The sequence below is a fragment of the Adiantum capillus-veneris genome, chromosome 21 (genome assembly GCF_014529385.1).
Source record: "Adiantum capillus-veneris isolate H3 chromosome 21, ASM1452938v2, whole genome shotgun sequence".
NCBI classification, from domain to species: domain Eukaryota; kingdom Viridiplantae; phylum Streptophyta; class Polypodiopsida; order Polypodiales; family Pteridaceae; genus Adiantum; species Adiantum capillus-veneris.
The window spans coordinates 139,171,406-139,315,584 of NC_140951.1; the positions used below are offsets into that span (position 1 = coordinate 139,171,406).

Sequence of the window (144,179 nt, forward strand, 5' to 3'; positions counted from 1 at the left end):
CACCTTTTGGAACTCATCCTATATTTGGAACCAGATTTATAACCAAGCTGGGATAACACCCAAAAACACAACTCAAGATTTACCTCTTTACATTCTAGAGATACCCCTATCTTTAGATAAATTCATAACTTTATTCAACAAATACCCTTGCTATTATGTTATGTCAAACATACTGCTGCCACATGTCAGCTAATCAATTGTATACCATAGTACACTGGACGACTCAGTCACAAAAAGCCAGCTCAGACACTGTCCGAGAAATGTCTTCAAAAAGTCTCCGGCCAAGCTCAGATAAAGGGAATTTTATGACAACCTCATAGTATCAAGCATCCCCTTTTTTTATATAAAAAACCAACATACAAGAAGCTTATTGTGTTATATACAATTCTAGAAAAGTACAATGGATTTGTACAATAATCTATTTGCAGTTGAAAATAAATTTTGTACAAGGTAATGAAGATAACAGAATATAGCTTAGGAATCTGCAAACCCAAAGTCTGGAAAATTTTGTTTCACAATAAGAGATCCACCGTTTGTTAAGAACAGAACGTTTTAATCAAGGAAGGTAGCCCTCACCTGCACCCATAGCCACAAGAAAACAATTCGTTAGCACGTGACTATACGCAGGTGATGCTGGGCATCCCAGTTGTTATCCATGTAACCATAAAAAAAACATAGTTCTTAACTTGTAATTTGTGTTTTTTTAGATTAAAAAGTTTCTTTTTAGAAAAAACGAAGTTTCTTGGCTTTTCTGCCAATCTGATACGGAAAGTGATCATCCTCTTAGAGCAGCCATAAATCTGATTCTACTGTTTTTTATACAAAGCTTTCTTTAACCAATCCTTAAGATATAAAGAGTTAAGAAAAATATCAAAATTTTAACCAGAACTTCATTCCTAACCAGCTAGGAGCGATCTTATAATCTATTGATTTAAGTACAAGCAATCTTAAGCCAGACCTAATCTTACCACTTCCTTGTAAATACACACCTTTTGGAACTCATCCTATATTTGGAACCAGATTTATAACCAAGCTGGGATAACACCCAAAAACACAACTCAGGATTTACCTCTTTACATTCTAGAGATACCCCTATCTTTAGATAAATTCATAACTTTATTCAACAAATACCCTTGCTATTATGTTATGTCAAACATACTGCTGCCACATGTCAGCTAATCAATTGTATACCATAGTACACTGGACGACTCAGTCACAAAAAGCCAGCTCAGACACTGTCCGAGAAATGTCTTCAAAAAGTCTCCGGCCAAGCTCAGATAAAGGGAATTTTATGACAACCTCATAGTATCAAGCATCCCCTTTTTTTATATAAAAAACCAACATACAAGAAGCTTATTGTGTTATATACAATTCTAGAAAAGTACAATGGATTTGTACAATAATCTATTTGCAGTTGAAAATAAATTTTGTACAAGGTAATGAAGATAACAGAATATAGCTTAGGAATCTGCAAACCCAAAGTCTGGAAAATTTTGTTTCACAATAAGAGATCCACCGTTTGTTAAGAACAGAACGTTTTAATCAAGGAAGGTAGCCCTCACCTGCACCCATAGCCACAAGAAAACAATTCGTTAGCACGTGACTATACGCAGGTGATGCTGGGCATCCCAGTTGTTATCCATGTAACCATAAAAAAAACATAGTTCTTAACTTGTAATTTGTGTTTTTTTAGATTAAAAAGTTTCTTTTTAGAAAAAACGAAGTTTCTTGGCTTTTCTGCCAATCTGATACGGAAAGTGATCATCCTCTTAGAGCAGCCATAAATCTGATTCTACTGTTTTTTATACAAAGCTTTCTTTAACCAATCCTTAAGATATAAAGAGTTAAGAAAAATATCAAAATTTTAACCAGAACTTCATTCCTAACCAGCTAGGAGCGATCTTATAATCTATTGATTTAAGTACAAGCAATCTTAAGCCAGACCTAATCTTACCACTTCCTTGTAAATACACACCTTTTGGAACTCATCCTATATTTGGAACCAGATTTATAACCAAGCTGGGTTAACACCCAAAAACACAACTCAGGATTTACCTCTTTACATTCTAGAGATACCTCTATCTTTAGATAAATTCATAACTTTATTCAACAAATACCCTTGCTATTATGTTATGTCAAACATACTGCTGCCACATGTCAGCTAATATATTGTATACCATAGTACACTGGACGACTCAGTCACAAAAAGCCAGCTCAGACACTGTCCGAGAAATGTCTTCAAAAAGTCTCCGGCCAAGCTCAGATAAAGGGAATTTTATGACAACCTCATAGTATCAAGCATCCCCTTTTTTTATATAAAAAACCAACATACAAGAAGCTTATTGTGTTCTATACAACAAGCTGTTAGAAAAAGACCAGTTAATATCCACTTGAGAGAAAAATAAAAACCAGTAGTCAATGGCCAGCAATTATTATTGAATATTCAAGGTTCCAACTAACAATGGCTAGTAAAAAACAATGTGTATGTTGACTAGGTGAACAATAATAGGAAACGTTCATTAATAAACCCCATTAGTGAAGTAAAAAAAGTCTAGATACATTTGAAACCAGCTATCTTCCACTTTCCTGCATATGTTGCCATTCATTTACTTCCAAAATATCCGAAACTAGGGCAATACACAAGCAGTATTCAGTAATTCCAGAAAATCTTTTAGTTTAAATCAGTAGATTCAAAAAAAATTCAGTCCAAAGTACCATTATCTAGAGTACTATATTTCACTTTGTTTTTTAACTTACCAAGGTCCCCGAACTATCTGGCTTACTGTTTTTAGTTTATTTTTTAGTTTAACCTATTTTATGAAATTCCAGCATTCAATCCGAGCCCAGAAGTACACACTACAACAGTGCTAACCTTCTTTTGGGAAGTAAACATAATTCATAGAAATCCCAATTTCCATTTAGACATCATGCCCTAGTAATTAGTACAGTCATCATTAGCATACCATCAAAACCTGGTGGTAATCCCAGCTAAAAAACCATTTTCAGAGCCAATATTCGCCACTCCCCTTATTTCACGAAAATTTATTAGCGAATCACTACTTCCCATTAAGTAAACCCATTGTGAAATTCCCAATGTTTCATAGCAACATGAGATACATATCATAAACAAGAACGAAACTGATTTACAATGCTTCGTTCTTTTTTTCAAAAAAGGACAGTTTTGAGCAAGTTTCCAAAAATTTCCATTTACCAAAGAAAATACGCTACAGCCAGATCATCCGGTTATACCATCTTTCAACAGTCCAAAGAGCAGAACAGATTTAAGTTAACCTGTAGATTAGGAGCCGAGGAAACCTCCACAATCGTCTTCTCAGATGTTTTCGGCATGTTGAGCCCACAGCTTCAGCAGATATTCACTCACATAGTAATTAACTTACACACACACAGAGAGGTGAAAGCGGAAAAAACGCTGCTAAGTGAGTATGAGTACTCACCTTGTGAGTTATTTATACAAGTTGATGCCATCTACAGAAGACGCGACCCACAGTAGTACCAGCCCCTACAATCGAGGTCGCTTTATGCGGGCAAATCCTTAGGGATTACACCAAGCAAGGGATACGACAGAATCAGGCCCCTTACGCACTAATTCTACTTACCCTAATCGACTGCAGATACACCCCATAGTACAGGCGGTAGCGTGCAGCAGGAGGCACGATTACTTAATGCAGGGAATAAAAGCCCCCCATCATGCATTTCTAAATTTATCCTAAAAAAAGTTAAAGATAACATTAAGTTACATGCAAGGACAGGCAATATAGTCTGCCACCTTATGGCCCCCAAACAACTAAGCATTCCCATAGTCTACACCCAGTCAAAGTTATTGCAACCGGCCTAGAATTTGTTTTCATATAATTCCCCGAACCATATAATAAGCTCTTGTCATACTAAAAGGTGAGAGTTTTACCACCATTGGGTAGTTTTATTTAATTTTCCATTTTGGTCTCGGAGTCGTACAGTGGGTTTATAAAAGAGAAAGTGGTATTTTTACAAAAAAACCGAGTCGAGAGTCAATTTTCCGGAGCAACTCCAGCTACATTGCACACTTGGTGAAACAAACCATGCTACATAGTATTTTCTGAACCATGAACAGATAGTATAAAGTTAAATGCACGAACAGCTCATATTGTACACCACATACCTAATTGTAATGGATAACAAACTATTCCATAGTCGATACCTGGTTCGTAAATTAGTTAAGAGTTTTTATTGTATTAAGCCTCGGATAATCATAAATAGCAGTTTTACACCTACATCCCAACCCTATAGTAATCTTTATGTCATTCAGCTATCACTAGGGTAAAAAATGCACCAATCATAAAGGTGAGAGTATAACCAGTTTTGGGTAATCAATTTTCTTTCCAATCTAGTCTAGGAGTCAAAAACCAGTGGGTCTATAAAAGATGGGCGATATATTTACAAAAACAATGTCTAGAGTAACCTTTCCGGAGTTTAGCATTTTCAGCTAATCTGCTTACCAGGCGTATCTACTAAATTATGGCATACAGTCAAGAACAGGTTTTTTTCATAGCAACTACACATCTTTTTCTATCCAGTACATCTACTCGGAGAGCAACCTTACTTTGTTATGAGCTTCAGTTTCCCAAACTAAGTGGTGGACCTATTAGAACCGAGTGACGAGAGTGACTCTTTGGGGTCGTAAGCATTTCAAAAACAATATCCGATTGGCGATGGTTGTTGAGGTACTGTGCCTAGGGCCACAGTATTATTACATAGAATATTCAATAAAGCCAGGTTTTTCAGATCGGTTATACCTGCTAGCCCAATTTTTACCTTCTCATAAGATTTTCTTGTACCGTAGTTATGGTCATCAACTAAGAGGATATTTTAACATTACTCCCCGCACTCGGGAGTATGGGTTAGTCTTGGCGACTCGTATCCTACCTTTGGCTGAGCATCCAAACACCTGCTTCTATTGTGACAAATGTTTGTGTGATCATGTAATGGGCGGCATAATAGAGATGTAGATGAAGGGCTCCTGAAATAATCATCAGCTAAGCTTTTTTGCCCAGTGAAAGATTTTGTGTGTGTGTGTGTGTGTGTGTGTGTGTGTGTGTGTGTGTGTGTGAGAGAGAGAGAGAGAGAGAGAGAGAGAGAGAGAGAGAGAGAGAGAGAGCACATTAGGGGATACAAAATCCATGTGAATATTGCAAAGTGGTTTTAATTCAAAAATAATAGATCCTTCAGTTATGCAAGGGAAGGAAATAATGCGAGGAGGATCCTTCACAAGAGAGGGATAAAGGATCACTATAAGTTGATTGCCAATAGTAGGTGCTACGATCTTTGAAAAGGAAAAGAAGAGGCGAATCAAGGTGGATGCTCCTCGGGCAATCTGTGAGGAGACGATTTGAGTCGCACGAAGAGAGAGAGAGAGAGAGAGAGAGAGAGAGAGCGCACACAGAAAGTGCTTGAGGAGCTTCGCGTCATCTCTTGGAGTCCATGGCAAGGCGGAAAACTGTGTTGCGAGCATAATGTTTTTTTTTAAGAAAATATGGTTTCATGAAGCACGTGTTGATTGGTAGCCCTAGTGGCTAGGCCAAAGCACACGGAGCCGAGGGTGCAGCCGCGTGAGTTTGAGGTCTCCTCCAATACTTTTTATGAGGCAAGGGCAATACATCTATGATAACCTTGAGATTGTGATGGAAGGAATCATAAGGAATGTCTCATAGAAACAAATATAATAAAAGTGGAGCCAGTAGTAGCGATATTACATCTCATAGAGTCAAGTTGATTGCCATTAAGTTGGCTCCCTACCCTCCCTCGAAACCACTCGAAGCCCCTCCCAACCTTTGAAAGATATTGAGGTGCAGAAGTAGGTCGTGAAACCTCATTGTGACAGCAAGACGGCCACCCAAGCATAATAGGTCCATGCCTTGTCTCCATTTGTACAAATAATTAAAAGCTTGGTGCCAATCCAAAGGGCTTTATGCAAAGGTCCTCCAATGTCCCTCTTCATTATTCTAAAAAGCCATAGATCATGGACACTCACCAAGTTAACCAACATGTGCAGAGTGAGAGTATTTTGATTGATGGAGAGAGAGAGAGAGAGAGAGGTCCATGTTCTCCCGCTATTTTCTCTCTGTCATATAGTCTCAACATCAAAGTTTGAAGGCCTTGAGAAAAAGAAAAAAACCAATGGACGAGTTCCAAGTGGCTCAAGTTTGCGTAATTTTAAAAGGGAATAAATAGTAGGCTAACAAAGAAAATTGGGCATGGGGAAGATAACACAGATGGATGGGCACCCAGCCTCCTCTATGCGCAAAATGAGAATCACCAACGAGCTGTTGAGGACACATGTCATCTCTAAACTTCCTCCTATCTATCCATGTCTGATTTTTTAGTCTTCTAGACTCCAAACCGCCCTTTTGCCTCCTCATGATGCCCACGTCCAGTAGAGTAGGGGGCACGGACAGGCGCCATCCACGACTAGTCATGTGTAGAGAGCAGATGCGTACCAACGCTACATCAACCAGGGGCAGTGCTCGTGGGCAAGGGAGATAGATTGTTGTCAACAGGACATGCAATGGTTCTGCCTCGTGACTAAATGGCATGGGGTCTTAAATGACCCCCCAGCCATGGGATCGACGGCGGACAGTTGAGGGCAGAGATCTCGAGGAGATCGGACGGCGACCAAAAATTTGGCAGCAGGTACCCGGCCTGGGATTCGAATTTAGACGGGTGTTGTGCCCTAACCGAACACGTGTAGGCAAGTCACTAAAGAATAGGTGTGTTCACACTTACTTATGCTTGTTTGAGTTTACTCTCTGGATGTCCGAGTTTATTAAATATGTTCGAGTTTACTTTTTCAAAATCCGATTGCGTCGCGCGTCTCTGCTTTTGTGCATGCATTTCTCCTCCGTGGATCCCATGGTTGGGGGGTCATTTAAGACCCCAACGTGTTCTTTAATCCTGAGGATGACCCTGTTGCTTCTCCATGGTTCTCGGCTTTCAAGGTTACCTCAGTCATGGTGCTTCATCAGTTTCTTGAGCAGGTTTCTCTCACAATGAGTACTTATCTGCCAATCAAAAAAGTACCCAATTTTTTATTTTTTTTAAGCTCTCCTTTTTTATTAGCAAAAAGGGGGTGGCATCACTGTAAGGCCTCGCCCCTTTTGGGGCAGGCCAAAAATTATCAATGCATTGCACAAAGCTCTCGTTGCAGTGAGAAGGCCAAAACGCTTAAGGGAGTTATTTATCAAAAATGGGCAAATATGACCATTATGGTTATGAATTCCACAAGCAAGAAAACAAATATGATAGTTGAATCAAGGCCTGTGCAGCTCAAACACGCACTACTTCCGTCCCTTTTTTGTGACCAACCATACGTAAAGGATTGCACTGACAAATGAACTCAAAGACAATCTGATTCCCTTCTAACCTAATGATACATGCATAATGCTCAACTACTGTCCCCAAAGAGTTGGTCTAATGGTAAGGCTTTGCCCTCTCACCCTATGGGTTGTGGATTCAAATCCCCCATTGGGTCACCTGGTGTTCACATTGCTAGGGCTCTTGCCCTCGTACACTTAAGTACATCCTCCTCCTCGGGTAAAGGTTTCCCTGTAATGCGGGCGACTACATGGCGATCGATGGAGGTCGGGAGCCGTGCGAGAGCACACATTGCAATGGGAAGTCCTCATGTGTCAAGGGGAGGAGGCAATGAATGCCACCTGTCAATTGACATATCGAACTTATTTATTTTGGATCAAGGGAAACTGCCAGATGGCAATTACTTTGTCTATACAGCACTGACAGTGGTGTGACGGCGCTAACAGTGGCCAGACAGTCTGCAGGCAGGTGCTGTAGTGCTTTTATTACTGATGATGACGTGTCACAATCTACGAGCATTCCCCATGCCGGCGTGGCAAACAGCATATGGATTGTAGAGACTGAGATTCCATGTGCTGATGTGTCGCCCGATGCAGTCATTGCAGCAGTTGACATGAAGTCTGATAGGGCAATAGCCATAATTTTTCCCAAGGGCTGACATGTCGAAGTTCGAGCAGCTGTAGCACTCGATTCCGCAAAGGAAAGCTCAACAGAGGGCTGGGATGCGCTGCCCCCCCGACCATGACGATAATAGTATGTCCACTAGGTAATTACAACGTGATTGCCACCATGCAACAAGTAGCTACCAAATAAAGAGTTGGGTAGCCAAGGGACTGGTAGGATGGTTGGAAACCAATACTACAATATTGGCAACCCCCACTCCTATAGGTAATTACAATGAGACCACCACTATCCAAAGCCAGTAGCTAGCAAGGCAAATAGTTTGGTAGCCAAGACTGGTAGCATGGTTTGGATCCACTAACACTGCATCGGCAACCCGCATTCTGTGACAAGTAGACTTGTTGAAGATAGCTACCCGTTCTATAGTGGTTGCTACCAATCTTAGTCTTGATAGAATGATAGTTACCACTATCAGCCTGGCCCCAACCTCCTTTGGAAGTCCCCATAGATAGGCAGTTTGCCATTGATAACCTGGTATCCACTGCTAAGTTGTCTAAAAACTAGCTATTGGCCATAGCCATAGTAGCCCAGCACCACTATCAACCTAAATGCTACAGCTAAGTAGTTCTTAAACTACCATACATGTGGGGAGCCACTACCAAATAACATAGTCTAAACTGGGGTTAAACCCGCAACTAGTTGACCCTTACACTATCCATGGAAAGTCACTTCCTTGCTCATATCTACCAAGAGAAGCTTGCTACAACCACCACTTTCTTGGTTACTCAAGTCATTGCCCTCTTTCGCGTACATCTTATCTTTGTTTACAATGATCCCATAACTCCTTACAAAACCTGTGACTTATGTGGCTACCTACAAGGGAGCAAATATCCTTTGAAAAGTGAGATGATTTAATATCTTTCTCAAACATGTCTTGCAACTGCTGCCCTCAGTGAGATTTGCACAACATATAGCGACACAATGCATAAATTACTAGTTTATGAGCACCCATTTGGGCCTCAACCTGGGTGACCCCAAAAATTTCAGCTTAGTGTGATAGATCACCTTCATAGGCACGGAGCTATCCACATAGATCCTGTGCTGTGAGGCCACGCATGTTTGTCTCACAACCATGTGCACCAAAATGAGCTACTCTTAGCTCATGTCATTCTATATTCAACAATTAGCCTTCATGGAAAGTCTACTAATCCTACAGGCAGGAGGGGACAGCTCAAAATCTTGCAGAATTTTTTAATATATAGATGTAGCTGACATCTCAAAATCTTGCAGAATTTTTTAATATATAGATGTAGCTGACATCTCAAAAGGCTGAATGGAAACTTTTTATTTTTTTGTGTTCTTCTGCAATATGGTTTAGTCACATTATCTTGTCTTGGTCTATGCAGAACTTAAGAGAAGAGGCCCTTACATGGGTATGCTCTTACAAATCACTATCACCACACACTGCATTCTGAAGGATAAGCCCCGCCACCTCTCAACTTCCCTCACCCTCCAATACTGTATTCTTCCTGTTGCTTATTTGCTTCGTAATTTGGATTTGGTAAAAATAAACCATTCTTTGCTACTAGCAGCATCTCAATCTGTCCGCTAGGACTGCTGTGACCTCTACATGTTAAGACACACCTATTGAAGTTTCTGCACAAAAACAGAGCGTAACAAGAAAAAAAAAAGGGGGACCTTGCATGGCAATGATGATACACAGCTCCTCATTCCATGAGCTAGAACTGGCCTTCCTATAGCAGAAGGCTGATGTCCTCAAAGTCGAGTTTGAGGATCAAAACTGGCATCAAGTTCAGTGTCAAAAAGGCAGCAGATTCCAAAGAATGCAAAAATTACAACTGATTAAACAAATTAATCTCATTAAAGAAGCACCAAAGGAGTTGCCCAGAAAAACTAGCATATACAAAATGAAGAGCATCCATCTCATGATATCCAAGCACCTTGAGACTTGAGTATCTACCATTTATCCACATGGTATTCACTCTCCCATTTCTCTCGCCTGTGAGGACCCTAGACCCTAGTCGGAGTGATATCATCCATCAACACTTGCCTCGCGTCGGTATGCAATAAGAGCTGTATTGCCAACTTCTCTAAACATGTCAAGATCTGCCAACAACCTGTGCTGTCTTATTTTGCACCGTTTAAAGTTCTGCTAGTAGAATACCATCAAGATTTCTGCAACCCGTGAGTACACTCTCAAATGTCTGGTGCGAGTCATTGTATCGCACGGACGTATAATAACTTTTTTGAGTAGTGTGTGTGAACTTCGACATGATCAAAAATGTGCTTTCCTTTTCCGCCCTGTATATTTAGTGTCTCTTGGCACATTACTGAAGCCATGATTTCTTCTTTGCTCTTTCTTCTTCAACACCCAAGCCCTTCCTTTGATTTTGCTCTCCAGTTTGCGTTTCTTTACTGGTCTATGCCTTTCTGCAACTGTGACCTGGGATACAAGAGCACCTTTCAACTACACAATCTCCTTACAACATAACAAAAAAAATATGGAGCCTACAGGAGGAATTTGTGAAAGGTGTATATCAAACGTACAAAAAATTCCTATTAGAGAGCCTAAAAGGTACAGTCTGGGACAGGATAAGAAGTTGATAACTAGCCTCAAGTTGGCTCCCAGATAGCCTCCTCTTGTGTTGTCATGTTGTTCCTTGAGTAGGAAACACCAGAGTCCCAGCCATTGTGATACTACCTCTCATAAACAAGATCTAGGGCTAGAAGTCAACGCCCAAGAATTTCCCTAAAGACGACCCCCCTCTGGACAGTTGAGAAGAAAGGAAGCCATATTTCTATAACAGCGTTCGTGCACATGCCCATGTGCTGTGTGTAGGCACAAGTCGAAAAAGACACACACATTCCTGCATGCTTACACAGAAAGTTGAGCACACACATACAAACAAAAGAATCACTAAACACTAGAAACTCAAGTCTGGGTGTGAAATGAACTCTCTGAAAGTAAATCCAAGGGCATCGAATGTTAATGGATGCTTACTGTTTGCTGCTCTTCATCACCACTATCCAGATCACTTCCACTATCATCACCCTCCATTCCCACTTTTGCTCTGGGGAGGGCTGAGTTTACACTTGCTGGCCCGCACACCAAGCAGAGGAAGTACTTTTTGGCCCGTGTACTGAATAGAAACAAGATGGATAAATCAATGTGACAATTGTACATTGCTACAAGGCATTTCCTTACTCAAACTACCTGTGGGGATAATCCACAACAAGGCCACCGGAAAATCCACAGCGCATAGCAGCAGTAGTAATCATCTCTAGTTGGGCAGTATTTTGAGGATAAATCTGCAAAGCAGCTCTTGCCCCTCTTGCAAGTGATCTATATAGAGAATTGAAAAATGCCCTGCAAGGAGGAAATTTCCATTTAAATGCGACACCAAAAAAACATTAAAAACATAAAGAAGAACGGAACGTACTTTAGCCTTAGCCTGGGATCATTGCAGCTCTTATCCGCATTACATAGCCACTGTTTATCAAAAGGCCAATAGTAAATAATTATAATGTTCTAATTGATAAGAGCAAAATGTCAAGGCTACATATACCCATTCATCATGTAAATCTCACACATTGCAAGATGAACTTCAAATATAATTTCAGATTGTGAAATGTGATCTTAAATGTAGAAAATTCCCTGATTAACTAGAGACAAAGGTTTCAACCAAAGACTAGGCTTGCTCTTCACATTTCAAGACACGTTTCATCCTACCCATGCAATTTCTACAAAAAACACAATATGGTCCCAATTTGCTTTAAGACATTTCACCATACACTTGCACTTTCCACAAAAATCAGAATATGGTCACAATAAGGTTTATTATGTTTTGCTTAGACACCTTGTGGCTGATTTAAGTATTGGCAACAGCTTTCCACATTATCTCAAATGTCAATCACAAGAATTGGCAGTTGCGAGTAACCTATCAATTAATGCTTGCACTTGGCACAATAAGGTGCATTATCATTATTATAACAAAGAAAGGCTTTCTACAAGGGAGATCAGCTTGATAAAGGTGGCAACACAAGACAACTTTGCTGATCTTTCCCCAAAGGCTTTGCCTCATAAGAAGTTTATGTCACAAAGTGATGACGTGGCGTACCCAACTGGAAGAGAAATGGCCGAGTGGACAAGAGGAATTGAACCAGAAGATGGGCCAAGTGGCCTAAAGAGGGTTAGGGATTAAAAATCCCAACCCCTACCAACTTAAAGAACTTATGAGCACCAGTCGAGGGGCCTGATCTCTGAGGCTGATTTCCCTAAATCACGTTGGCATGCCACGTGGCACAGCTATACGGAAATTCCGTGATTTATGTTGGTTTGATAACGTGGCAAGCTATACGGATTTCCAAGTTTCATGCTCGCAGCTTTTGGAGATTTGCATGGAGCTTTTTGGTAGCAGATGCTTTTGTGTGTGGCGCTTTTGATCTAATGCTTTAGAAGCTCTGCTTTTGGGCACCCCTTGTAAGTTTAAAAGAGCCCATTTGGACACGGAGTCTTGGAGAGAGTTGGACCCTCGGGAGTTACATGTACTTTGCAAGCATAATAATAAAGAAATACCATAAGGGGCGCCAATCTTTGAGGCCAGTGCGTCTTGGATCGGAACTCCGTCCCGTCGTTTCGTGTCAACAACTCCTCTCTCTCTCTCTCTCTAGTCAAGTTCAGTATTTTTGCAGTTTTTCTTTGTGTGTTGCTATTGATTTCTTGCTTGAATCTGAAAGAGACCACCTCTTTGCGAGGAGATGAAGAAAAGTTGAAACCCAGCGCGGGAACTCAAGAAACCAACGAAGATCTAGGCAAATCTTCGATGGGGAATTTTGCCAGAGCGGAGTACAAACGTCAACTTCAGGTTTCACGTGTGTGAAAAGATTGATCAAGTACACCAAAGACCGGAAATTTGCGAAACACCTGAAGAATTACCCGTTTGTTGAGATTCATTCAAGATGGCGTAAGGCCATTTATTCTCCTCTCAAGTCAAGAAGAAACTTGAAAGAAAAGCCGAGTGTAGAGAAGTGGAAATTGTACTCACAAAAAGAGCTTGACAGCTCTTGAAAAGAAGATGAACCAATTAATGAAAGGCTTGAAGCACTCTCAAAAGAAGAAGAAATCGACGGATTTCCCCGGTTATTTGAGCCGGAAGTCAACTTTCGAGGTGGCAAGCAGAACCAAGAAGCGTGTTCCTTTCTAGGTTCTCAGAACGCTCCAAGGTGCGAAGGGCGGCATCTTATATATACCTAGATGAATCCAGGATAAGCCTAAATTCACCCTTGAAGGAAAGTGCAAGGTATAGACCCATGGTAGTCACCCACAAGACAATATAACCATCGGCTCCATCATGCATAGTATTGACTAAATACCACGACATCCCCACTAACGTCGTCAGTGCCCAATAGTGGGTGTAGAACTACGTACTAACATATGCTTCCCAACACGACACACACCACACGCACACACACATGAGCATACATCAACACAAAGTTCAGCGTACTGAGTTTCTGTCATGACTCCGGAGATCAAGGGCAGACTCAGCCATAATGAAGCCTAGCACTAAAAGAAGCATTAAATCGAAAAAATTAGCACAAAAATGAGGTAGTTGACAGGGCATACGCACCACAAAAGATAGAAAGAATTAGCACAATATCAACTGGTCGTAACTCGGACGAAAACTTCACAATGTGAAGTCTGCATGTCCGCTATACGACTAAAAAATATACCTAGATGAATCCAGGATAAGCCCAAATTCACCCTTGAAGGAAAGTGCAAGGTATAGACCCATGGTAGTCACCCACAAGAAAATATAACCATCAGCTCCATCATGCATAGTATTGACTAAATACCACGACATCCCCACTAACGTCGTCAGTGCCCAATAGTGGGTGTAGAACTACGTACTAACATATGCTTCCCAACACGACACACACCACACGCACACACACATGAGCATACATCAACACAAAGTTCAGCGTACTGAGTTTCTGTCATGACTCCGGAGATCAAGGGCAAACTCAGCCATAATGAAGCCTAGCACTAAAAGAAGCATTAAATCGAAAAAATTAGCACAAAAATGAGGTAGTTGATAGGGCATACGCACCACAAAAGATAGAAAGAATTAGCACAATATCAACTGGTCGTAACTCGGAATCTTACTTGAAAGGAAATGCACAAACATGGTGGTCTACTCTGTTGTCACGCGGGAAGCACCTATGACGTGGGTAAAATTCAAGACAGTTATCACGTCAACTTGGTTATCATAAGAATATGAAGAAGATGTCATCACGGCTTGGCATCATCTGAGAATCACTACGAAAGACACATTGGATGACTATTGCCAGAGGTTTTGGGATACCTTTTTGCCAATGTCCTCGTTTTGGAGGATCACTTTAAGGGACCAGATTGAGCACGTTTACTATGGTTTGTCAAAAGAGATTCGATAGTATTCTCCGCAACAAAAGTATGACTCTATTCAAAGACTTATGAGACATGCCAAGCAAGGTTTTAAAATGCATGCCGGCTCATTGACTTACCCTACGGACATGCTAGTGTCCACCTCAACATGGCAAGAGTCTTCTAATGAAGAGAATGAATCAGGGTAACCGGATGAAAGTTCATCAGAGGATTCAGGAGAACTAAGGGAATCAAATGATAGTGCATCCGAGGGTCGCGACAAACCAAGGGAACCAAATGCAAGTTCATTAGAGGATTCTGGAGAAGAGATTGAATCAGATGATAACGCATTTGAGGGTTCCGATGAAGCAGGGGATTTAGTTGAAGGTTCCTCAGAGAATTTAGACCATTGAGATTGAATTGCCAACGGACAGGGGAGGCCAGCGAGGCTACCAACACGTCCCAGGGCACAAGAAAAAACATAAAGAGAATCAGCTGGTAGATCAGAGAATTCCAAAGATCTAGATTGAGGTGCCAAGGACATGGGAGGCGCCACTTTTCCACAAAGCATCTAAACACACAATCTCGGAGAGAGTTGGACCCTTGGGAGTTGTACTTTGCGAGCATAATAATAAAGAAATAACAAAAGGGGCGCCAGTCTTTGGGGCCAGTGCGTCTTGGCTCGAAACTCCGCCGTGCCGTGTCAACTCTCTCTCTCTCTCTCTCTCTCTCTCTCTCTCTCTCTCTCTCTCTCTCTCTCTCTCTCTCTCTCTCTCTCTCTCTCTCTCTCTCTCTCGTCAAGTTCAAGTTCAAACTTTCAGTGATTTTGCAGTTTTCGTTTGTGTGTTGCTATTGACTTCTCGCTTGGAGTTTCCAAAATTGTAACAGTTTGATTGAACAAAGTCCATCATGCTTCTGACATCCCTTCGTGTTGAGTGCTAGATCATGTTCACGTCATTACTATGAGGGGGAGATTTGTTACGATAATTTGGTTGTGATGCATGGACATACTGCGGGAAGTACTTTGTCCCCTCAATAGGAGGTTTTATTTGTCAATTGCGGCGGAATTAAGAGATTAGACAGAATTGAGCGCGCACAATCAAAATCCTTTTTTGTGACCTTGCATAGGTGAATGTGATTTTAAGTTATTAATGGCTCCGTTCTCAAAATGAGTAAAGAAATAGATGGAGATATAGATCTCTCAATGTAAATGTACAGAACTATGCAGAGACATGGTATATCTGCTATGGAGAATGATAAATCTAATACAAAGAGTACAAGAGATGGCAATGGAGAGAGAGAGAGAGAGAGAGAGAGAGAGAGAGAGAGAGAGAAGTAGAAGACACAACAAGAGTCTCTACTCCCTGCTCTAAAGGAAAAATGTTGGTATTAGGAGTCCCATAGTTACCCGGAACGCGGAACGGGAATGGCAACGGGATCCCCGCGGAACAAGGGAACGGCTAGGGGTCCGGAACAGGAACGTCGTGGAACGGGAGGTATAAAAAACACCCAAATAGTGCAATTTTTAGCTCCTTGTGTTAAAATACAAGGAGTATTAGAGTGCTTTGACTCTAATACTCACAAAAAACTCGTTTTGAAGACCATTCAACCTTGCTATGACTAGATGATGTGAGAGAGAGAGATGGCAGTCATATTTGTTTGCAGGTTATTTGTTTGCAAGTGGGAGACCTTTGTTCCTTGACTTGAATCCTCAGCTTTCAAGTCTAAAAAAACTAAATCTAGTCTCAAAGCATGGCAACCCTATACTTCTTACCTAACTCTTTGCTCAGAGTCCTTCCCAACATAGACCATGGCTTCTACCTTCGTCTCAGACATGAAGTCCCTTCTCGAGAATCTCAATTCCTTGATCGGTACCTTGAGAGCCTACAACTCTCGGATCTGTGAATCTAATTTCAATCTAGGGTATGTTAACCCTTTGGGCTGATCTCACTTTATTCCCTAAGGGCGTTTTTCTTGAGTAGAGGCTCTTGCCTTCTTCTGCTCCTACTCCCACTTGCAAACAAATAACCTTACAATCAAGTATGAAAAGCATTACCTATCAAGACTCGATACTCGCAAAGCAACTCCTTGGAATAGAGAGAACCGTCTCCTCCAATCTTGCACATAAGAAAGGCGTATTCTCGGGATCCTTCTTCTAGACTAGCCCGGTCTACGATGTCTATGGGCTAAGACCAATAAAAATCGGCAACTTGTCGAGATGAAGGTGCACTTCTTTGCGATGGAACTCTTCTAGTCGGTCGCGGCATCCTTTGGTATTTCTCACAGAGATGGCAGTCATGTTCCTTGACAGGAGTGGGTTCCTATCGGAAACCACTTCGGACCTTCGCAACAAAAGACCGCCTCAGACCCCTCCCCCTCCCTCTTTTGTGCAAGAGGATCCGCCCCACCCCCCCCCCCCCCCCCTTTGCTCCCCCACGCCCGACATTCCCCACTTCCCCCCACACCTCCAGTCTCACCTTCTCCGCCATTGCCCCCACCCCCCAAACCCATACCCCTCCCTTTCTCCTCCTCTAGTTGCTGCTTCGAAGCACACTCTTGCTACACGTCGCTCCTTGGGTAGCTCTTTTGTTGTGAGAAGGCTGGCTCAAGAAAGGCAGCCAATCCTTCGACATCCCCTCTTCGTTAAGACCTCGGCCTTTGGGGCTATCCCGCCGGGCCTTTTCGGTTTCGACATCAGCACACAATACCTCTTCAACTATGCCTTCACTCGATTTCTTGGTGACCTCCATGCTGACTCCAAGGCAACTTGTGTCACAAATTGCCAACATACCAAGCCATTGAAGAATGGAGCCAACATGCAGATCCCAGCCGAGGAGCCGAAACCCTAAGAAGACGCAACAAAAGAAGTGGAAGCGGCACAAGAAGTTTGACCAACTTGCAAAGTCTTGCCAAGTGGCCTTTTTATTTAAAGAAGAGTTCCCACCAACTTATGGGACCCTGTCTCATGGGGCCCAAGTGACATAAAGAGATCAACCAAAGCAGGACCACTTGCGTAGAGCTGATGACGTAGCACGCTTGTACAGACGCCCGCGTTTTGCACTGCAATGCCATGTGGCAAACTGTACGGTCTTTCGCGATTCGCACTGCTTACGTGGTAGGAATACGGATTTCCGTGAAATCCGTTGGCTTTTGGTGCTAGTGCTTTTTGAACCTGATGCTTTTGAGTTGATAGCTTTTTATGTAATTGCTTTTTAGAGGCAGGGCCTTTAAATATGAGCCAAGGGCTCATTCTCTGGCATGCTTCCGGGTGAAGGTGCAGAGGAAGGAGTGATACCATTGTACTAAGTTCAAGCAATATAAAGAAATACCGAAAGCGGCGCGAGCCTTTGGGACCAGTGCTCTCTTGGGGTGGAACTCCACCACTTCCTATATGTCACAAGACGGGGACCACGTGCCAATAGCAAAGAACAGACTGAACAAACTTTTAGCTCTTCAATAACAACTGAATTGAAAGAGAGAGAGACGACACGCGACACGGAGTGGTGAATTCCACCCCAGAGAGTATTGGCCCCAAACCTTGGCGCCCCTTCTGTAAGCTGGCTTCATTCTTTAGGCTTTGACACGTCAGCAGTTTGTTACACTCTCGTGTGTCATGCATCTCTTTTAGTTCAGTTGTTATTTGAAGTCTGTTGTTCAGTATGTTCTTTTCCATTGGCACGTGGTGCCGGTCCCCATGACTAAGGGATACTCTTTTCCACTTTGTGGTCGAGACCAGTAAGACTGGACCAGGATTCGTCACTTGGTTGGCTTCAGACTCAAGCCCTTGAGTTCTATGTCACGAGGACGTGGCAACTGTTGACTATGTCTGTAAGGTGCAATGGAATGAATGATGAACTTTGCTCAAGATGAGTGCTCCGAACTGTGCTCACGGTTCCTTTTTCTTATGGAAGGGAGAGCCTTCCGTTCTTAATGAGAGTGTGCAATGGACACCAACAAAGCGAATGGACACTGTGAGTGAAAGTGCATGAGACTGAGAGATAGAGAGAAGAGAATACAACACCAGAGACGACATAAAACCCTCCTCCGAAGGCCCCACTCTCGATGGCGAGAGTGGTCTACTATTGATTGCATAATCTAGTACAAGAGTAGATCGATGCTAACTGATGCAAGTCTAATGGGCTATGTCGATGTCGACAGCGATGACGACGGGACCAAGTCTATGGCTGAAAACTGAGTGTTCCGATGACCTGTTATACTGCTGTCCAAAAACGCCAGGTATGCTGAAATCTGCTGATGCAAAAACGCAACCTGTAGGTCCTTTAAACGCTGCTGAAAACTGATGTGGTGCTGCTGTCCAAGGACGCTATGGTTGACTGAAAACTACTGCTTCAAAACGCTGTAGAGGGCAGCCCCAAAACGCTGGTTGATGTTGCCAAAAACGCTGGTTAGATGCTGTTGAAAAATGCTGGCTGTGGCTGGGAATTCGCTGATGCAATGATGCGATTGGACACTCCAATGCAAGGCTGGAAAACGCTGTATGCAAAGGCTGAAAATGCCGGTCAAGGATGGGGAAAAACGCCCGCCAAGGGTGGGGGTCTTGCTGAGAAGTGTCTCTAGAGGCGTGTTGCACCTGAGTACCTGATGCTCTCCTTCTTCTTCTGCCAGAAAGTGCTAGCTTTAGGTTTGCTTATATATTATCTTAGCAAAATTACCCTACCTAGTTCCCAACAAAAGTTACTTAATAAATAAGTGAAAAATGTCAAAAATAGGGAAAATAGGTTTAATGCACTGGAAAATGCCCCTAATGGATTCTGATGGATTTTGCTGGAAATGCTTATGATCATGTTGTGTGCAACCGTAGGATATGCATCTATATTAAGTGACTCGTCATGCACGGCCTGCAAACAGACTCACAAAAGTGTCAGATCACTTTCTATTCTAGACTAACTTGACTGAACTAAACCCTTGTCATGTTGTAGCTTGTCCACGGACACATAGGGTTGGATGTGTTACGTGACATCCCCTCCTTTTCAAAGTGAGGTACTGATACCGAACTCTATGGCGTCGAGGGAGATCGCCAACAACATCCGGAATCCTCGAAAGGAATCTTCGCCGGCCCACTCTGATGCGTGGGTCATGTGATACTTGAACCTCATAAAGGTCTGCAAAGCTTGCTTCTTTGGGCCGCGCCGAAAGCGACACAAAATCTTATGTGGCTCCTTCGATGCTTCAACTTCATCTAGAGTCATGCTTCTTCCTTGTTTAAGAATCTCCATGGCTGAAAATTCATGAAACCACTTCCAACACAAAAACATGAACATACCTATTCCATGTAAAGTGATTGGAAAAAATCTCGTCTTCCTTAAAGACTGTGCATGCAATGTAGATGAACAAATAGATGGAGTGCCAAACCGTTCACCACCAACACGCAAACAATGAGATCAAATCTGGTCTAAATCAATCAACTGTGGCAAATCACAATGGAAATGCCCATGCTTGGTGCTCATACCTTCTTGTGCTCTTTCTATGAATGTGGCATGCCAAGGAAGAGACATGGAAGGTGACTTCCTTGAATGCATACCTTTCAGCTTTTCATGAGAAATCCGCATACATCCGTGCTCATTCATGAGTGAAACGTGCTCAACGTACAATATGTCATGCCTAGGAAAAAAAATCACATAAAGACGCTGACTAAAATACAGGAAACGATCACGAATGAAACACTCGAACAAAGCTTGCTGACTAATCATTCGAACACATAATACTTCTTGCGAGGGTTCCTTGGACCTAGGCTCGAGAGCCAAGATCAGTTCTTCATGTTGGATCGAATCTTCCTGTGGGGGTTCTGTGGACCTCGACTCGAGAGCCAAGATCGGTTCTTCGTGATTGATCGAATCTGCAATGAGGTTAGCTTCACTAGAAAAAGCATCAACTAAACCATCATCCTGGTGAACAATCACGTCTTGATCATACAAATCATCATGCTTGTGAGAAATCACATCTTGATTATCATGCAAATCATCATGTTTGTCATTGTCATCCAAATCATCATACTTATCATTATCATTCAATTCATCATGCTTATCATCATGCAAATCCGATGTCATGCTTTGGAGAAGAAGAGACTGAGAGAGTCTCCTTTTCTCGAATCTCTTGCATCTCTGCCTGCACTTGAGAAAAGAGTCGTAAGAACTCTTTCATGTGTTGGTCGCTCTTTTCTTTTCTTGCTTTGGTCTCGCGATCAAATTCTGCTTGTCTTTCCACTATGGCTTCCATTCTTGCTTCGTATGCACGATCTATGGCCGCCCTTCTTTCTGCGAATTCACGATCTATGGCTGCCCTTCTTTCTGCGGATTCACGATCTATGGATGCCATTCTTTCTGCATTTCTTGCTTTGCGTTCTAACTCCCTGTCCATCATCCTCTTGTCGAAAGCCTCCATAGGAGTTAGCGCAATCCTTGTCGTAGATGGGGAAGGGGGAGGGCCAGAAAAACCTCCTGGTGGGGAAAATTCTTCTTCACTACTCCCATGCTCACCACCTCCAAGCGAAGTATCCATTCCGCTTCGAGTGATGACCATCCACTAAAGTCTTGGGTTCTTGTGGGTTCTTGTGGTCTTGGGTTCTTAAGTTCACGAGGAACTTGGGTTCTTGGGGTTTTGGTTCTTGGGTTCTTGAGGATCTTGAGGTTCTTGTGGGTCTTGAGGTTCTCGAGGTTCTTGGGGTCTTCTTTCGCTTGCAATCTGTGTTAGAGAAGAATCTTCTCTTCACCCGAGTTCTGCTCTTTTCCGTGGGCGCACCCCTTGGCGGCCTTGTGCTCACACCAAGGTTGCTTTTTCCCACCTCACGTCGATTGGCCGGCCGCTAAGTGCACGGTCCGCTCTCAATGAGTAAAAAGAGGCACAAGGGGAGGCTGGACAAGCCCTTCTTTCTTGGGATTCCTATCACTCTTCAAAAAACAAGATTAGGAATCGACACACCCAAGTCGACTTGGGTTATGTGCGACCGCAACAAGCAAAAAAATTCTTGTGATTCTTGTGGTTCTTTACTTAAAAGTGATACAAAACACTACCAAAGCTCTGATACCAATGTAAGGTGCAGCGGAATGAATGATGAACTTTGCTCAAGATGAGTGCTCCGAATTGTGCTCAAGGTTCCTTTTCTTATGGAAGGGAGAGCCTTTCGTTCTTAATGAGAGAGTGCAATGGACACCAACAAAGTAAATGGACATTGTGAGTGAAAGTGCATGAGACTGAGAGATAAAGAGAGAAGAGAATACGACACCAGAGACGACGTAAAACCCTCCTCCGAAGGCCCCACTCTCGATGGCGAGAGTGGTCTACTATTGATTGCACAATCTAGTACAAGAGTAGATCGATGCGAACTGATGCAAGTCTAATGGGCTATGTCAATGTCGACAGTGGTGACGACGGGACCGAGTCTATGGCTGAAAACTGAGTGTTCCGATGACCTGTTGTTCTGCTGGCCAAAAACGCCAGGTATGCTGAAATCTGCTGATGCAAAAACGCAACCTGTAGGTCCTTTAAACGCTGCTGAAAACTGATGTGGTGTTGCTGTCCAAGGACGCTACGGTCGGCTGAAAACTGCTGCTTCAAAACGCTGTAGAGGGCAGCCCCAAAACGCTGGTTGATGTTGCCAAAAACACTAGTTAGATGCTGTTGAAAAACGCTGGCTGTGGCTGGGAATTCGTTGATGCAATGATGAGATTGGACACTCCAATGCAAGGCTGGAAAACGCTGTATGCAGAGGCTGAAAACGCCAACCAAGGATGGGGGAAACGCCAGCCAAGGGTGGGGGTCTTGCTGAGAAGTGTCTCCAGAGGCCTGTTGCACCTGAGCGCCTGATGCTCTCCTTCTTCTTCTGCCAGAAAGTGCTAGCCTTAGGTTTGCTTATATATTATCTTAGCAAAATTTCCCTACCTAGTTCCCAACAAAAGTCACTTGATAAATAAGTGAAAAATGTCAAAAATGGGGAAAATAGGTTTAATGCACTGGAAAATTCCCCTGATGGATTTTGATGGATTCTTATGGGAATGCTTATGATCATGCTGTGTGCAACCGGAGGATATGCATCTAATCTAAGTGACCGGTCATGCACAGTCTGCGAACAGACTCACAAAAGTGCCAGATCACTTCCTATTCTAGACTGACTTGACTGAATTGAACCCTTGTCATGCTGTAGCTTGTCCACGGACACATAGGGTTGGATGTGTCACGTGACAATGTCACGAGGATGTGGCAACCGCTAACCTTAGTTGTTGGTTTCTTTCCAATAATTTTTGTTTTATTTTTGAGACCTTTTTGAAGTTGCAAATGGTCGGACATTGTATGGCCAATGTGAACGGTAGTATCACCCGCAGACGGGAAGTTGGTCGGCACTAGAATTCGTATAGTAAGAGGATGTCTAGGCTCAGTTCAAGATCATGTAGGTCCCCCCGTCGCACTTAGCAAGTTGGTGGATACTAGGAAGTGAACTCAATAAAGGCACAAAGTCAAGGTGGGATCACCAAAAGAAAATACCCGACAGTTGGGCCACATTGCATTTTTGGATGAGGTCCCAATGGGGATAGATGGTCAGAAGACCAGTGGGAGCCCAACAAAAGCATCTCCTAAAAATTAGGAAACTGCTATTTTGGGTCATGAAATGTGTTCGCGTCATTACCTTCGGAATGAGAAAGGGAACATTTTAGAACTCTGCCACAAAGTCAACTGGGCAAACAATCAGGAGATTTTTAGGCGGCAACCCCAAAATGGGAAATGGCATGTAAACGCGCCAAGTGGCATTTCTGTGCACTTTCCTCATCCAAGAAGAAGTGGTGCTGAATTTGTAGCTGGGAGGCTCATTTTGCAACTTCCTGTCACAAGTTAAGAGCTATGGAGTGCATGCTTTCCACTCTATGTACAGCGTGGTGCTAGGAGTGATGACCTGCACACTACACACTGCTCTCTCTCTCCCCTACGTGCAGTTATGTGATGCCCCACAAGAGGGCTCTTCATTTGACTGAGGTAGAGCTGTGTGGTTTCATGCTTTTGTGCCGAGGCAAGAGCCTCTTTGAGCAGGAACAGGGGTAGCTAGCTGCTACTTCAAAAGCAGGCACCAATGAGGGTGATAACCTCATCGTACAGGTGCGATTTCCACGCTGATTATGCGCTGTATTTTGACTGTTTTTCAGCCATACGGACGCCAGAACCCTTGGGAATAGTGCCCCACTGCTAGAGGGTAGTTCGGGGACTGTTTAGGGCTGAAAACAGGGCAAAAATCAGTAAATACAGCGAGCTGAATTTACTGTTTTCGGGCAGGAATTAGAGGGTTTATGTCAGTGGAAGCTAGTTCTAGCAGGGGAATTGGTTTCAGGCAAGTTTTGCGGCTGTTATGCTGCCGAAATTTTGCCGAAACAGGTGGTATCTAGCTAGAGCCTAGATACAGGTAAAGAATTCCCAAGACTCTTCTCTGTAATCTACCCTCTTTAAGTATAAAGAAATACAGAAAGAGGCGCCAATTTTGGGGCCTACAGGTTGTCGTTGTCTGCTCGCAGCATTCTAGCTTCCGAGCCGTGTGTGTGCTTAAGTGTTAGTTCCCGTCGTCGCAAGTTCCCTTTGCAAAGTACTCTCTCTCTCTCTCTCTCTCTCTCTCTCTCTCTCTCTCTCTCTCTCTCTCTCTCTCTCTCTCTCTCTCTCTCTCTCTCTCTCTCTCTCTCTCTCTCTCTCTCTCTCTCTCTCTCTCTCTGTGTGTGTGTGTGTCTAAAGTAAAGTAAAGAATTTCGGGTGAAAGCCAAAGCCTACCGCCCCACGGGCCGCGCCCCATGGGCCGGTTTCAGTTCTCTCACCACACAGGGGACCTCGCGATCACAGATTTGGTGCAAACTTTATGGCCATTGGCCAGGTTCACATTGACTTTTCCCGACACCACAAGCTGCAGACACAATATTATCCACTTTTTTGCAGATGCGCAACTCCCCTTGCTATGTTTATACTCATGAGGACTCTTGGGCAGAGGATGTGGCGCAGAGAACTACACAAGCATCTTGGGCATGGGTGAGACATGTGATGCAAACTAGTTTATCTCGAGGTCGATCGGATGCGGATCACTCCCTATCCAAACCCGCCTCGAAGATTACTCGTCTGGCTGCTGCAGCAGCATCGGTTTTCTCTCACTGACCGAATGAGGATTGTCTCATGGAATATCCAGGGCCTTACAAGACCACAGTTTGTGTGTCATCGGGTCATTTGAAACGGGAGCTTCAGAGATGCCTTTTGTGGGTGAACCTATTGATATTCTTATGCTACAGGAGCATCATCTGTGTGAGAGCCGCATTCGGCGATGTGGAAACGTTTTGCGAGGTAGATATGAGAATTTTTGGTCACCTCTTTTGGGCCTGGCGGCATTCAAGGAGGTGCATGTATGACTATTGCGGACTCATGGCAAGAGGCCATTGTGAGCAGAGGTATCTGTCACAAATTGATGACGTGGCAGAGCAAACCGAACACACACACACATCCAAATGATGATGTGGCTACCTGTACGGATCTCGCAACTAACGTTGATTGCTGGCGTGGCAGTTGTACGGAATCCCGCCATTTGCGCTGGCCTGCTCACGTGGCAGTGCGTACGAAATCTTCGCGTTTTACGCAAACCGTACAAAATTCCGCGATTTCCACTGGCTGCTTTTGGCAACGCTAGCTTTTGGGAGACATTGCTTTTGAAGTTTAATGCTTTTGGGATGCTGCTTTTAGCAACCCTTGTAATCTTTATAATGAACCCAAGGGGCTCACTCTGCAGAGCATCTGGACGCAGAGTCTAAGATTGGGCACCCGCGGGCGGTTGTACTTTGCTCAAACACTAATATAAAAAGAAATACCGAAAGGGGCGCTAGTCTTTGGGGCCAATATCTCTTAGCACGGAACTACGTCGGGCCGTGTCAACTTTCTCTTAAATTTGTGAAGTGTTTTGAAGTGAATCTCTGCTGTGTCGCGGTAGAATCTTGACTTGGGGTGTCCAAGTTTGTTACAGTGGGATCAGAACACGGCCGATTTCTCTTCTACCGGGAAATCCGATCCCTTTTCTCACGACACTTATGGATTCCGAAAAGAATCATTCGACCTCTTCTACAACCGCTGAGGTGGGAGGAGGAAACGCAAAAGATTTACACGACTTAACACAAGATGAGTACGGGCCACCTCGGCCTACACAGTATGAACTTTTGGAGATGCAACGTCGACAACAGGTTGACAAGTGTACAAAGCAAATGCTTCAGTTTGCTAAAGATCCTCAGTTTACAAAATTTGTGACTTAGTAGTCCATGGCTGAAGTGCATACTCAGTGGCAAAAAGCCACCGAACCACCAATTAAACCGGCACTCAAGAAACCTTCTACTCCGAGGATGTTTACAGAAGAAGAACTCCAAGAGGTGGTTCAGACCCAAGTCAATCAACTTTTGGACACAAAGAATCTATCGAAAAAGCAATTGAAGAAGCGCAAGAAGGGGACTAACTACCCTGGTTACTTGGGCCGTCAATCTTCTTCTGTATCTGCAAGAAAGCAGAAGAAGCATGTGTGTTTTGAAGGACTACCCAGTTCTTCTTCCTCTTCTTCCGACTAGCTCTTCCGACTCGAGTGAGGAGGACAGAAAGGACAAGAAGAGAAGCAAAAAGCAAAGGTTTGGAAAGAATAAGAAAAAGCCAAAGAAACTCAAATTCCGACCAGTTCCTGATAGCTCTATGGAGGAGTCATCCTCTGACAGTTCGGACTCCGACGACCACATGTTTTACGCGAAGAAGAAGCATTTCTACATAGCCAACCAATGCGACTTCCTCGAAGAGAATTTAAAGAAGGTGGACAATCGATAAAATTTGAATCCTTTTCTGGATTCCAAGATGCTCCGAGTGCTTTGGCCTTCATCCAGAAGTTTGCCATAGCCTTCTTTGGAGGGCATTACTCAAAGCACTCCAAGATCAGGAGGGCTGCATCTTTTCTCAAAGGAAATGCTCGAACATGGTGGTCCAATCTTCTTCTTAGGAAAGAAGCCCAAGTCAAGTGGTTGAAATTCAAACAGCTCTTGATTTCTTCTTGGCTGACGCGAGAGTATGAACGGGATGTAAGAACCGCTTGGAACCATCTTCGGATGACCAAGGGAGATTCTTTGGACGCATATTGCGAGAGGTTTTGGGACTCTTTTCTACCGAGCTCTTCATTTAAGAAGGTCACCTTTAAGGAACAAATTGAGCGGTTTTGCTGCGGACTCCCTACAAAGATCCGAGATTACTGCCTTAAACAAAAATCGGACTCTATTCAAGAATCAATGGGTCATGCGAAACAGGGTTTCTCGATACATTTAGGGAATTTGACCTACTCCACTGATGAAATCTTGACTCAAAGGACCAGACAGACCTCCAACAATGAAAGTAGAAAGATAAAGAGTTTTCAGGAAAAGAAAGATACACGACCGCGACTGACTCTTAGAGAAAGGGCTAACTATCTCAAAAAGGGGAAGTGTTTTGATTGCGGGGAACAAGGGCACATCACCGCAAAGTGCCCCAAAAAGACACAACAAGGGCAGACTGAAGACATGCCAGAGAGTCCTAGAGCAGCAGAGGAACATGGCAAAAAAGGCAAGATGAAAGCACGACTCGTACCGGATTGCATGGGAACCGACCCAAGCTAGATAAATGAAAGTACAGAACTTTGCCGAGCTTGGGTAAAGTGAAAAATCAAGAAGCCCTTATCTTTTTCAATGGAGGAGCCAAGGCCAACTTCATTTCACCTGAATTGGCGGCGCGGCTTGAGATTACGCCCGACAGGATGGGCCCATCAGCAAAGACAGTTCTAGCGGCGCACGGACGGGATATAGCCATTACGCCTATCATTGGCAAACTTCGTTTGCATTGTCAGAGGTATTTAGGGCACGAGGACTTTTACATCATGCCTTTGGAAGGGTGTGACGTCCTCCTAGGAGTCCCTTGGTACCATAAGAACAACGTCGTGGTCGACTATCGGACCAAGAAAGTGACTTTGACAAATGAAAAGGGCAGAAAAATTATACTAGATGTAAAACTGAAGGGCGACTCCATCCCTATTGGATCGGCTTCGATCATTTCAAAATTAATGAAATCCATCTTTTTGTTTACTCGATCTATTTGAAAGAGTTGAATAATGAACACAGAACGAACATGTCTAAACTAGACAAAGAACGCCAAGATTTTCTCCACACAAATGCTGATTGTTTCTCTGAAGGCCTGCCAGGCGAGTTACCCCCATCTCATCCTGAGGATCATACTATTGATCTGATTCTTGAAGCACACCACTGAACCGGCCACCTTACCGTGTTAGCCAAGCCCAAAATGAAGAAATCATGAACCAAGTGAAAGACCTTCTTGAAAAGGGTCTTATCTAGCCAAGCACTTCACCCTATCGCTCTCCAGTTTTGTTGGTATTAAAGAAAGACGGATCTTGGAGAATGTGCATTGACTATAGAGCTCTCAATAAAATCACTATCAAGAACAGATTTCCGATTCCAAGGATCGATGATATTCTTGACCGACTTCAGGGAGTCCCTTTTTTTTTGCAGGATTGATTTGAAAAGTAATATCATCATATCAGAATCGCCACGGGAGATGTCCACAAGACAACCTTTCGGACAAGCTTTAGTTTATACGAATTCTTGGTGATGCCTTTTGGACTTACCAATGCTCCAACGACTTTCAACCAAATGATGGATAGGATTTTCCGAGAGCATCGATCTTAAGTCGGCACTTTCTTTGATGATATTATAGTTTTCTCCAAGGATGAAGCAGAACATCAATACCATCTGCTACAGTTCTTTTAGGTATTGTGTGATCACAAATTAGTTATCAATGCCAAAAAGAGTGAATTTTTCTCGCCAGAAATAACACTTTCTGGGACACATCGTCTCAGCAACAGAAGTACAGATGAACACGGCCAAGATTGAGACTATCCTTGATTAGCCAAACTTGAAGAATGTTCATGAAGTTAGAAGCTTCTTGGGCTTGTGTTCTTACTACTGGCGGTTCATTCGGAAGTTTGCAGGGGTAGCTTTCCCTTTGCACATATTGATTCAGAAAGGAGTCTCTTTCTCGTGGGGACCGACAAAGGTGACTGCCTTTAAGACACTTAAAGAAAAACTGACTACTGGACCAATGTTGGCTTTGTCAAACTTGCAAAATCCATTCGAAGTATATTGTGATGCTTGTGGTCGTAGTCTGGGAGCGGCCTTAATGCAAGAAGGCCATGTAATTGCTTATGAAAGCAGATTATTTTCAAGACCTGAATTGATAGCACAGATTTATGAGAAAGAGCTATTGGCAGTGATCCATGCTCTTACTCAGTGGCGACATTACCTACTCAGAGCCAATTTTACAGTCTTTACTGATCATCAGAGTTTTCGCTACTTCTTGTCACAGACGCAGCTTTCGGAAAAGCAGATGCGGTGGGTTAACAACTTGTCTTCCAGATTGTCCATGTGCAGGGACAGAAAAACTTGGTGGCAGATGCATTATCTCGAAAGCCCCTAGTCTTGGCTATTTCCACGATTCATCATAGAAGCTTCGAGGATATGGTTGATCAATACGCCACTAATCCGGACTTAGCCAATTAATTCACTCTGTTGCTAAATGGACTATTTTCTTATTTTCTAGAGTAATTTCTTTTTATTGAAATTAGGATATTTAAATATGTGCACTTGAACTGAAAGGTTAGGAACTGTAGATCTACTGGAATTATTAAAAGCCATCATGAACGGAAAACTCTGATGCTTGATATGATGGGTGACATTAAGCATCGCGAAGGGGTTTTACCGTTAATCCGATAGGAGAGACCGAGAAACAAATCTTCCTGATGCATCACGTGATGGGGTGACGAGAGCATCGAAAACAGAATATTTCGTTGGTCTGGCAAGAAACCCTAACTGGAGAAAGGAATACGCGTAAAGACACAAGCACATCTTAAAAAGCGGAATATTTTAACGTGTTTTCCGGGAAGAGCAAACGCTTTCATGCGAGGAATCTATGTCTGCATTACATTTGTGCATGTGGTTGCATCCAGGGACGCTTGGGAAGTGATGTGAAAGCATTGTTTTTAACTTATAAGGTTTTATTGAGTTTTTGGGCAAATACCAGCCAATGATTTCTCTCGCTCCATTTCTGACAAAAGAGAGCATTAAAAAAAACGCGGCAATCTCTACGCGGCAGCCAGCGCTCAGCTATTCCTGTCGTGGCCAGGGAGCTATAAAAGCTTGTAAGCCATATCTCCATTAAGAAGGAAATAAAGAAGTGCGTTTTTGCTTACTTGATTTTCGCACGGGAAAGAGATAAAACTAATGAGGGTTCGCTCTCTAGTTTGGAAATTATACGTTTTCAATTTCTTGAAAAGTATAAAGATTGTTTTATAGATACTCTACCAGACAACGTCCAGAAGATCATCACATTGATCTCGTACCAAGTACCTCTTCCCCCAAACCTACCCTCTTATCAGGTTAGTCTCGCTCAGCAAGAGGAAATTTTGAAGCAAGTCAACGAACTTCTAGAAAAAGGTCTAGTAGGACCAAGTACTTTGTCTTACTGCTCTCCAGTTCTACTGGTGCAGAAGAAAGACAACACGTTTCGAATGTGCATAGATTATCGATCTCTAAACAAGATCACTATCAAGAATCGCTTTCCGATACCCCGGATTGATGATATTCTCGATAAGTTGCAGGGAGCAAGCATGCTCCTCATATTTCTTATCTCCACTCTACCCATGTCATTCACAATAGCCTCCTTTTAAGCTACAGAATGCTGCTTTGGACCTATAGAAACATTGGGTGTCTTCATAGCCAACCTGTTACCTAATTTGAACATCCATGGAGATTACAAAGGGGTTGAATCACTCATGAAGAGAAAGTGCACACAATTATTAAAAACAACCCATTGTGGAAAAAGAAATGGCTTGACAAAAGGCCTATGAATCCTACCTTCTTATAGACTTCCGAAACTCCTAGCTAAGTGCCATTTTCCTATAGAGAGAAGCTACTATCAAGCCATATTGTGTTTCAATGCTTATTAATGAAAATAGTATATATACTTACATATTAACTTGAAATCTTATTATGCTTGCTTATACTTGTATATTCTGTCTGATTTTTCACATAATATGTTACCTTTTTATTTGTTAAGGTAAATGCATATTACATTTTCTTTTATATTTCAGTTTGTATTATATCAATGCATACTAACGCTTTCCTTCACCAATATTGGATTTTCATTTGGCAAGCTCATAAAATATGCATTCAATCTATATATCAAATAAGCACTATTGTGCTTTTCTTCACCATTATGGGGATTTCATTTTTTAAAAGCCCATAGACTATGCATGGAAATCAAATATGAACTCAACTTAATAACTAAATAAGCAAACTCATAACGCATTATACACTATTATGCATTGAAATATATAACTTAAAATCAATATACAATATCAACTATAATTATAGAAAGTGTACATTTCGTTATATAAGATGGTATATATTATAGCAAATTGTTTTTTATATGTGTGTGTGTGTGTTTTTATCTATATCTATCAACACACATGTTTTTATATATGTATATTTGAATAAATATATATATATATGCTCCTCATATTTCTCATCTCCACTCTACCCATGTCATTCACAATAGCCTCCTTTTAAGCTACAAAATCCTGCTTTGGACCTATAGAAACATTGGGTGTCTTCAGAGCCAACCTGCTACCTAATTTGAACATCCATGGAGATTACAAAGGGGTTGCCATCACTCATGAAGAGAAAGTGGACACGATTATTGAAAACAAGCCATTGTGGACAAAGAAATGGCTTGACAAAAGGCCTATGAATCCTACGTTCTTAAAGACTTCCAAAACTCCTAGCTAAGTGCCATTTTCCTATAGAGAGAAGCTACTCTCAAGCCATATTGTGTTACAATGCTTATTAATGAAAATAGTATATATACTTACATATTAACTTGAAATCTTTTTATGCTTGCTTATACTTGCATATTAATGCATATTCTGTTTGATTTTTCACATAATATGTTACCTTTTTATTTGTTAAGGTGAATACATATTACATTTTGTTTTATATTTCAGTTTGTATGACATCAATGCATACTAACGCTTTCCTTCACCATATTGGATTTTCTTTTGGCAAGCTCATAAAATATGCATTCAATCTAGCTATCAAATAAGCACTTTTGTGCTTTTCTTCACCCCATTATCGGGATTTCATTTTTGAAAAGCCCACTTTTTGTGTGGGCCACTTGCTCTAAGGTCTATTCATGCACCTTCGTATAAATGTTCTTTGACATCTCATCGGCGGCAGACAAATATGTTCTTGAAGCCTGAAGCATTGTGTTAACCATGTTCTCTAAAGCTCTACTTTTTGAAATCCCTTTTGTTGTTTGTAAGTTAACACTGCTCTTCTTCAACTCAAGTGTGTTTTCACCATATTCTTTTATGTTTGTGTATGGTTGCTCAACACAGTCTTCTAGCTTTGTCTTTGAATGTTTTATCTTTAGCTTACCTTTGATTCATTGATTGAGCCTGAAATGTACACCTGAGAATTTCAAAGAGCCAATAGCTCACCTTATCTGAAATCTGCAATCTGAAAAGCATCAAGATTGTAGGGTACGTTTATTAAAAACCTCAAAGCGTCCAAGCAATGATAACATACGATGGCTTGGAATTGAATGCCAAATATCTCAATCTTTTGCTTTTTTCAAAAGGAATATGGTAACACTTTTGTGCAATTGAAAGAAGTCTTGATCACCAAATGGATTCATTGCCATGAAGATGAATTTCTCCAAACATATGGTATGGATAGCTTTGAGACGATTGTCTCAAAGCATCTTTAGCTGCATTGACTTAAAAAGCGGGTATCATCACATACGCATAGCCCCTGAGGATGTCCATAAGACTGCCTTTCGCACGAATTTTGGACTTTATTAATTTTTGGTAATCCTGTAGGGAGCAAGCATCTTTAGTCGCATTGACTTCAAAAGCGGGTATCATCAAATACGCATAGCCCCTGAGGATGTCCATAAGAGACTGCCTTTCGCACAAATTTTGAACTTTATTAATTTTTGGTAATGCCGTTTGGCTTGACCAATGCTCCTGCCACATTCAATCAAATGATGGATCGAATTTTCAGCCCACACCGAGCTTTCACAGGAGTGTTCTTTGATGGCATACTCCTCTTTTCAAAGACTGAGGAGGAACATCGAAAGCACTTGGACATAGTGTTTCAGGAATTGCGAAAGCATGAGTTGCATGTGAATGCAAAAAAGAGTGAGTTCTTCCTCACTGAGATACACTATCTCGGCCATATAGTCTCACACATCCAAGTGAAAATGAATCCCGCAAAGATCCAAGTCATGCAAGATCGGCCAACTCCCACTACAGTACATGATGTACCGAGTTTTTTGGGATTGTGTTCCTACTCTCGGAGGTTTATCCAAGGCTTTGCTCAAGTAGCAGGGCCACTTCATGACCTAACAAGGAAAAAGATCCCTTTCAGGTGGGGATCGATACAACAAGGTGTCTTTGATAGGCTAAAGTACCTATTAAACCATGGACCTATTTTGATAGTACCACCCTTAAGGAAACCATTCGAGGTTCACTACGATGCTTTAGGTGATTGCATCTATGCAATGCTTAACCAAGAAACCCATGCAGTGGCTTATGAAAGTAGACGACTTAAGGATGCAGAATTGTATGCCTCGATCTATGAGAAGGAACTTACGGATGTGATCCACGCCTTGTCTACCTGGAAGCATTATCTCCCAGGAGCGGATTTTGTGATCAAAACCGATCACTAGAGTTTGTGGTATTTTCTTACACAACGGAAATTATCTGAGAAGCAAATGAGATGGGTCAACTTTTTGTCCATGTTTCACTTCCAGATCCTCCATTCGGCTCGGAGTAAGAATGTGGCTGCAAACACATTGTCTAGACAACCTAGGGTGAACGTTACTTCTATGTATCACCAAGAATTGGAATCACTTCCAAAGTTGTATCCGAATAAATCAGACTTCTCCTCCATTTGGAATAAGTTACAGATCGGAGAGGATGAATATCCCTATTCTATTCGGGATGGTTATCTCTATCACCACCAAGCCATTTGCGTGGCAGAGCCATTGAGAAAGAAAATCATGGAAGAAGCACATGCTTCACCTTATGCGGGTCATTGGGGAATTCTTCCTACGACCTTAGCATTGGAAAGATATTTCTTTTGGCCAAGCCTTAAAGCAGACATTGATCAATATGTCAGGGAATGCTTGGTTTGCCAAAAAGTGAAGTATGATCAGCATAAGATGCATGGGTTACTCCAAGCTTTACCTATGCCTGATCAACCCTTAGAGAGTATTGCCATGGATTTTATTATGGATCTCCCAAAGACTCAATGTCACGTGCACATCTAACCCTATGTGCACGTGGACAAGCTACTTCATGGCAAGGGTTCAGTTCAATTCAGTCAGCCTAGATTAGGAAGTGTTCTTGCACTTTCGTGAGTTTGTTCGCAGACCGTGCATGTCTAGACACTTAGAATAGATGCATATCCTTTGGTTGCACACAGCATGATCATTAGATTTCAGTCAGAACCCATCAGGAGCATTTTTACGTTGCGAAAAACCTATTTTCCCTATTTTAGCCATTTTTCATTTATTATTTTAAAGTGACTTGTTGGGAACTCGGTAGGGCAAATGGCCTAAGCAGATATATAAGAAACCCTAGCGCTAGCACTTTCTGGTAGAAGAGGCAGCAGGAACCTGCGTCCTACGGTGCACCTTCTCAGAAGAAACCCCCCCCCCCCCCCCGGACAGTCAACCTAGCGTTTTCAGCCATCAACAAGAACCAGCCAGCGTTTTCATACATTGCAAATCACCCCCAGCGTTTTGCATTTGCAGACCAACCTGGCGACAACAGACTCAGCAGATCCCCTAGCGTTTTTGCGGTAGGTCAGAAATCAGCCCTAACGTTTTTGCATTTGCAAAGCATCCTAGTGTTTTGCATATTTCTGGCGACAGATTCAGCGATAGCCTCAGCGTTCTCAGTTTTCAGCACATAGACACCACAGTAGAAACCCCAAACCTCGCAGATCTCACCTTCCTGCAGCAACAGATCCTCGCCGCACAGTCAGATCCACCGAAGTTTGCAGATTCAGCCCGGAAAACACAGTTTTCAGCATCTGCGTTTTCAGCGCGTCGTCGTTGCATCGTCGTCATCGCCGTCGTCACCAACATAGAGTCAAAATTCAGCAGATAAAGATTTGCAGATTTCAGCCATTAGCAGTTTCAGTTTTCAGCCCGTCTTGTCATCGTCGGCAAGTCCAAGCATTGTAGAGATTTGTGCAATCAATAGTAGACCGCTCTCGCCATAGAGAGTGGGGCCTTCGGAGGAGGGTTTGACAACATTCTGGTGTCGTATTCTTCTCTCTCTATCTTTCAGTCTCAGCACCTTCATTCAAAGTGTTTATCCACTTTGTTTGTAATCACTTGCACTCTCTCTAAAGGAACGGAAGGCTCTCCCTTCCGTAAGTAAAAGGAACCCTTAAGCACAGTTCGGAACACTCATTCTGAGCAAAGTTCATCATTCACAACCGTTGCACCTTACATTGGTATCAGAGCTTTGGCAGTGTTCTGTATCACTCAAGGAAAGAACCACGAGAAATTTTTTTTGCTTGTTGCGGTCGCACGTAACCCAAGCCCTCTTCTGCGTGTCGATTCCTAATCGTGTTTTTGAAGAGTGACAAGAAACTCAAGAAAGAAGGGCTTGTCCAACCTCCCCTTGTTTCTCTTTTCACTCATTGAGAGCAGACCGTGCACTTAGCGGCCGGCCAATCGACGTAAGGTGGGAAAAAGCAACCTTGGTGTGAGAGCAAGGCCACCAAGGGATGCCAGAACCTCAAGAACCTCAAGACCCCAGAACCTGAAGAACCTCAAGACTCAAGAACCCAGGACCCACAAGAATCCAAGTTCCTCGTGAACTTAAGAACCCAAGACTTCAGTGTATGGTCATTACTCGAAGCGGAATGAATACTTCGCATGGGATGATGAGCATGGCAGTGGCGAAGAAGAATTTTCCCCATCAGGAGGTTTTTCTGACCCTCCCCCTTCCCCATCTACGCCAAGGATTGTACTTCCTATGGAGACTTTGGTCAAGACGATGATGAACAGAAAGTTAGAACACGGAGTAAGAAAAACAGAAAGAAAGGCAGAATTAGATCGTGCACACAACGAAAGAATGGCAGCCATAAAGCGTGAGCACCAAGAAAGAAAAGCAGAAATGGATTGCGAGCACCAAGAAAGAAAAGTAGAATTGGCTCACAAACGCGAAGAAAGCCAGTTAGCCTTTGAGCGTGAGCGTGAGCATGAGCAAGCGTGCTTGGCGGCCGATCAGAGAACCCAACACATGCAAGAGTTGTTCCGACTCTTTTCTAATGTGCAGGAGCAGATTGACAAGAATCAGGAGAAGGAGACTCTCAATTTCTTCTTTTCCAAAGCACGATACACATGATTTACATAATAATGATAAGCATGATGATTTACATGATCAAGATGTCATTACTCACGAGCATGATGATTTGCATGATCAAGATGTGATTATTCACGAGCATGATGATTTGCATAATAAAGATGTGATTGTTCACAAGGATGATGGTTTAGTTGATGTTTTTTCTAGTGAAGCTAACCTCATTGCAGATTCCATCAATCACGACGAACCGATCTTGGCTCTTGAGTCGAGGTCCAAAGAACCCTCACAGGAAGTATATTGTGTTGGACTCATTGGTGAGCATGCATTGTTCGAGTGTTTCATTCATGATGCTTTCCTGTATTTTAGTCACCATCCTTATGTGATCCCTTTTCACAGGCATGCCATATTGCACGATGAACATGATTCACTCATGAATGAGCATGGATGTACGCGGATTACTCATGAAAAGATGAAATGTTTGCATTCAAGGAATTCACATTACATGTCTCTTCATTGGCACGACACAGTCTCCGAAAGAGCGCAAGAAGGATTGAGTATCAAGCATCAGCATTTCCATTGTGATTTGCCACAGTTGATTGATTCAGATAAGAAAGTCAAGATTCGACCCCATTGTTTGCATGTGTTTGATGAACGGTTTGGCACTCCGTCTCTATGTTCATCTCCATTGCATGCACAGTCTTTTCAAAAGACTAGAATTTTTCCAGTCACTTTACATGGAATGGGTATGTTCATGTTTTTGTATTGGAGGTGGTTTCAGGAATTTTCATCCTCGAAGATTCTTGAAGAAGGTAGATGCATGACTATAGACGAAGTTGAAGCATCGAAGGAGCCACAGATGACTTTGTGTCGCTTTCGACGCAGCCCAGAGAAGCAAGCCTTGCAGACCTTTATGAAGTTCAAGTATCACATGACCCACGCATCAGAGTGGGCCGACGAAGAGTCCTTTCCAGGATTCCAGAAAGTGTTGGCGATCTCCCTCGACGCCATACAGTTCGGTACCAATACCTCACTTTGAAAAGGAGGGATGTCACATGCACATCTAACCCTATGTGTACGTGGACAAGCTACTTCATGGCAAGGATTCAGTTTAGTTTAGTCAGCCTAAATTAGGAAGTGTTCTGGCACTTTTGAGAGTCTGTTCGCAGACCGTGCATGTCCAGACACTTAGAATAGATGCATATCCTCTGGTTGCACACGGCATGATCATCAGATTTCAGTCAGAACCCATCAGGAGCATTTTTACATTGCAGAAAACCTATTTTCCCTATTTTAGCCATTTTTCGCTTATTATTTTAAAGTGATTTTTGTTGGGAACTAGGTAGGGCAAATGGCCTAAGTAGATATATAAGAAACCCTAGCAGAAAAGGCAGCAGGGACATGCGTCCAACAGTGCACCTTCTCAGCAAGAACCCCCCCCCCCCCCCCCCCCCCGGGTAGTCAACCTAGCTTTTCAGCCATCAACAAGAATCAGCCAGCGTTTTTCATCCATTGTAGATCAGCCCCAGCGTTTTGCATTTGCAGACCAACCTGGCAACAACAGACTCAGCAGAAGGTCAGAAATCAGGTCAGAAATCGTTTTTGCAGCAGGTCAGAAATCAGCCCTAGCGTTTTTGCATTTGCAGAGCATCCAAGCGCTTTGCAGATTTCTATCGACAGATTCAGCCATAGCCTCAGCGTTTTCAGTTTTCAGTACATAGACACCGCAGTAGAAACCCCAAACCTCGCAGATCTTACCTTCCCGCAACAAATCCTCGCCGCACGGTCAGATCCACCGAAGTTTGCAAATTCAGTGTAACAAACTACTGGCGTGTCAAAGCCTAAAGAATGGAGTCAGCTTACAGATGTGGCCGAGGGGCCTAAACCCTAATTTCTGCCAGAAACCCTAACTGCTGAAACCCTAATTCTGAAAACCCTAATTCTAAAACCTGCAAACCCTAATACTGAAAACCCTAACCCTAAAACCTGCAAACCCTAATTCTGGAAACCCTAACCCTAAAACCTGCAAACCCTAATTCCGGAAACCCTAACCCTAAAACTGCAACAACGTGACTGATTTCTGAAAATTGCGCTGACATGATGACGAGGCAGGCTGTACGGATTTCCGTGATTTACGCTGGCAGCTTTTGGCATTGCTTTTTGGCCAGAGGCTTTTGAGTTTGAAAGCTTTTCATGTAAACTGCTTTTTGGACCAGAAGCTTTTGATTTAGAAAGCTTTTCATGTAAACTGCTTTTTAGGCCAAGGGCCTTTAAATATGAGGCTAGGGCTCATTCTCTAGCATGCTTCCTGGAGAAGGTGCAGAATCTGGAGTACCGGCTTGTACTTTGATGATGCAATATAAAGAAATACCGAAAGGGGCACCAAGTGGTGCCAGCCTTGTGACAATGGTATCAGAGCATCAGGCGTGTGCTTTTTTAAAAGCATACCGGTCCTACAAAGAGCAGACAGAGCTATTGGAATTTGATAGAAATACCGAAAGGGACGCCAAGTGGTGCCGGCCTTGTGACAGTGGTATCAGAGCATCAAGCGTGTGCTTTTCTAAAAGCATACCGGTCCTACAAAAGAGCAAACAGAGCTATTGGAATTTGATTCGAGGTATCTTCGGCCTCCAACCCGGACTTATTAGCCACTCCCAGCCTTACTTCATCGCGCATCGGGCGCGCTCCCATCTTCACCGCAGTGTCTTACAGGGCATAAGCCAATTAAGATCACTTGCAAGAGAAGGATCCAGATTTGTTTCAAGTCACTGTTTTTCTCAAAAGCAGTGCCATGCAGATGTCGATGTCTACAGCTACCAAGCAGCATACTCCAAGTACTTGGCAAGCTTTCAAGAAAATTTTTGCCCGAAGTTATATGGTTTCTGACATCTTACTTCGGAGTGCAACTTCTGGCAGAGTGGGGTATCCTGCAATGCTTGCCATGGAAACCCTAGTAGATTATAACTTGAAGTTTCTCGACATCTCCCAGTAGATGTCTCTTCACGAGCAGATGAACTTGGAGACCGAGTGCGATTGCTATCTTGGGACTACCATCGCCGCCAAAGAAACACTGTTTGTCCAAGAGCTGATGGACCATGCTGTGCTCGGCTACGACCTTATGGAAGAAACCTAACCCTAATTTTTGGTGCAAGTTTCAGGATGGAAAGTCAATCGACTTTTTGAGCTCGACTGATGTCGAGATTGCTATTTAAGTTTGAGTTCTGTTTGAGCTTGTTTGGTGATCCTCTTTGGAATTTGTTTGAAATGGATGGTATCTGTTTTGAACCTGTTTTGGTGTTGATTTGAATTGTTTGACTATGGTTTGATACTGGTTTCAATGATTGGTGATTTTACTCCCGGGTGGAGAAGTGAGAAATACTGTTTTGGTATTGTTTGAACCTCGGAACGACGCGGGCTAATGCCTGGGGAGCGTTTCGTTATATGTTTGAAAACCTCCGAATGACGCAGGCCGATGCCTGGGGAGCGTTTGGTTGTATGCTTGTAAAATAATTGTTGTTGTGACTCCCCGCCCGGACCTGGATGGTTATGCGGGAGGAGTATTAAGAAGTCTGAGCAGTGGTTACTCTTAGCACCTCCAAACGACGCAGGCTGCAGTCTGGGGGGCGTTTGGTTGTAAAAGGCCTCTATATCTCCCGGCCCGGACCTTTTTAGGTTATGCGGGAGGAGTGATGAGGGAGTCGTTGAATATCTCCCGGCCCGGACCTTGTTAGGTTATGCGGGAGGAGTGTTCATCGGCGGCTTTATGTTTCTATGTCTTGTAACATGCATATGTAAGCATTTGTGTTGCATTGTAATGTGCCAATTACTGAATATTCCTCATTGGATGAGATTGCCTGGGTATGTAATTTTAGTGCATCAAGACACCCATGGAAGATCAGTACGGTCTGGGTGTGATGGCTAATTTTACTACGCCGGAATATCAAGAGTTCCGATCTAGACGAAAGGAGAAGCTAACTCCTTGATCAAAACAGCCGATAGGAGTAGCTAACTCCTTGATCAAAAGAGCAGAAAGGAGAAGCTAACTCCTTAATAAAAAGAGCAAACTGATTGTCCCTCGGAATGTCCCTCGGAAATTTTTGAGCTAACTTGAGTTGTTTTGCAGATATGCTGTAATCGCGGACGATTACTCTCTTTCAAGAAGGGGAGATGTAACAAACTGCTGACGTGTCAAAGCCTAAAGAATGGAGCCAACTTACAGATGCCGGCCGAGGGGCCTAAACCCTAAGAAGAACAAGTAACAGAAGAAGTGTCACAGAGTGATGACGTGGTTGCCCGAGTGCAAAAAACCCTAACCCTAATTTCTGCCAGAAACCCTAATTGCTGAAACCCTAATTCTGAAAACCCTAATTGCTGAAACCCTAATTCTGGAAACCCTAACTGCTGAACCCTAATTCCAGAAACCCTAACTGCTGAAACCCTAATTCTGAAAACCCTAACCCTAAAACTGCAACAGCGTGGCTGATTTCTGAAAATTGCACTGGCATGATGACGTGGCAGGTTGTACGGATTTCCGTGATTTACGCTTGCAGCTTTTGGCATTGCTTTTTGGACCAGAAGCTTTTGAGTTTGAAAGCTTTTTTAACTGCTTTTTGGATCAGAAGCTTTTGATTTTGAAAGCTTTTCATGTAAACTGCTTTTTAGGCCAAGGGCCTTTAAATATGAGGCTAGGGCTCATTCTCTGGCATGCTTCCTGGAGAAGGTGCAGAGTCTGGAGTACCGGTTTGTACTTTGATGATGCAATATAAAGAAATACCGAAAGGGGCGCCAAGGTTTGGGGCCAATACTCTCTGGGGTGGAATTCCACCACTCCGTGTCGCGTGTCGTCTCTCTTTCAGTTCAGTTGTTATTCAAGTGCTAAAAGTCTATTCGGTCTGTTCCTTTCTACTGGCACGTGGTGCCCGCCTTGTGACATTCAGCCCGGAAAACGCAGTTTTCAGCATCTGCGTTTTCAGTGCGTCGTCGTTGCATCGTCGTCATCGCCGTCATCACCAATATAGAGTCAGAATTGAGCAGATAAAGATTTGCAGATTTCAGCCATTAGCAGTTTCAGTTTTCAGCCCGTCTCGTCGTCGTCCTCATCGTCGGCAAGTCCAAGCATTGTAGAGATTTGTGCAATCAATAGTAGACCGCTCTCGCCATAGAGAGTGGGGCCTTCGGAGGAGGGTTTGACAACATTCTGGTGTCGTATTCTTCTCTCTCTATCTCTTAGTTTCAGCACCTTCATTCACAATGTTTATCCACTTTCTTTGTGATCACTTACACTCTCTCACTAAAGGAAAGGAAGGCTCTCCCTTCCGTAGGTAAAAGGAACCCTTGAGCACAGTTCGGAACACTCATTCTGAGCAAAGTTCATCATTCACATCCGCTGCACCTTACACTCAAACTGGAAATGATGCGATCTAGACCATGGTGGACAAATTTAGCAAGCAAGCTCATTTTATTCCAGTCAAGAAAACAATTAAAGCAGATCATATGGCTAGAATTTTCTAGCACGGATCTCTAAGTATCATGGACTGCCCAAGTCTAATGTGAGTGATCGGGATCCTCGCAAGACACGCAACTTTTGGCGTGCCTTGTTTGATAACCTTGGCACGAAGTTGAATTTTTCTTTTGCATATCGTCCTCAAACGGATGGGCAGAGTGAGATCGCTAATTCCACAGTATTGGATATGTTGAAATCTTATGTGTCAGAAAGACAATCTGACTAGGAGAAGTATTTGCCCCTTGTTGAGTACGCGTATAAGAATACCGTGCATTCGTCTACGGAGAAAGCACCTTTTGAGATTCTCTATGGTAAGCCTTTGCTTCTACCGATCCTTGTCAGTAAGGATAAGATTTTCGCAATAGATGAGTTTGTCCGGGATTTGGACACGGCCTACGGGCAAGTTAAGAGAGCAATTTTGCGCTCTCCGGACAAACATAAGAAAGCTGCAGACAAGCACAGAAGAAATCTGGACTTAACAATCGGTCAATTAGTCTTACCAAGTTTGAGAAGCCAAGACTAAAGAAACAAGCGAGTCATAAAGGGAAAGTGGTAAAACTTTCCAATCACTATTATGGGCCGTTTAAGATAATTGACCAAGTGAACGATGTGACCTTCCCATTAGACTTACCATCTAATTGGAAGATCCACAATGCTTTCCATGTTAGTTTATTCCAGCCATATGTGGGACCGTCTCCAAGTCAGCCTATTGTTGAGAACCTCCTAAGGTTGAGGAAACGGAAGAAATACTCCAACCGGAGTAGATCATTCATCATCAGGAGCGGCCACTTAAGTCCGAGAAGATTACACGGAAGTATTTAGTAAAGTTTAAGCATTATTCTACTCTAAATGCTCAGTGGATGACCGAGAAGAAATTAGCATCCTATCCCGAGATTCGGGAAGGATATGAACAAGCACTACAGTTGAGGACAACTGTTTAGAAGCCAGAGAGATGTTGCTAAATGGACTATTTTCTTATTTTCTTGAGTAATTTCTTTTTATTGAAATTAGGATATTTAAATATGTGCACTTGAACCGAAAGGTTAGGAACTGTAGATCTACTGGAATTATTCAAAGCCATCAGGAACGGAAAGCTCTGATGCGTCATATGATGCATGACATTAAGCATCGCGAAGATGTTTTACCGTTAGTTCGATAGGAGAGACCGGGAAACGAATATTCCTGATGTGTCACGTGATGGGGTGACGGGAGCATCGGAAAGCGAATATTTCGTTGGTCTGGCAGGAAAGCCAAACTAGAAAAAGGAATATGCGTAAAGACGCAAGCACAAGAATAAAGATGGGTTCCGAGAAGCTTTTCTTAAAAAGCGGAATATTTTAATGTGTTTTTTGGGAAGAGCAGACGCTTTCCCGCGAGGAATCTATGTCTACATTACATTTGTGCATGTGGTTGCATCGAGGGAGATAAAAAGGAGGCCAAGGCCTCATTTGTAGTTATCGACCCCCACTGGCAGAGTGCCAGTGGTTAGCCGGGGTGCTACTAGATGGTGGCTATGGTCGAGTGGTTTGTCCGACACGTGTCCATAGGCAGTCCGTGTAGCTGGGAGATCCTCCCCACGCGTTCGTTTCACCATACATGCTCCTGTCACTCTTAAGGACAACCTATCTTTGTATGTTATCCACACAAACTAATACTTATTACTACTCTACCATGTTGTGTGCTCTTGAGCTTCTCCTTCTCCAAGACATGTATGCATTCTCGCAACCAATTACGACATATGTCTAAAAGAACCATGCTTACAATAACAAAATCTTGATATTATAAACCATAACCATCAATTCTAAGTCAAATCTCAAATTATGGATATAACAGCAACACTGTTCACCCAGTATGACGAATCAAGCCCGGAGAAAAGAAGAAAGGCTTCAAAAGAAACCTGCAGTGCTGAAATACTGATAGCGCCATCGATTGTTCCGGGTCGAAATCCCAAGCCCTGCAATTATGAGACTTAAGGTGGCAAATTCTTCCCTGCAAGAAGACTGTAAAATGAATACTACACGTAAAACTTATACCTGCCCTATGTCACTCAACAGCAAGTCCCCTTCGGTCTCACGCTCAAGCGCAACATCTGCAAACCTCACAGTCCAGAATGCATTAAGAAAGATGAGTTTTCAGCAAAAATCGAAAGAAGCAACTCCCAATATTTCTACAGCACCAAGACATAAAAAGCCATTTTGTAACTGGTAGCATCTCTCAACTCTCGAGGAAATGAAAATTCCCTTTTATACTCTCCATTTGATCATTGCTCCATATTGTTCTGCCATTTCCCTGCCCGCAAATGTCTTCCACAGTAGCAAGAAGTTGATATTTCAAGGGACAGCACAGAGTATCCATATCGAATACAGGAGGGTAACATTATCGACTTCTCCACACTCCATTCATAGAAACGACTGAAACCATTCTACTTCAAATCAAGCATACTATTAAACAAGCATGCATAATTATTGGTTATGTACCTTCAAAAGATGAGAAAGCCTTGGCTTACAAACTAAAAGATGGACCACAACACTTGCACAAAACACAAAATCAAAATACACAAGAGACCGGATAAAGAAGCAATACTAAATCAGTAATTACCTTGTTTGTTTCAAAAAAAAAATTAAAAATTAACATTTAATTGAAAATGCGTTGTGAAAAGACCCAGGCAAAATAAATGAGAGAAGCTTAATTCAATGACTTTGAAACAAGTAGACAACTTAATCACAACAAGGACAAGACAAACCAGAGACTTTAAGGCCTACATTTCAAACTCAATACAACACCACAAACAAAAGACACGAGAAAAAATTTTAATTCTCATACAAACTAAAGACTAAAATGAGAAACTACAACATACCGACCTAGAAGAAGCAGTTCACAACAAATAAAACAAAAAGCTGAAAACTTGGCAGCATGAGACCTTGACTTCACTGCTTGTCCAAACAGGCAGAATACGACCACCACTTTATCATGCATAGCCAGGACAACAGCTATGAAATCCCTACCCACGTTACAGTGGATGCAAGTCTGTATAGAGTGTTTCATGATTAGAACGTGCTCTATGAACAAATTTCTTCACATCTTTTGTTTGAAATCAGAACAACGCCAGATTAGGTTTAAGATAAAGTGCTTAATGCCTAGAAACGAAAAGAGCCCTTTAAATATTGTGCAACAAAAGAAAGGAAGTGACTTACCAAGCATTGCTTCTGAAATATCAAGACCAATCCAAACATGCCCTTTCTCCGACAACGTTTCTCCACTCAATCCAGAGCCACATCCTAATTTAGAACCAAAACAAAGTTGAATCTTGTGTTTGCTATGCTCTCCACGCACCATCACTTAACAAGTAGAAATGCAACAAACCTATGTCTAGAATTAGCCTAGGTAATCCATCATCTGGCAAGGCCAACAATTCAAATGCCCTTTCTGCTAGCTTTGCCTGTTTTAAAAATACACAACAGTTTAAAAGACTGACTGACACATAATAAACTCTCTCTCTCTCTCTCTCTCTCTCTCTCTCAGATTCTTTAGAGGAGATGCAACGTCATTTGGATGCATTGCATGTATTTGCACAGGACAATGGATTGTCTGTGAACCTTGATAAGACCAAGGTAATGGTGTTTAACACTACGGCGCAGTGGATAAGGAGGTCCGCCCCCAATTTTACATATGGTCGAGCGACTGTGGAGTATGCAGATACTACATATACTTATCTTGGGGCGGTTTTCAATGGTCCAATATTTTCCCTGAGGCATGCGGCGAATACAAGATTGACCAGAGCCTATGTAGCATTGGGGAGACTTGAGAGGATATGTTCGCAGGCCTCACTTGATCATCATAGCGGAGCTGGTAGTACTGATGGATGGAGATGTATGGAGAGGCCCTTGGTGTCTGTCACGAGGACGTGGCAGTTATTAACCATGTCACAGAGATGTGGCAACTGCTAACCTTGGTTGTTGGTTTCTTTCCAATGGGGTTTATTTTATTTGTTTAAGACCCTCTTTTTGAAGTAGCAAACGGTCGGACATTGTATGGCCAATGTGAACGGTAGATTCACCCGCAGACGGGAAGGGGTCGGCACTGGAATTCGTATGGTAAGAGGATGTCTAGGCTCAGAGCAAGATCATATAGGTCCCCCCGTCGCACTTAGCAAGTTGGTGGATACTAGGAAGTGAACTCAATTAAGGCGTAAAGTCAAGGTGGGACTACCAACAAAAAGTATCCGACAGTTGGGCCACATTGCATTTTTGGATGCGGTCCCAATGAGGATAGATGGTCAGAAGACCAGTGGGAGCCCAACGGAAGCATCCCCTAAAATTTAGGGAACTGCTATTTTGGGCCACGAAATGTGTTCGCGTCATTACCTTCGGTATGACTAGGGGAACACTTTACAACTCTGCCGCGAAGTCAACTGACGCACCAGTTGAGATATTTTTAGCAGGGAAAGCCCAAACTCGGAAACTGGGCGACGTGTCAGCTTGTGAGCGATTCTGCCACTCTGGGAGGCAAAAACGAGCTGCATATCATCAAAGGGGGCGCCATTTTCAGCCACAGGCGGATTGTAACAGGTACAGAAGCTATGGAATGCTTACCTTGCCCTCTATGCACAGTATGGTGACGGGAGTGATGCCCCGCACGCTACATACTGCTCTCTTTCTCCCCTACGTGCAGTTATGTGATGCCCCACAAGAGGGCTACTCATTTGACTGATGTACAGTTGTGTGGGTTCATGCTTTTGTGCTGAGGCAAGAGCCTCCTTGAGCAGGAACAGGGGTAGCTAACTGCTGCTCCAAAGCAGGCACTGGTGAGGGTCATAACCTCACCGTACAGGTGCAAAATCAGCGCTGTGTATGCGCTGTAATTTGACTGTTTTTCAGCCATATGGACGCCAGGATCATTGGGAATCGTGCCCCACTGGCAAAGGACAGTTAGGGGACTGTTTGGGGCTGAAAACAGGGCAAAAACCAGTAAATACAGCGTGCTGAATTTACTGTTTTTGGACAGGAATCAAAGGGTATACGACAGTGCAAGCGAGTTCCAGCAGGGGAATTGGTTTCGCGCAAGTTTTGGGGCTGTTATGCTGCCGAAATTTGGCCAAATCAAATGGTATCTAGGTGGATACACGTGAAGGATTCCCAGGACCTTACCTTGTAATTTACCCTCCTAAAGAATAAAGAAATACCGAAAGGGGCGCCAATTTTGGGGCCTACAAGTTGTCGGCGTCTGCTCGGAGCATTCTAGCTTCCGAGGCGTGTGTGTATTCTAGTGTTAACTCCCGTCGCAGGTTCTCTTTGCAAAGTGCTCTGTGTGTGTGTTTAAAGTAAAGAATTTCGGGTGAAAGCCAACGCCTACCGCCCTACGGGCCGGTTTCATGGTTCCGTTGCCGGGACATCAATCACTTTTTCCTCAAAGAGTGAGCCTGGATTGTTCAGGGTAAAGACACACAGTGCAAGAACGCGGGGATTACACTATGGCCGACAAGGGGAAGGGAATTATGGAAGAGGGTTCCTCTCCAAAGGACAGGCAGGAGATTCCTATGGTTTTTGAGATTGGCGAGAGCTCACGGCCACGTCAGTCTGTACCTCCTGTCAACGTCAATGTCCCTCCAGTAGTACAGGGCTTTATGACAGGGCAACTTGAGGATGATGCGTTTAAGACTCAGTTAGTTGCCGCGGTGAATGTCTTTTCGCAGCTGGTGCAGAATCCGAGGTTTATGGAATTCTTGCAAGCGCCACCAGTGCAACAGTAAAATAGGCAACCTACGCCGCGTACGGAGCTTGTTGAAGCTCAAGCCCAGGTACTTCATGAGGCGCAGGAGGAAAGGGAACACTCGCATGTTGCGGAGTCGGGGGCTCCAAAGCAGGTTCCTCCCGTGCTTGAACAGGTGGCTAGAACGCCTATTCCACAGGTTATGCCAGTTCAGCCCGCCACCTTTCAGAGCCAGCATGCTGTCTTGAATGGACAGGAAGCTGGATACCAGGCTATGCACTCAGTTTTTCCACCACCCATGGTACATCCTGGGTATTTCGGGGGTGGATCAGTGTTCCAAAGTATGGCTGGTTATGCGTCTGGAAGTCAGCCGTACATGCCAGGAACAGTGTTCGGAGGTATGCAAGGCATCATGCCAAACCCCATGTATGGTACTATCGGCATGCAGCAAGGTTTCCACGGCAACCAGGGCCAGTTTGGGGTGCCACAGGGTCATTTTGGCATGGCTGGTTTTTCTGGACAGCAGCCGGATATCGCACCTCTGACGCAAAATGTGAATGGCCAACACGTGCCGATCATGCCTAGTACAGTGCCCATGTTGCAGACCATTCCGTATGACAATTTGGGGGCACTAGAGAAGCCGAAGGCTTACAAAGAAGGTGCTGCAGCGGTAAAGTTCAGTACCTTCAGTGGACAAGACAAAGGCACTCACTTTCCTCCAGCAGTTTGATACAGCTTATGCGGGAGGGAATTTTACAGAGGCCTCGAAGGTCAGGAAAGCTGCCACTTTCTTAAAGAACAATGCGCTTGCATGGTGGACGACATTGTTAATGCAAGGACAGGCACCCGCCACTTGGGTTTACTTCAAGCAAATGTTTGCATCTGCTTGGCTATCAAATGAATTTGAAGCCGATGTCTTGACAGATTGGCACCAGCTTACGGCAGCTTCGTGCAAGAGCTTGCTGGAATATAATAGGAGGTTTTGTAAAGCATTACTCTCAGTGACCTCCTACAGATTTGTGCCACTGACAGAGCAGATAGAGAAGTATTGTTGTGGGCTGCCTAAAGGGCTTCGCGATTACTGTACAAAGAATAGAGTGGCTACCCTTACTCAGCTTATGGAAGTTGCGAACACTGGTCTTGCCCTGTTGAAAGGAGAGGACAGTGGATTTCCGAGCAGTGATAAAGGAGGGCAGCAAAAGAAAAATTCAGCGAAGAAGCCCTTTGTGAAGACGGCTCCTGATGCGTCACAGGGGTCAGAAAAGGCCACCAAAGACAAGGATTCAGCTGGGACTTCTGGAGCGCAGGCAAAGAAACAGAAAAGGAAGCCTTTTGTGCGCAAGTCGCTCGAGGAAAAGAAGGTCCTAATGGCTGAGAACAAATGCTTTATATGCGAGCAGCCTGGTCACTTTTCTATCAATTGTCCACAAAGGAAAAGGCCAGCTGACTCAGAGGATAAAGAAGACCAGAAAGGCAAGAAGCCTAAACCCACGGCAGGTTTAGTGCCAGACATGGTGGGTGACAGGCCCAGCACAGATGCCAGTGAGTTATGCAGGGCATGGGGTAAAGTTAGAGATCAGACGGCACTCATTTTCTTTGATCTAGGTGCCAAAGCCAACTTTATCTCACCAGAGTTAGCTATGAAGCTCGGCATCAAAGCTGAAGAGATGGGGTACACAGCAGAGGCAGGGTTGGCATGTCCTGGCCACTCAGAGTGTGTTACTCCCATCATTGGAAAACTGCGTCTGCATATTCAGTCGTAAATGGACACTGAAGAGTTTTACATCATGCTGCTGGAAGGTTGTGACGCCTTGTTGGGGATCCCGTGGATGTTCCGAGTGCATGGAGTCTTGGATGCCTACAACAAAAAGATCACTGTACAGCATAGGGGCAAAACTCACATCTTGGATGTAAAGCTTAAAGGAGAGTCAGTCCCTATTGTATCTGCTTCTGCTATCACTTCTGTAATAAAGAATCATCTTTCTGTGTACTTGATTTTTGCACGTGATGTCTCAGATAGTGATCAGTCAAATTTATCTGTGTTAGATAAAGAAAGGTCAGCATTTTTGCAAAAGTTTAGTGACTGTTTTTCTGATTCATTACCGTCGCAATTGCCGCCAGAGAGACCTGAGGACCATCGGATAGATTTGGTGCCAGGGTGTAGCCCACCAAATAGACCTCCCTACAGGGTTAGTGCGGCGCAGCAGAAAGAGATTATGGGCCAGGTTGAGGAGTTATTAGAGAAGGGGCTGATTCAGCCTAGTTCTTCACCCTTTTGCTCCCCAGTGCTCCTAGTGCAGAAGAAGGATGGCTCATGGCGCATGTGTATTGATTACCGTGCGTTGAATAAGAATACCATCAAGAATAGGTTTCCTATTCCTCGCATTGATGATATTCTCGATCGTTTAGAGGGTGCTGCAATTTTCAGCAGGATAGACCTGAAGAGTGGGTACCATCAGATTCGTATAAGCCCAGAGGATGTGCACAAGACTGCGTTTAGAACGACATTTGGTCTTTATGAGTTTCTAGTGATGCCGTTTGGGCTAACAAATGCTCCTGCCACGTTCAACAGAATGATGGACCGGATTTTCCGCTCGCATCAACAGTTTGTTGGAACATTCTTCGATGACATGATTGTGTATTCGAAGAATGAAGAGGAGCATAGGCGTCACTTGACCATTGTGTTCGAAGAGCTGCGCAGTCACAGGTTACTTGTCAATCCTAAGAAAAGTGAATTCTTCCTGGAAGAGATCCACTTTCTGGGCCACATAGTCTCAAAGGATGGTGTTAGAATGGATCCCGCAAAGGTCGAAGCTATCAAGACATGGCCAGGCTTGAAGACTGTGCACGATGTCAGAAGCTTCTTGGGATTGTGTTCCTACTATAGAAGGTTTATCAGAAATTTTGCCGAGATAGCATCGCCTCTTCACGCATTGCAAAAGAAAGAGGTCACTTTCAGATGGACCCAAAAAGAGATTTCAGCTTTTAGTCTCTTAAAGGAAAAGTTGACTTCAGATCCAGTTATTGTTTTGCCAGATCTCAGGAAGTCATTTGTGGTCCAATGTGACGCGTGTGGCAGTAGCATCGGAGCAGTGCTAATGCAAGATGGACGGGTAGTAGCATATGAAAGCCGAATTTTGCAAGGGCCAGAGAGGACTATGCAAGTCTATGAGAAAGAACTCTTGGCCGTTATTCATGCGCTTTCTAGCTGGAAGCACTACCTCTTAGGTGCTGATTTTGTTGTCCAAACAGATCATCAGACCTTGCGATACTTCTTGACACAGTCAAAGTTATCCGAAAAGCATATGCGATGGGCAAACATTCTTTCCATGTTCCACTTCCAGATTATGCATGTGGAAGGCAAGAAGAATGTTGTGGCTGATGCGTTATCAAGAAAGCCACAAATTTCAGCTGTGTCAATTCCTTATCATCATGAGTTAGATGACATGAAGGAACAATATACTGCTGATGAAGATTTTGCAAGGATCTTTGAACAGTTACAAGAGGGGCAACATCACGAGCACTACCTCCTCAGAGACGGTTTTATGATGATGCATGGCAGACTTTGTGTCACTAGGCCACTGCGACATAAGGTCATGGAAGAGAGTCATGTCCCACCGTATGCAGGGCATCGTGGCATTGATGCAACAGTTAAAGCGGTAGAGACGTTCTTCTATTGGCCTACCTTGAGGAGAGATGTGGATGCCTTTGTGCGAGCATGCATAGTTTGCCAAAAGGTCAAGTTTGACAGGCAAAAGGCACCAGGGTTGTTACAACCACTGCCGATTCCGGATAAGCCATGGGAAAGCATTGCTATGGACTTTATCTTTGATCTTCCAAGGACGCCAACAGGGAATGATGGTATATGGACCATTATCTGCAGGTTCAGCAAGCAGGCCCATTTTATCCCTGTCAGGAAGAAGATAAAATCTGATCAGATGGCACGCTTGTTCATGTACAATGTGTTTAAGTACCATGGTATGCCACAATCGATTATCAGTGATCGTGATCCTCGCATGACCAGTTTGTTCTGGAGAGGATTGTTTGAGAACATGGGTACTACGCTCAAGTTCTCGTCTTCGTTTCATCCACAAACTGATGGACAGTCAGAAGAGGCCAATTCTACTGTCTTAGATCTGCTGAAATGCTATGTGTCAGATAATAAGGGCAAGTGGGAACAGTATTTGCCTATGCTTGAGTATGCGTACAATAATACAGTGCATTCGTCTACTGGCAAAGCACCTTTTGAAATTGTTGAAGGCGGCAAAAAGGTTCCTCCCATTTTGCACACAAAGGACAAGATCTTTGAGGCAGATCGATATGTTGAGAACATGGATGAGATGTATAAGAAGATTAAAGTTGCCTTGGAGAAGACTCAGGCAAAACAGAAAAAGGCTGCTGATCGTCACCGTCGTGAATTGCTACTATCACCTGGTGATTGGGTTCTCTTAAGGTTCGAAAAGGCAAGATTAAAGAAGAAGAAGGGCAAGGAACGGCTGTTTCCTAAGCTCAGCATGCGTTACTATGGGCCTTTTCAAGTGCTTGACAAGATCAACGATATTGCTTACAGGCTGAAATTGCCTGATGCGTGAAAGATTCATAATGCGTTTCACGTGAGTCTTCTAAGACCCTTCGTGGGTGATGTGCCAGAAGATATGCCAGTTGAGGATCAGCCAGAAGTTGAGGAACTTGATGAGATCCTGGTACCTGAGCAAGTTTTGGCACATAAGGACAGAAAAGTTAAAGGACAAGTTGCAAGACGCTATTTGGTGAAGTTCAAGAACTATCCGCCTATGGATGCAAAGTGGATGGAAGAGCATGAACTGTCAGAGTCACCAAATGTATTGCAGCTTTACCTTGAAGCCTTTGGGTTACAGCCTACTTATGCCCCAACCCAACGTGTGCAAAGGAGGGGTAATGATAGAGCTAGTACATCGAATGTACATATGAATTCAGTGCCATAGATAGAAATGGCAAAAGTATGAAGGCCTCATTAAGTCATTTGTATCTATGTATGTTACGACCTTTCTTGCGGATACATGCGATGATAAAAGAGTGTTGATAGCACAAGATCATCAGTGGCGTGTATTTATGGTATGCAATCGAGGACGTTTGCGATTTCAAGAGGGGGGTATGTCACGAGGACGTGGCAGTTATTAACCATGTCACAGAGATGTGGCAACTGCTAACCTTGGTTGTTGGTTTCTTTCCAATGGGGTTTATTTTATTTGTTTAAGACCCTCTTTTTGAAGTAGCAAACGGTCGGACATTGTATGGCCAATGTGAACGGTAGATTCACCCGCAGACGGGAAGGGGTCGGCACTGGAATTCGTATGGTAAGAGGATGTCTAGGCTCAGAGCAAGATCATATAGGTCCCCCCGTCGCACTTAGCAAGTTGGTGGATACTAGGAAGTGAACTCAATTAAGGCGTAAAGTCAAGGTGGGACTACCAACAAAAAGTATCCGACAGTTGGGCCACATTGCATTTTTGGATGCGGTCCCAATGAGGATAGATGGTCAGAAGACCAGTGGGAGCCCAACGGAAGCATCCCCTAAAATTTAGGGAACTGCTATTTTGGGCCACGAAATGTGTTCGCGTCATTACCTTCGGTATGACTAGGGGAACACTTTACAACTCTGCCGCGAAGTCAACTGACGCACCAGTTGAGATATTTTTAGCAGGGAAAGCCCAAACTCGGAAACTGGGCGACGTGTCAGCTTGTGAGCGATTCTGCCACTCTGGGAGGCAAAAAACGAGCTGCATATCATCAAAGGGGGCGCCATTTTCAGCCACAGGCGGATTGTAACAGGTACAGAAGCTATGGAATGCTTACCTTGCCCTCTATGCACAGTATGGTGACGAGAGTGATGCCCCGCACGCTACATACTGCTCTCTTTCTCCCCTACGTGCAGTTATGTGATGCCCCACAAGAGGGCTACTCATTTGACTGATGTACAGTTGTGTGGGTTCATGCTTTTGTGCTGAGGCAAGAGCCTCCTTGAGCAGGAACAGGGGTAGCTAACTGCTGCTCCAAAGCAGGCACTGGTGAGGGTCATAACCTCACCGTACAGTGCAAAATCAGCGCTGTGTATGCGCTGTAATTTGACTGTTTTTCAGCCATATGGACGCCAGGATCATTGGGAATCGTGCCCCACTGGCAAAGGACAGTTAGGGGACTGTTTGGGGCTGAAAACAGGGCAAAAACCAGTAAATACAGCGTGCTGAATTTACTGTTTTTGGACAGGAATCAGAGGGTATACGACAGTGCAAGCGAGTTCCAGCAGGGGAATTGGTTTCGCGCAAGTTTTGGGGCTGTTATGCTGCCGAAATTTGGCCAAATCAAATGGTATCTAGGTGGATACACGTGAAGGATTCCCAGGACCTTACCTTGTAATTTACCCTCCTAAAGAATAAAGAAATACCGAAAGGGGCGCCAATTTTGGGGCCTACAGGTTGTCGGCGTCTGCTCGGAGCATTCTAGCTTCCGAGCCGTGTGTGTATTCAAGTGTTAACTCCCGTCGCAGGTTCTCTTTGCAAAGTGCTCTGTGTGTGTGTTTAAAGTAAAGAATTTCGGGTGAAAGCCAACGCCTACCGCCCTACGGGCCGGTTTCAGTGTCTATGATTTCTCGGATGATTAGGGCCAAGGCCTCAGTACCACATGACATTGTTAGGGCGGAGCTCGCTCCTTCTCGATTGGTGGTAGTGCAGGCACTCACTCGATCAATTTCAATTATGCATAGCACCTGGGCTCTCCCTAGAGACAGATATGCTCGATTAGCACTAGAGTCTTCGCGACAGCTGGCATTGCAGGGAGATAGATCATGTTGGTGTGCAGAGATGGCATCTTGGTTTCAGCTACATGGCTTTATTATGGATAGGCTACCCCCATTTCAGTACTCTTTGGATGCACCCTCCACCTCCCTCACTAGGGCAGAGATTACCAAGCTCATCAGACACGACTTGATTCAGTTGGATACGAAGAGGATATGGATACAGCCTACACATGAGTTGGGTATGAAGATGTCTTTCTATGGAGATCTCTAGCTTACGGAGGATGGTTTTGTGCTCAGACCAAGATACATGGATACTCACCTATCCCACAGGATACGATGTGCTATTTGTCAGATACGCACATCCTCACATCAGCTAGAGATCGAGACAAGCAGATTGAGAGGAGTATCCACGTAGTCCAAGATTTGTCAGATGTGCCAAACAAAGCCCGAGACAGAGCTACACTAAATGTCACTGCCTAGTATACTATGAGATACAAGACAGAGAGGGTTTTGGACCACTTTCTACAGTCATGGGATACGAAGATCAGAGATGCCCCGGATTATACTTACTGGAGATTCGCAGACACAAAGAGGACCTCTTCAAGAGGGGCACAATGAGAGAGATCCAGCGACAGCAGTAGATTACAAATTTCTTTCAATCACAAACAGAGGAGTTCGAGCAGTTCCCCACAGCATAGCAGCACCAGAGGCATACTTCTTGATCGGGCGATAGAGTTGGGGCGGTCCCGTTGCCCACGGATAGGGGACCCTCTCGACATAGACGCAGATTGCGACAAAGGATCCATACCATATTGGCGCGACATAGGGACCGTCCCGACAGAGTGCTTATCTTGGACATTGAACCTTTATAGCCTTTTGGATACTGATGTATATGTATATGATGCCTCTACTGTCAGAGAGCTCCATTGTATCATCTCACCCTTTGTATTCCCTTTGTATCAGCTTTCACCCCACCCCTACCCACTATTTTCTTTTCAGTTCTTTGTACTTTTTGTACCCAAACATGGTATTAGACCCACCACATGTAACCTTTTGGTCTCATAGGTCATTTTGGCCTTTTGAAGACGTTATTCATTTTATTCACTCTCTCTCTCTCTCTCTCTCTCTCTCTCTCTCTCTCTCTCTCTCTCTCTCTCTCTCTCTCTCTCTCTCTCTCTCTCTCTCTCTCTCTCTCTCTCTTTTTGTGCTGATCTGCCCACCCCCTCGCTCTCCTCCTTTGCCAACCCGCCATCCCACTGCTGTCCGTGTGCTCATCCCTTTCTTGCTGCTTCTGCCCACCATCGCCCTCTCTCTTCCCTGCCGGTCCAACGCGCCTCTCACGTGCTCCCAACCCTAGCTTTGTTCCCATAAAGTGGAGTGGGCTGCTACTGTTCAGCCCCGTGCCCACTGTCACCTAAGGTAACGGGCTGACCCCCCTCCACCTTCGCACTACACCAAAGTAAGCAATGGAAACCGCACCAACTTGCAAGTCTTCCCCGCCCATCATGAAGGCAACTTTCATGGTCACGAACAAATGGATAACACAAATGGAAAAGGACATGATGGAGTGGAAAGCGGAGACGAAAGGATGGTGGAAGGAGAAGGCTAGCCTTCTCCAAATGCTTTTTAGTGAAGGCAAGCAATGGAAAGAGGAGAAAGAGGACTTACACGTAGAAATCCAAGCACTCAAGGTGGACTCTCAAGCACGTAAAGAGGAGGTTTCAGCCCTCAAGAGAGAGCTTACCGAGAGAGCAAGGGGTGGACTTGAAGAAAAAGAAAAATTGGTTTCTTTCCCTGGATTTTTATTTAATTTTTGGGACCCTCTTTTGAAGTTACAAATGGTCGGACTTGTATGGCCAGTATGAAACGGCCAACAGCCGAGAGTTTCACCGGCAGCAATGAAGGGCAGGTTGCCATGAGAAGGTCGGGCCGGTCGGCGCTGAAATCTGAGCAGTAAAAGGGTGTTTAGGCTCAAGCCTCAGTTCAAAGTCATTTAGGCCCCAGGCAACACTTATAAGTTGGTGGGTACTAGGAATTTAACTCAAAAGAGGCATAAGGGACACATGGCGGCTCTAGGTGAAATTGCCAGACTAATTCCAAGAGGGGGCACCCAATTTGAGAGTGGAGACTGATTTTTGTTCATAAGTGACTACAGTGTGTGTGTGAGTAGTGGGTGCAGGTGATCACAGCTTTAATGGAAAGCTTGTCCTCTCCCTCGTCTCATGTAACGCAACGATTTGCTCTCGTGCATCTCTCTCTCGCCTTTGCACATATAATAATGCCCACTAGTTGGGCTTCCCAATTGAGTCTTGACCATGTACAGTCCTGGGGTTTTTTGCGTTACCAAGGCAAGAGCTTTTTGAACAGGTACCGGATTAGCTAATTGCTAATCCCCCACAGGTACGCACAGTTCCATCACGAAGGATTGCAAAAACGGAGAGTTTTCTCGCGTGAAAACTCGTCTGATTCAAAGGGGAATTGTCCCATTGCGTGCGGAAGGATCTGAGACACGCATAGACGTGTTCGCTCCACTCAAAACGATCCAAAACAAAAAATTACAGCCTGCTGTGTTTTTCTGCAATTTTAGGGTTTAGCACCTAAACTACAAGAGATCCAAGGGAGCCTCCGGAAATCCTTGGGATGCGTGCACAGGTTTTTGGGCACCCGATAGTGACAAAACAGAGAATTACAGCACGCTGAAATTGACATGCAGCTCATTGGAAAGCTTCCAAATTGCAAGGGAAAGTGTCCTTGACGTGTACTTTTGACCTACAGGGGTTTTTGCACCGTTATGCTGGCGAAATTGGGTCAAAAACCTGCAATTAGAGCCATGGACAGGTTTGGACAGCTTGGTGAGAGTTAGATGAAAGCGTTCGAAACGTTTATTTGCAATAAGAATAAAAAAACACCGAAAGGGGCGCCAATCTTTGGTGCCTACACGGTGTCGTTGTCTGCTTGGAAGGACTCTAGCTCCCATGCCGTGTTTTTGTTTGAAGTGTTAATTCCAATCACAGATTTATTCGTGAAGTTTCTTTGTGCTGTAAAGTTCAAGTAAAGAATCGTGTGAGAGCTAAAGTCTACCGCCCTCCGGGCCGGTTTCAGGAACTCAAAGTTATCAAGGAACAGATACTGATGATCAAGCAGGAAGAGAAGTAAAATGTGGCAAAGACGTCCTCGTGGGTGGATGCGATCACGAAGACACAAAGGTGGATGAGGCCGAGAAATGGATAGAAGTCGCCAAGAAAGGAAAAGGGAAAGAAACAACATCTATCCCCACTCCTACAATCATCAACATGACATTAGAAGAAGAGCACAGGAGGAAGACTAGAGCTTTGCATGTAAGAGTAACCGGTCTAAAATACCGGGATGATGTGGAAGAGGAAGTCAAGGAACTTCTCTTCATGATGGGTGGTGAGGCTACTCACACAAAGGCATGGAGAGCATCAATCATGCGTTTCCCCTCCATGGAAGCAAAGGACTTCTTGAAGAGGCGTCCTACACTAAAGAAAACAAGGATATTTATTGGGGATGATCTCACACTCTCACAACTTGCCCATATGAAGAAGTTACACCCGAAATAAGGACATCTCGAGAGAATGGCCTTCTACAGGGATGGACAAGTGGTTATGAGGAGCTCCGCATGATGGCGTGAGACCTATGGGACCACACTCAAAGTTGCTACTTGGAATTGTAATGGATCTCTACGCCTTGATGTAGGTGCCTTTGAGGATAGTTTCTGAAACCGGCCCGTGGGACGGTAGGCTTTGGCTTTCACCCGAATTTCTTTACCTTAACTTTACGACACAAAGGAACTTCACGAATAAGCCTGTGAATGGAATTCAACACTTCAAGACAAAACCACGACCTGGCATCTACAGCGCTACCACGCAAACGACGACACCCTGTTGTGGGGCGGTAGGCTTTGGCTTTCACCCGAATTTCTTTACCTTAACTTTACAACACAAAGAAACTTCACGAATAAGCCTGTGACTGGAATTCAACACTTCAAGACAAACCACGGCTTGGCAGCTAGAGCGCTACCAAGCAAACAACAACACCTTGTTGTGGGGCAATAGGCTTTGGCTTTCACCCGAATTTCTTTACCTTAACTTTACGACACAAAGGAACTTCACGAATAAGCCTGTGACTAGAATTCAACACTTCAAGACAAACCACGGCCAGGCAACTAGAGCGCTACCAAGCCGACAACGACACCCAGTTGGCCAACAACACCTTGTTGGCCAACAAGACTGGCACCCCTTTCGGTATTTTTTTATTCTTATTATACTTGAGAAAAACCTGTAAACTTCCACAAGATGTCCCACTTTTATCGGGCTGAAATTCCTCTACTCCAACCCGATTTCGGCAACATAACCACAGTAGAAGTCTCCACGGACAAAATCCCAAGCAAACATAGACTTTCCACGCACTTGAGAGCTCTTTGCAAAACCTGGCGAGAAATTGCAGCTCGCTGAATTCTCTGTTTTGCGCTCCGATCAGCGTGCTGATCACTTTTCTGGGTAGCCCTCGAGCTCTCGCACCTGTAGGGTCACTTGCCCCTTGAATTAGAGAGATTCCTCGCGCGAAATTCTCCAAAATGGCATGTATACGCACCCAATGCTTTCCAGAGGCTCCCCTGACAAATAAACGATCCGAACCCTTGCACCTAGCCCTCACCAAGCTGTCCATGGCTGTAATTGCAGGTTTTTGACCCAATTTCGCCAACATGACGGCGCAAATATCCGTGTAGGTCAAAAGTACACGTCAAGGACACTTTCCCTTGCGGTATGGAAGCTTTCCAGTGAGCTGCAGGTCAATTTCAGCATGCTGTAATTTTTTGTTTTGCCACTTTTGGGTGCCTACTGCCCTGTGCCTTTCCGAGGCTCCCCTAGCGATTCCCTGCAGTTTAGGTGTGAAACCCTAAATGTAACAAACTGCTGACGTGTCAAAGCCTAAAGAATGGAAACCCTAATTTCTGCCAAAAACCCTAACTGCTGAAACCCTAATTTTGGAAACCCTAACCCTAAAACCTGCAAACCCTAATTCTGAAAACCCTAACCCTAAAAACTGCAGAAACCCTAAACCTAACCCTAAGGGCAGCGTGGCAGATTTCCAAAAATTGCGCTAGCATGATGACGTGGCAAGCTGTACGGATTTCCGAGATTTACGCTTGCAGCTTTTGGCATTGCTTTTTGGACCAAAAGCTTTTGAGTTTGAAAGCTTTTCATGTAAACTGCTTTTTAGGCCAAGGGCCTTTAAATATGAGGCTAGGGCTCATTCTCTGGCATGCTTCAGTATGGAGGTGCAGAGTCGCGAGTACCGGCTTGTACTGTGTTGTTGCAATATAAAGAAATACCGAAAGGGGCGCCAAGGTTTGGGGCCAATACTCTCTGGGGTGGAATTCCGCCACTCCGTGTCGCGTGTGGTCTCTCTCTCTCTCTTAGTTCAGTTGTTATTGAAGTGCTAAAAGTTTGTTCAGTCTGTTCTTTTCTATTGGCACGTGGTGCCCGACTTGTGACACTAAACCTGCAGAAAAACACAGCAAGCTGTAATTCTCTGTTTTGGACCGTTTCGAGCGGAGCGAGCACGCCTACGCGTGTCTCGGGTGCTCCCACACGCAATGGGACAGTTCCCCTCTAAATCGGACGAGTTTTCACGCGAGAAAACTCTCCGTTTTCGCTTTCCTTCGCGATGGAACTATGCGTACTTGAAGGGGATAGCAATTAGCTAATCCGGTTCCTTTACAAAAGGCTCTTGCCTTGGCAAATGCGCATAAACCCCCAGAACTGTACATGGTCATCTGAGAAGCGCAACTAGTGGGGCATTACCATATGTGCAAAGGGGAGAGAGAGAGGAGCAAATCGTCGCGCTACATAGAGCAAGGGAGAAGGCAAGCTTTCCATTAAAGCTGTAATCACCTGCACCCACTGCTCACACACACAGTAGCACTCACACTGAAGCAAAAATCAATCCCCTCTCTTGAAATGGGCACCTCCTCTTCTTGCAGACCTGGCAAGTACATGTGGAGCTGCCATGTGTCCAGTTTGCCTCTTTTGAGTTAATTCCCTAGTACCCACCAACTTATAAGTGTAGCGAGAGGCCTAAATGACTTTGAACTGAGCCTAGGCACCCTTTTACTGCTCGGATTCCAGTGCCGATTAGCCCGACCAACTCATGGTGACCTACCCTTCCGGACTGGGGGGTGAAACTCTCGGCCATAGGCCGTTTCACACTGGCCACGCAATGTCCGGTCATTTGCAACTTCAAAAAGAGGGTCCCAAAAATTAAACAAAAATCATCGGAAAGAAACCAACAACTCAAGTTAGCAATTGCCACGTCCTCGTGACAGTTTCATTGGGAGAGACATCATCTTCTACTCTGAGACACATCACGCCCTTGGGCAATCCATGCCACATGTGAGCGGATACAGATGGGAGACTACTTGCAGGCAGGAGACTCGATCGGAGCATAGAGGAAGAGGCTCAGGAGGAGTGGCAAATTTATTTAGGGAGGAGCTGCAACCATTAATACATATAGCTCGCAGGGATGAGCATGCTAGGTACATGTGGGTGAGACTGAGCAGATACCTCTACATTTCTATTTGTTATTTACCTCCTAGTACGTCAGTATATGCATCACCTAGAGGATAGTCCCCCTTCTCTATTCTGGATGATATCATATGGGAGTTTTCCAGGGATGGTGACATTATCATCCTAGGGGACTTCAATGCTAGGACTGCCCATCACCAGACAGTATTCTATGATACTTCAGAGGAGATGCTTAGGGAGCTTGATGTTAAAAAGATGGGCCTATCCAGACTATCACAGGATGAGGAGTACACTGACTATGGTTGATACTTGATAGACATGGGGACTGCACATAAATTGGCCATTTTGAATGGCCTACAGAGATTTCCTACAGCGGGAGGTTTTACATGTTTTCCACATTGACATGGGGCTAGTACAGTGGATTATGTTATGACTCAGGCAGGTCTCATTCCATTTTTTCAAGATTTCATGGTGGACACTAGGCTGGTTGGAGTAGCAGTTGATCATGCTATCTTGTCTTTCACTCTCATGTTTCAATTTAGCATAGCTCCGTTCTCCACACACACTCGGTATACCTTCATGAGAGAGACAGATTCTGTGTACATTGATGAGCTATACAGGCAGATATGCACTCAGGAGCCAAGACCTACACGGAGATGATCTGGGAGCATGCCACAGAACATCCGGTATGATGAGGAGTGTAGAGAGATGAGGATCAGACTACAGAGAAAGGTGCTCATCGATATTACCACACATAGACAGTCACGGATTATCTTTCTCCGCCTAGTGCGATGAAAGAAGAGAGCTTATATATCTCAATTAGAGCGGGATCTATATCAGCTATTTATGAGTCGAAACTCCAGCGAGGCATGCAGGCTATTCCACGAGCATTCACCACCACCAGCCATCAACTCCACAAAGACATGGGGGAAATATGCCACATCTCTCTACACAGCATCACGCCAGCCACCTTTGCCGGACCTACCAGAGACATGTACTTTATTTACTGCTGAGAGGGTAAGGAAAGCCATTGACAGGATGAAGACAGGGAGAGCACATGATCATGATGGTCTGGTAGCAGAGCACTTCATCCATGCCAGAGTTATGCTTGCAGAGCTTCTTGCTATGATGTTTAATCGAGCCATGTATGAGGGTTTTCCTGAAACTTGGAGTATGTCCACGATTGTGCCTATCTTCAAGTCACAAGATCCCATGATTCATGGGGACTATCGCTCAATCATGGTTGGCCACACATTGGCTAGGCTATATGCATCTATTCATGAGCAGGAGTTGAGTAGATGGGCAGAGAGAGAGGGCATACGAGCATCAAGGCAGGTAGGATTCTCTACTCTTAACCAGATTCTGACACTCAAAGCTATTATTGAGAAGGGTATACACCATGGCAGGAGGATCTATTGTAGCTTTATGGATTTCCACAAAGGTTTTGACACAGTGCGGAGAGCCAGACTTATACGTAGACTACACAACACGGGTGTGCCCACAGAGCTGATATGGGGGATCTTGGCTTTATAAAGGACAGCGGTGGGGCGGGTATGCACTACTGAGGGCATGTCTGACATGGTCCCCTCCACTATTGGGGTGAAGCAGGGATGCCCCCTAGCTCCGACTCTCTTTGGGATGTATGTGGATGAGTTTTCAGACTATGTAGAGCGAGAGGGAGACAGAGGTGCTCAGCTAGCAGGGACATGGATTCCGTCGTCGTTATATGTTGATCATATTGTGCTGATTTCAGATTCTCCACAGGGAATGCAGCGTCATTTGGATGCATTACATCTGTTTGCCCAGGATAGTGGAATGTCAGTGAATGGTCGAGAGAGACTGAAGTATACAAATGCGTATACCTATCTTGGGGTGGTCTTTAGTGGCCCAGTGTTCTCCTCGAGGAGAGCAGCAGAGACGAGACTGACCAGAACTCACGCAGCATTAGGGAGATTGAAGAGGATGTATTCGTAGGTTCAGTTTCACGAACCTCGAACAAAGCTTTGGCTTTTTGACACTCTAGTGGCTTCAACTATGCTTTATGGAGTTCAGATATCGGAACCCTCGGTGGATCACTATGGCAGGTCTCGTAGCACTCATGGATGGAGATGTATAGAGAAGCCTCTAGTCTCTATGATTTCTCGGATGATTTGGGCTACAGCCTCAGTGCCACATGACATTATTCGAGCCGAGCTAGCTACTCCTCCCCTCGTGGTCAAGGCACTTACTAGATCAGTATCCTTTATGCACAGAGATAGAGCTGCACTATATATATCACTACCCGGTGTACTATGAGATCCATGGCCGCTTTCACTGCTTGTTCAGAGAGGGTTTTGGACGACTTTCTAGAGTCATGAGATACCCAGATCAGAGATGCCAAGGCCTGTTTTCACTCAAGCTGCACAGACATAGGGAGAGCTTGCTGAGGACATGAAAGGAAAGCCAGTCTCAGAGGCAGACCACATATTTCTTTACACCAGACAGTGAGCATGTAAGGATTCTAGGTACTAATCGTTAATTAAGTACTTAAATTCATGATTAAGACTTAAGAAACTTGAATTGTACTCAGATATAAGACTTAGAAGACTCTGTGTTTGATTGATTGATTGTGTGATACAAAGGTTCCTTATATAGGAGACGAAGAGAAACAAATGAAAAGGCATGTCTCCTGGTGAAAAGACATGACTTTAAACGTAAAGACGACACCTTTCGACGAAGAGCTGCAACCATTGGGCGAAGAGTCGCAATCGTAGAGCAAAGAGGTGTGACGAGTAATCGAAGGAGTGGTTCTCCTTGTCATGGCACTTTATGTATCTGCAACTAGGAGTGTGTAATATTGCAACATAGTCACAATCGTGATATTCCCTCCCATTTAAAATGAGAGCCCGTGTCAAAGAAATGACTTCTGATGTTGATAGAACTCTAGAAAAGCACTCAATCTTCGAAAATCTTCAATCTTTAAGTTATCAGAAACCTTTGTTTTGAACCTTTGCTTCTTGCGAAACCTTTTTGCTTTTACTACTAAATCCCATGTCATTGCATTGTTCAAATTCTTTTGAGAAGAATCTGGTTTAATCACATTGACTGCAATAAGAGATTGATCTTCAAAATTCTTCATGCGATGTAAGATTTCTGGTTCAAAATCTTCCAATAATTGTGAAATATTTGGTGAAGAGGAAATCTTCTCAAGACATTCTTCAGATGGGATAACTTTGACTTTAGTAATCACTGGAGAGGATTTTGGCTTGAGACTGTGATCATCTTCCAATAATGAATCCCAAAATTCTTCAGAATTATCTTCAGAAACTGTCACTTTATGACTTGCAATTGGCATATCATCATCCAGCAAAGAATTAAAGAAAGCATAGTCGTCTTCAGACTCGGAATCCACAACTATGTCCTTATCTCTGTTTGGTAACGAAGTATCACTTGGCAAAACTTCTTGCTTGAAATCATCTTTGTCTTCGGCAATTGGTTCAGGAGAAGTTAATGAATTCAAAAATTCATCAATTAGAATTTCTGCATCTGCATCGAAGGTCATATTTGCTTCATAATTCTCTGTATCATGTCGTTTGACTAGTACACATGAGGCTTGAATCACTCGCTCCACATGATAAAGCACGTGTAAAATCAGTTCATATCCATCTTTGGACAGATTGATAGTATGTCCTTAAAAGCTAATTGCGGGATCATACTGAAATAACCAATGCTGACCAAGAATCATGTCATAGTAAGACAAAGGCATAACTTCAAAATCCATTTGATCTCCATAATCTTGAATACCGAATTGCAACTGTCGAATTGTCTGATCACAAGTCAAAATTGATCCATCTGCTAATTCCACATCATATAACTGAGATGTCTTCTGAGTTGGTAAGCCAAGCTGTCGAACTATCTGAGTGCTAACGAAATTATTCGAGCATCTGCTGTCCACCAAATATTGATGGAGCGACCATTGATAGTTCCAAGAAGGCTCAAAACTTGGTTTGAGAGAAGCTCCAAAACTGAAAAATTGCACTGAGCATGCTTCATAAGAGAATCGTATTGACTACAGATTTTCCTTTATCCTTAGTAGAATCTGATTGTTCAAAATTCGATGATGTTTCCGCGTTAGAATTTCTTTTCAAATTAAACGGATTTGGTCACTTTGGACATTGATACCATCTATGGTCACCATCGCAAATTGTACATAATCCTTCCTTCTTTGAAGTCAAAGATGCATATGACAAAGAGCCTTGCTGAGTATTGGAATGCCGATCTTGAGAAAAATCACGTCCTTTACCACGATCAAGTGGAGAAACATTTGAAGAAGATCTGCTTTGAGATTGTCGATCTTAAGAATAGAACCTTGAAGTTGAATAAGGTGTTGTGGCTTGCTGTCTGAACTGAGACTGATGTTGCTGACTTTGGCTATAGCTGTCTTTGCGATCACGTTGTGAAAAGCGAGCGCTATTTGAACATCTGTCACCAAGGAGAAAATTCCGTGTACGGCGCCGAATATCGCCAAGATGCTCCACATAACCAATTGCAGCATCCAAGGTGGTAGGGTTGCATTTGTGCACATTGTCCTTCATGTTGGGTTCAAGTCCGTCGATAAAGCTGTGAAGTTTATCAGAGGGACTAAGGGTCTCTATCTCCAGAGTTAGCCTTTGGAACTCTGTGATGTACGAGGCCAAGGAACCTATTTGGCTTAGGCGGCGAAGAGAGGACCGGGCATGAAAATCCGCATTGGCAGGTTCAAACGCCTTGCAAATAGCACGCCAGAATTTATCCCAAGAAGGTGTGTGTTTACCATCAGCAACCCGTCGTTGCCACCAAAGAAATGTTGTATCCTTGAGCAGAGAACTAGCAAGTGCAACTTTTTTACTCTCGACCAAATCTGTGTTCGATAAGTAAACCTCCATTTTGAACAGCCATTGGTCTAGCACGCGCTTGTCGCGGCGACCATTATAAGGCTCGAGCAGTTTAACATCAAGTTTCGTCTTCTATGCAGCATTAAAAATTTTATAAAGTAATTGAAGTTCGCGATTGTCTACCTCCTCAGTTGAATCTGGTTGGTTTGGTTCGTCCACTGAAGCTTCGGGAGAAGGTGTTGAATCAGCATGTGTAGTCCGAGAACTTGTAGGACGATTCCGAGAATTGTTTTGCGTCTGCATCTGATCCAAGCGAGTGTGAAGTGATGCGAGGTTTGTGGAAAGTGTAGCCATCTACTCCTTCAAAAGAGTAAGGGCATCGTCACATTGACCGCCTCCGTCCTGAGAATCCGGCATGGTTACACCTCAAAGGGAACTCTCGAACAGATGCAGGTTCTAGTTCAGGAACAGGTTCTGGGACGGGTACTCCGAGGGCGGAGACTATGTTCAAAAACAGGTTCGGGCTCTGGAGTCAGTGAATCTAAGATTATGATGACTTCAGATTCGGGAGTATCCAAAATATTTATCGCTTCGGATGTGGTAGGATTTTTTTTTTTCGGGATAACACTGTTGGATATCTCCTCTATATATGAAAGGTGAGGAATTTGCACCTCGAAGAATTTATCGGCCATGAAGGAGAAATATACCTTCATAAGTTCAGAATAGTATGAACTCACGAATTATAAGAGGGAATAAAGCACTCATAAAACTATAAAAGCAAGGGACACAAGAAAAGAAAAGAAAAACAAAAACAAACAAACAAACTAACTAAATCACTTTTTTGCTACGAAACAAAACTAGATAAAACAAAACATTATAACTTAAAAATGTTTTTAGAAAAGGCATGTGTAAAATAAGTTGACGCAACTTACTTGGCTTAAAACAAGTACTCAACTTTAAGCAAAAAAAGGATAAGACATCTTAAAAACTTAATCCTAGAAATCAAACTTCACACAACAACTTATAACGGAACACATTCGTAAGTCCTCAGGTAAGCTAAATATGAAATCGAAAATGAATACTACTACAAACCTACGAAGAGCAAAGAACCAAACTTGACAATATGTGATCTCAACTTCACTGCTTGTCCAAACAGGAAGAATAAGATTATCACCTTTATCATGCATAACTTGGACAACAGCTATGACATCCCTACTCACGTCGTCAGTGCCCAAGAGTAGGTGCAGGTATATATAGAGGTCATTCATGCTTTGAACGTACTCTACAAAACCAACGAGCTGAGTTTCTATCACCCTCCGGAGGTGATGGGCATACTCAGTCATGATAAAGGCTAGCAATTGTCAAGCTATAGTGAAAATACTAGAAGCGCTAAAGATCAAAACAACAACATAAGGTGTTATTAAGTCAAACAATAAGTGGGCTTTTTAGCTCCCCACTTCTATTGAATTTACTACTGATTATCTTGAACATTCCAAAGGAAGAAACACTAAAAATAAACTTACTACGATGCAAAAATGAACGAACTTTTTTCATGATTCTTTTGAATGAGTATCCTTTTTCAACTAGTAAAGAAATAAGATGGCAAGATTGAACAACAAAAGTAGATTTACTAGAACAAAGACGAGAAAATCTAAATAGTTGAGAGCAAATGACACCGTACTTAGCTAAAAGAGAAATGTTCGAAGAAATGTGAGGCATGCGGATGATTTTTAGATTGGCATATTCTGGTTCAAGGCGCTTATCATAGATATCTACTTCTAATTCCAAGGGAGTCTGAAAAATCTTAAGGTCTAAAAAGACACAACAATCACTATTTGTGATACAGTTAAGTTCACAAAACTGCTTGGGATAAATTCCTCCGCCTACAGAACTCGAATTCAAGTACATAAAATCTTGAAAAGAAGGAACGTCAGGGACAAAAAGATCATCTACAAAGCGTCTTACATTGCATAACTTGTGCAAAAATATTGGGCAAGTGTTAGCAAGGACAAGACGCTCCATAAAATCAAACTCATAAGTAAAAAGATAGAAATTAGCAAGAAAAACAGCACAATTGGAGCCCATAGGGATACCAATTGTTTGCTTGAAAAGAGAGTCGCCGATGGTTATATATAAATTGTCCAAAAGAAAATCTAACCAAGATATGATGTCAATGTCATCTACAATCCTGCTGAATCTCTTTCTTCCTTTGTCTACATCTACATTCTTATTTTTCAGCCATAAGAAGTCAAAGTTCAAGGCTGACTTTTCTACTAGCAATGCTTTGTACCTATCCTTCTCAAGCTTGTACGCAAAAACTTTTGAAATAAGAGACTTGACTCTAAATTTAAGGTCCTCCAAATTTAGCTTCGTATATAGCGTTGTAAAGTCAAAAGTTTGGAGACATAAAGGAGAAGATTTCTCCTTAAGGCTTCTTGAAGAGTTCAAAAACTTTAAAACAGGAATCACACCTACTGAATCATTTAAAATCCAACTCGAATCGGTAGGTACGTCTGCTTCCTTTAGCATATTATTCCACAATTCATTTACGCTAGGTAAAATGGCTTTGAAACAATAACTAAGCCATTTGGAAACCTCGGTCAAAGAGGTGTTACAAGAAGCAGCTATAAATCTAGGCTTTATAGGGTTCTTGTGGAACTTCCAAATGGTATATAAAAAAGGTAATTTAGGCTGGCACTTGAAACCAGAAGACTTACAAAAGTCTTGATGTTTCAAGATAACCTCTTCCATTGAAAGATCACAATCACTGTAAGTCTGAGCGTTTACTTCACCTAACAAACATTCTAAATAGAACTTTTTGCACGTAACAACAAAGTTATTAGAGCACTTATTTACATAAGAGATTACAAAATCACGATGAAATTTCCTAAGAGCCATGAAGGAGAAATGTGTTGCGCACAGAGTGTGCACACCGAACCGGCGCTAGAGGGAGAGACAGGAGAGTTGCGCGTAAACTGAGAACGCTGGTTGGTCATCATTTTGTTTTAGACTTTATGTAAGTTGAATGTCGTCATTTAATTTAAAAGTGTGTTCATATTGTTTTAAAAAAATTGGGGCTGACTGGTCATTTTTATAATAAAAAACCTTTGGTTGAGTTTATAAAGGTTGTGCGCTGCTGGGTTGGTTATAAAACACGCAACATTGGAAATTTGACGAAGGGGCAGCCAGCCAACGCGTGGAAATTCAGCCAGCGTAGAATATTTTCCACCAAAGAAATTAGCCAAGCGTCCAATTGTTCCAGCGCAGAAATTCAGCCAGCGTTTCAGAAATCAGCCCAGCAGCAGGGAAAGGGTGCGCAAGGGCAGCAAAGGGGTGCGCTAGGGGTAGCCTCGGGAAGGAAGGGATGCGATCCCGCAAGGGGTAGTGGCTTTTCATACGAAGGGGTACGAACTTGAGCTCGAAAAGGCACATCCCTTCGAATAGCCCCATCCAAAATCACGAGCATGACCGGTACGCCCACTCACGGCCATGCTGTTGTCCCTTGTCTTTTGTATTATTAATAGCATTAGAACAGGAGTAAATTTAGATTACCTCATGCCGATATGTGTATCACCTTTCTTCTGCTTCCATACAACTCCGGGAAATGGGTAGAGTGCAGCGGCGAGGGTGAGAGGCTCACAACCTTCGGGTCCCGGGAAAAAAATTTGCTCTGATACCACTATAAGGATTCTAGGTACTAATCCTTCATTAAGTACTTAAACTTATATTTAAGACTTAAGAAACTTGAACTGTACTCAGAAATAAGACTTAGAAGACTCTGTGTTTGATTGATTGATTGTGTGATACAAGAGCTCCTTATATAGGAGACGAAGAGACACAAATGAAAAGACACATCTCCTGGTGAAGAGACATGACTTTAGACGTAAAGACACATCCTTTTGGCGAAGAGCTACAACCATTGGGCGAAGAGTCGCAACCGTAGAGCGAAGGGGTGTGACGAATCGTCGAAGCAGTGTGGCTTTTGGCGAAGAGGCACGTCTTTTGGGCGAAGGGGTGTGACCATCCAAGCGCAGGGGTTCTCCTTGGCATGGCACTTTGCGTATCTGCAACTAGGAGTGTATGTAACACTCAAAGCAGCCACAGGAGTGCTCACCACAGTAGAGCTCAGCTTCAGATCACACCCATACCAGAGGTGCGTTGATCGATCAAGCAATTGAGCTAGGGAGATTCAGACGCCCACGATCACGAGGGGCTTCACAGTATCGGAGGACGCTGCAGCAGAGGATCCGAATCACCCTAGCTCGAAAAGCGAGGCGCCAATCAGAGTACTTACTATGGAGGATATATCGACCGATGAGAAGATCTCCTCTGACCCCTTCCCCCCCTTTTTAGTTGTACTCAGACATTATACTAGATTCACCACTTGTAGATGTTTTGGTCTCATAGGTCACTTTGGCCTTCTATAGACATTAATATATCATTTCATCTCTCTCTCTCTCTCTCTCTCTCTCTCTCTCTCTCTCTCTCTCTCTCTCTCTCTCTCTCTCTCTCTCGTTTAAACTCACTATTGTAAGATTTCATCACCACTTTTTTGCGGTTTTTAGGGTTTTGAAATTGCTTTTTGGTTGCTTTTAGGGTTTCGTCACAGTTTTTTGGCTATTTTTTAGGATTTCATCACTGTTTTTTGCTGTTTTTGAGGAATTCGCCACTGTTTCTTACTTATTTTGAGGGTTTCAAAACTGTTTTTGCTGTTTTTAAAGGTTTCAAATATGTATTTTGCTATTTTTTAGGGCTTTGAAGCTGATTTTCTCTGTTTTTTAGGGTTTCACAATCGTTTCTTGCCGTTTTTAAGGGTTTCTTGTATTTTTGGTTGTTTTAGAGTGTTTCCACATTCATGGTCACGAACAAGAGAATAATACAAGTGGAAAAAGAGATGAAAGAGTGGGAAACGGAGATGGAAGGATGGTGGAAAGAAAAGGCAAACCTCATCCAAATGGTCTTCAACGAGGGCAAGCAATGGGAAACCGAGAAAGAAGACTTTCAGGTAGAAGTACAAGCGCTCCGGGAAGAAGCCTCAGCCCTCCAGCGAGAGCTTGCGGAAACTAGAGGGGGGAGTGGACTTGAAGAAGGAGAAATCCAGCCCTTGATGATAGAGGAACTCAAAGTCATCAAAGAACAAGTGCGGAAGATGTCACAAAGTGATGACGTGGCGGACAGCAAAAACCCTAATTTCTGCCAGAAACCCTAAAATTCCTGCAAACCCTAATTTTTGCCAAAAACCCTAAATTCCGGAAATCGCGGAGGCGGATTATTTTTTTTTAAAAAAAAAAATTGGAAAATGATGAGCGACGCGAATTTTGCTTTTGCTTTTTTTTTATTAAAAAAAAAAGAGAAAAGACTCTCTAAGAGAGAGAGAGAACTGATGCTTTTGATTTTAAAAGCTTTTGGGGCTCTGCTTTTGGGCATCCCTTGTAACCTTTAAATTAGTGGTGAGGGCCTCACTTCTCAGGGGATCTGGACGCAGAGTCTGAGAGTGAAACCCTAACCGCTCTCTTGTACTTTGATGATTGATTAATACAAAAAGAAATACCGAAAGGGGCGCCAGTCTTTGGGGCCAATATCTCTAGGCACGGAACTCCGCCGGGCCAATGCAAATCTATTGTGATCTGTGAATTGTTTTGAAGTGGTTATTTGGTGCTGTCGCGGTTGATTCTTAACTTGGAGTGTCCAAGTTTGTTACAGTGGTATCAGAGCACAGCCGATTTCTCTTCTACGAGAAATCCGATCCCCGAAAATTTTTTTCCGCGGCACCTATGGCTTCAGGCAATGATCAGGCGACTCCCTCTGCATCTGGAGATGCGGGCTGGGATCACAACGAAGATTCAGGCAGAGAGTATGGCCCGCCTTGCCCTACTTAGGCGGAGCGGCGAGAGATAGAGCGTCGCCAGTTGATAAGCGATGCAACAAAGATGATGCTCAATTTTGCCAAGGACCCGAAGATGGCAAAATATATGAACCAGACCTCTTTGGAAGAGGTACAGATGGAGTGGCAGAGAACCACAACACCACTCCCGAAACCCGCTCTCAAGAAACCTTCTACCTCCAAGAAATATACGGAGAAGGAACTGGAGAACGTGGTTGATGCGCGGATTGCTCAGCTTTTCGACGTGCAAAAGAAAGGCAAAAAGCACGGCAAAACGCAGAACAAAGGTACTGACTTCCCGGGATATTTGGGTCGTCAGTCGACATTCGACAAAGCAAAGAAACGGAAGAAGCGTGTTCGATTTGAAGGAGTACCCAGTTCTTCTTCTTCTTCTTCTGACAGTTCTTCTAGCTCCTCGGATTAGAGCGAAGAAGACAGAAAAAAAAAGCAAAAAGCGAAGCAAGACACAAAGCTTCGGAACGGGCAAGAAAAAGGCAAAGAAGGCTACATCTCGCCCAGAGACTGACAGTTCTACTGAGGACTCGTCTACAGACAGCTCAGATTCCGATGACGGAAAGTTTTATGCGAACAAGAAGAATTTTTACAAAGCCAACCAGTATGACTTTCTCGAAGATAACAGCAAGAAAGTCCGAGAGTTTAAGGAAGGTGGCCACTCGATCAAGTTTGATACTTTTCAGGATACTCAGATGCTTCGAAGGCTTTGTCTCTTATACAGCAGTTTGACATCGCTTTCGCGGGAGGACGCTATTCAGAGCACTCCAAGCTTCGGAGAGCTGCCTCTTACTCTGAGGGGAATGCTCCTACTTGGTGGTCCACGCTTCTATTAAGCAAGACTGTGCCAGTTACATGGCTGAAATTCAAGAGGCTTTTTATTTCTTCTTGGTTGACTCAAGAGTTTGAGCGAGATATACGAGCTGCTTGGAACCATCTCCGGATGACCAAGAGCGATACAGTGAATTCTTATTGTGAAAGATTCTGGAGCTCTTTTCTACCCGCCTCTTCATTCAAGAAGATCTCGTTCAGAGAACAGATTGAGCGGTTTACCTTGGGTCTACCTACAGAGATCCGAGATCACTGCTTGGAACAGAAGTCAGCTTCTATTCAGGAGTTGATGAGTCATGCGAAGCGGGGCTTTGCCATTCACTCTGGCAGTCTGACTTACCCCATAGATGAGGCCATGACACAACGAGCCAAACAGACTTCTGGGAATGAAAGTAGAATGAAAAAGAGCAACCCAGAGAAAAAAAAAAGGATGCACGACCCAAGCTTACTCCTGAGGAGAGAGCTCGCTTCATCAGAGAGGGGAAGTGCTTTGGATGCGGGAAACATGGACATATTTCCGCAAAGTGCCCTGATAAGGCACAGAAAGAACAGAATGATAAAGACGACGACAGGTCTGAGAGTTCGAGAGCAGCTAAGGAATGTGGCAGAAAAGGCAGATAGAAAAGCAGAACTGATACCACATGGCGTGGGACTTGCACCGAATCAAATGAATGAAAGTACAAACTTTGCCGTTTTTTTTTGGGGCAAAGTGAAGGATGTAGAAGCTCTTTTGAAGGAGCCAAGGCCAACTTCTTTTCACTTGAAATTGGCGGCTCGATTTGGAACTGCGCCCGACAGACTGACGCCACAGGCGGAGGTAGTTCGACTGGTACCCGGATGGGATGTTGCCATTACACCGAGCATTGGCAAACTTCGTTTGCAATGACAGGGGTGTTCAGGGCACGTGAGTGACGTTCTACTCGGGATCCCTTGGTACCACAAGAACTACGCCGTGGTTGACTACCGGGCCGAGAAAGCAACTTTGATAAATGAAGGGCTTAGAGATTGTACTTGATGAACTTCAGTTTTCTTACTCATTCTTTTGGGAGAACTGAACCATGGATAAAAGTTGAATATGTTTTGACCTGAAGAAAAGAACGCCAAGATTTTTTTTCTCCACGCTCATGCCGATTGCTTTTGAGAGGGCCTGAAGATCATACCATTGATCTGATATCTGGAAGCACACCACGGAATCGGCCACCTTATTGTGTGAGCCGAGTACAGAATGAAAAGATTATGAACTCAATGAAAGACCTCTTGGAAAAGGGTCTTGTCCAGCTTAGTACTTCACCGTATTGCTCTCCAGTGTTGTTGATTTTGAAGAAAGACAGATCTTGGAGAATGTGCATCGATTATAGCACTCTCAACGAAATCACCATTAAGAACAGATTTCCGATTCCTAGGATCGATGATATACTCGACAGGTTACAGGGATCCTCGTGCTTTAGCACGATTGACTTGAAGAGTGGATATCATCAGATCAGGATAGCGCCAGGAGATGTCTACAAGACAGCTTTTCGGACGACTTTTGGGTTATTTGAGTTTTTGGTGATGCCTTTTGGCTTAACCAATGCTCCTGCGACATTTAACCGGATGATGGACAGGATTTTTCGAGAGTACAGGCTATTTGTTGGCACTTTCTTTGACGACATCATTGTTTTCTCGAAGAATGAGGCAGAACACAGAGATCATCTGCTTCAAGTCTTTTAGGCATTACGAGATCACACGCTAGTGATTAATGCAAAGAAAAGTGAATTTTTTTCCTACCATGGATACACTTTTTGGGACACATTGTGTCAGCAACACAACAGGAGTGCAAATGGACCCGGCCAAGATAGAGACTATCCGTGATTGGCCCGATTTGAGGAATGTCCATGAAGTTAGAAGCTTCTTGGGACTATGTTCATACTACAGGCGGTTCATACGAAAGTTTGCAGAGGTTGCTTCCCCTTTGCATATCTTGACACAGAAAGGAGTACCTTTTTCGTGGGGACCCACAGAGGTGACTGCCTTTCAGACATTGAAAGAGAAATTGACTACGGGACCTATTTTGACTTTGCCGGACTTGCAGAAGTCATTCGAAGTATATTGTGATGCTTGTGGTCGTAGTCTGGGTGCGGTCTTGATGCAAGAAGGCCATGTCATAGCTTACGAGAGCCGTTTGTTCTCTAGGCCGGAGATGACAGCACAGATTTATGAGAAAGAGCTTTTGGTGGTTATCCATGCTCTTACTCAGTGGCGGCATTACCTACTCGGAGCGGATTTTATTGTCTTTACAGACCATCAGAGTTTGCGCTACTTCTTGTCACAGAAGCAGCTTTCGGAAAAGCAGATGCGGTGGACGAACATCTTGTCATAGTTTCACTTCCAGATTGTCCATGTGCAGGGACAGAAGAATGTGGTGGCAGATGCTTTGTCTCGGAAACCGTTGGTTCTGGCTATTTCCGCGATACATCATAGGAGCTTCGAGGATATTGTCACCAGCGTGTGACTACTATCTATCCTTTTTGTTGATTTCTTTCTTATTATCTATTTACTTTCACTTTTTGGAAACACCCCTCGGGAAATCTAACTGCCCTGCATTGCATAGCTAGTGTGAAACTGTCCAGAGGGAGTCCAGGCCTGAGGGCAAGAGAGCACTAAGGTTGGACAAGGACTATGGTTAGCCAAGTGGGGTCATTGACTAGCCAAAGTGGAATCCTTTGCTACAGAGGCTACATTTCAGTTTTGGATGTGGCCACAGTGTACAAAGAGGGTCGGATGACCTAGAAAGATATAATGGCAGCATCTCCTAAAATTTAGGGAACTGCTATTTTGGGACCTGAAAATGTCTTCGCGTCATTACGTGCAGTTTGACATGGGGATCATTTTGTTACTCTGTTGCCAAGTCAACAGAGGCTGCAGGTGAGATATTTTTAGACCCGAGGGTCTAAAGCGGGAAAATGCACAAATGAGTGACACTTGGCACTCTGAGGCCAGTTTACTACTTATAGAGAAGGCAAAAACGTGATTTATAGCTGGGAGGCTCATTTTGCAAGTCTCTGTCACAGGTTAAGAGCTATGGAGTGCTTGCTTTCCCTCTTATGCACAGTGCGGTGCCAGGAGTGATGCCCTGCACGCTACGCACTGCCCTCTCTCTCCCCTTTGGCAGTATGTTATGCCCCTCTAGTGGGCTCTTCATTTGACCAATGTACAGTTGTGTGGGTTCATGCGCGATTGCCGAGGCAAGAGCCTCTTGCACAGGTACTGGATTAGCTAGCGGCTAATCCCCCCGCAGGTACAGGTGAATTCGGAGAGGTTTCACGCCAGAAATCTCGTCCGATTCAAAGGGCAAGTAGCCCTACAGGTGCGGGAGCTCGAGGACTTGCTAGGGATGCGACCGGCACGCGGAACGGAGCCCGAAACAGTGAATTACAGCCTGCTGTGTATTTTTGCAGGTTTAGGGTTTTGGCCCTAAACGGACCCTAATACCCCCAGGAGGTTCGGGGACGCAAGGGGACCGCTGTACAGGCGATCTGGCGCATTTTCAGGGCTGAAAACAGAGAATTCAGCGTGCTGCAGATTCTCGCCAGGTTTTGCAAAGTGCCCGTATGCGTCGGGAAAGTCAGTCAATGCGTGGGAATACTGACCGTGAAGGGTTCTAGTACAGTTATGCTGCCGAAATCAGGCTGGAACAGTGGAAATTCAGCCGAGTTTGTGCGGGGCAGCTTGTAGGGAACCACAGCGTTTATTCCCTCTTTTGAATAATAAAGAAATACCGAAAGGGGCGCCTAAGTTAGGGGCCAATCTGGTGTCCGTCTACTCATACAGGTGCAATCTAGCAGCCTGTATCCCTCTCCCCTTTGATGTGTCTTGAAAGTACAGGTAAAATAGACGACTAATAATGGGTGAAAGCTAAATCAAGGTTTAAAGTAAAGTCTACCGCCCTTTTTGGATTGAACAGGCCGGTTTCATGGTTCCATCGACGAGATTAAATCACTTTTTCCCATAGAAGTGAGCCTTGGTCAGTTTTGGGCTTGAAGACACAGGGGATCATAGACCAGACACAGGGAATTGTAATTATGGCTGACAGACCAGATGATGTGACTGAAGAGGTTTCCTCTTCACAGGGTCAACAGACACATGAAGTGGGTGAGTCCTCAAGACCACCACAGACTGATGATGATATATTCAGGACCCAGTTGGCTACTGCTGTGGCTATGTTCACACAAGTAATGCAGAACCCGAGGTTTTTAGCCTTTCTGCAACCTCCTCTTCCGTCTCAGCAAGTTGGGTCACTGGATCATATTCAAAAGCCTGTTAAGGCTCGAGCACAGGTGATTCATACCGCACAGTCAATGGAAACACCTGTACACTTGACGGAGAACATGCAGTCTCCACAACCTATGCCTAAGGTGCAAGAATAGGTGGCTGAGATGCCAGTTTTTCAAGCTGTACCAGTTCAGCCCGCCACCTTTCAGCAGCCTATAGCTGGTTCTAATGGGCAGGGAAGCAACCTACAGGCTATGCAACAGGTCTTCCCACCACCTTCAGTACACCCTGGCTATTTTGGAGGTGGATCGGTATTCCAGAGCATGGCTGGTCATGCACCTGGAAATCAGTTTTATACGCCAGGAACAGTGTTTGCGGGTGCTCAAACGATGATGCCTAACCCCATGTACAGTGTCATGGGTATGCAACCAGGGTTTCAAAGCACTCAGGGACAATTTGGGATGCCACAAGCAAATTTTGGTATGGCTGGAATTACAAATCAGCAGCCAAATATGGCATTTCCAGGTCAAGTTAATAGCGGCCAAGGAACACAAATGAACCCTAATAGTGTTCCCATGTTTCAGTCACTTCCATATGACAATCTAACGCCGCTGGAGAGGCCAACTCCGTACAAAGAAGGTGGCAAAGGAGTGTCATTCACGACCTTTACAGGGTTTGATGATAGGAAGAAGGCTCTTTCATTCCTCCAGCAGTTTGATAAGGCCTATGCAGGGGGAAACTTTACAGAGGCTTCAAAGGTCCGCAAGGCAGCCACTTTCTTGACAGGGAATGCGGGACAATGGTGGACAACTTTATTGCTTCAAGGGCAAGCTCCGTCCACATGGATTTACTTCAAGCAGATTTTTGCAGCAGCATGGTTATCTGATGATTTCGAAGCAGATGTCATGACAGAATGGCACCAGCTTAATGCTGCCACTTGCAGAAATCTGGATGATTACAATCGGAAGTTTTGGAAAGCTCTACTTCCAGTAACTTCCTATAGGTTTGTGCCATTGACAGAACAGATTGAAAAATACTGTTGTGGCCTACCCAAAGGATTGAGAAAATACTGCACAAAGACCAAAGTCACTACTTTGACGCAGCTCATCGAGGTAGCAAACACTGGCAATGGTTTGCTCAAGGGAGAAGATTGTGAATTTAACACTGGCGTCAAGGCAGGATCAGGCAAGAAAAATTCAGCCAAGAAGCACGTTCCCAATGAGGCTCCTAAAGGGACTCAGGAGTCGGCCAACACAGGGAAAGACAAAGCTACGGCTGAATCAGAAAAAGGACCAGCAAAGAAATGGAAAAGACGTTTTCCTCGCAAGTCAGAAGAGCAAAAGAAGGTCCTGAGGACAGAGAACAAATGCTTTATATGTGAGCAGCCTGGCCACATTGCTTACAACTGTCCTACAAAGAAAAGGCCAGCTGATTCTGAAGACAAGGAGGACAGGAAGGGAAAGAAGCCCATGGCTGGTCTAGTGCCAGATATGGTGGGCGACAAGCCAAATTCAGATGCAAGTGAGCTTTGCAGAGCATGGGGAAAGGTTAGGGATCAAACAGTGCTTATCTTCTTTGATCCAGGTGCCAAAGCCAACTTCATTTCCCCAGAATTGGCTTCAAAGTTGGGAATCAGACCTGAAGAGATGGGGTATACAGCAGAGGCAGGTTTGGCATGTCCTGGCCATACAGAGGCTGTGACACCCATCATCGGAAAGTTGCGTCTACATATCCAGTCCTATGTAGATGCTGAAGAATTTTACATCATGCCACTGGACGGATGTGATGTGTTGTTAGGTATTCCTTGGTTGTTTCGTGTACAGGGAATCATGGATGCCTACAACAAAAAGATCACTGTACAGAGCAGGGGAAAGACTCATATTCTGGATGTAAAGCTTAAAGGGGAGTCTATTCCTACTGTATCAGCTTCTGCTATTACTTCTGTAATGAAAAAGCATCTTTCTGCGTACTTGGTTTTTGCACGTGAAGTGTCAGATTGTGATGAATCAAATTTATCTGTGCTAGATAAAGAAAGGTCAATGTTTTTACAACAGTATAGTGACTGTTTTTCCGATTCATTACCGTCTCAATTACCGCCAGAGAGACCCGAGGACCATGCGATAGATTTGGTGCCAGGCAGTAGCCCACCAAACAAGCCTCCGTACAGGGTTAGTGCGGCTCAGCAGAAAGAGATAATGGGCCAAGTACAGGAGCTGTTAGAAAAGGGGCTGATTCAGCCCAGTTCATCTCCATTCTGTTCTCCAGTGTTGGTGCAGAAAAACGATGGCTCATGGCGTATGTGCATCGACTACCGTGCACTGAACAAGAATACCATCAAGAATAGGTTTCCTATACCTAGAATTGATGATATTATGGACAAATTAGAAGGAGCAGCTATGTTTAGCAGGATAGATCTAAAGAGTGGGTACCATCAGATCCGCATTAGATCAGAGGATGTGCACAAGACTGCTTTTAGAACGACGTTTGGCCTTTACGAATTTTTAGTGATGCCCTTTGGTCTCACAAATGCTCCTGCTACGTTCAATAGGATGATGGACAGAATTTTCCGTCCACACCAGCAGTTTGTTGGTACAGTCTTTGATGACATGATAGTCTACTCAAAGAATGAAGAGGAGCATAGGCATCACTTGGCCATTGTGTTCAAAGAGCTACGCAGTCATAGGTTGCTCATCAATGCAAAGAAAAGTGAGTTTTTTCTGGAAGAGATTCACTTTCTGGGACACATTGTCTCAAAGGATGGTGTCAGAATGGATCCTGCAAAAGTTGAAGCGATCAAGTTGGCCAAATTTGAAGACGGTGCATGATGTCCGAAGCTTTTTGGGACTATGCTCCTATTACAGAAGGTTTATCCGAAATTTCGTTGAGATTGCTTCACCTTTACATGCTCTTCAAAAGAAGGCAGTCACCTTTAGATGGACACAAAAAGAGATTTCAGCTTTTAATCTCTTAAAGGAAAAGATGACTTCAGATCCAGTCATTGTGCTGCTAGATCTTAGGAAGTCATTTGTGGTCCAGTGCGACGCCTGCGGTAGTAGCATTGGTGCAGTGCTAATGCAAGATGGCAGGGTAATAGCCTATGAGAGCAGAATTTTGCAAGGGCCAGAGATGACCATGCAGGTCTATGAGAAAGAGTTACTGGCTGTGATTCATGCGCTCTTAAGTTGGAAACACTACCTGCTAGGTGCAGATTTCGTTGTCCAAACGGATCATCAGACCTTGCGATACTTCTTGACACAAACAAAGTTATCTGAGAAGCATATGCGATGGGCAAATATCTTGTCCATGTTCCATTTTCAGATTGTGCATGTGGAAGGCAAGAACAACGTTGTGGCTGATGCCTTGTCAAGGAAGCCACAAATTTCAGCTGTGTCAATTCCTTATCATCATGAACTTGATGATATGAGAGAACAGTATGAAAATGAAGAAGATTTTGCAAGGGTCTTCGAGCAGCTAATGCAAGGACAACGTCATGAACACTATCTTCTTAAAGACGGGTTCATGATGATGCATGGTAGATTGTGTGTCACAAAGCCATTGCGACGCAAAGTTATGGAAGAGAGTCATGTCCCACCGTATGCAGGGCATCGTGGTATCGATGCTACAGTTAAAGCGGTTGAGACATTCTTCTATTGGCCTACATTGAGAAGAGATGTGGATGCCTTTGTGTGAGAATGCCTAATATGCCAAAAGGTCAAGTTTGACAGGCAAAAGGCACCAGGGTTATTGCAACCACTACCTATTCCAGATAAACCATGGGAAAGTATTGCTATGGATTTTATCTTTGATCTTCCGAGAACGCAGACAGGAAACGATGGTATTTGGACCATTATTTGCAGATTCAGCAAACAGGCTCATTTTATTCCTGTCAGGAAGAAGATAAAGCCAGATCAGATGGCACGCTTGTTTATGAGCAATATTTTCAAGTATCATGGCATGCCACAGTCGATTATTAGCGACCGTGATCCACGCATGACTAGTTTGTTCTGGAAAGGCTTGTTTGAGAATATGGGTACCACGCTCAAATTCTCTTCGTCATTTCATCCTCAAACAGATGGGCAGTCAGAAGAGGCAAATTCTACTGTCCTAGATCTGCTGAAGTGCTATGTGTCAGAGCATAAAGGAAGGTGGGAGCAGTATTTGCCATTGGTGGAGTATGCATACAATAATACAGTGCATTCATCAACTGGCAAGGCACCCTTTGAGATAGTTGAAGGTGGCAAGAAAGTTCCTCCCATACTGCATACAAAGGACAAGATATTTGAAGCAGATAAGTATGTTCAGGACATGGATGAAATGTACAAGAAGGTCAAAGTGACCTTAGAAAGGACTCAGGCAAAGCAAAAGAAAGCAGCTGATCGTCACCGTCGTGAAGTGGTATATTCACTTGGTGATTGGGTGCTTTTACGCTTTGAAAAGGCAAGGTTAAAGAAGATGAAGGGCAAGGAAAGACTGTTTCCAAAGCTCAGCATGCGTTACTATGGGCCTTTTCAAGTATGCGACATAATCAGTGATGTTGCATATAGGCTGAAATTGCCTGACAGTTGGAAGATTCACAATGCGTTTCATGTGAGTCTTCTCAGACCCTATGTGGGTGATGTGCCAGAAGATATGCTAGCTGAAGATCAGCCGGAAGTCGAGGAACTTGACGAGATCTTGGTCCCTGAACAGATTTTGGCACACAAAGAAAGGAAAGTGAAAGGCAAGGTTGCTAGGCGTTACTTGGTAAAGTTCAGAAACTATCCACCAATGGATGCTAAGTGGATGGAAGAAGGTGAACTTGCAGAGTCACCAACTGTGTTATCACTTTACCTGGAAGCCTTCGATTTGCAACCTACCTTGACCCCTTGAGTTTCAAAGCTACATGGATTGTCAGTGTGACAATGGCTTCTGAAACAAATGATGTACATGGTATTTAAAGTGAGCTCAAATGAAATACCTGTTACATGAATGTTAGAGCTCTACAGATTGTCAGTTTGGCAATTGCTCTTATGGAATGTCCAAAAGTTTGGTTAGTGCTATAGAAGTGAGTATTTCTTGTCAGTTTGTCAAGGATACAGTGATTGCTTCTATTCAAGAGTACATGTGTAACTGCATTCTTAAACTGTCGGTTTGGGTATGCTCGAAAGTGTTACGGGATCCAACGTGTACTATAAGACAGTGGCAAAATGTGCAGCTACCATTTTGTCATTGGAAAGTTAGTGACTCAAAGCAATGGCAGAGTGCGAAGCTACCACTATGTCATTGGGACAGGGTTCACACGCAGGCAATACATGAGTCGACGAGGTGTTGAATACACCAGGGTTGACAATGAGCATGTATGTGTCGTATATGTGTCGACAGGTGTTGAATACATCAGTGTTGACAGTAAGCATGGACGACATAGATGCAAACGAGGACGTTTGAGATTTCAAGAGGGGGGTATGTCACCAGCGTGTGACTACTATCTATCCTTTTTGTTGATTTCTTTCTTATTATCTATTTACTTTCACTTTTTGGAAACACCCCTCGGGAAATCTAACTGCCCTGCATTGCATAGCTAGTGTGAAACTGTCCAGAGGGAGTCCAGGCCTGAGGGCAAGAGAGCACTAAGGTTGGACAAGGACTATGGTTAGCCAAGTGGGGTCATTGACTAGCCAAAGTGGAATCCTTTGCTACAGAGGCTACATTTCAGTTTTGGATGTGGCCACAGTGTACAAAGAGGGTCGGATGACCTAGAAAGATATAATGGCAGCATCTCCTAAAATTTAGGGAACTGCTATTTTGGGACCTGAAAATGTCTTCGCGTCATTACGTGCAGTTTGACATGGGGATCATTTTGTTACTCTGTGGCCAAGTCAACAGAGGCTGCAGGTGAGATATTTTTAGACCCGAGGGTCTAAAGCGGGAAAATGCACAAATGAGTGACACTTGGCACTCTGAGGCCAGTTTACTACTTATAGAGAAGGCAAAAACGTGATTTATAGCTGGGAGGCTCATTTTGCAAGTCTCTGTCACAGGTTAAGAGCTATGGAGTGCTTGCTTTCCCTCTTATGCACAGTGCGGTGCCAGGAGTGATGCCCTGCACGCTACGCACTGCCCTCTCTCTCCCCTTTGGCAGTATGTTATGCCCCTCTAGTGGGCTCTTCATTTGACCAATGTACAGTTGTGTGGGTTCATGCGCGATTGCCGAGGCAAGAGCCTCTTGCACAGGTACTGGATTAGCTAGCGGCTAATCCCCCCGCAGGTACAGGTGAATTCGGAGAGGTTTCACGCCAGAAATCTCGTCCGATTCAAAGGGCAAGTAGCCCTACAGGTGCGGGAGCTCGAGGACTTGCTAGGGATGCGACCGGCACGCGGAACGGAGCCCGAAACAGTGAATTACAGCCTGCTGTGTATTTTTGCAGGTTTAGGGTTTTGGCCCTAAACGGACCCTAATACCCCCAGGAGGTTCGGGGACGCAAGGGGACCGCTGTACAGGCGATCTGGCGCATTTTCAGGGCTGAAAACAGAGAATTCAGCGTGCTGCAGATTCTCGCCAGGTTTTGCAAAGTGCCCGTATGCGTCGGGAAAGTCAGTCAATGCGTGGGAATACTGACCGTGAAGGGTTCTAGTACAGTTATGCTGCCGAAATCAGGCTGGAACAGTGGAAATTCAGCCGAGTTTGTGCGGGGCAGCTTGTAGGGAACCACAGCGTTTATTCCCTCTTTTGAATAATAAAGAAATACCGAAAGGGGCGCCTAAGTTAGGGGCCAATCTGGTGTCCGTCTACTCATACAGGTGCAATCTAGCAGCCTGTATCCCTCTCCCCTTTGATGTGTCTTGAAAGTACAGGTAAAATAGACGACTAATAATGGGTGAAAGCTAAATCAAGGTTTAAAGTAAAGTCTACCGCCCTTTTTGGATTGAACAGGCCGGTTTCAGATATGGTCGATCAGTGTGCCACAGATACAGATTTTGCAGATATTTTCACACGGATACGGGATGGGGAGACAGTAGCTGGATACTCCCTTCGGGAAGGCTACTTGATGAAAAAGACTATGTTGTGCGTTACACAGCCGTTGAGGGAAAAGGTTATGACTGATTGCCACTGTCCACCTTTTACGGGTCACCGCAGCATTGCTACCACCATGAAAGGGGTAGAGAGAGATTTCTTTTGGCGGAGACTGAAGAAGGATGTGGAAGAGTTTGTGCGCAGTTGCTTGGTATGCTAGAAGGTCAAGTTTGACAGGCATAAGGCACAGGGATTGTTACAGCCTTTACCCATACCCACCCGCCCCTCGCAAAATATTGAAATGGATTTCATTTTTTTTTGATCTCCCGAGAATACAGAATGATCACGATGATTTTCCGATTACATGGCACGTCTGAGACGATTCTCTCCGACATAGACCCCAGATTTATGAGTTGGTTTTGGAAGGCAATTTGGGAGAACATTGGCACGTAGTTGCAGTTCTCGTCATCGTTCCACTTGCAGACTGACGGGCAATTTGAGATTGCCAATTCAGTGATTTTAGATTTATTGAAGTCTTGTATCTCGCATCAGAAGACTCAATGGGAAAAGAACTTACCTTTGGTGGAATTTGCCTACAATAACACGATACACTCTTCGACGGGGAAGACGCCATGAGAGATTGTTGAAACTGCTGCGAAGGTTCCACCCTTCCTGAGCACGAAAGATAAGATCTTTGAAGCGGATAAATATACGCGAGATCTGGATACGGCTTTTGCCAAGGTTCGCGAGACTTTGCAGAAGTCTCAAGAACGACAGAAAAAGGCAGCGGATCGCCGTCGTCGCGACATGAAATTGAAGGAGGATGATTGGGTGCTCTTACTTTTGAGAAGGCACGCCTAAGAAAGAACAAGGGAAAGGAGAGGCTTTTTCCAAAGCTTAGTATGTGATACTACGGACCTTTCCAGATTATTGTCAAGATAAATGATGTCTCCTTCCGATTGGAACTGCCAGATACTTGGAGGATTCATAATGCATTGCATGTGAGTCTCTTGAACCCTGTTAAGGGTGATGTGCCTGATGATGGGGAGCCTGATGAGCAACCCAAAGTGGAAGAAAACGAGGAGATCCTTGTTCCTGAACAGATTTTGGCACATAATGATACGAAGAAAGGTAAAGTCCGAAGGCGGTTCTTGGTTAAGTTCAAGAATTTTCCTGCATTTGATGCGAAGTGGATGGAGGAGGAGGACCTAGCAGATACTCCTCGGATTGTGAAACTTTACCTCGATGTTTTGGTTTAGCATAGTCTACTCCAAACGGAACCCAGAATTCAGCTTGGCCGGAGATCTGGTGCAGTGGGATGCACAAGAGGGGAGTCACTCCACTCCTTTGTCAACAGATGCCTCGATTTTGATACTAAAGTCATTGATGTCTCTTTGAGCTTCAGGGATACTGAGAGCTGACAGTATTCTGCTGGATGACTTTATGAAATGGAATTCCTGATTATGATACTGATTTGTTCTTGACTTCTTGAGAGTACAGGAACTGATAGACGAAATGACTGCAGCATTTTGGTCTGATTGATCTCGAATAGACATGGTTGCAATAGGGGTTAGTCAATCGGACATCGATGAGGTCCCGATTGGACCTAGATGTGATCGCTAGCTACATTGCAGATAAATCATGGTCTAAGATCCGAATGAATGTTGAATGTCATGTGATGTCCTGTGATGTCTGGTGATGTCCTGTGATGTCATGTGATGTGACTGTCGATTTTGTACATGTGCTAGATGTGTGTTCCTAGTACGTAGGTACTAACAGTCAGTGTCTGCTAAGACGGTTTATGGCTTTTGTCGGTTTTGCAGGCGTAATCGCGGTCGATTACAATGCTTTCAAGAGGGGGGTATGTCACAAAGTGATGACGTGGCGGACAGCAAAAACCCTAATTTCTGCCAGAAACCCTAAAATTCCTGCAAACCCTAATTTTTGCCAAAAACCCTAAATTCCGAAAATCGCGGAGGCGGATTATTTTTTTTTAAAAAAAAAAATTGGAAAATGATGAGCGACGCGAATTTTGCTTTTGCTTTTTTTTTATTAAAAAAAAAAGAGAAAAGACTCTCTAAGAGAGAGAGAGAACTGATGCTTTTGATTTTAAAAGCTTTTGGGGCTCTGCTTTTGGGCATCCCTTGTAACCTTTAAATTAGTGGTGAGGGCCTCACTTCTCAGGGGATCTGGACGCAGAGTCTGAGAGTGAAACCCTAACCGCTCTCTTGTACTTTGATGATTGATTAATACAAAAAGAAATACCGAAAGGGGCGCCAGTCTTTGGGGCCAATATCTCTAGGCACGGAACTCCGCCGGGCCAATGCAAATCTATTGTGATCTGTGAATTGTTTTGAAGTGGTTATTTGGTGCTGTCGCGGTTGATTCTTAACTTGGAGTGTCCAAGTTTGTTACAGAAGATCAAAGAAGAAGAGAAGCAACATGAGGCGAAGACTTCATCGTGGGTAGATGTAATCACGAAAACACAAAAGAAGGTAGATGAGACTGAGAAATAGTCGCTAAGAAAGGTGGATTTCTTGAAGAAGCGTCCTACACTAAAGAAGACAGGGATATTCCTTGGCCACAACCTCACATTCCCACAACTTGCTCATACGCAAGAAGTTATCCCTGAGATAAGGAGAGTCCGAGAGAAAGGAAAATTGGCCTTCTATAGAGATGGACGAGTGGTTATTATGGAAAGGCGCTCCGCATGACGACACGAGACCTATGGGACCACACTCAAAGTTGCTACTTGGAATTGTAATGGATCTCTACGCCTTGATGTGGGTGCTTTTGAGGATAGTTTCACTGGGAGAGACATCATCTTCTGTTCTGAGACACATCATGCCCCTAGGCAGTCTATGCCACATGTCAGCAGATACAAATGGGAGAGCTTGCAGACACGAAACTCGATAAGAGCACAAGGGACGGGGCTCAGGGGGAGTGGCAGTCTTATTCAGAGAGGAGTTGCAGCCATTGATACATATAGCCCACAGGGATGAGCAGGCTAGGTACATATGGGTAAGACTGAGGGCAAAGATAGGCAGATACCTCTACATTGCTATTTGCTACTTTCCTCCGAGTACGTCAGTATACGCACCACCTTTTATGATACTTCAGAGGAGATGCTGAGGGAGCTGGATGTTGTAGAGATGGGCCTATCTAGAATATCACAAGATGTGGAGCATACTCGCACTTGATAGATGGGGACTGCACATGGATTGGCCATTTTGAATGGCCTACAAAGATTTCCTGCTCGAAAGGTTTTACATGCTTTCCGCTCAGACATGGAGCCAGCACAGTGGATTATGTCATGGCACAGCCGAGCTTTATCTCTAGTATCCAAGACCTCACACTTGGACCTAGACCTGTTGGTGTGGCAGTAGATCATGCCCTTGTGACGATGACCATCACTTTCTAGTTTAGTGTAGCACACATACCATGGATAGCAGCCCCTACTCGCTACACCTTTACACGGGAGACGGACTCTATCTACATAGATGGGATCTACAATCGCATGTGCACTGAGGAGCCAGGGCGACGTTTGGAGGATCATACTACTATACTGACGCAAACATTGCATGATGCAGCAGCAGACGCATATCCACACACCCAGCCTGAGCAGAGACGACGTTCAGGGAGCATGCCCCAAAACGGTTGGTATGATGAGGAGTGCCGCCAGACGAGCTTTAGAGGGAGGTGCTTTGGGTGACATCACTCACAGACAGTCATGGATTGACTTTCGACGCATGGTGCGGCAAAAGAAGAGAGAATTTTTGGCTCAACTAGAGCAAGATCTATATCAAATATTCTTGAGTCGGGACTCGGGTGAGGCATGGCGACTCTTTCATGAGCACTCCCCTCCTCTTGCCATTACTCCTACAAAGGCCTTGGGCCAGAATATATCATCTCTGTACACAATTCCTCGACAGCCGCCCCTTCCCGACCCCCCCCCCCCCCCCCCCCCCGAGCAATGCCCATACACATATGCTTTTTTCACCGCTGAGATGGTGAAAGAAGGCCATCCATAGGATGAGGACTGGGAAAGCATATGATCATGATGGCTTGGTGGTTGAGCATTTTATACGTGCCAGGGATCTGCTCGCACAGCTTCTAGCAGTGATGCTCAACCGTGCCATGCATGAGGACCTGCCTGATACTTGGAGTTTATCTATTAGTGTACCTATCTTCAAGTCAAGAGACCCTATGGAGCTTGGGAATTATGGCACTATCATGATTGGGCACACATTGGCACAGTTGTACGCATCCATTCTTGAGCAGCAGCTGAGTAGATGGGCAAAGAGGGAGGGTATACGCGCAGCCAAGCAGGCAAGGTTCAGGAGAGGTTTTTCTACTCTTGACCACATTCTAACACTCAGAGCCATTATTGAGGAAGGAAGATCACATGGGAGACAGATCTGTTGTAGCTTTGTGGACTTCCACAAAGCATTTTACACAATGCCCACAGCTAGATTGATGTGCAGACTACACGAGATGGGAGTACCCACAGAGCTACTTTGGGGGATCATGGCATTATACAGGTCAATAGTGGGGCATGTACGCACTCTAGAGGAATTATCTACATTAATTCACTCCATATCGGGGTGAAGTGGGGCTGCTCGCTCTCTCCTACTCTATTTGGTATGTATGTGGATGAGGTTTCTAACTATATTGAGAGAGAGGGTGATAGCGGTGCACAGCTGGCAGGGACACGCATTCCACTATTGTTATATGCTGATGATATTGTGTTGATCTCCGACTCTCCGAAGGGGATGCAACGTCACTTGGATGCTTTGCATAGGTTTGCCCACAACTGTGGTTTGTTTGTCAACCTTGGTAAAACCAAGGTTATGGTGTTTAACATCACCCCACAGTGGACCAGGAGATCAGCACCCGGATTCGCTTGCTTAATACAACATGTGAACGTTATGGTTGGAATTTCCTAAAATTCATTGATTCGTATGCAAATGTGTGTTTGTTTGAGTATATTTGGGAGATGGTATGTCTAGAGAAGTTTACCTTAATTTGCCGGTGAGGTGATATGAATCCTAAAATTTAGTGCAACAAGACATCGGCTAGAGACCAACAAGCTCTAGATGCGATGGCATAATAATCACAATTTGTGTCTAAGATCTCAATGGGGATAATGATGTGAATATAAGTGTGATTGTTCACTAACCAATGTTCTTTGTGCTAGTGCATGGTTTGAGTGGTCAAATTGCATGTCCACATAGTATCAGTGTCTTCTGAGAGTTGGTTTACTGTTTACTCTCTGTTTTGCACGCGTAATCAAGGGCCATTACTCCCCTTTTTTTTTTTTTGGGACAATATCCTACCGATCTAACCAGAAGAGAAAGCACCTAAAATCGCATCAGAAATCCCACCGAAATACGTACCACGATTTGCGCCGCGGATGCTTATGTGACACCTGCTCTTCAGCCGAAGTTTGAAAGCAATTGACTTTTTAGTCGCTAGAGCTTCTAGAAGCGCCAATTGTTTTCTAGGAGCGCCAATTGTTAGCAGCTTTTCTTTCACACACCTACCTTTTGTAACAGTTGCTTGCTTTAATCAGCAAACCTCGGGAGTTCACTCTTGCATATCAGTGAACTGTATCCCAGTTGCATTAACGCACACTTGCACTGATCTGCTAGAGTGGACTCCCTAGCAGTTGTACTATAACTTAATGATATAAAAAGAAGTACTGAAAGGGGCACATGATTAGGGGCCAGTGCATCTGGGTAGAGAACTATGCTCTACCATGTCTCGACTTCCGTTATTTTAGAGTTCAAGTATTATCAGTTTTCAAGTTCCGACCTGTGTTTGCTATTGGTTCACTGCCTTGCCAATGGCTTGCAGGTTACAAGAAGGTAGAAAATGAGGAGCACTATGTTTGCAAATGCATCACATGAGATTGGATACCTTGTTCAGAAACTCATGATGGCAGGTCAGGGAGTCAGCAGACCAGCACCGCCTTGCAAAGACACAGAGAGACATTTCTACAAACATGTGGTCCACAGACAGACTCTGATCACATATCACAGATTTCTTCTAGAGGTCTACTCTGCCACAACACCACCACAGTAAAGGATCGCACAACACTGAGCTGAGCTAGGCAGAGACAGACACCAGGCTATGAGATTTGTCAACTTCATTGAAGAGAGAAGACACAAATCTGGACTCAATACACGCATTATAGTTCAAAGAGGCTGCACAGTCCCACTCAGATCCAAATCCTTCAGGGAAGAATCCTTCATGAGTTTCTTACTCCCCCATCAGTGATCCATGCTACTATCCTACACTCACACCACAGTAGTAGATGGACCTCCTTAATTCTGCATAGCATTATTGTACAGCGGAGCAGTATAATACTGCATTTTGAGCCCTAGAATCCGTGAAATTCAGTTCAGTTTGGACTTGGTTATTTCATTTTAGCTTTCTTCGATACCAGAGGACATGGAGAGTGGTAGAAAGATTTTTCTCATGGGCCCACTTCGGCCTGTTGCAGACGTCAATAAAGCTCGCTCTAGCTCTCACTGTCTCTCTCGCCTCCAACGATGGCACCGACGAACACGACGCGAGAAAAAATACCTGAATTTCAATGATACGGGAAGAAGTGGTATATTTGCGAGCTTCAGACTCGTTGTAGAAAATTTCAGGGGGGGCTTGCAGCTCTGGTCTACTTGCCATCTTCAATGATCTCCTCTTTCGCTCTCAGCCTCGCGCAGAGAGTGAGAACTTTAGAGCCGTACAGAAAATCGCCCCGACCCGCTTCAAGAAAGAAAAACAAGAGTGCTTCGTTATTGGAAAACTGTAATAGAGCACCCAAATCGTCACTGGGAATCTCGATTCCCTGCGCTCGTCTTCAACTCACCTAAAAGTCACCAGTCACAAGAATTGAACACAGAACAAATATAAAAAAACCAAACCAGCCCCCCTCAGGACTATATGACACGGGCATGGGGGCATGAGATTTATGGTGAGAGCATCGAGCGTTGTAGATCTTGTCGGCACCGCAAAAAGTAATCTCGGATATAAAAAGTAATCTCGGATACCCGACATTACTTTTGGTCACATTTGGTATAAGAGTAATCTCGGGTTCATACCATCACAATAAACGATAGGACATAAGAAACGCAAAGGTGAGGTCAAGGGTTTGAGGGTCGGTCGCGAAGTAATCTCGCGTACCCGAGATTATTTTTTGTAATCTCGGGTACTTGAAATTACTCTGCTGCGTCCGAGATTACTTTGCCACGATCTACAGCTCTCCTTCATCCCACAATAGATCCCACCCTCTCACTGCTTGTGTTAGATAGTCCCCAGCCCCCCGGTCGGTGCCATGCCTGCCAGCTAACCTACACCTTGTCCGGCTCTTATGACCCCTCAGCCGCCACGTTCTGTGTGCATCCTGCATCAACTGCCATCCAGCGTCTTAGCTGAGCGCAGCTCCGTGCAGTGTCCATTTCGTTCCTCCTGCCAGTTGTCCCCCCTTTCATTTCATTCACGAGTCACCAAGAGCATCCTCTTTTATTCTATTCAATTAGGCACTTCCAGAATCGTGTCGACATACTGAAGATGTTTCGGTGTAGAATCTAAGGCAATTCTCGATTACAAAGGAGGGAAAAATCACCGCAAAATTGAAAGAAGAGAAACGTTTTATTCTTTTAAAAATAGAAAGAAAGTAACCGCCCCCCAAAAAAATACCCCCCCTTTGTCTTTTTCTCTCTCCGCAGGTAGGCGCTCTCTCTCTCTCTCTCTCTCTCTCTCTCTCTCTCTCTCTCTCTCTCTCTCTCTCTCTCTCTCTCTCTCTCTCTCTCTCTCATGGGTGTTGGCACGTTGCCATCCGTCGTCTCTCTAGACGCCTGTTGTGCTGTCCTCCACGTCACGTCCTCATTGACCTCTTCAAAATGCCACGTCAGTGGCATTTTGTTTGAGGTCGTTGATATTCACTAACACTAACTTTTGTGTGCCACTAAAATAGTCTATTTGAATAGCAGGCACCATGTGAGTAGGCTACACAAAAGTTAGTGTTAGTTTCAACACTTCTCAAATGAAAAAAAATTTGACAAGTTCTATTATTTGATGTTATTAATTATGTGTAAGATATTTATTAACTAGGAGGAGAGACATCAAAATGAAACACAAAGAGAGAGTGTGTTTTCATCAAAGCGTGTTATATTTGTTTACCTAAGAGTGTGTTTGGGATATCAATCGTAGTGTTTCAAAGGTGTATCTCGCAAAAATGAAATATCGATCAGAGGTGTACCTCGCAAAAAAAGGAGGGTTAGAATTTTGTCAAGCTCAATGTTAATAATCATACAAGACGTCAATGTTATTAATTGTTTGTTGTTCCATTTTTATGTTTCAAAAAAAAAAATATGCAAGTCTCCTTGCATGGGGAGTTTGCATGGTCCTCCCCAATTTTTATAATACAAGGGAACGTGCCATTCCCACGGCAGCACTCAATTTTTTGCTCGTTCATTAACTGCGTTCTCAGTGTCAAAAAATGGTAATGCTTACTCACTGTGTGATCGAATGTTAATCGCCGATGGACACACGTTGCACTCAACCTTCCATATGGCCGCACTGCTCGAAACAAACATGATAGTGGAGGCGGAGTGGACATTGCAAAGGCTGAAGCTGTGTTACCAAGCTTTTGTATGGAAGAGCCAAGAGGGATCTTTCACAATGGTAGAGGACAGTCTAGGTGCATACTGAAGGAGGGGTGGCCAAAGCGAAGATTGAAGTTGTGTCACCAAAGATTTGGTATGGAAAAGCCAAGAGGCTCTTTTGCAGTGGTAGGGGATAGATATGGGCGCGGTAGGCACATATGATATCCTGCAACAATGAGATATGTTCACCTTGCAAATACTTGATCGCTTCATCAACAAATCATTGAGCCCTTCCACTTCATTTGACAAATATGAGGTAGTTGATAGGGCATACCCACCATAATACCTAGCTCTACACCCACTATTGGGCACTGACGACGTTAGTGGGGATGCCGTGGTATTTAGTCAATATTGTGCATGATGGAGTTGATGGTTATATTGTCTTGTGGGTGACTACCATGGGTTTATACCTTGCACTTTTCTTTAAGGGTGAATCTGGGCTTATCCTGGATTCATCTAGGTATAGATATATATTCTCTTATAAGAGCACTCCAAGAGACCTTCCGGATAGAAAGCTCTTCAAGCACTTTTTGTGTGTTCTCAAGCGCACCACATTTGGGTGCCAAGCACGTCTTTTTTCAATAGCCTCTAACGTTGCTCTTGTTGTGCACATCCTGTAACTAGCCCTGCTCCTGTTGTGCATATCTCGCGACCAATGCATTCCAATGCTTTGCATCCGCGTTGAAAACAACCCAGATCTCTTTGGCCTTACTCTTGTTGTGCACATCCCCCAATCAATGCATTCCAAGAGGCAACATGAAGCTCCTCAAGCACTTTTTGTGCTTTCTCAAGTGTGCCACATTTGGCATACATATCCGCCAAGAAAGTGCCGAAGCATGACATCTTTTTTCAATAGCCTCTGGCGGTGCTCTTGTTGTGCACATCCCGCAATTGGCCATGCTCCTGTGGTGCGTATCTCGCAACCAGTGGAGGTTTCTGGCCTACTCTTGTTGTGCACATCCCCCAATCAATGCATTCCAAGAGGCAACAAGAAGCTCCTCAAGCACTTTTTGTGCTTTCTCAAGTGCACCACATTTGGCACACATATTGACCAAGACAATGCCAAGCACGACATCTTAAAAGGCATAGGTGATTGCATTCGGAGAAAGGCAATTCCATCATGTTTGGTTAAAAGAGTCCACAATTTCCTTGCCAAAGCCATGTTACTTCTACAATGAACACACTCCAAGAGACAACATTTTGGATAGAGAGCTCATCAAGGTGTTTATGTGCTTTCGTAAAGGCATCACATTTTGCATACACACTCACCAATGTGCTCTTGAGTAGAAAACTCAGCAAGAACTTTCGTGAGGGCAACACATTTAGCTTACATTCTTGCCACTCACAACTTGTTTCTACAAAAGTCCTTGACCAACAATCTCATCATGAATTCTCCAACTTGTGTGAAGATCTTGCATAAGGCCACATGCATTCAAGGTGCAAGCATAGGTGATTGCCTTTGGAGAAATACCTCCTCTTTGCATCTGGGTAAAACAACCGAGAGTGTTCTTGCATACAATGCGCTCCAAGAGACGACATCCCAAAGAGAGTTCCCATCAAGTAGATTTTGTCAGGGAGCCGCTTTGACATATAATTGATCAAAGCACTACCAAGCACCAAATCTTTCTCCAACAGTCCGTGAGTACAAAATACCATGAGCCTTGTAGGTGCAAGCATAGGTGAATGCAGATGCAAAGAGACCTTCTATTCGCATGTAGTTAAAATAGCCCAAAGCTTCCTTCCATAGCAATTTTGGGCGTATTCTATAGACAACGGATTCCAAGGGAAGAGCATGCCTATAAAGACATTTTTGTGCTTCCATGATGCCACCACATTTGGAATATATATGAATCAGTGCATTGTAAGCAGCACACGTTTCTACAACAACCCATGGCTAGCCATTTGATTGTGAATTCTCTCACCCATGTGATGGTCTTGTGTAAGAACAAAAGCCCTCAAGGCGCAAACATAGGTGATTGAATTAGGAGAAAGGCCTTCCCATTGCATCTGGTTACAACACCCCAAAGGTTCATCAACCCAGTATACAGCGAATGCATATTTTTCCAAGTGTCTCTGACTTGCAAGATCATGTGAAGTCTCTTAGTCATGTGAAGGTGCAAGCGTGGGTGATTGCATGTGGAGAGAGACCTTCCTTTTGCATCCATTGAAAACAACCCACAACTTCCATGTTGCTGCCATGCTGGGCGTATCATGCAATCAACACGTTCCAAGTGATGACACTCCCGACAGGATGGTCATCAAGAACTCCTCGTGCTTTCCTGAGGATACCGCACCAGAAAGGCCACGCATAAAAAGGTGTTAACCTTGCTAGGCACAACTTGTTTCTCCAAAATCCCCTGACCAGCAATCTCATCATGAATTCTCTCACTTGTGTAACGATCTTGTGTAACATTTAATGGCCTAGTAACTTGTGTGTAGCGGAAAATAGCATGAACATAGTGAGCATTTCATTAGAATAGATTCCTAATGAGAATAACAAGAATGCTTGGGTGGAGAGAGCAACAAAAAGCATAACACCTAGTTAGATAGCATGAACAATAATTCAAAAGAGAGAGAAATTAAGCAATTGACAACAATTGAGGACCGGATTTGCATGGAGCTGTCCCCCCCTCCAAAAGGCTTTGTATTATGGTTTCTCCCATCAAGAGAGACGTTTTACAATACAATCCTTTATGTTCCTTCAATACTAGCTAGTGGAATGAAGATGGAAACTTCAAGCACTGAGAAAAACACTTATCAATCACAACATAAATTCCCTCACGGTCTCAAACCCAAGACCTCACACACCTTCGAAGATGGTGAGAGCTAGCGAGGTATGAGAGTAGATTGAGAGGAAGAAGGAGTAGTCTTATGAGAAAGATGTACATCTCTCACATAATCACTCATACTAGCATAGCTTAGCTTAGTAATTAGCATGGTAGAGGAGATGAGCATGCATTGAAGCTTGGCTCTTGGTTGGATTTGCATCACAAAGCCAAGAGTTGTTGGTATAGGCCTCCCTTCTCACAAGCTTGGAGTAGGTGGCCTTTAAGGGAATTTAACATTGGTAGCCATGCGATCAAACCATGGTGCCCCTAGGATTACATCCTCATGCTTGAGAGGAGAGAAGTCCTCTTTTTCCACATAGATTTGGACATGGAGCCTCAATTTCGCGATTAAGGGAGTGACTGAAGCTTCTTGCCCCTTGAAAGCACCGTCTGCGGGTAGGACATCTCCCATCTTGTAAGCTTGCATGCCTAGCTTGGTGGCCAACTCTGTGGATATGAAATTGTGAGTAGAACCAAGGTCAAAGAGAATAAAAGCATCATGTTCTCTCACCTTTCCCCAAGCATGGCATATAGGAGATCCTTTGTGGCGAGTTTCCTCCTCTTGGATTTCGACCAAGGTAGCTCTAGGAGGTTCATGGCGGGTATTCTTTTGGGGACAAGCGCGGTACGCATGTCCTTGCTCGCCGCACTTGAAATAGCGGTTGTCCTTGTGACAACGATCAAGCTCTTCAGGAGAGAGTTTATTTTTGCCTTTGTAAAGTCCTTTCTCTTTAGCTTTGTTGGAATTGCCCTTAGGAGACTTTTGGACATTGTCCTTCCCCTTAGGCTCGTTGGAACCCTTGTTTTCCGTGGGCTTAAAATTTCTTTTAGCCCCCGTTTGGAAATTGATTCGAGAAGCCACCATAGTATGGTGTATAACCGCCAATATGGTGTGTGGCCTTTGGGAGTTGACATACTCCGCCATTTCTTCGGTTAAGCCCACACAAAATTGTTGCTTTTGTTCTCCAAAATCCAAATTTTTGAAGACAACGGCTTTGAGTTGTAGGTCCCAAAACTTGTCTACATATTTGTGAATGGATTTGTAATAAGAGAGCTTTAAGCTTCACCACTCGGTGAGTACTTTGTCTTTGGCATCGGTGGCCCAAAACTGCTTCATAATGGAAGCTCTTAAAGCTTTCCATGTTCGTGGAGCTTCACTATTGGCTCATAGGCTAGACCACCATTGCCTGGTAGACTTTTGAAAGTGCATAGCTACATGGTGTAGCTTAGAGGACTCCGTGAAGCCCTCATCTCCAAACGCCTCATCGAACTGTTGGATAAAGGCCAAGACTTTGTCCGTAGCACCAAAAGTGCCATCGTAGGTAAGGAAAGAGATGCTCTTCCCTCCCTCTTTGAACTTCTTGAGCTTGGATGACCTCTTCCATGCGGCATAGGATTTCCTATGGCCTCTTCTTTTTGATGGTTCAAAGGTTGCACTATCACTTTCTTCAGAAGGTGAAGAATTTGAGCAAGATGGAGAAGAGGGTGACCTCTTTCTCTCCTTTTTCTTGCCTTGATCTTCTTTGTCTTCACCATCACTTTCATAAGAGGAAAAGGATGAAGCAGATGGAGAAGAGGGTGTCCTCTTTCTTGCCTTTTTCTTCTCTTGCTTTTTGTCATCCCTCTTTGAAGTATGGTGTGGAGAAGTGTGCGATGGTCTTCTCCGTTTTGGAGGTGATTGAGAGCGTTTAGGCAGTCGTCTTCGTGGAGCCATCTCCGCCGAGGTGGTAGGAGACTCACTTCTTTCTCCTTCCTTCGGTGGGGGCTCTTGAATTCTCCTTTGAGAAGGAGATGCGTCATCAAGGAGCAAATTTTTGAGCCCTTCATATGGATCCTCTTCTTCTTCCCGAATCGGAGAGAGACCTCTTTTGGAAGTCTCACAAGGAGGCTTCCTAGGTGTTCTCTCGTCATGGTGGGGAGCTTGGAGAATCCCATGAGCACGAAGCTGCTGTTGCACTTCACTTTGGAGGGATATATTTCCCATGGCTTGCTGAAGCCTAGAAACAAGATAGTTAACAAACATCGAGGCATCATTAGTAGCCTGCTCATTAGCAAAATCAGACTTATCAACATTAATTTTGCTCTCTTTACTTTTGTCAGCCATTCTAACAACTTTTAGGTGTAAAATTTTTAGGTGTACTTTGGCACTTCAAGCCCTAGTTGCTACTCCTCTTTACCCCTTTAAAAAGGTGTACTTTGGCACTTCAAGCCCTAGTTGCTACTCCTCTTTACCCCTTTAAAAAAAGCACTCAAGCTACTGTACCCGTGGCTCGAATACCATTAATTGCAAGGAATAGAAGAGAGGATCGTTCAACACCAAAATAAAACCGGCTCCTATCAAGCTTCTAATAGCTCAATAGTGGTTAAGCCGTAGGAAAGCCCCGTAGGACTCCACTATTAAGAACATAGCTCTCGATGGTGATGCCCCATTATCTCCACGAAGGCAGGCGCACTACAAGGTTGAAAAATCCATGTTCTACTTACTCACATGCAATTAATAATACCAACCATTTATAGCTAGCTTGAGGACCTCCCTTTTTGAGCAAGAAAAGAGAAACCTCGTGCTCTGATACCAATGTAACATTTAATGGCCTAGTAACTTGTGTGTAGTGGAAAATAGCATGAACATAGTGAGCATTTCATTAGAATAGATTCCTAATGAGAATAACAAGAGTGCTTGGATGGAGAGAGCAACAAAAAGCATAACACCTAGTTAGATAGCATGAACAATAATTCAAAAGAGAGAGAAATTAAGCAATTAACAACAATTGAGGACCAGATTTGCATGGAGCCGATCCCCCCTCCAAAAGGCTTTGTATTATGGTTTCTCCCATCAAGAGAGACATTTTACAATACAATCCTTTGTGTTCCTTCAATACTAGCTAGCGCGATGAAAAGGGAAACTTCAAGCACTAAGAAAAACACTTATCAAACACAACATCAATTCCCTCACGGTCTGAGACCCAAGACCTCACACACCTTTGAAGATGGTGAGAGCTAGCGGGGTATGAGAGTAGATTGAGAGGAAGATGGAGTAGTCTTACGAGAAAGATGTACATCTCCTCACATAATCACTCATATTGGCATAACTTAGCTTAGTAATTAGCATGGTAGAGGAGACAAGCATGCATTGAAGCTTGGCTCTTGGTTGGATTTGCATCACAAATCCAAGAATTGTTGGTGTAGGCCTCCCTTCTCACAAGCTTGGAGTAGGTGGTAAGCTTTCCATTAAAGCTTGAGAAGGAGAGAGAGAGTCTTCTTGCTCCACACATAGATTGTGTGAGTGTGTAAGTGAATAATGCCTTTGAAAAATCATCCCCCTCTCTCTCTTGGTCGACCCCTCTTGCTATTTTCTCATGCTCACTCCCTATTGGACCTCCATAGGCCCAGCCAATGGAAATTAAGCAGCATAAGTGATAGCCTTCTAACATGTGTCCCCCTTTCCCCTTTTGTGAGAGATTTTGCTAATTATTTAATGCAACTAAACTCTCATTGGACCCCTTTGTCTCCTGGCCAATAGGAATCAGGCAAGCCATTGGGTTGTTGAATGCTCATTGGACCCCTAGGGAGACTGTCCAATAGTCTTCTAGAGAGCTTAATTCTTATTGGTTCTTTTACTAAGTGTTTTTAAATTAATTAAACTAGACTTACTCTAGCCTAATTCTCATTGGTCCACATCCAAGGCCATCCAATAGGATTTGAGTACACCTTGTGGGCATCTGGGCTAGGGAGCTGACAGGTGTCCCTCTTTCCCCTTGTGTACAAAGGAAGCTTGTGAGTGTGTGTGTTTCTCTCTCATCCCCTACTTCGTGGGCTCGCCCCCTCCTATGTAGGAGTTTGTGAAGACTTTTTGGGACACACACAAAGCATCCAATTTCCTAAGCCTTTGACCATTGGACACAACCTTTGAATTTTGGAACCTTAGCATTTTGGAAGTCTTAATGGGCTGAACCCTAAGGTCTTTGGAGCCCATTGTTGCACATAGCTCTTTTGTAGATGCCCCCCCCTTTAATCCCTATTGTGGTCGTGGTCTGTCAACTTAACCAATATTCTAGCTTTTTCTCCCCTGGCACTTCCCCATATTAAATGATCAGTTTAACATGAGAAAACCATTTAGGAGAATTAGATATTAGTTATTATGACATCTTGCATAAAACCACATGCGTTCAAGGTGCAAGCATAGGAGATTGCCTTTGGAAAATGGCCTCCTCTTTGCATTTGGGTAAAACAGCCAAGAATATCCTTGCCACAGGCATTTTGGGCATATGTTCTATACAACGTGCTCCAACAGACGACGAGTAGACGACATCCCAAAGAGGATGCCCATTAAGTAGATTTTGTAATGGAACCACATTTTGATCAAAGCACTGCCAAGCATAAAATCTTTCTCCAATAACCCCTGAGTACAGAATACCACAGGTCTTGTAGGCAGGGATTTCTCTCACGTCTTCACGTGAGGTGTGAAGTGGTAATAACTCATGTTATTAACACTCCATGGGAGTGTTAATAACTTCAAATTCACAATGACTAGCTAAAATTGGGCCTTCCTATTGGCCCGTTAGGCATCCTTCTAGGCCCAGCGGGCTAGCACCCATGCCTGTTGAGCTCGGTTATATCCTCTTCTTGGCCCCCATTTTTGGATTCCTGCCCACCATTTCTGGAGGTGGCTATATAAACATTGTCCCATCCTTCTAGCGTCCATTTTGGCACACTCGGCAAAGCTTCCACTAGAATTTTTAGTTGAGGTTGTTGGATTTTGTTAGGTAGCTTTGATCCCTATATTTTTTAAAATCCACAAATTGTCACCTTCCCTAGGTGTCTCTCCGCTTAGAAACAGGTTTGGGTAGGGAGCATCCTCGTGGAGGTTTTAGGTGGTGCATGTGCTTGGGTCTCATTTATATGATTGGAATGGAGAGCTCCTTATCACTACACCAACGTACTCTTCTGTTATGTTTATTGGGGCTCATTTCTATAGCTGGAATGGAGTGCTCCTTATCACTACACCAGCATACTTGTCTGTAATGTTTAATAACCTCCCTTGGCCCCATGGAAATAGGTTTGGATAGGGAGCATCCTCGTGAAGGGTTTAGATGGTGCAAGTGCATGGGGCTCGTTTCTATTGTTGGAATGGAGCACTCCTTATTACTGCACTTGCATACTTGTTTGTACATTTAGTTACCTTCCTATCCGTTTAGAAACATGTTTGGATAGGGAGCATACTTGTGAAGGGTTTAGATGGTGCAAGTTCCTAGGGATCATTCGTATGGTTGGAATGGAGTGCTCCTCATCACTACACTGGTGTTCTTGTCTACCCATCTCTATTGTTGGAATAGAGTGCTCCTCATTACCATCGATTTCACTTCTTCTTGTTATATATATATATATATATATATATATATATATATATATTATTTTACTGTCTTATACAATTGTTCAATTAAATACAATTTTTCAAAAACCTAATATTTTTGCGATTGTATGAATAAAGAGATGGCTTGTGAACTTGTCATGGACGCTAATGCTTTCTCTTGAAACATCAATGCAACTACTTCTAGTGGTGGTGAAGGATCAAACAATGGAGCTTCCAATAAAGGGAAGCGCAAGGCCGGTGATAAGGTGCTAGGGCCTGAGTGGCAATTTGTTGAGAACGTAAGATCATTCATAGATTGGCGCTGCAAATTATGTGTTTGCTTTGTAAACACCCAAAAGGACGTTGATAGATTGACCTTGAAATCAATTGGTAAAAAAGGATACACTATAGTTAGTGATGGATGGTGCACCTCGTATTAGGGAACACTTCCTTGGATCAGGGAATGGAACAACTAACATGTCAAATGGAGGCATATGTAATGGCGTAGGTCATGAGAGTGCTACAAAATGCTTGAGAGAGTTATTAGGAGGTGCACCTCGTATTAGGGAACACTTCCTTGGATCAGGGAATGGAACAACTAACATGTCAAATGGAGGCATATGTAATGGCGTAGGTCATGAGAGTGCTACAAAATGCTTGAGAGAGTTATTAGGAGGTGTAGCCAATGCAAAGCGACCTAGAATATCGAGCTGGTTGACTTTAGAGCACCAAGGCAATGTTGCCTCAACACAAGGCAGACAAAATAGTGGTGCGTCATCCATGTCGGCCAACACACACATACAAAGAGCTAGCACTCAAGATGGAGCGTTCGAGTACCAGTTTGGAATGCATAGAATGAGGCAAGTAAGTCTAGAGCAAAGCTTTTGATCAACTGCTCTTGAAGAGGCACACTCTGCACTTGCACAAGCTATCTATTTTATAGGTGACACGAGATGGTCACACGAGATCCATTGAAGCATGTACGAAAGAAGATCGGCGAGTATGGTGCTGGTTTTTTCCCTCCATCATATCACTAGATACGCACAACGTTCTTAGATAAATGCTTTGTAAACACCCAAAAGGACGTTGATAGATTGACCTTGAAATCAATTGGTAAAAAAGGATACACTATAGTTAGTGATGGATGGTCAAATGTCCAATGTAGGCCGCTAATGAAGGTGATGCTATTCAGTCCTTGAGGGGAGTGCTTTATTAAAGCGGTTGATAGATCGGGTGAGATAAGTTCAAGGAGCTATATAGCTGATATAATAACAAAGACAATTCATCAAGTTGGTGTCCTCAATGTAGTACACGTGATCATGGATAATACCAAATGTTGCAGAGCATCTGATCGTCTATTGGAGGAGCACTTTCCTAGCTTGCACATGTTTGATTGCAATGTGCATAGCTTGAATCTTGTGTTGCAAGATTGGTATAAAAAAGATGACAATGACTAGTTCAAAATCATTATAGATAAAGCAAGGAAGGTGTTGAAGTTTATTCTGAAGAGACAAAGTGTGCTAGACATGTATCAGCAACGTATGTCCACAATATTGAAGCTTCCATGTGAAACAAGATTTTGCACTAACTTCTACACTATAGAAAGCCTTTTGCAAAACAAAAATGCTATTTTGGAGACATTTGTTTGTGTTGGATTCTATGAGTGGGAAGCAGAGTAACCAGAAAGATTAAAAACAAAAGTGTGGTCCTTGAAAGTGCTTATTGATGATATACACTTTTAGTATGACGTTGGTGATGAGGCCTGTGATGATCCTTGCGTCAATTTGATCTTAAGTTACCCAATATAGAGAAGGTTTACATGGGTTGGTATAATGTTTAGGAGATCTTGAACTCTCATTCAGAGCAAGGAAATTGTTTGGTAAAGCCCTCATATCTTAAATAAGTATGTACATGCTCGATGGGTTAGTGCGCATAGTCCAATGCATAGTGTGGATTTTTTGCTTGATCGAGAGTATTGGAACATGGATTGTGATGAATTAGATGAGGAAGTGATTGAAGACTTCTATGACATGGTCAGATGATCAAGCCCAGGTGGTCGCCGATCGGACAAAGTATAGGTTAAAGGATGGCCTTTTCAGTTCAGAGTTTGTGCAGAACCTTGCATCAGAACAACCAACATGGAGATGGTGGCTCATAAACGGTCTTCTGCGCCTACATTATGCTAATTGGCAGTTAGGGTTCTTGCAAAGTGTGCTGCCAATTCAAGTTCTGAGCAAAATTGGAGTACCTACAACTATGTACACTTGACTATTCGTAATTGGCTTCTCAACAATCAAGTTGAGAAATAGGTATGCCTATATTGTAATCACAGACTTCTTAGCAATATTCAATTGGAAAGGTATGAAGAAGATAGACCACGATGGACTGTGGATATGGATGAAGATGACTGAGAGCAAGGGGAAGAGGTGGCAGTCAAAGAACTTGAAATTTGTGAGCTTTGTGGATGTACTTTGCTTGAATTTGACACATAACTTGAGGTGGATGATTGTCCTCCTACTCGACAAAGAAAGGTATTGAGGAGCAGCGAGGTAGACAAGGTAACACTTTATTGGGGTGCATAACAATTGAAAATCATGTAAAATATTTTTTTGTGACTTGTGGCCGTGGGCCAATGAAATACCACAATTACTATTTTATTGTCTTTCAACACGGTAGTCTGAGTATTGCCATTTATGATTAAAAAAAAGTTTGTTTGCTTGAATCAATTGGTGGCTTTATAAACTTTGTTATTTATGGCTGCTTTGGTGTCTAGAAATCATCATAACCTTTGTTTGCTTAAATCAATGGGCGAATTTATACACTTTGCATTTATAACATTACTCTTGCCACCAAGTAAAACTATCAAAACATTCACACATCAATTTATCCACATTTGGTTACAAGTCGATTTGCTTCAGCGTTCATTGCAAGGATGTTATATACCATGATTCAAAAAGTGACTGCAAGTTTTACAAGGCTTCAATGTTCATGGCAAGTGGGGCATATACAATGATAAAAAAAGTCACTACAATCCACTCCAGGCTAAGATGTTTGCATAGATAAATAGCGTCTATTTTGGTTATCCAAAATAGAGTCTCCCTCCCTTGCAGTGGCCGCCACTAAGCGTTGATAGTCTTTCTCCATTTTAAACATGGAATACATAAGCTTGTCAACAATTAGAGCCCAAATGTGGCACTCTTTTTTATTTACCATGTTTTGCATGAGACATGGAAAATGGTACATGTGGCCGCAGGCTATTCTAAGGTGACCACTCCAACAGTGGAAAAAGTGTCCGCAAATCGGGCAAGGACCCATAGCGTGTTCTGTGTAAGATGGAGGTGGCCGCAGTGTGTCGTGATGCTCGATCATAGTCATGATCAATTGTTGTTGACATTGTTCCTCCATTTCATGAGTTCATGCCGCCTGAGGAGGTTGATGTCTCTTTAAAACTCTTTGGTGTTGCTTGAGTCACCTCCCTCTATCATTTGTGTGGAGGTACAAATCTATGTTTGCAATTCCTCCACAATGTCATGTGTTTGCATAGTGGCAGAGACCAATGCATATCTTAGCTCCTCTCGTGATATTGTGACTTATCTCACTTCGGATATCCACTATGCTCTTATTGGGGGCCCTACTGATGAAGTCCATTGGCTCATTTTGAACATATTGGACGTATAACATCTTTGCAAAGCACAAGGGAAAATCCGTGTGGTTTAGTGTACTCCATGTGCATGCAAGGTATATGGCCTCGGCGTGAGTGTGAATGTCTAGTACAACACATTTTTCCAGCTTCAATCTTCCCTTGCGGATGGAGAATTCAGACACAGTTGGCCACGCTTCCTTGAGCATCTCTATGATGACATCTTTATTGATGTCTTTCCATTGCTTGCCATTTGCCGGTGCCCACTCACTGGTCCACACGACAACTATTGCTTGGTCATTTAGACCAGTTGAATCTGCAAGTGCACGCAAGTGGTCGTATGCTTTTTTTGGATTTCTCACGCTCATCGATGCCTAGTAGAAACACATTTACAATGTATTCAATGTGCTATAAAAAATTAAGTTTACATCACAGAAACTCATTTCTCACGCTCATCCATGCCTAACAGAAACACGATAAAAACTTAAGTTTACATCACAAAAACTCATTTACAACCCTTAATCTTAAATCCAGTGGTACAAATTGATTTAAGTTATCACAACACACGACATTCAGTATTGATCACTTTGCACCATGAGTCCATTAGTATAAAAAGACTTTACTGCAAATCCACTGTCCAAAATTCAACAGTACTATCACAACACACCAAAAACGGCTAGAAAGTGATATAAATGATCAAAACAAACTATAGTGTATTGATCACTTTGCACCATGGTCCATCACTATACAAAAAATTTCATTTGCTACTTTGGTTTAGAAATCATCATAATTTTTGCAACACACAACATACTAAACTAAATACTTTGCACCAATGTCCATAAGGAACGAGAGCGAGCGTAGAAGTGAGATAGATACAATTTAACTCCATGGTCCATGACTATACAAAAAATCCATTTACAAGTGTGATCTTTACAAATCTGAGAAAATAATCCAAATAAGACTGTTGTCTATACAAGTGATCAGAATAAAGTAGAGTCTAGGCATCATCTCACTAAGCGAACGCAAACACACCTCCGAGTTGAGCTCTAACATATCCAAATGCTCACTCATATTCTGCAATGTCTTTCTTTGCCTGGGTGATTGCTTTAAATAGTTTTTGCACATTATCAGTTTGCTTTTGCTTTTTGCCATGGCACATTGTAATGCTCTGGAAAATCTTTGCACCAATCACATAGTTGCTCGATGCAAAAAGCAATTGCATAGGTGCTAGTGGCTTTAGAATTTGGGGGGGGGGGGGGGGGGGGGGGGGGGGGGGGGGGAGCCAATTCTGGGTTGCAAAGCTTGCGGGGCCTCCAAGGACGTAGGGCATGCTTGTGGAGTCCTTGATGTTGGTTGCTCACTTCTCACTTCCCACTCGCAATGCCAATCCAAATCAGGGACACCCACACGTGGCACACCCTGCTTGGTGAAATCAGTCATGATGTTCCATGGGTGCAAGTCACAATGTATAATTCCTTTGTTGTGTGCATGTGTCATGGTCTTCACCAAGGCAGCCATAAAAGAAGATGCCCAATTGAGCATATGATTACACATCTCTAACTCTTGCTCTATGGAGGGACATCCAGGATCTTCATTTTGAGCCGCCAGTATGTTATAAAATCTACCTTTAGGTGGTGGAACACACTCTAACATGTCACCAATGAAGGAGTACGAGCGGAAGTGCGACGCGAGAGAGAGTGCGAGAAGAAGAGCACGACGATATGGTGAACTCGCTCTACTGAAATGTGCAGAGCATAGTGAGTTCTTATTAGGTTTTTACAAAAGAATATGTGTACATACCTGGCGGCCCGCCCACTTACCTTGGCGACCACATTGGGCTTTATACCTCAACAACCTCCCACTTAAAGTCCAATGTGGTACTTTAAGTGTGAGAGAAGCTACTATACAAGCTAATATACAAGAGATGTAGAGAAGTGATGTACTACCCTACACCTAACTGCTTGCGAAAATGCGCAAAGCTCTCTGAGGGAAGTCCTTTTGTAAGTAGATCAGCAGGATTTTCTGTGGTGTGAACTTTGACAAGCTGAAGTTGCTTATCCTCGAGCATTTCCCTGATGAAATGATACTTCACATCCACATGCTTTGTCTTTGAGTGATAAACTGGATTGCGAGCCAATTGTATAGCACTTTGACTATCACAATATAACACAGGCATCTCTTCTTTGATTCCCAAGTCTGTTACTAGTCGATTAATCCAAATTGATTCTTTGCATGCCTCTGATGCTGCAACATATTCAGCCTCTGTAGTAGACTGAGTAACACAATCTTGTAATCTAGAACGCCATGATACTGCTCCACCAGCCAATGTAAAGACATACCCTGACGTAGACCTTCGGTTGTCTAAGTCAACTGCATAATCTGAGTCTGTAAAACCCTTTACACTTAGCTCCTGACTCCCATAGCATATACGCATACTCTTTGTAGCTTTCAGGTATCTCAATATTCCTTTCACTGCCTCCCAATGTTTCTTGCCTGGGTTTGACATGTATCGACTTACTACTCCCACTACAAATGCAATGTCTGGGCGAGTAGCAATCATTGCGTACATCAAACTACCCACTGCAGACGCATATGGAATCTTATCCATTTCAGCATGTTCTTCCTCAGACACAGGACAATCTTGTTTGCTAAGTTTCACATATGGTGGCAATGGAACACTCAGTGCCTTTCCCTTCTCCATATTGAAACGTTGCAAAACCTTGTCAATATACTCTGTTTGAGATAACCAAATCAACTTCTTTGATCTGTCTCTCTCAATGCGCATACCAAGTATATGACTTGCCTCACCCATGTCTTTCATGTCAAACGATTTTGCCATCTTTGACTTCAAAGCTGAAATTTCTTCCAAGTGCTTGCCAGCAATCAACATGTCATCCACATACAAAATAAGGATCAGCCAACTACCATCCTTAGCCTTCTTTGTATATAGACAGTGATCGAACTCACTACGTTTGTAGCCTTGAGAAAGCATAAACTTGTGGAATTTATGGTACCATGCCCTCGGTGATTGTTTTAAGCCATAAAGACTCTTTAACAACTGGCATACCCAATCTTCCTTGCCTTTCTCAACAAACCCTTCTGGCTGCTGCATGTAAATTTCCATATCTAAATCACCATGCAAGAACGCTGTCTTGACATCCATTTGGTGCAACACCAAATCTAATATGGCAACCAATGCAAGAAAGCATCTCAATGTAGTCATTTTGACCACCGGAGAGAAGACTTCATCAAAGTCAATGCCTTGTTCTTGCTTAAATCCCTTGGCAACAAGCCTTGCTTTGTACTTTGGCTGACTATCATGAGCGGTGATCTTATACCTGTAAACCCATTTACAAGGTAGAGCCTTTTTGCCCTGTGGTAATTTAACTAGCTTCCATGTCTTGTTTTTATGCAGAGATGTCATCTCTGACTGCATGGCCAATTGCCAATTCCCGGAGTCCTTCATTTGCACTGCTTCCTTGTAACATGAAGGCTCATTGCAATCAGTCAACATGACATAGTTCATAGATGAAACAAACCTATCAGGAGGTCGCGTGACACGTCCAGATCTACGCACAATAGGTGGCTTAGGCTCAGCCACAACCTGTGGTTCCAATCTATCCTGTCCTTGCTCCTCTTGAGCCCTGACATTTTGTCTTGCACGTGCAGGTCCATCTTCTTGGAAGACAACTCTTCTAATCTCCTCAACCCTCTCTGGTTTAGAATGATATTTGGATTCATTAAAGTGAACATCATTTCTACGGACAACCTTTCTGGATTCGGGATCCCAAAGTCTGTACCCCATCTCACCAGAATTACCATAGGCTAGAAAGATGCACTTTCTACTCTTTGGCTCAAGTTTGTTCCTAAATTCCTTTGGAACGTGAGTATATGCCTCACAACCAAAGACTCTGAGATGCTTGTATGAGGGCATTTTTCCTGACCATACCATCTCTGGCACTGAATCCTTCTGCAAAACCTTGCTAGGAGATCTATTTACAAGATGAACAATTGTTGATACAGCTTCATCCCAAAACCCATTTGGCAGCTGTGCATTAGACAACATACTTCTGACCTTCTCTTGTATGGTCCTATTCATCCTCTCAGCAACACCATTTTGAGGAGGATTGGAGCAGTAAGTTCACGTTTTATACCTTTTGACTCACAAAAGTCCTGAAAGGCCTTTGAAACATACTCTCCACCATTGTCAGTGCGTAAGCATTTAAGCTTCTTGCCACTCTGATTCTCCACAAGTGTCACAAACGTTTTGAAAACACTAAACGCTTCATCCTTGTGCTTGAGAAAGTAAACCCATACTCTCCTCGAGTAATCATCTATAAATGTCATAAAGTAAGAAGCTCCCCCTAGAGATAGGTTAGGCATAGGTCCACACAAATCACTATGAACAAGTGCCAACTGTGTATCTCTTCTACTGCTTCTATGCTTATGTGGCTGCTGTGTTTGCTTACCATACAGACAATGTTCACAGAATTCAAAATCATTAAATGAAAAGCCAGGCAAATAACCAGAACGAGACAAGATTTCCATTCCCTTCTTGGACATATGTCCTAACCGGCTATGCCACAAAGAAACGTTCGGCTGCTTGGTTACATTGATTACATTTTTAGAGACATTTGATACATAAATCATGTAAAGTCCTCCAGACTTTACTCCATGTGCTACTGTCATAGAACCCTCGGATATCTTCCACATGTTCTGTCCAAAAGTGGTGACGTAGCCAGCATCACCAAGTAAGCCTGTGCTGATCAAGCTCTTTGTAATTGCGGGAACATGTCTCACATTCTTCAGTGTGAAAGAAGAGCCATTCTGAAACTTTAATTGAACATCTCCAACACCTAAGATCTCACATGTCTGCCCATTGCCTAGCCGAACATGATCTTTAGTGGTCACATAAGAAGTAAACCACTCCTTGTTTGGAGACACATGAAGTGATGCCCCTGAGTCTATAATCCAGTCACTCAGTGCATTTCCATCAGATGCTGTAAGAAGAGTTGAGTCCATTGTATTCTTCAAGAAGTAGATGTCTCCTGACACTAGACTGTCATCCACTGCAACAATGTTTGTCACATTTATTTCTTGAATCTTCACTGAGGACTTGTTCTTCTCACCATGGTCTTCAGCTTTCTCTTTGCCTTTTTCTACTTTCCATTCTCTGCAGTCTCTTTTCATGTGACCCTTCTTGCCACAATGGTAGCATTCTATGTCACTCTTGCCTTTAGCACTCATGGACTTGCTACGAGACTGATTGCTCTTTCCACCTTTGTACTTTTCTTTGGTCCTTCCCCTGACAACTAAGGCTGTTCCTTTGCCTTTGTCCGTTGTCTTTCTATTGGTTTCTTCAGTAAGCAGACTTCCTTCTACACCTGCTATGTTCAAACCATCTGGAGGTGCAGAATTACTCAAAGCTGTGCGAAAAGTGTCCCAACTTTCCGGCAATGTGATCAACAGGAACATAGCTCTAACAGGTTCATCAAACTTGACACCTTGAGCTGACAACTGACTATAGATTGTGTTGAATTCATTCAGATGATTGGACATAGGTGTCCCTTCTTTCATCTTCAAGTCAACAAGCTTCTTAAGCCAGTATACCTGTGAAGCTACACTCTGCTTCTCATAAAGATCACTCAGCTTTAATCATGCTTGATAAGCCGACATCTCGTCTGCTACATTGAAGTAAACGCTTTCTGCCAAAGTCATCATAATGGTAGAAAGTGCCAATTCATCCATTTCGCTCCATTCATCTTCGTCCATATCTTCTGGTTTTATCCCCTTGAGCTTTATAGGTTTTATCTGCTTCTTTTGTACCAACACGTGCCAAATCTGCTTCTTCCACAATGGGAAATTGGTTCCATTCAGCTTCTTGATATTGTAAAGAGCAGTGTCCTGTTATCCAGCCATAGCTACGCTTCACAATGGTTTACTTTCTTGGGAAAAATTCGGCAGAGTTTCCCCTGTAAACTGGCCTCTGAACCAATATCAACCTGTCAAATGAACCAAGAAAGCTTCAGATTCTCCATAAATTTTGGCAGAGTCTCCTTTGTAAAATGGCACTGGTGTACTCAAAAACAGACCAAAAAACAGCTCAAAAAACACTGTCTCTCTGACACTGTAAGCTGCAGGTAAACCTGTCCTTCAATAGTACTGTCTCTCACTGTCCTGTCACAGTCCTATAAGCATAGACTGCGACAATGCCTCAACGGCAGTAAAGCAAAGATGCAATCCCAGCTGTCTAACTCACAGTCAATACATCCTAGCTGCCTATCTAAGGGTGCTCGAGGGATCGCTCCAAGACCTGTATCACCGAAAGGATCTCAACATTCGAGAATCCCCCAGCTCAATAAAACCTTACTCGACCCTCAACAAAGGCTGCAGTAAATCTGACAGTACATAGACTTCCCACAAAGTCATACATCCACAAATTTCCCACTGTATGCTGTAACCGCTGTGGCGGTTGTTTGCTGCGTGACTCACAGCCAGCAAACCTTCAACAGACATACATCATCTCTGACAATACATCCCATGTGGAAGTACCTGAAATGTCAGGATGAAATCTGGAATATCAAGCAGCAAACACAAGCTACCTGATGAACTAGTGGATGTCGCCTACAGTCTGTGTGTAGATACGCCCGTGTCATATGTGACACGCCTCCAAGAACTGTGAGCCGTCCTTCGATGTGTAGACAGCCACAAATCAACACTCCTCAGCACCTGCAGTCGTAGGCCGAAAACCCCAAATTTGCAGAGTCGGGTCTGCACCCGTCGAGACCACGTAGTCGAAAATGGCCTACGGAGACCTTTGTCGAAGCCGAACGGTGGCTGAGATGACCTCAGAATGAAATTCTGAGAACACCGATCCCTACGGGCTCGTCCACAGGATTTGGGGCCGTGTCTTCGCCTGTCGAATTCCACTCCAATCTGAGCTGGTGACTCTAGCCTCCTGCAGCGCTGTCCCGAGCCTCGATCTGAGCTCTGATACCAGTTGAAGGAGTACGAGCCGAAGTGCGACGCGAGAGAGAGTGCGAGAAGAAGATCACGACGATATGGTGAACTCGCTCTACTGTAATGTGTAGAGCATAGTGAGTTCTTATTAGGTTTTTACAAAAGAATATGTGTACATACCTGGCGGCCCGCCCACTTACCTGGGCGACCACATTGGGCTTTATACCCCAACAACCAAGATCCATTCCATTAAAGCAAGGAAATATGAGGGACGACCATGGCTCTTGGTGTGTTTGTAATATGCACCTTACGATGGCCTTGTGGAACAACTGCACGCTTGCCTCTAGAGCAAAAGATTGGCGGCTCTTTGTTGCATCTCCTTTGAAGTCCTTGACCACACATTGCACTTTCGGTGGTGTTAGCAGCAACTAACCCATGTAACATTTTTTGGATAAACACTTATTATTTTGATAAATCAAGAATATTGTAACTCCTATTTTCCAGGTGGATAATGTAATTGATGACCCGGGGCTATAAGCTTCTAGATTGTATCAACTTATCCCTAGTTAGAGTTTTTTGACCAAAGAAACCTTGGCTAAGGTATAAAAGCCAATTTTTGTAAGTTATTGTTAAGTTTTGGATAGTAGAAACACATGTGAGCTAACAGCACTCACTTCTCTCCTTCCCACGCTTCCTACTCCCGTGTCAGTTGTCATATTGTAGTGTTGTCTGTTGCGTTGCAACCGTAGGTAAGAGCTCTACGTATTGACGTAAACATATCATGGTAGATTGTAGCTTTTGGCGTCGCCAACCTGTGGTCTAATTTTAACATAAGTAGGAATCTAAGCTAGGAAATCACGAAGTAAGCATAGGCGGGGTATTGGGGCATCATTGCTAAGCATTTAAATGCATTCGGAGTCAGAAATGACTAGGTCAAAAACTCACTGTTGTTAATAATCACGCTTTTTGCAACTCATTGAAAGTGAGATTTGAGACCACAAGCATGTGTGCTTAGGTCTTATATACATGTCCTAGAAGTTTCGTAACATTTGGATGTCGTTTGATGCTGTAACGGTCATGTTTTGTTTGCCGATTAGTGACTAGCTTTTGATGACTTAGGTCATTTGAGTGTAGCTTGTGCTAGATGCGAGCTGTCTATTGTTTTCCAAGAGATTGACACCCTCTTGTAGCCTCTATGCGTACTAGGCAAGTCAGCTTTATCCCATGGATTGACAATTATGTTCGTGGTTCTCGCTATGTTTGCAATAAGATAGGATTGAGGGTAGAAACCCATCCCACAGGTGGCAGCCAAGTGAGTCCTTCAATGGTGCAACTTAGTAGCATCCTTTGCTAAGATTTCTACCATGCTTGATAGCTTCGGGTGTGAGGTAAACATTGATGGCACACTGGGACATAAAGCATGTAAGGTCTCCATCTTTTTAGATGTCGGGAATGAACTCAAAGCTTTAGGAGAAAGCATTGGTCATACAATCAGGGAAAAACACTATCTCAAAAGCAATAAAAAAATGGTATTTTTGGAATCTTAAGCACAACAAACCCCGGGCTAGAAATTTTTAAAATTAAATTCGGAAAAAATTTGACCCCAATAGTCCTTCCGAAAGATTCAATGTAAATTAAAATGCTAAGAAAAATTGGATGATTGCAGTAATAATCTAAGCATAGACTTTTACTAAGGCCTCCCAGATATTTACCAATTAAGCAAAAAATAGGTTAAAATTTAACAGATGATTTTTTAAAGTTGACAGGTGCTGGGAGGGGTCATCATTGACCTACCAGGGACAAAAATAGCAGTAGGGGATGCTAGGAGAGCTGTAGGGCTACCTTGGGATGTAAGTTACTACCATTTCCAACCTGTGAGTGCCCAGAAACCTATAAATAGGACCCCTTGCTTCACAATTTCATTCAGACTCGGAGTCCTGGCCATTTCTCTCTCACATAGAGAGAACTCTACTCAAAAATCACTAGAGAGCAAGAACTCTAGCTGATTATCAGCGATAATTAGTCTAATCTCTTTTTAATTAGCAAAATTATGCTAATTTTATCTCTATTTTTCAATTAATCTGATGAATTAAGAAGATTAAAATTGTTTATATTATAGATTACGCTACTTCAATTTCCTGATCATCTGGAAGTAACCAGTTAGGGCCACCTCCCTTCCTTTTGGTTGACTCCTCAACATAATCCCAGGACAGACCTCTTAGTTTTGAACTGTCATTCTGAACTTCAGTAACTTCTTCAAAGTGTACTTGTTTAGAGGCCACTGGTGTACTAGAACCTGAGAATTCTTCTTTAGTCGATTGGTTTCTCTGGCCTTCCAGTTAGCTGAAATGGTCGTTCTTCAAAATTTAGTTTAGTGAACTGACCTAGAAATTGCTTCCTTTGCTTTTTAGCATGATCTTTGTCAAATAATACTACATATAGGTCTATCTCAGCCAATGGAAAAATATTAATTGCCGCCAGAATCCTCTAAATTTTCTTTACCCCATAGTTCTGGAAAAGCTCTTCTGGTCGCAATGCCTTTCTCCAGCTTCTAGTATTGTTTGTCTGGATTTGAATTCTTCTATTGGCGCCCTCTGTATTGTCAGAGTCTGATTGGTATAGTGGTGAATAGTTTGTGCCGTTCACAACCATGGGTGCCCCAGTAGCATCCCATATGCGCTTTGCACATCCAGTACTCGGAAGTTGGTCTTGAACTTTTCTTTTCCCACATTCTTTCTACCATCCCAGTTGCCTATACAACTATGTGATCGACCATTCGAACTTTGAAGAGTGTTGGTTTCAAGTTTGTGATACCCATTCTTTGCTGAAGGTGTGCCCCCGGGATGTTTATGTCTGCCCCTCCATCTAGTATGACATCAAATAGTGGCTCCCACTATTTCCTAACTTTGTAGTTTACGTGAATCATTGGTACTTCATCATCTTTGACAGCTGCCAAGTTAACTGCTCTTGCATCCACTTCAGCTTTTCTTCACTGTCTGATGAATTTTGTTGCTTCATGCAAAGTTTTTCTGATGTCTTCCAGTTCAGGTGTCAATTTCTGAATTCTTTCATAGATCTTAACATGAATTTCTTCTCTCTCTTTATCAGAGTTATTATCAGAACTTGAAGAATCGAGACTATCTGCATAGTGCCACTCCTCTGTCCTAGTACCTGATGTGCCCCCTTCATTGTTTTCCATTGCAGTTAGATTTGATTTAACCTTCCCTAGATCTTCCACTAGTAACTGTAGTTAGCATAGTCTCAGGAATCCCAGACCCTGACTGATCTGATTGTGTTTTCTCAAAAGACTGGGTTGGTATCTTTTGAATGACCCGAGCATCAGAATTTTCTGGCTACTCTAGTAGCTTCTTCGCTAGATCTTTTGTGATCTTAGCCGTCAGTTCTCTCTGCTCTTGCCATTCATCGACTACCTTCTCTTTGCCCTTTGCCTTCCATACCTCTCTCTGCTGAGCCCATTTGCTAGTTTTAGAACTGACTGGTTTTGCCGGCTCATCTGGGATTTCGCCTCATCAGCCGCAATGCTAGGTGCTTTTGGACACTAAGCCGCAAAATTCCCATACTTTCCACAAGTATAACAGTTAAGGCTTCGATTTTGAAAGTTACCACGACCCCGATCTTGGCCAGCACCTCCCTGGTATCTGTCGCGCCTAGTACCAATGCCAGTGGTACCCGATTTCTCCTCTTGGGGCACACTGGTTGTCTCTACTCTGGCTATTTCAGCATTGGTAAATGCCACTACAGACAAATCCTTTCCCTTCTTGAAGTGATGAATGCGAATGCCACTATTGTTCCATAAATGACCGTATGCTTTGCAATAGGTACACTGTGGAAATTCATTGAAAACATGATCTTTAGATTTTGCACCTTGAGCACCAGGTTTCCATTCTCCTAACTGGTTGTCTGGTCTGGTTGATTTCAACAATCTGCCGGGCCATTTCATTAATCTTCCTGGACCAAGACCCCTTCTTGGCCTTGTCTTTGCTCTTTTCATCTAAGCTATTGTCAGAGCTACTGGAGGCCTCACTGGAATCAGAATTCTCAGTCGAAGAACTGCTACTGTTGGACCTCCTCTTCTTGTGACTTCTCTCCTTCTTAGCCTGCTAGTCAAGCTTCAGAGCTCGCTCCACCAAAATGATTAAGTTTCTTTGTTGGTGCAAGCACCTCATGTTCTCTGAGCTTCTTACTGTGGAACCCATTCAAAAACCATGCATGTAACCTCTTTTCTGATGGTGGCTCGTGCAACTACCTGGTTAACTCCTTGATTTTCTCAACATAACTTCTAACTGACAATTTTCCTTGTTTAATCTTATCTAGCTCACAGAGGATGTCCTCATCACCTTTGTTGTCTAAATATTCCAGTCTGAAAGCCTTGAGCAATTTGTTGTATGATCTGAGTTGGCAAACTGGGTAATGGTAATACCATTTCCTTGCTACATCTTTCAGTGTCTGATGAAAATATTATCCCCATTCATCTTCATCAATATTCTTCAGCTCAGCATACTGTTCAAAAGCTTGAACATGAACATCTGGATCATCTTTCTTTCCGCCTTTGAACACTGGGAAAGATATTTTCAATGAAGAAGCATAATCATGCCAGTCGGCATCATCTCTGCTTCTTCTACCCTTGGGAGCTTGACTTCGTCGAGAAGACTTTCTATAGTGATCTGTGTCAGCATCCCAATCAACTGCTTCTTCAGTCTCAGTTTCTGTCTCTTCTCTGGATTTTCTGTTGGAACTGTGATGACTGGCCTTGCTGCCCTTGGATCCATCTGCCTTGTGTGTGGACCAAGAACTCCTGGTTTTGTGTTCTTCCCGCTCATCCCTTCTCCTCCTAGAATGACTGGAGTGATGCGGGTCCTATTTATAGCTCCTAGGAGTTACTGCAATAATTGCCTGCGGTAATTACTGTTAATGTGACGGATCCGCTGTTCAACCTTCAAAGGGATAGTTCCCGCCTACTGGGACTGTCCTCGCCTTCTACAGCTCTCGTCAGTAGGCCTATTACTAGGCTTGGCCTCGTCGTTGTGCGATGCTCTAGTTCTTTTAGGAACACTACCCTCATCATCAGATGGAGGATTGGCACGGGTGCTTTTTGGTGCCATGACTTAACCTTCGACTTTAATCTAATTCCTCTTTTTTAACCCAATTAAAGTTAAATTTGTAGTCATAGATGGTAATTTCTTGACCTAGTAATTTCTTATTTGCTTATATGGACAAGATAACTTTATCATAACTTCCTTAAGGTTTTTCTAAGCTCCCATAATTTTCTTATAAATTTACATATCCTTTTCCTAATTTCCCCATCTTTATTAGGCTTGAAATTTGCTTGTTTTAAGCTTAATATTTATTATATTCACTTTCTCTTAAAGATTGCATTTCCTCAGCTTTAAACCAATGGTTTACACTTACATTAGTTTTTCTAGAGACTTTTGACAGTAGGTTCTATTTATCCTAATTAATCTTTAGTTAAAAATAGGATTTTTGATCAATTATAACTACTTAAACTAACTAACTAATTATGGTATATTTATCACAAATAGATATTGGTATCTCCTACTCTTGTAATTACCTTGTAAATATCAAGATTAGTTATCTAATTTTCCCCTTTCATTTTTAACTAAAATTAATTTGTTTATGCTAAAATAAATAGCTAAATTTACTTTCTGACATTTAAGCTAATTATCTAGGCTTACTAAACATGTATACTAACTCTGATAAATAGGTGATAATTATTTAATTTGATTAACTAATTTTCTTTCTTTAATTTTAAGTAACTTTATCTATTTTGACATGAATAATTAGCCAAATTAAATTTTTGACATTAAGCTAATTATCACATCTTAAGTACAATGTAAAATAACTCTAATAAATAGCACATAATTTTCTAACTTGATTTACTAATTTCCCTCTTCTAATTTCAACTAGAATTTGTCTCTTTTGGCTTTAAAAAATAGCTAAATTAATTTTCTAACCTTAATATAATTATCACGGCTTACTTACAATGTAAACTAGCTTTGATAAGTAGCATATAATTATCTTACTTGATTTACTAATTTTCCATTTTATTTTGTGGCTAAAAACAATTAATTTAAACTTAATTAAATACTTAGATTAATTTTTGTTAATGAGGTAATTACCTCCTATTTATAACAATGATTACTAAGTATGATAATTAACTTAAGAATATTTAAGTTAATTAGATATGTTTTCTATTTGTTTTTTATTAAAAACAATCTATTTTTGTCTAATTAATTACAAAAATTAATGAGAAAATTATAATACTATTTTTTAAGCTTCTTAATAGTTTACTACAGCTTTTATAATTATCTTAATCTAAGTTTAATTAGTATAATTATGCTTAATTTAAGACTAAAAAGATTAATTTCATCCCTAATATGGTTTAATAATTAACTAAATTAATATCCTTAATCTTAATCTAAGTAATCAGTAGAACATTAAGAGTATGGAACCTGGGTTTTGAAGAAAGTCCTAGATTGATCAAAGCAAACAAGAATCTGACCCCAGGAATGAAAGAAAAAGCCCGACTCATGTTCCAAAAGTACAAAGACATATTCGCATGGGAACATACCGATCTAAAAGATGTAGATCTCGAGGTCTTTCAACATAGGATATATGTGAAGCCGGATGCCAGACCAGTGCATCTGCAACGGTACAGAATGAATCCAAATTATGCTAAGAAGGTCAAAGAAAAAATCAACAACCTTCTTAAGGCTGGATTCATCACAGAAATCGCCAGTAGTGACTAGTTGTTCCCTATTGTGGTAGTGCCCAAGAAGAATGGAAAGCTCCAAGTTTGTGTGGATTATTGAAAGTTGAATGCTCAAACCATCAAGGATCCTTTTCCATTACCTTTTATGGATATGCTTCTCGATGAGATTGCATGCCATGAGATGTATAGCTTTATGGATGGCTATAGTGGTTATAATCAGCTACAGATTGCTCCCGAAGACCGGAGTAAAAATAATTTTATTACTGAATGGGGTGCATTCATGTATTTGGTTATGCCATTTGGTCTTTGCAATGCTCTAGCGACCTTCCAAAGATGCATGATGGAGATATTCAGTGAATTACTACACTGACTTTTTGCCATATTTATGGACGACTTCACTGTATTCTCAACTGAGGAGAAGCATTTGCTCTTTCTGAAAATGGTTTCCCAGCGTTGTAAGGAAAAGAGGATCTGTTTTAACCCATTCAAATGTGTTTCCTTGGTTTGAGAGGGACAACTACTGGGACATATATTGTCAAGGAATGGCATAGAGATGGCCAATGATAAGACCAAGTGTGTCCAGCAGGCCAAGGCACCCCGCACAGCATCAAAGTTAAGTTCATTCTTGGGATATATCAATCTTTATAGAAGATTTATTCATATGTTTGCTTCCAAGGAATTATCCTTGTATGAGCTCACAAACAAAACAAGCAAGTTCATTTGAACTCCTGAATGTGAGGAGCATTTTCAATGTTTGAAGAATGCCATTATCAGTAAACCAGTACTCCGACAACCTAATTGGGAAGTTATTTTCCATGAGCATGTTGATGCTTCGGGACTGGCAATGGGAGCAATCCTGGCTCAACCAGAAGGGAGGACCGATTACCTAGTGTATTTTTCCACTCGGAGATTCAATCAGGTTGAACAAGGATATACTACTACATAGAGAGAAGCCTTAGGAATGGTTTTCGGTGCCACTAATTTGCTGGGCAAGCTATTTCATTTTTATGTGGATCATCAAGGATTATTATTTTTTATTAACAAAGTTATTATTCAAGGTAGATTGATTAGATGGATGATTGTCAAGGTAGGCTGATCAGATGGATGATGTTCCTGATGGAGTTTGAATTCCGCATATTTCACAAGCCTGATAAATCCCATTGTGGTGCTGATTTCCTATCTAGAAGTATTGATGGATACTCAGAAGTATCCTTGAGAGATGAGCCAGTGGACACATAGCTATTTCAAGTAACAGCTGAGGAAAACACAGATCCAGAATGGTATGATGCATATCAGTTCCTTTTCAAAGGAGGATTCCCAGAAAACTGGACTCAGAATCAAAAAAAGGCTTTGATTATTAAGAGACTGAAGTTCACCATCATAGGAGGATTTCTCTATAGATTGGGAGTAGATGGGGTTCTTCAAAGGTGTGTGCTAATGGAAGGAAGAATGCAAGTTATTTTTGAGGCACACGATGGGGATTCTATAGGACATTTCTCCACTGATGTTACTTACAAGAAGATTTTCCAGGCTAGACTGTGGTGGCAAACTCTAATATCTGATGTTAGAAGTTTTTGCAAAACATGTGATATATGCCAGAGGATGGGCAAACCAACAGCAGCTGATATGACTCCACTTACTCCGGTTCAACCACTGGGGCTATTTATGAAATGGGGTCTAGACTTCATGGGTCCATTCAAGAAAATTACTCCAAGGAAGAACCGGTATATATTGATGGTCACTTGTTGTGTCACCAAATAGGTAGAGGCCAAGGCTCTTCCAGATAAGAACGTGAATTATAGTGCTGTATTCTTATTTGAAAATATTATCTGCCGTTATGGATGCCCTGTGGAGATCGTGTCTGATCAAGGGACACATTTTATTAATGATACTATGGATAGCATAGGAAGGCAATGCTAGATTATCCCAGGTGCAATGGGCAAGCAAAGAGCAGTAACAAAACCATCAAGACAATTCTCACCAAGATTGTGTAGACGGAGCCAGACCATTGGGAAGCTCTAGACTGCTCTATGGACCTACAGGACATCTTATAAAGTCACCACTAGACTGACACCGTTCAGAATAATGTATGGTACTGAAGCTGTAGTGCCTATGGAATTCGTGATTCCCAGTCTCAGGATGGCGTTTGAGTATGGATTGGATTTCAATCACAATCTTAAACATAGATTGGAGGAATTAGCACAATCGGATGAGTTAAGAGAACATGTCCTGCTCGAACAGGATATTGTTCAGCAAAGAAGGAAGCAGTGGCATGATAGACAAATCAAAGTTAGGGAGTTCTAGAAGGGCGACTTGGTTTTGCTCTATCAATCCAAACTGGGTCCTAAGAAACCAAATTTAAAGATAGCTTGGGCTGGTCCATATGAAGTCGATTGGGTGTTTTCCAATGGCACAGTAAGGTTGAAGGATTTATCTGGATTAATGACAGGTGTTATAATGGGGCCAAGATCAAGCTATATTATTCCAATGAGAGAGAGACTTCCAAAGAAGAAGATACTGGCATTCTGGTACTGATGGCTAGTAAATTTTAGAATCAGCCATTCTAAACCTCTTCCATGTACAACCAGTACCAGAACCAATCACGGTGTCAAAAAAGTCTCAGTATGACAAAACAGTGTCAGTGGTAGAGTCAATAAAGTGTCAGAGCTAGTATCAATTTTTATGGGGAAAAGGGCCAGTGGGACTGCATGTGATAATCATTAAAAGAAACATGGAGAGTATTAGCCAATGCATGTGTTCCACGTTGCCGACGGTGCACAAAACTCTAGGAATGATAAGTAGTGGAGCTTTTATGGCGCAAACGCGTATAACAGTAAGGCGAGTGGGCATTCTTCCTCACAAATCTCCTGTGTGATGCCTACCTGCTGTTACACACTCGCCATCGCCAAGCTTTGGGGCTTCTTCACTACAACCACAAACCTCCTTGTCTTAAGATCTATTGATCACTGTGTGTCCCTACCCGACACACCTGGCTATGGCTTTGACTGTCCAAGTAAGTTTTCTCCTCTACAAACTTACCGTTCTCACAGTGTATGGGTAGAAGGAAAATGTCGTCGAAGATGCAAGATACCATAGATGAAACTTCGGCAATCATCACCTCTCTTAAAGCTTCTCTACCACTTATCCCACATAGCAAGATACAAAGGTATGTGTTCACTGAGCAGGCCAAAGCACTACTGCGACTATGGGACTTGCATGTGGTGGTACAAGCTACAAGGATAGATTTTGACACGACCATAATCAAGTAGGTTCTTTGATTCTTTCAATGTCGAGGATGGCAGTGCTGTTGTCAACGGTGTAAAAGTCATAGCAACTCTTGACGATATTGCTTATGCTTTCAAAATGCCCAATGAGCCAAAGCCGACCACAACGTCTATAGAACAGATAAGTTCGGCTCTAAAAGAGGATGAAGCAGCCAAGAAGAAACAAAAGGCTAGTACACAAGGGGTTCCAATAGCAGGATTGGACGTCCCCTCAGCTTACAGGTTTGTTGCTGAGGCTATTAGCCTGAAGAATAATCCCACATATGTGTCAAAAAAGTTGTTTGCCATGCTGCTTGCAAAACGATTAAATGCTACAGCTAAAATAAATTTATGTCAGATCTTATCTCACAATGTGCTCGAGAAAACTACCAAGCTAAAATCTCAGAATGTATTCAAAGCTTGGTATGTCTGGCAATTTCTACACTGGGCAGCTGCTCTAGAAGCCAATGACCAAGTAAGGATGGCTTGGAGTGTGAAGCCTATTCTAGAGACTAACAATGTAGAGCTATCTTTAGACGAAGAGGCTCCAGGCAATCAGTTGGCCCTAACTGGACAGAAGAGGAAGGCCAAACGGATGGAAGCCAGCGGTTCAAAGAAACCAAGGATTATGTTGGCCAAAAGCACTGCTTTATAAAAGCAATTGGAGAGTCAGGTTAAGTCTTTGCGTACTAGAAAATTTTCAGCAGGCCACACTTCAGCCACACCTGAAGAAAAGACTCCAGCACAAACCAGTGCTAGGAAGGGCCAACAAGAAGAGCAGACTCCAGCAGACACCAGTGCTAGAAAAGACCAGCAAGAAACATCCAATGTTGAACAGGTGGGAGTTAGTACTGACAAGGAAAAGGGTTAAGAACCTGCCAATCCAACCAACAAAATTCACTCTGACGCAACAACAGTAGTAGATGGATCCTCGGTGCTTATCCATTCATCATGGAACACAATTGTCAACACCTTGGGATAGATGGTGGATGGATCAACTTCCACTAATGAAGTCTCTAAGTCAAAAGAAGAACTGGGAAGCAGCCAGCAGCAAGTTCAGAAACTGAAGCAGGATATCGGGGCACAATCTCTGAGGCATAGTATTACTGAAAACCAGTCCGCTCGGACAATTAAGGAGCTACAAGCGAAGCTATGCAAGCTCAAAACAGAGAATAGGTAGTTAACTGAAGACAAGGAAGAAGCTGTAAGAAATGCTGATAGATTTCAGACTATGCTGAGAATGAAGAGGGTAGACTTCAATGCGCTGCTGACTAACCACACTGCATTGAAGGCTTCTCTTACAGAGAGGTATATATATAATAACCTGGCTGATATTCTGACTCTAGAGGGCAATGTCACTCTGAATATGGACAGTCTGAAGGCACTTATGGAGACCATGTTGTGATTTGCAAGACAAGCTCTCTGAATACAAGAGTGCTTTAGCAAATCAAGCTATCCTGGATTATATTGATAAGCAAAATGATCCTGATGAGGATTCTGAGAAGGCAGAAGAGCAGGATGAGTAAGGCGGGGACAACCCAGCAGATAAACCTGATGATGATGATAATACTCCTCCTTTCCCACCTTTAGGCTCTGGAGCTGGTGGATCAGCTGCCACAGGGTGTAGTGAACCCAACAAAGACCAGACATACCAACACAAGGACCAGCAAGACCAGCAATCGGGGGACCAGCGATCTGATGATAAACATCTAGATAGTGGATAGAAGGGCACCACTAGAGATTCTCTAGTACACCAATCACGACACATTTTCAATAGCAAAGAGAAAGCCAAAGCTGTGACTGAGTCTTTAAAGGGTGATGAGCAACATTCATTACAGCTCATCACACTGAACAAGAAATTAAGATATGAACAACCTCCTATTATTAGGATGTATTTGGAGGATGATTCTCTTATCTCTGATCTGGAATGCTTTCAAAGGCTATATGTTGGATCCAGAGAAATGATTAGCATTGGAAATCAACTACCTTCCACGATCAAGAATTGTGTCAATTACCTGTGAATCCAGCTGTTGGAAAGGGTACCTGAGTGGGCGCTGACTTCTGATGATAGGATAGTCAATCCACAATGGTAGCATTAGTCCACTGCAGATCGACACTCTCTAGCTTTTGAACTAGATCTATTGCTTGGAAACAGGCCTACATACAAGTGTATGAAGGAAGTTAGAAATCAATTGAAAGAAGTTTTACTTCACATGCAAATTGCCTGGGGAGAGGGTGCAGGCTATCATTGAAGATCAGACTTCCAGTAGTAAGGGACCTTGGACTCAAATGACAGTAGGAGAATAGGCAATTGCTCTTTAAAGACTCTTTCAGCTAGTTCGAGTTACTAGGAAGATGATGCAGCAAGAGAACGAACCAATATGTTCTCAATTTTTTGGAATTTGTGCCCAATTCTCTAGTTCTCTTGTATGCATTTCCTGCTAAAGAAGTTGAACTACTCAGATTTTTTCCAACTTTGCATCCTCAGCACCCAGAACCAGTGGATCGGCTCACCTACTTCAATATCACTAATGAACTCTAGGACTGGTATGAGCAAGCCACTTTGGAATGGAAAAACCTAGCAATCACTGATTAATGACGCTCTCAAACTGGATGATGTCATGGAACTGCAGGGAGAAATGCAGAGGATCAAACTCTGTATGGGACAGTGGAAGATCCAACTCCGTGGCTTAACAAAGATCACAAATCAGTTGCTTCAATTGTGGAGTCTTTCAAGATCCTTGAAAAGGATATCACTGCTAAGCCAGGACTGGGACCACAATACAAAGAAATGGCTAAGATTCTCTTTGAAGCTAGAATCAAGATGAATCAGCCTCTTCCGCAGGGATGGATCCACACAATCTTGCATTGTCATAAATTGGCCAGAACCGTTCTGACAAAGAGAAAACGCACTCTGTATGATCCCGACACCAAAACCTACAATCCTCTCATGCCTTATGAATTTGAGATGTCCACTGAAAGGCAGGATCATCTTGAGCAGGAGGCCATTTACAGACTTATCCAAAAGGACAATGCTGACCCTGGGACTTTTGAGGCACCAACACAAAAGAAGGGCAAGAGGAAGCGGGTATACTAGGTAGTTCCATCTCAGAATCAGACGGTGGATTTTCCTAGTGAGGCACTGGAATTTCTTTAGCTGGGCACCCTTGGAATTACAACCATAGGGGTGTCAAGCACTCAACAAGCATGAAGTATGGTATAAAGCTAGCAATACCAAAAGAGTATTATCATGAGAAACATCGGCCAAACCGCGAGGAACATCGGCCAAATCAACAACCAGAAGAGTTTAGGGTTTAGGTTTTAGGCCAACAAGAAGGCCGGATGGTTTCTTCAACACCAAATCAGAATCAGACGGTGGATTTTTTTCAAAAATTTTGGAGTTATACCCAAAATGAAGAAAGGAGGGAAGGATGTAGAAGGCAAGGACAGTCCCAGCAGGTGGGAATCGTCTCTTTGAAGGTCGAACAACGGATCAGTCACATTAGCAGTAATTCCGTAGGCAGTTACTGCAGTAACTCTTGGGAGCTATAAATAGGACCTGCTACATTGTAATTGGGCTTCCTAGCTTCTTGGTTTCCTAGCTGTTTATCTTTTGGGTTTAGCTTTCTAAGCACTTTTGGGTTTACGAGCTCTTTGTCTCTAGCTTCACTCTATAATCATTACTTCTGTAATCATTTGAGCTTAAACCCATTATACACTATACTAGTTGTCCTTGAGTTATTAATCTGAATTTGCAAATACTCTTTCCAGCCGTTTAGTATGTCTCTTGTTTCAGTATAACATTCTAGTTCACTTATCTATTTCAGTCCAATCAGTTCTCTGTTCCAGTCACTAATTGAACTGACGACATAACCAATAGCTTTAAATTCTAACACTGGAATTAGCTGTCTGAAGAGACCAACTCCAATTCCAAGAGCATTCAGGCCTCGACACTACAACAAATTCCCGATCAGTCCTAGGTGGGTCTTCATTATAATTTAAGTTTTGATCAGTTCAAATTTTTCTTTAAGTATTAACATTGCATACGTAGAAGAGGGAGTAAGGAAATTAGGAAGAATAAAACTGGCTCAAAACGGAAGACATCTTCCAAGAAACCAACATGCATTTGTTTATAAGTAGGAAAGTTAAGGCTGGTTGAGTCAGGAAAGATATGATTGATCATCCTTAAGATAGCTTGTCTCAAGACACCTCCGACTCCTTGGTATATTTTGATGAATAATGATGGCTTTCTAACCATGGATAATTCGGTTATCCCCATGAACAATGAGTTTCTACTCCGTGTCATGTCTTGATGTTTCTACATAAGTTACGATACTGTTTTTATCCTAGAGGAGCCGCTCGGTTGTATGGGCAACTGGTTTGGTGTATGGGCACTCCGAACCTTGGGTGGGGGTTTATCCACCCCGGATTGTGAACAAGGAATGGGTGCCATTTTTCACCCTTAGGTGGTCTTGAGACATGAAGAGTACTGGTCATGGTTATTATGGTCAATGTTTTTGATTGACAGTACCCTGTCTTAAGTTTAAAGAAGTTTGTTTGCTAAAAGAATGCTTTTCAATGCTGTCTTTAATACTTGATTGAAGGAATCACTGTGACGAAAAATTTAAAAAGAAATCCATTATTTTTAAATGTTAAAACAATATGATAGTAATTAGAGAACAAATAAATCATGTGTGAGTGTGGGGTGGTTAGTGGGGATGGACTAAGGTTGTCAATCATGGATGGGTGGACTTGATTATTCGGGTAACTATCCATCCCCGCGCACTAAAAACGTTTAGAAAACTTCTTCACTTGGAAGAGGAGTCCACCAGCGGCTAGCTCTGCCCTCACATATGTTAGGGGGAAAAAAGCGTTGGTTGAGGATAACTTAGCCCAACTTGTGGAAGTTATAGGGCCGAAATAGTTTTGGACTTTTAAAATGTTGTCCCATTTCTGCTACGAGACAGGACTAGGTCTTCTTCTAGGGCTATAAACCCAAGCCATTGTCAATGGTAAAGGTCTATTCCTTGGATTTTTCTTATTTAGAGACTCTGATTTTTATTAGGCCTAGAGACCTATCAAGAATCCCATCCCAATTTTGGTATTGGTGGGTTGGGGATCTCACAAAGTAGGTGCATGATAAATGCTTGTGATCCACCCCAGCTTGTGCATCAGACCTTCCCACTACTGTATCTTCAGAGGAGGCTGTAGGGAAAAAGATGGTTCTAGCTTTGTGGCTATGGACATCTTGCGCATCAATATTGCACACTCTTTTTTATTTTGACCTCTTTGCATGCCATACATTAGTCCAACGTTGTAGCTTGGTTGGATCCACATCCGTTGGTGCATCAATGCCCAAGGATCTCAAACACTATGTCATATTGCCCCCAATGCTACCCGTTTCTACAGATAGCCTTTGCATCATAAGCTGAGAAGTGTATCTGAACTGCTTCAATTATGACATCAAAGAAACACTCTCTGCACGTCTCACTCTCCAATGTAGAGTGATCTCCTCCGTGGCCAAGGCATATATATACGTGACCATGAGGTTTTTTTAACTCCTTTGTTTCCATAGGATCCATCTATGCTACAATGATAACATACATAACTTGAAATTTTATAGAAAATATAAACTTCATTCATTTAAACTAACGATAACAATATCTTAAAGAGTAGGGCATCATTCAATGGGACTAATGACACCTCCAGCCCAGTAGTAGAGCTGATGATGAGACCACCACTGAACTAGCCTAAAAAAGCAGGGCATCATTCAATGCAACTAACAACACATCTAGCCCAATAGTAGAGTTGATGCCGATAGCAACACCAAACTAAGCCTAAATAGCAGGGCATAATTCGATGAAACTGACGACACCTCCAACCCAATGGTAGAGATGATGCCAAAAGCAACACGAAACTCGCCTAAAAAGCAGGGCATCATTCAATGAGACTAACTACATCTCCAGCCCAATAGTAGAGCTGATGCCAAAAGCAACATTGAACCAGCCTAAAAACCAAGGCATCATTTGATGAAACTAACAACACCTCCAACCCAGCAGTAGAGCTGATGCTAAAAGCAACACAAAATTAGCCTAAAAGCACATATATTTTGTGATGCTAAAAGCAACACAAAATTAGCCTAAAAGCACATATATTATACACAAACATAGAAAGCAACATATTAGCTTGCACAACGATACTCCTAGTCCAATAATAGACCTGATGTAAACGACAAGACTAATAGAACTACCTATAAATTGAACGTAACCAACCATGTTCAACAACAACACTTTCGGTCTAAGATAGAACCGATGACAAAGTGAACACAGTCGGCACATTGTAAAACAATTTCTTGCTGGTCTAGCGTTTCACAACCACACTTCCGGTCCAATAATATGAGTGGTGCCGACATGAAAAGCAAGATCAACATACTTTTAGATCTACAAAAAAACATTTATAATAAGAAAAGTATACCAACTTCAATACAAAGAAAATAAAGAACTTCTGAGATTTGGCTAAGATTTATACTACATTTTTTTGTCTTGCTTTGGAGAGCTTTCTAAATTTTTGTCTTGCTTGTGAGGATACATGCAAAGCTCAAAGGTGGAGGGCAAGGAAATTGTGAAGAAAATGGGGGTCCTATATATAGATACCTCAGGGGCCCACCGGGCTACGAATCGTGCCTGTCGGGCTGGCTATGTCGCCCGACGGGCTACATCACTGTACCGGTAGGCAAATCTCACTGGACCTCCAAGTTCCCTTCAAGTCACCATCCCATTTTTTGTGAATGTGAAGACTTGTGAATTGAGAATTTTGTTAATTAACAGTGTGATCACAAAAAAAACACGTGATCACGTGAATATGAAATCCCTAGAAGTCATAGGTGCAAGCATAGGTGAATGTAGATGGAAAGCGACCTTCCGTTCACATGTAGTTAAAATATCCCAGAGCTTCCTTCCATAGAAATGTTGGGTGTATTATGTAGACAACACATTCCAAGTGAAGAGCATGCCTATACACATTTTTGTGCTTCCATGATGGCACCACGTTTGGCATACCTATGGAACAATGCATTCTATAGACAACACATTCCAAGTGAAGAGCATGCCTATAAAGACATTTTTGTGCTTCTATGATGGCACCACATTTGGCATACATATAGACCAACTCATTGCCAAAGGACACAATTTTTGCAATAGCCCATGACTGCCAGTTTATTGTGAATTCTCTCACCCATGTGACGGTCTTGCATAAGAACACAAGCCCTCAAGGCACAAACATAGGTGATTGAATTTGGAGAAATCCTTTCCCATTGCATCTGGTTACAACAATGACAGTCCCTGACTTGCAAGACCATCGTGAAGTCTTTTAGTTATGTGAAGGTGTAAGCATGGGTGATTGCATGTAGAGAGACTTCCCTTCGCATCCACTGAAAACAGTCCACAACTTCCATGATGCTGCCATGTTGGGCATATCCTGCAATCAACACATTCCAAGTGATGACATTCCTGAAAGGAAGGTCGTCAAGGACTCCTCATGCTTTCATGAGGGTACCACACTAGAAAGGGAAGGCATAAAAAAGTGTTCACCTTGCCAAGCACAACTTGTTTCTCCAAAAGCCCCTAATTAGCAATCTTGTCGTGAATTCTCTCACTTGTGTAAAGATCTTGCATAAGACCACATGCATTCAAGGTGAAAAAATAGGTGATTGCCTTTGGAGAAAGGCCTCCTCGTTGCATCTGGGAAAAAATAGCCACGAGTGTCCTTGCCATGGGCATTTTGGGCATATGTTGCATACAATGCACTCCAAGAGACGACATCCCAAAGACGATGCCCATCAAGTAGATTTTGTAAGGGCACCGCATTTGACATAAAAATTAATCAAACCACTACCAAGCATGAAATATTTCTTCAACACCCCCTGAGTATAGAATACCACACGCCTTGTAGGTGCAAGCATAGGTGAATGTAGATGGAAAGAGACCTTTCGTTTGCATGTAGCAATGACAATTGACCAACATATTGATCAAAGAAGCACCAAGCACAACATATCTCCAATAGCCCAATTGGAATACTCCCACCCATGTGAAGGTCTTGCATAAGGCCACATGCCTTCAAGGTGTAAGCATAAGTGATTGCATCTGGAAAGAGTCCTTCCCTTTGCATCTTTTCCCTTTGCATATGGTGACAAAAGCTACAGCAACAAGTTTTTCTTTTTTGATTGGACTGAAAGCCTATGCTTAGGGAAAGGAGCTCTACCAAGTTAGCAACATACACACTAAGCTCAAAAATTGTGCATTTCTACAGAAAGCACGAAAGTTATCTTGAATGCAGTATATGCCCAACATGGTTATGGCAACAAAGCTCTAGGTTGTTTTGCGTTTGATCCAAATAAGTGAACGAAGGAGAACCTGAGGAGAAAGAACCGAATTCAAGAAAGAGAGAAAGGGAGACTACTATTCCATGTGTAGACTGTGGAGAAGGTAACTAGCAGAATGTGGAGAAGTGTTAGTGGGTCACTGCAATGGACATCTTTAGCATAGCTATTTGGCACTAACGTAATGTCAATACTTAGGGAAGTTACTCGGATGGGGCACAGAGACTCTTTGAGGTTGTCATTCCTCAAGAAGCGAACCTAACAAGCAACCACAGCAACTCAACAAGCAAGCTACCACTCAATGATCGGAAAATCTGCCTATGTCCTTTCTCATTGCTCTAGGTCATCATGCCATTTTGGCACTCGAACAAACTCAAAATGCAAAGAAACTTTAGGAGTAGATCTAAGAGGTCTAGAGGCACTATCCTACCAATTCTGGTCGCAATCAGACAAGGTACCAAAATCACAATCCATCAGGATCAAGGTTTTGAAAACTACAATAGAACTATCCAAAAAGGTCTCCCTATGGAAAGGAACACTCTCCTATGGTCAAAAATGTCAAAAAACAGTGATTTAAGCACTCAAATATGAAGATTAAGCTCACTAATGTGTAGTCATGAACCACAACAGAACTGACAATGCTTACCCTTGAATAAAAGAGCATGGAAAGAGGAACATAATGCATGTTCCAAAACGAAAAACGGATTACCCAACCATTAGTTATGATGATTACAAGTTGGAGCTTTGTGGTCGCTTGAGTGCACGTACAATAGAGCTCTTTTCTTCGTGGTCGCTTGAGTGCACATACAGTAGAGCTCTTTTCTTCTCCAAAGATAATCCTCTTTTCATATTAAAGTTATTGACTTATATATCTAGGGCTTTCTAAATAGTAAGTGGCTGGCTCACATGGGCCTTTACACATTTCATGAGAGAATTACAACTTAGGGAATTGACCGACTACTTTGGAATCAGAATTGACACACAATGTAGCTACACTAGCTTGGGAAAATAACAGAGTACAAATGTAGTGTTCAACTAAGTGTCTAGCCAAGTGGGAACCCGTTCATTCAATCTTCCAACATTCCTCCTTTATAGCTCGTGTCATTGCTTGACATGCCCATGTGAAATCTTGTTGTTAGGATTGTCTTTAGCTTTGTTTTTAAGGTTGGTCTTTATCTTTAAAGTGTTTTGTCGTTGATGACACTCCCCCCTTCCTTGGGTGATTCACGTATATTGTGTTATGGTTGATGCACGTGTTGGACTTTGATTGTCAAGGTTAGTTTATAGTTTGTTGCACATTCTCCTCTTTGTTTCCACCTTGGCCGTGAAGATGGCTCCTGGTGTCGCCTGCCTTTGTGGGAACTAAGATTCTTTGGATCGGTGACTTGATGATGGACCTTGGTCGTGGTTCCATGTATTGCAAGTACTTTGCAACAGTTCACCAAGTTTGAAGCACGATGTGAGGTCTCCCTGATTGTTGTGGATAGCTCTCTGGTCTAATTTGTCATTGCTTGTCGTTGTATATGCCATTCTTTGACTTTACATTGTTTGATGGAGCTTTGTTGTTGTCGTCCTTGAAGGTAAGATTTGCTCTTGACAACAAGTAGTGGAGACATGTAGCTGTTGCTCTAATTCTTTGACTGTTGATTGGGGTAGCCATTGCCTTATTGTTGATGTAGAAGGAAAATATACAAGAAGATAGTGATGATGGTTTCTAGATTAGGGTCTAAAACCTGGATCACCAAAGGGATAAAGCCCAATGGGAAAAAAGTGCCTTTGGTATACACTCTTATTGGAGTTGAGCATTTGGACTTGAAAAACCTGTTCATGCAAAGTGAGTGCTTGGGAGAAACAAAGTAAGAGTGTCTAATGCAAGTGCCAAATATGGGACACTCTATATGCATATGATAAATTTATCAAACAATAGCATGCAGTGTGAAAGATGGACTTGATAGGTGCTTCAGGGAATAAGTGTAGCACATGTGACATCAAAGGACATCGCAATAGCTTCCACATTTCCAAGAAGGTTTTCAAATGTAGAAGCTTCTCCACTTATTCCTCAGTGTGCTTAGTGTGTGAGTGTCTTTTGGACTTCCTCCTCCACTTCATCGACGTAAAATACATAGACTTTGACTCTTATGCTCTCCTATACTAGCATGATTCGTTTTTGGTTTCTCAAGATAATTTGTTTCCATGTTTTCATCTATAAGCTTATCTTGTGTAAGGGATTTTCAGCCACATCTTTTCCAAGTTTTTGCTCATTTGACCCCATAAATGTGGTCTAATCTTCAGCAACTCTAAGAGAGAAAGTGTACATTGTATAGGAGAAGACATCAATTCATGCAAGCTTTTGGGATCCATCATTTTTGATGTGGTTTCCACTAAGATGGTATCACCTCAGATTTTGTTTTTTATTCTCCTATGAAAGATGGTAAAGTCTATAGAGAGTGTGGTTTTCTCTCTTTAGCTGCTATAGACCTAGCATCTCCATATAGAGATCGTATATCTCCAGGATAGAACTCGTGTTCCATGTTGATCTCAGTGATAGGTGCTGATTGTAAAGTGGCACTACCATCTTTGTGGTTTTTGATTGTCTCCTATAAGGATTGTGGCCATGGTTCTCCCACTTTTGGAATAGGATGTATGTCTTGAGGCTCGGCCTCATTCGTTGTGTTTGCAACCACCCTCGTATTCAATGACTTTTTACTTCCCGCTTTAGTTGGTTCACTCGTTTTAATTTCTTTTAGTGCAATTTCATTCTCCTTTTCTGGCACAAAAACTACTTGCTTAGAGATTTTCAACATTTTTTGCTACATTAGAGCTTGAGCTATCTCTATGAGCCGTTTGCACATTTCCATCCATTTTGTTTCAACCTCTAGATGCGGATACGTCAACAATCTTTGTTCTAATGTCTGATTGGGTTTCAGTCTAGCCTCATAAGCTTGCTACATTGCATCTAATTGCTCATTAACTTTGTCTACCAAGATCGAACCTCCCGATGAAATTTTGAATGATTTCTCTTTTTTCATTTTTTTATTTGTTTTCCTTTTCTTGTTTCAACTGCTCTTTGGTTTGTTGCAGCTCACTTTATAAGGCGGTTTTCTCTTTTAGCCCTTTTGCTTTCATTTTGTTTCATTTAGTTTTCCATGATTTTCTTCCATTCCTCAGTGGTATGTTCTCAATTTTTGTTTGAACACACAATATGGGTTCCTCATCGAGCTTGTTTGAGATAATATCCAAATATCTCCACGTTCTCTGCTCAACGAGGACAATCTCTTGGCCACTGGTTGCTTCCACAATCGTAGCATGGTCCTACTTGTTGCTTAGCTGGTGGTGCAGCTAATGGTCGTTTCCTGCTTGGTAAGAATTGTAACATTTAATGGTCTAGTAACTTGTGTGTAGCGGAAAATAGCACGAACATAGTGAGCATTTCATTAGAATAGCTTCCTAGTGAGAATAACAAGAGTGCTTGGGTGGAAAGAGCAACAAAAAGTATAACACCTAGTTAGATAGCATGAACAATACTTCAAAAGAGAGAGAAATTAAGCAATTGACAACAATTGAGGACCGGATTTGCATGGAGCCGGTCCCCCCTCCAAAAGGCTTTGTATTAAGGTTCTCCCATCAAGAGAGACATTTTATAATACAATTCTTTGTGTTCCTTCAATGCTAGCTTGTGAAATGAAGATGGAAACTTCATGCACTAAGAAAAACACTTATCAAACACAACATCAATTCCCTCACGGTCTCAGGCCCAAGACCTCACACACCTTTGAAGATGGTGAGAGCTAGCAGTGTATGAGAGTAGATTGAGAGGAAGAAGAAGTATTCTTACGAGAAAGATATACATCTCCTCACATAATTACTCATATTAGCATAGCTTAGCTTAGCAATTAGCATGGTAGAGGAGATGACCATGCAGCTTGGCTCTTGGCTGGATTTGCATCACAAAGCCTAGAGTTGTTGGTGTAGGCCTCCCTTCTCACAAGCTTGGAGTAGGTGGTAAGAGATAATGTGACCTAAATACTGAATCTCTTGTAAGAAAAATTCATTTTTCTTTTGATTAACATAAAGTTTATTCTCTCTTAAAAATTGAAATATTACCTGGAGGTGTTGCTTGTGTTCGTTTAATGAATTAGAGTAGATGATGATATCATCAAAGAACACTCCGGTAAAGGTTCGGTGAGGTCTGAATAGATTCTCCATCAAGCGGTTGAATGTGGCTTGTGCATTGGTCAAGCCAAAAGGCATGACAATGTATTCGTAAAGACCAAATGTAGTGCAAAATGCGGTCTTTACAATGTCTTGATCAACTATCCTTATTTGATGATAGCAACTTTTTAGGTCAATCCTACTGAAGTAGGTGGACCCTTGTAGCTTATCAAATAGGTCTTCTACCCATGGAGTGGGAAACCTATTATTGATATTGTTCCTATTTAGTGCTCTATAGTCGACACACATACGATATGTGCCATCTTTCTTTTGCACTAATAGCATAGGAGAACAAAATGGAGATGAGCTAGGCCTAACCATGCCCTTCTTAACAATCTCATGCACTTGCCGCATAATCTCCTCTTGTTGAGCTTGAGAAACTCTATAAGGAGGTTTGTTAGGCGGTGAACTTCCTCGAAGAAGTTCAATTGCATGGTCATCATTGCCTCGTTTAGGAGGTAGCTCACAAGGGATGTCATCAATAAAGACATCTTGAAACCCCTTGAGAAAATTAGATAACTCTAATTCCTTTTGATTGTGTGTATATATTCTTTTGCTAAAACATTAGGTTCATTTTGAGAATCTTTAACAAAAATCATGAACACGAAAATAGAGCTCTTTATTGACTTATTGAAAGCTTGTGTATGTACAATGGGTATAGTGTTACCCATTTCCTTAGCATCTATATATATATCTTTTTCCCTGCACTTAAAGGAGATTCCCCCTTCAAGGAATTTAAAATTGGCAGCCATGTGATCAAACCATGGTGCCCCTAGGATTACATTCTCATGCTTGAGAGGAGAGATAAAGAAGTCCTCTTTGTCCACATAGGTTTGGACATGGAGCCTCAATTTCCCAATTAAGGGAGTGACTGAAGCTTCTTGCCCCTTGAAAGCACCGTATGTGGGTAGGACATCTCCCATCTCGTAGGCTTGTATGCCTAGCTTGGTGGCCAACTCTATAGATATAAAATTGTGAGTAGAACCAGGGTCAAAGAGAATAAAAGCATCATGTTCTCTTACCTTTCCCCAAGCATCGCATAGAGGAGATCCTTTGTGGTGAATTCTCTCATGTTGGGATTTGACCAAGGTAGCTCTAGGAGGTTCATGGTGGTTGTTCTTTTGGGGACACATTCGGTACGCATGCCCTTGCTCGCCGCACTTGAAACCACGGTTATCCTTGCGATAACGCTCAAGCTCTTAAGAAGAGAGTTTATTTTTGACTTTGTAAACTCCCTTCTCTTTACCTTTGTTGGAGTTGCCCTTAGGAGACTTTTGGACATTGCCCTTCCGCTTAGGCTCATTGGAACCCTTGTTTTCCGTGGGCTTAGAATTTCTTTTAGCCCCCGTTTGGAAATTGATTCAAGAGGCCACAATAGTATGGTGTATAATCGCCGATATGGTGTGTGGCCTTTGGAAGTTGACATACTCTACCATTTCTTCAGTTAAGCCCGCACAAAATTGTTGCTTTTGCTCTCCAAAATCCAACTTTTTGAAGACAGTGACTTTGAGTTGTAGGTCCCAAAACTTGTCTACATATTTGTGAATGGATTCATAGGGAGAGAGCTTCAAGCTTCGCCATTCGGTGAGTACTTTGTCTTTTGCATCGGCAGCCAAAAACTGCTTCATAATGGAAGCTCTTAAAGCTTTCCATGTTCGTGGAGCTTCACCGTTGGCCCGTAGGCTAGACCACCATTGTCTGGCGGACATTTGAAAGAGCATAGCTACATGGCGTAGCTTAGAGGACTCCGTGAAGCCCTCATCTCCAAACACCACATCGAACTGTTGGATAAAGACCAAGACTTTGTCCTGCACCAAAAGTGCCATCATAGGTAAGAAAAGAGATGCTCTTCCCTCCCTATTTGAATTTCTTGAGCTTGGACGACCTCTTCCATGCGGCATAGGATTTCCTATGGCCTCTTCTTTCTGATGGTTAAAATCACTTTCTTCAGAAGATGAAGAATTTGAGGAAGATGGAGAAGAGGGTGACCTCTTTCTCGCCTTTTTCTTGCCTTAATCTTCATTGTCTTCACCATCACTTTCATAAGAGAAAGAGGATGGAGAAGAGCTTGGATGACCTCTTCCATGCGGCATAGGATTTCCTATGGCCTCTTCTTTCTGATGGTTAAAATTACTTTCTTCAGAAGATGAAGAATTTGAGGAAGATGGAGAAGAGGGTGACCTCTTTCTCGCCTTTTCCTTGCCTTGATCTTCATTGTCTTCACCATCACTTTCATAAGAGGAAGAGGATGAAGAAGATGGAGAAGAGGGTGTCCTCTTTCTCGCCTTTTTCTTCTCTTGCTTTTTGTCATCCCTCTTTGAAGTATGGTGTGAAGAAGTATGCGATGGTTTTCTCCGTTTTGGAGGTGATGGAGAGCGTTTAGCCTGACGTCTTCGTGGAGCCATCTCCATCGAGGTGGCGGGAGACTCACTTTTTTCTTGTTCCTTTGGTGGAGGCTCTTGAATTCTCCTTTGAGAAGGAGATGCATGATCAAGGAGAAAATTTTTGATCCCTTCATATGGATCCTCTTCTTCTTCCTGAATTGGAGAGAGACCTCTTTTGGAAGTCTCGCAAGGAGGCTTCTTAGGTGCTCTCTCATCATGGTGGGGAGCCCTGAGAATCCCATGAGCACAAAGCTACCGGTGCACTTCACTTTGGAGGGCTGGATTGCCCATGGCTTGTTGAAGCCTAGAAAAAGGATAGTTCACAAGCATCGGGGCATCATTAGTAGCCTGCTCATTAGCAAAATCAAAGTTATCAACATTAATTTCACTCTCTTTACTATTGTCAGCCATTCTAGCACTTTTAGGTATAAACTTTTTAGGTGTACTTTGGCACTTCAAGACCTAGTTGCTACTCCTCTTTACCCCTTTAGAAAAAGCACTCAAGCTACTGTACCCGTGGCTCAAATACCATTATTTGCAAGGAATAGAAGAGAGGGTCGTTCAACACTAAAACAGCACCGGCTTCTGTCAAGCTTCTAATGGCTCAATAGTGGTTAAGCCGTAGGCAAGCCCTGGAGGACTCCACTATTAAGACCATCGCTCTCGACGGTGATGCCCCGTTAACTGCACAAAGGCAGGCGCACTGCAAGGCTAAAAAATCCCTATTCTACTTACTCTCATGCAATTAATAGTACCAACCATTTATAGCTAGCTTGATGACCTCCCTTCTTGAGCAAGAAAAGAGAAACCTTGTGCTCCGGTAAGAATTGTAACATTTAATGGTCTAGTAACTTGTGTGTAGTGGAAAATAGCATGAACATAGTGAGCATTTCATTAGAATAGCTTCCTAGTGAGAATAACAAGAGTGCTTGGGTGGAGAGAGCAGCAAAAAGTATAACACCTAGTTAGATAGCATGAACAATACTTCAAAAGAGAGAGAAATTAAGCAATTGACAACAATTGAGGACCGGCTTGCATGGAGCCGTACCCCCTTCAAAAGGATTTGTATTATGGTTTCTCCCATCAAGAGAGACATTTTATAATACAATTCTTTGTGTTCCTTCAATACTAGCTAGTGCAATGAAGATGGAAACTTCATGCACTAAGAAAAACACTTATTAAACACAACATCAATTCCCTCACGGTCTGAGACCCAAGACCTCACACACCTTCGAAGATGGTGAGAGCTAGTGGGGTATGAGAGTAGATTGAGAGGAAGAAGGAGTATTCTTACGAGAAAGATATACATCTCCTCACATAATCACTCATATTAGCATAGCTTAGCTTAGTAATTATCATGGTAGAGGAGATGAGCATGCATTGAAGCTTGGCTCTTGGTTGAATTTGCATCACAAAGCCAAGAATTGTTGGTGTAGGCCTCCCTTCTCACAAGCTTGGAGTAGGTGGTAAGCTTTTCATTAAAGCTTGAGAAGGAGAGAGAGTCTTCTTTGCTTCACACATGAGATTGTGTGTGTGTGTGTGTGTGTGATAATGCCTTGCAAAAGTCAGCCCCCTCTCTCTCTTGGTCGACCCCCCTTGCTAATTACTCATGCTACAGCCCTATTGGACCTCCCCAGCCTCAGCCAATGGAAATTAAGCGGCATAAGTGATAGCCTTCTGACATGTGTACCCTTTCCCCTTTTGTGAGAGATTTAGGTAATTATTTAATTCAACTAAACTCTCATTGGACCCCTTTGCCTCCTGTCAAATAGGAATCAGGAAAGCCATTGGGCTGTTGAATGCTCATTGGTCCCCTTGGGAGACTGTCCAATAATCTTCTAGTGAGCTTAATTCATATTGGTTCTTTTATTAAGTATTTTTAAATTAATTAAACTAGATTTACTCTAGACTAATTCTCATTGGTCCACCTCCAAGGCCATCCAATAGGAATTGGGTACACCTTGTGGGCATTTGGGCTAGGGAGCTGACAGGTGTCCCTCATTCCCTTTGTGTAAAGGGAGCTTGTGTGTGTGTGTGTGTGTGTGTGTGTGTGAGTTTATCTCTCATCTCCTACTTCTAGGGCTCGCCCCCTCCTATGTAGGGATGGTTGAAGACTTTTGGGACACACAGAAAGCATCCAATTTCCCTAAGCTTTTGGCCTTTGGACAGAACCTTTGAATTTTGGAACCTTAGCATTTTGGAAGTCTTAATGGGCTGAACCTTAGGGTCTTTTAAGCCCATTGGTGCACATTGCTCTTTTGCAGATGGCCCCCCTTTTGGATCCCTATTTTCCCTCCTTTGAATCGCTACTGTGGCCGGTCTGCTAGCTTAACCAATATTCTAGCTTTTTCTCCCCTGGCACTTCCCCATATTAAATGATCAGTTTAACATGAGAAAATCATTTAGGAGAATTAGATATTGGTTATTATGACAAGAATGGTCTTTGAACCATGCTCTTGATTGGCTATAAACATCAAGGTGTTCTCATCCATGGAATAATGATTCTTTGTGTGTTGTGACACATATGTTGTTGGTTGAGTGTAATTGACTACCACTCTACCATCATTTAGAGGAGGTGGTTGTTACCCTAGCATACGTTGTGGTCTCTGCTGAGTGTTACACCATCGGTTGGGATGATCCCCTCCACAAGTGTCACATCTCTTTAATTGTGGCTATCGTACTTTTGGATTATGTCTATAAGCTTGGCTCATTCTCCTTACCACTTCTTTTTTGTAGGATTGTGAACACATGAAGTTAATCCACTAAGCAACAAGTGTCATTTTTATAATGTGCACAACATATTTTAGTAAGCATCTTCATTTTTCAAGTTTTTATCTTCTAGAGGATGGATTACTACTTAGAAGTTCTCTTGGCATGCCCCAAAATGTGGTATCATGGTTGTTGATTCTAAAAGCCCCTATGTAACCTCTCATTGGACAATGCACTAGTAAGAGCAATGCCTTGACGGGCATGGATGGTGTGGAGGTGTTGCTCCCTTGGAAAGATTCACCCCCTAATGTGAATTGTGTTCGCAAAGAAGGAGGTTGGATCCTCAATCAATTTTCTCAAGGCCACTTCTACTCACCAGGATTCTAGACCAACTCTACCAAGGGCACTCCATCCCAAACCCATAATCTTTAGAGAGCCATCTCCTTTGTGGGGAACACCAATTTAGCATGGGAGCGGTCACCGAGGAGGGAAACCACTACTCGAACAAATTGCCAGTGAACATCTAGATACCAACCAAGTGGAACCACACCTTGAAAGACTAACCGTCGATGATGTCCATGATGACGAGTATGAGAAACATAAAAAACAATAGTTCCATGACAAACAACAATCATCTAGCTACACAGGGGTGAAGAAATCCAACACCACCCAACATGAGAAGGCAAGGTAGTATATCCTCCAATAATGGCATGCTACTTAGCATGATTAGCGATATCAACCTTATCTTACATGTAACAACCCCATGTTAGATTGCATAAGTACAACTATTGAAATTTGCAACTAGCAAGAAGGCATCAGACTAGCTATGTAGAGAATTGAGATACTATCAGACCACTCTCCAATCCAACCTAATCAATGTGAGTTCACCCACCAAGCTATTGACCGTCTCTCTCTCTCTCTCTCTCTCTCTCTCTCTCTCTCTCTCTCTCTCTCTCTCTCTCTCTCTCTCTCTCTCTCTCTCTCTCTCTCTCTCTCTCTCTCTCTCTCTCTCTCTCTCTCTCTCTCTCTCTCAAGCAATTCACACAAATTGCTAAAGTGTATTCTAGGATTTTTGTATAGAAATTTTGAGAAACTGCACATATATCTTAGTAATTCCCCTTAAACAAAAGTAGGGGTTCAAGGCTGGTAGGGTGGTATAGTTTGTGCAAAATCATGAATGAGAGGAATGTTGGCAAGATTCCTCTTTGGCATACTCAACAGGTAAAAGTTGTGAATTATTATAAACAGACGACTGTGCATGCAAGGATGAGGGGATGAGGGAGAAGCAGGCCGAGGAATAGTTGGGGGTGATGGCCTGATAAAGAGGGTAAAAGATGACACGAGTCTAGATGTTCATCGATGTAGGTTTGGCTTCCAATCTATCTTGTTGTTGTTGTAATTTGTATTTGTCAAGTCAAGAGCACGTGAGCACAATTGACTGATTGGTTAAGCAATGTTATGTAGGGTGATTGTCAAGCTACTCGAGTTCAAGTCATGGCTTTCATGTTTTACAGTGTTGAAGAGATTTAGTAGATGGCCACCATGTTTCAAACTATTAAAGAGACTCGATATACTAAGGATTCTATCAAGATTCTAGAGTGGGAAGGATATATGTGACGAGCCAACACTAGAGATAGTAAAGCCTATAGTAGAGATTAGGTCACCACAATTTTGAAACGACAAAAAACCCTTCAAAACATCTAAAACATAAAAATGAAGCATGATGGTGTAGAAATTGAAAAGCAGTACGACAATAGAAAGTAAAAGATCATTATACTCCCTTTTAAAGAGGTTTTGTGAAGTGCATGCAATGTGTGTATGCCTTGGACATTCTATTTCTCTGTTCTTTCTTTGGCTTGATTCTCCTTAGGTTTTCCTTGCACGGTGGATGTAAGAAGCCTAATTTTTCCTTGCTTTGATGATGTAAGACCTGTGCAGACGCATATGGATGGAAAAGCTTCTTGTTGAGGTGGGCGAATCAGTCTTGGAGCCCCTTGCCTTGCATGCCACACCCATCCGACACAAGAGAAACATCCAAGGTGGCAGTCACGTCATGGCCATCTTGCTCATGCTGGTGGGCGACCCCCAAGCCGCCCTTCCCTCGCCCGCATGAAGAAAATAGTACACGATTGGTTGAGGGCCCTAAAAATGACCTGATGGATACCGCCTTCTGGGACTGTGTTGACCAGAAATGCCTTCAACAGTGAAAAAGGTACCCGCCTATAAGTAACTAGCTCACCCTTTGTCCATTGAACATGTGTGACAGGGGCCTAAGAAGCCTAGTTTTTTCTTGCAATGTGGTTTTCTTTTTCTTTTTCAAAAAAAACTTTGTTAGCATACATCAACGTTTGAAAATATAGCTCCTGCTTATGCCATGTCGACATGGTCATTGCTTTATGCAGCAATCTTTGATCACCCAAATTTTTTTATCGAGCACTCGCATCAACAAATCATCTCTCATGCACAATTTTCTTAGCAGTTACCTTCTTGTTGGTGGATTGACTGAACGGGTGCCCACCTAGATGAACACTTAGTCTGACACCACATTTTTACTTTGTAGTTTTTTTGAGCTAGTGTATCTACATTGTGTGTAAATTTTGATTCCAGACTAGCAGGTCAATTCCCTGAGTTGTAACTCTATCATGATATGTGTAAAGGCCCATGCGAGCCGGCCATTGGCCATTTAAAAATCCCTAAGTATAAAAATCAATAACTTTAATGTGAAAAGAGGCTTATCTTTGGAGAAGAAAAGAGCTCTATTCTATGTGCACTCAAGCGACCACAAAGCTATGATTTGTAGTCATCATAACTAATGATTGGGTAATCCATTTTCAGTTTAAAACTTGCATTTTGTTCCTCTTTCCATGCTCTTTCATTCAAGTGTAACCATTATCAATTCGGTTATGATTTGCGATTGTGCATTAATGAGAGTGCTCGAGGAGCTGCCTATCCCGTATGCCCTCTCTTGGAGTGTTCTAATTGCCAGATATTCCCAATAGCGGCAGTGTCAAGAAGATCTTGACTATTCTCAAAGGATGCGAAGTGAGGCCATGGAATTACTTACTCTTACATTTTGAAGGCAAGACATTGAAATTGAGAGAAGAATTGATGATGATATTGTTATTCGGTGGCTCTTGAAAGAAAACGTCGTGCTTGGCAATGCCTTGGTCAATATGTATGCCTAATGTGGTGTACTTCTGAAAGCAAAACAATGCTTGAGGAGCTACCTACCTGGGATGTTGTCTCTTGGAATTCATTGATTGCAGGATATGCCAACCGGGGCCAAGGCCATGAAGCTATGGGCTATTTTCAATGGATGCAAAGCGATGGATCTATCCACATGCAATTACTTACACTTGCATCTTGAAGGCATGTTGCACCACTCGATCCGGGCAAAACAATTCACAATGATATTGTTACTCTCAGCTCTTGAGATAAAACATCATGCTTGCCAATGCCTTGGTCGACATGTATGCCAAATGTGGTGTACTTCAGAAAGTACAAAAAGTGCTCAAGGAGCAACTGCCTGGCATTTTGGCACTCCACTATGAGCAACTGCTCGAATCAGCAATTCAGTCCTATGTTTTCACATTTCAATCCTTTCCCTCATTCGAGAACGGGCCCCGATCTGTCACTGCTTGCGTTTTCATTGCAACTCGGACCTTCAACAGTTCTGAGCCTCTCCTCGTTGCATCAAGTGCACCTATTGCTGCCCATCATCTGCTTCATCAAGATTTGTGTTTTAAGCCCTGCATTATACTATAGATTGGCTGCATTTTTTCAGCCGGATCTAAATTTTTGCATCTTGCTTTCAACCCTTGTTTCCTCTCTCATTAGGAGCACAAATCAGCCCCACATCTATCTCTTGGTGGCCATCAATAACCCCTTGTTGAGACGGATCCAAGGTGCATCAAAGCAGCCCGGAGGTGCTTCATTTTGAAGAGTTAGCACGGGCACATTCCCCATTTGAGTGAGTTGAGTCTGCACTTGAGGTATTGTATGTGTGTACATTCCATTTACATAGTCAAAAGCAAATAGAATTGATATGGGCAATAGAATTCACGATGATATTGCTAGTCAGGGGTTGTTGAAAGAAAATCTCCTGCTTGGCAAAGCACAGGAAGTGCCTAAAGAGCTACCGAGTTAGTAGAGTCTGTGTCACCAACTGCTGACATGTCAAGCCATTGAAGATCAGAGCCGACTTGTAGATCCTCATCGAGGGGCCTAAACCCTAAGAAGAAGAAGAAGAAGAAGAAGAAGAAGAAGAAGAAGAAGAAGAAGAAGTTCCCACCAACTTATGGGACCCCGTACGATGGGGCCCAAGTGACCTAAAGATATTAAAATAAAGCAAGTCTAACACACACCCATGCTCAATTTACGTAAACTATTGATGACGTGGTAGCTCTACGGATGCCCGAAAAACACGTTGCAGTGCCACATGGTAGAATGTACAGATTTTTTTATTTTATGTTGCTCACATAGCAGGTGTATGGACTTTTGTGATTCACACTGGCATCTTTGGATGCCAGCTTTTACGACCAGACTTTAGAGTTTTATGCTTTTCATGTAACTGCTTTTCATAGACCAAGGACCTTTAAATATGTGTAGAGGGCTAAGTCTCTAGAAATATTTTGGGTGAAGGTATAGAGCATGAGTACTGACATTGTACTCAATTGAAGCAATATAAAGAAATACCAAAAGGGGCGCCAAGGTTTGGGGTATGTGCTCTCTTTGGGTGGAACTCTGCCACTCCCCGTCTCGTGTATGCATTTCTTCCATTTCGGTTGTTATTTGAACTTTTCCGTTGGCACATGGTGCCCGTCCCTTGTTACAGTCTGCACTTGAGGTATTGCATATGTGTACATTCTATTTACGCAATCAAAAGCAAATACTACATCAAAAAATCTGTGGGCCCCTTGAGAGGGTTGGTTGGGACCCCATTGAGTGTCATTCTCTCTCTCTCTCTCTCTCTCTCTCTCTCTCTCTCTCTCTCTCTCTCTCTCTCTCTCTCTCTCTCTCTCTCTCTCTCTCTGGAAATAAAAGGAACCATCTCACATGCGAAGTAGCAATCATCAATTCAAGGAAAGAAGTCAAGATTTCTGGAAGCGTAAAGTCTAGATCTTCACCATTTCAATTCACTGCACCAGACACAAAATAATTCACGATCATATTGTTAACAAGGGGTTGTTGAAAGAAAACTTCCTGCTTGACAATGCCCTAGTCCACACGTATGCCGAATGTCGTCCACTTTACAAATCACAGAAAGTGCTTGAGGAGCTTCTTGTCCCGTATGCCCTCTCTTGGAGTGTTCTGATTGTGGGATATGCCCAAAAGGGACAGTGTCAGGAATATCTGGGCTATTTTCAAGGATGCAAAGTGAGATCATCTCTCCAGATGAAATTACCTATGCTTGCATTTTGAAGGCATGTGTCACTGTGTGCAAGACATTGATATCGGGAAAAGAATTCACAATTATATTATTAGGGGCTGTTGTTGAAAGAGAACATAATTTTTGGAAATGCCTTGGTTGATATGTATATCAAATGTGTACTTTAGAAAGCACAAAAAATGCTTAAGGAGCTTCTTTTTCGAGATGTTGTCTTGTGGAATTCATTGATTGCATGATATATCTAACATGGGCAAGGCCAGGAAGCTCAGGTTGTTTTAAGCGGATGCAAAGCAAGGACATATCTCCAGATGCAATCAATTATGCTTGCATCTTGAAGGCATGTGGCACAATTCAAGATGCTAATCTAGGCAAAAGAATTCACTATGATATTGTTAGTTAGGGGATGCT

The 144,179-nt window shown here is 43.0% G+C and overlaps 1 protein-coding gene across 1 annotated transcript; it reads right to left on the reverse strand.

Annotated features, from left to right (window-relative positions):
- Positions 1–9,831: 9,831 nt before the first annotated feature.
- RID2 (S-adenosyl-L-methionine-dependent methyltransferases superfamily protein) lies at positions 9,832–90,094 on the reverse strand. Its single transcript, XM_086494298.1, has 9 exons — positions 89,828–90,094; positions 44,749–44,824; positions 44,580–44,663; positions 43,419–43,474; positions 43,283–43,339; positions 11,451–11,500; positions 11,225–11,377; positions 11,012–11,150; positions 9,832–10,453 (listed from the first exon to the last, which is right to left on the reverse strand). Exons 1-9 carry the CDS (start codon positions 89,924–89,926, stop codon positions 10,286–10,288), a joined length of 882 nt encoding a protein of 293 aa, XP_086350424.1. The 5' UTR covers positions 89,927–90,094; the 3' UTR covers positions 9,832–10,285.
- Positions 90,095–144,179: the final 54,085 nt, after the last annotated feature.

Bases quoted from the DNA above. Each gene is read 5' to 3' on its own strand.
- RID2 (XM_086494298.1), bottom strand. From the start codon at position 89,926: ATGGCAAGTAGACCAGAGCTGCAAGCCCCCCCTGAAATTTTCTACAAC. The intron at 44,825-89,827 runs GTATTTTTTCTC...TTTTTAAAACAG, and splicing joins CCCGTATCATTGAAATTCAG to GCAAAGCTAGCAGAAAGGGC. The intron at 11,151-11,224 runs GTAGTTTGAGTA...GTTTCTATTCAG, and splicing joins GTTGTGGATTATCCCCACAG to TACACGGGCCAAAAAGTACT.